General features: G+C 43.8%; 1 protein-coding gene across 2 annotated transcripts; it reads left to right on the plus strand.

Annotated features, from left to right (window-relative positions):
* The first annotated feature begins 20,846 nt into the window (after positions 1-20,846).
* Positions 20,847-110,047, plus strand: LOC118373897 (alpha-1,6-mannosylglycoprotein 6-beta-N-acetylglucosaminyltransferase B-like). 2 transcript variants are annotated; one of them, XM_052519038.1, is made up of 19 exons: positions 20,847-21,069; positions 21,321-21,417; positions 21,538-21,879; positions 23,593-23,705; positions 45,866-46,013; positions 48,658-48,767; positions 55,143-55,216; positions 55,535-55,702; positions 56,934-57,098; positions 63,050-63,219; positions 79,863-79,994; positions 88,744-88,877; positions 92,741-92,871; positions 94,961-95,116; positions 95,245-95,391; positions 95,582-95,698; positions 100,369-100,443; positions 108,527-108,798; positions 109,081-110,047. In XM_052519038.1, the coding sequence occupies exons 3-19, from the start codon at positions 21,812-21,814 to the stop codon at positions 109,277-109,279; spliced, it is 2,379 nt and encodes a 792-aa protein (XP_052374998.1). In that variant the 5' UTR covers positions 20,847-21,069; positions 21,321-21,417; positions 21,538-21,811; the 3' UTR covers positions 109,280-110,047. The 2 variants fall into 2 exon arrangements, with proteins under 2 accessions (XP_052374998.1, XP_052374999.1); XM_052519039.1 differs by lacking the exon at positions 21,538-21,879.
* The last annotated feature ends 17,290 nt before the right edge of the window (positions 110,048-127,337 follow it).

Raw genomic sequence — 127,337 nt, forward strand, 5'->3', positions numbered from 1 at the left:
TCTGTTGTCTTAAGGGTCAAAAATGACCTGCCACTATGTTTAACAGCAGAGAAAAACCCCTAAATCATATTTCTTTCAACTTGAAATTTGATTACTTTTCCTAGAGTGACCCCAACATTAGAAAAAGTGAAACATCACCTTGTCACGAATATTACAGAAGGTGGCTCCCCTTCTTGTTCGGGTGGCACTCGGCGTCGCCGGTCTACTAGCTGCCACCCATTTGCATTTTATTGCATGACATAAGTATTTGATACATCAGAAAAGCAGAACTTAATATTTGGTACAGAAACCTTTATTTGCAATTACAGAGCTCATACCTTTCCTGTAGTTCTTGACCAGGTTTGCACACACTGCAGCAGGGATTTTGGCCCACTCCTCCATACAGACCTTCTCCAGATCCTTCAGGTTTCGGGGCTGTCACTGAGCAATACGGACTTTCAGCTCCCTCCAAAGATTTTCTATTGGGTTCAGGTCTGGAGACTGGCTAGGCCACTCCAGGACCTTGAGATGCTTCTTACGGAGCCACTCCTTAGTTGCCCTGGCTGTGTGTTTCGGGGTCGTTGTCATGCTGGAAGTCCCAGCCACGACCCATCTTCAATGCTCTTACTGAGGGAAGGAGGTTGTTGGCCAAGATCTCGCGATACATGGCCCCATCCATCCTCCCATCAATACGGTGCAGTCGTCCTGTCCCCTTTGCAGAAAAGCATCCCCAAAGAATGATGTTCCCACCTCCATGCTTCACGGTTGGGATGGTGTTCTTGGGGTTGTACTCATCCTTCTTTTTCCTCCAAACACGGCGAATGGAGTTTAGACTAAAAACTCTATATTTGTCTCATCAGACCACATGACCTTCTCCCATTCCTCCTCTGGATCATCTAGATGGTCATTGGCAAACTTCAGACAGGCCTGGACATGCGCTGGCTTGAGCAGTTCTGGGCTGATTCCTCACCTTCCTCATGATCATTGATGCCCCAAGAGGTGAGATCTTGCATGGAGCCCCAGACTAAGGGTGATTGACCGTCATCTTGAACTTCTTCCAATTTCTAATAATTGCGCCAACAGTTGTTGCCTTCTCACCAAGCTGCTTGCCTATTGTCCTGTAGCCCATCCCAGCCTTGTGCAGGTCTACAATTTAACCCTGATGTCCTTACACAGCTCTCTGGTCTTGGCCATTGTGGAGAGTTTGGAGTCTGTTTGATTGAGTGTGTGACAGGTGTCTTTTACACAGGTAACGAGTTCAAACAGGTGCAGTTAATACAGGTAATGAGTGGAGAACAGGAGGGATTCTTAAAGAAAAACTAACAGGTCTGTGAGAGCCGGAATTCTTACTGGTTGGTAGGTGATCAAATACTTATGTCATGCAATAAAATGCAAGTTAATTACTTAAAAATCATACAATGTGATTTTCTGGATTTTTGATTTAGATTCCGTCTCTCACAGTTGAAGTGTACCTATGATAAAACAATTACAGTCCTCTACATGCTTTGTAAGTAGGAAAGCCTGCAAAATCGGCAGTGTATCAAATACTTGTTCTCCCCACTGTATGTGCTACTGGTTGAACTCAACCAGCAGCTCCTGAAGAGGAAGATCACCATGGTTGGCACAGTGACAAAGAACATTCCTGAGCTCCCCCCTGCACTCCTCGCAAACAAGGGGGAGACAGGCCTTCTCATAAAAGTTTGCCTTCACCCCAACCACCACTCTTGTTTCCTACATCCCAAAGAGGAACAAGAATGTGGTCCTCCTGAGCACACTGCACAAAACGGCTGAGCTCAGTGATCGTGAGGACAGGAAGGCAGCCATCATCCTGGACTACACCCACAACAAAGGAGGCACAGACAACCTAGACAAGGTGATTGGAACTTACAGCTGTAGGAGGATGACTGCCCGCTGGCGCCTGGTCATCTTCCATAACATCACTGATGTGTCCTCATACAATGCCTTCATGATATGGAACAAGATCAACCCTACCTGGATGCCTGATAAGCTGAACAAGAGGAGGGTGTTCCCGGAGCAGCTGGGAAAGGCACTTGTAGCCCCACACATTCAAATAAAGGAGCCCCTCCCCCACACAGCAGCCTCTGCAGCTTTTCCTGATCCACCTGAGGCTGCAGCTGGGGCAGGCAAGAGGAGGAGATGTCAATTCTGCCCCCCAAAGAAGGACTGTAGAACAAATAGTATGTGCTGAACATGTGAGAAATACATCTGCCAAGTCCATTCACACACACAGTTAATCGATTTATACTCTTCAAGTTTTTGTTTTGTATCTATTATTTGTTGTTGTTTATACACCTTGTGGGTGGGGGCAATGGTCAAACAAATGTGAGAAGACTAGTATTTTGTAATTGAATTCGTCATTGTACATTATATAAGAATATATGGGGCGGCAGGTAGTCTATTGGTTAGAGCGTTGAGTCAGTAACTGAAAGGATTCGCTAGATCGAATCCCCGAGCTGACAAGGTAAAACTCATCATTCTGCCCCTGAAAAAGGCAGTTCCCCCACTCTTCCTAGGCCATAATTGCAATTAAGAATGTGTTCTTAATTGACTTGCCTAGTTAAACAAAGGTTAAATAAATTAAATATCACTATGTTGACATAAAAGTTCAAGACTATTATTGTTTCCTTTCAGTAAAATGCATTCAAAACTACTTTCTGCACATTTCTGCTCTCTTAGGTGATACAAGTGCTATCTCTTGCTAAAAAATGTATGTTTACACCTATGCAATACCTTTAGCAATAATAATAATAATAATAATAATAATAATGAACCTCTACTTTAGTAAAGAAAACAATTATGACAGATGTGTTATAATAAAAAACGAGTGGTGTCCACTGATTAAATGCAGCCTTTCTGCATTGTGAAGAGGGAAAACCCACATATTCACAAAGATTGTGATGAATGACAGGTTGTTTCTTCATGCAAAATAGATTTGGGGTTTAAAATTCAATTAAGCTGCTTTATTTTAGGGTTTTAGTGAAGGCGGGTCATTTTTTAAACCTTAGAACAAGGGGAGTATACAGCATGTTAAGACTACACTGGGGTTAAACAGCTTGGTCCTGGCCCAGGCTCTATCACAGCATGTTAAGACTACACTGTGGTGAAACAGCTTGGTCCTGGCACAGGCTCGATCACAGCGTGTGAAGACTACACTGGGGTTAAACAGCTTGGTCCTGGCACAGGCTCGATCACAGCGTGTTAAGACTACACTGGGGTTAAACAGCTTGGTCCTGGCACAGGCTCTATCACAGCGTGTTAAGACTACACTGGGGTTAAACAGCTTGGTCCTGGCACAGGCTCTATCACAGCATGTTAAGACTACACTGGGGTTAAACAGCTTGGTCCTGGCACAGGCTCTATCACAGCATGTTAAGACTACACTGGGGTTAAACAGCTTGGTCCTGGCACAGGCTCTATCACAGCATGTTAAGACTACACTGGGGTTAAACAGCTTGGTCCTGGCACAGGCACGATCACAGCGTGTTAAGACTACACTGGGGTTAAACAGCTTGGTCCTGGCACAGGATCTATCACAGCGTGTTAAGACTACACTGGGGTTAAACAGCTTGGTCCTGGCACAGGCTCTATCACAGCATGTTAAGACTACACTGGGGTTAAACAGCTTGGTCCTGGCACAGGCACGATCACAGCGTGTTAAGACTACACTGGGGTTAAACAGCTTGGTCCTGGCACAGGCTCTATCACAGCGTGTTAAGACTACACTGGGGTTAAACAGCTTGGTCCTGGCACAGGCTCTATCACAGCGTGTGAAGACTACACTGGGGTTAAACAGCTTGGTCCTGGCACAGGCTCTATCACAGCGTGTTAAGACTACACTGGGGTTAAACAGCTTGGTCCTGGCACAGGCTCGATCCCAGCGTGTTAAGACTACACTGGGGTTAAACAGCTTGGTCCTGGCACAGGCTCTATCACAGCATGTTAAGACTACACTGGGGTTAAACAGCTTGGTCCTGGCACAGGCTCTATCACAGCATGTTAAGACTACACTGGGGTTAAACAGCTTGGTCCTGGCACAGGCACGATCACAGCGTGTTAAGACTACACTGGGGTTAAACAGCTTGGTCCTGGCACAGGCTCTATCACAGCGTGTTAAGACTACACTGGGGTTAAACAGCTTGGTCCTGGCACAGGCTCTATCACAGCATGTTAAGACTACACTGGGGTTAAACAGCCTGGTCCTGGCACAGGCTCGATCACAGCATTAAAGACTCTCCTCACAAGGTGAAGCAAACTGACATCTCTAGACTGGTGTGAATCAATGCAACATAGCCACACCAGAGGAACCAGAACCAGGTGCAAATGAGAACAAGTGTGTATTGGTTGAATATTGAGGAATCTTACACTCTGAGTGCTTTTGGTGAGGAGGAGGGGAGAGGTTCAGTTAGCGATGTCACATTTCCATCCAGTCCTACACTCTCGAGAGACAAGTTGGTGTAAATAAAGAAGTTACTTGTGTTAAAGTAGTGCTGTCAGATCCAGACATCTCTGTTTTTCAATATATGTGTCAGAGCACAGTGCTTCTTATTTAGTGTAGTCTATACAGACGCCAGCACCGCATTCAGCAGGTATTCTTCTGGGGTATAAACCAGCCTGTTCCTCACAGGTGGAATACAAAGGAAAAAGAGGAAGGAAAGAGACTCCAAACCTTCAGAGCCATTTCCCTTTCATGTGTCACTGTGCCGAGCAGTGTACAGATGTAGGATCTTCATTTGATCACTTTTTTGTTGCTGAGAATTTGTAAACTTGTATTGTGTTTGAGTTTTAAAAATGTTTCTAAATTTAATATTTCCACTTTAAAATGTCAGACTTGATTTGCCCTTATGAACAATGTATCAACCCCTACAAAACATTTCCATATAATCCACATAACAATTCACATAACTGTTGCTGCAGGATTATTTTCCTTCTCTAGCTATCTGGCTCAAATTAAGATCCTACATCTGTACCTGAGTAGTGAACAAATCCCCATCCACCAGCCATAGTCCAAAGCATGACAGATGAAGCAGAAGCCTGGCTGATTGATCTGCATTTCCTTTATACAGGGATTCCTATATAGCACAGTACAATATATTCCAGGAAGGCAGAAGTATGATACTTACAGTATGACCTAGGAATAACAATCATGGTCAGAAATGTATTGTAATGCCAATAACCATTGAGTAATTTGATCAACAACATAAATACTCATATCATATTGCATGATTGTCATAGTCTTCCTCTTCATCTGAAGAGGAGAGGCGAGAAGGATCAGAGGACCAATATGCGGCGACGTATGTGTTCATAGTGAATTTCTGCTAAATGACTTAAATGTAAATGTAAATGTAATAAAGAGAACACTGAACACTGCAACACTATACAAAAGAGTAACAAAAACAACAAACCAATGACGACCGTGAAGCTCCAAATGAGACCTGTGCTGACACAAGCCACTAACATAGACAATCACCCACAAACAAACAGTGCAACCCAGGCTACCTAAGTATGATTCTCAATCAGAGACAACTAATGACACCTGCCTCTGATTGAGAACCATACTAGGCCGAAACATAGAAATCCCAAATCATAGAAAATCAAACATAGACTGCCCACCCAACTCACGCCCTGACCATACTAAATAAATACAAAACATAGGAAATAAAGGTCAGAACGTGACAATGATAATATTTTTGGTGCAGGAAATCACAGCACCATCATATCATTATGGAATGAAGAAAAAACCTTTCCCCCTTTGTCTGAATTATGATTCATAACTATAGAATTGTGATCAAACTTGAAAATGAGGGTTGGCATTTTGAGTACACAGTTCAGTGAGTTTCTTCTCTCCCTGCCTGCAGGTAATATCGCTGATGGGTAGAAGTGTTCCCGGGTCCCCTTAACCTGGTCTAAGGGGAGGAAGAGCATTCCATCTCTGGAAACGGCTTTGTTCATCTCCCCCTCACCGCCTGGAGCCACAATAAAGCAGCAAACAGTGCTGAAGTGCAGAAAGATGCCCTTTTCTTATCAGTGGGGAGGCTTGACAAAAGAAACCCTCAGGCCAAATGTATATATACAGTGGGGAGAACAAGTATTTGATACACTGCCGATTTTGCAGTTTTTCCTACTTACAAAGCATGTAGAGGTCTGTCATTTTTATCATAGGTACACTTCAACTGTGAGAGACGGAATCTAAAACAAAAATCCAGAAAATCCCATTGTATGATTTTTAAGTAATTAACTTGCATTTTATTGCATGACATACAGTAAGTATTTGATCACCTACCAACCAGTAAGAATTCCGGCTCTCACAGACCTGTTAGTTTTTCTTTAAGAAGCCCTCCTGTTCTCCACCTATTACCTGTATTAACTGCACCTGTTTGAACTCGTTACCTGTATAAAAGACACCTGTCCACACACTCAATCAAACAGACTCCAACCTCGCCACAAAGGCCAAGACCTGAGATAAAATTGTAGACCTGCACAAGGCTGGGATGGGCTACAGAACAATAGGCAAGCAGCTTGGTGAGAAGGCAACAACTGTTGGCGCAATTATTAGAAAATGGAAGAAGTTCAAGATGACGGTCAATCACCCTCGGTCTGGGGCTCCATGCAAGATCTCACCTCGTGGGGCATCAATGATCCTGAGGAAGGTGAGGGATCAGCCCAGAACTACACGGCAGGACCTGGTCAATGACCTGAAGAGTGCTGGGACCACAGTCTTAAAGAAAACCATTAGTAACACACTACGCCGTCATGGATTAAAATCCTGCAGCGCACGCAAGGTCCCCCTGCTCAAGCCAGCGCATGTCCAGGCCCGTCTGAAGTTTGCCAATGACCATCTGGATGATCCAGAGGAGGAATGGGAGAAGGTCATGTGGTCTGGTGAGTCAAAAATATAGCTTTTTGGTCTAAACTCCACTCGCTGTGTTTGGAGGAGGAAGAAGGATGAGTACAACCCCAAGAACACCATCCCAACCGTGAAGCATGGAGGTGGAAACATCATTCTTTGGGGATGGTTTTCTGCAAAGGCGACAGGACGACTGCACCGTATTGATGGGAGGATGGATGAGGCCATGTATCGTGAGATCTTGGCCAACAACCTCCTTCCCTCAGTAAGAGCATTGAAGATGGGTCGTGGCTGGGTCTTCCAGCATGACAATGACCCGAAACACACAGTCGGGGCAACTAAGGAGTGGCTCTGTAAGAAGCATCTCAAGGTCCTGCGTGGCCTAGCCAGTCTCCAGACCTGAACCCAATAGAGAATCTTTGGAGGGAGCTGAAAGACCGTATTGCCCAGTGACAGCCCCGAAATCTGAAGGATCTGGAGAAGGTCTGTATGGAGGAGTGGACCAAAATCCCTGCTGCAGTGTGTGCAAACCTGGTCAAGAACTACAGGATACGTATGATCTCTGTAAATGCAAACAGAGGTTTCAGTACCAAATATTAAGTTATGCTTTTCTGATGCATCAAATACTTATGTCATGCAATAAAATGCAAATGAATGACTTAAAAATCATACAATGTGATTTTCTGGATTTTTGTTTTAGATTCCCTCTCACAGTTGAAGTGTACCCATGAAATAAATTACAGACCTCTACATGCTTTGTATGTGGGAAAACCTGCAAAATCGGCAGTGTATCAAATACTTATTCTCCCCACTGTATATATATATACAGTGGGGCAAAAAAGTATTTAGTCAGACACCAATTGTGCAAGTTCTCCCAATTAAAAAGATGAGAGAGGCCTGTAATTTTCATCATAGGTACACTTCAACTATGAAAGACCAAATTAGAAAAAAATCCAGAAAATCACATTGTAGGATTTTGAATCAATTTATTTGCAAATTATGGTGGAAAATAAGTATTTGGTCACCTACAAACAAGCAAGATTTCTGGTTCTCACAGACCTGTAACTTCTTCTTTAAGAGGCTCCTCTGTCCCCCACTCGTTACCTGTATTAATAGCACCTGTTTGAACTTGTTATCAGTATAAAAGACACCTGTCCACAACCTCAAACAGTCACACTCCAAACTCCACTATGGCCAAGACCAAAGAGCTGTAAAAGGACACCAGAAACAAAATTGTAGACATGCACCAGGCTGGGAAGACTGAATCTGCAGTAGGTAAGTAGCTTGGTTTGAAGAAATCAACTGTGGGAGCAATTATTAGGAAATGGAAGACATACAAGACCACTGATAATCTCCCTCGATCTGGGGTTCCACGCAAGATCTCACCCCGTGGGGTCAAAATGATCACAGGAACGGTGAGTAAAAATCCCAGAACCACACGGGGGGACCTAGTGAATGACCTGCAGAGAGCTCGGACCACAGTAACAAAGCCTACCATCAGCAAGGGCATTGAAGATGAAACGTGGCTGGGTCTATCAGCATGACAATGATCCCAAACACACTGCCCGGGCAACGAAGGAGTGGCTTGGTAAAAAGCATTTCAAGGTCCTGGAGTGGCCTAGCCAGTCTCCAGATCTCAACCCCATAGAAAATCTTTGGAGGAAGTTGAAAGTCCGTGTCGCCCAGCAACAGCCCCAAAACATCACTGCTCTAGAGGAGATCTGCATGGAGGAATGGGCCAAAATACCAGCAACAGTGTGTGAAAACCTTGTGAAGACTTACAGAAAACATTTGACTTCTGTCATTGCCAACAAAGGGTATATAACAAAGTTTTGAGATAAACTTTTGTTATTGACCAAATACTTATTTTCCACCATAATTGGCTAAAGAATTCATTAAAAATCCTACAATGTGATTTTCTGGATTTTTTTGTTGTAATTTTGTCTGTCATAGTTGAAGTGTACCTATGATGAAAATTACAGGCCTCTCTCATCTTTTTAAGTGGGAGAACTTGCACAATTGGTGGCTGACTAAATACTTTTTTTGCCCCACTGTATATATATATATATATATATACACAGTTGATGTCGGAAGTTTACATACACCTGAGCCAAATACATTTAAACTCACGTTTCCTGACATTTGTTCAGAGTAAAAATTCCCTGTCTTTATTTTAAGAATGTGAAATATCAGAATAGTAGTAGAGAGTGATTTATTTCTGATTTTATTTATTTCATCACATTCCCAGTGGGTCAGACATTTACAATGAGTATTTGGTAGCATTGGCTTTAAATTGTTTAACTTGGGTCAAACGTTTCGGGGTATCCTTCCACAAGCTTCCCACAATAAGTTGGGTGAATTTTGGCCCATTCTTCATGATTGAGCTGGTGTAACTGGGTCAGGTTTGTAGGCCTCGTTGCTCGCACATGCTTTTTCAGCTCTGCCCACATGTTTTCTATAGGATTGAGGTCAGGGCTTTGTGATGGCCACTCCAATACCTTGACTTTGTTGTCCTTAAGCCATTTTGCCACAACTTTGAAAGTACAGTCGTGGCCAAACGTTCTGAGAATGACACAAATATTCCTTTTCACAAAGTCTGCTGCCTCAGTTTGTATGATGGCAATTTGCATAAACTCCAGAATGTTATGAAGTGATCAGATGAATTGCAATTAATTGCAAAGTCCCTCTTTGCCATGCAAATGAACTGAATCCCCAAAAACATTTCCACTGCATTTCAGCCCTGCCACAAAAGGACCAGCTGACATCATGTTAGTGATTCTCTCGTTAGTGATTCATGTCAGTGATTCTCTCTGCACCCCAGATACTGGATAAAGATAAAGATAAATAAATAAATACAGTATGGGGATGAGATAGATTAGACGGGCTATTTACAGATGGTCTATGTACAGGTGCAATGATCTGTGAGCTTCTCCAATTGACTCAAATTATGTCAATTAGCCTATCAGAAGCTTCTAAAGCCATGACATCATTTTCTGGAATTTTCCAAGCTGTTTAAAGGCTTTGTGTATGTAACTTAGTGTATGTAAACTTCTGACCCACTGGAATTGTGATACAGTGAACTATAAGTTAAATTATCTGTCTGTAAACAATTGTTGGAAAAATTACTTGTGTCTTGCACAAAGTAGATGTCCTAACCGACTTGCCAATATTATAGTTTGTTAACAAGTAATTTGTGGAGTGGTTGAAAAACAAGTTTTAATGACACCAACCTAAGTGTATTTAAACTTCTTATTTTAACTGTATATGTCTCTCTCTCTCTCTCTCTCTCTCTCTCTCTCTCTCTCTTCTTGGCCCTGATCTGTGCTATCCCAAGTGCCCCTCCTTTTCCACCTGAGGTAAATGTTTATTGTCATTGAATTAAGTGAGGTCTTTTTCCACTCTGTGCACAGCCAGGAGCAACAGTAGGAGAATAAACCCTGACTGACCTGAACCTTGGTGTTGGTCTTGATTTAATACAAGTTAAGGCATGATTTTTGTCTCCCTGTAGGAAAAAGAGGATCTAGCACACCCCCATTCTCATCGACGGGGCTGCAGTGGAGCAGGTTGAGAGCTTCAAGTTCCTTGGTGTCCACATCACCAACAAACTAACATGGTCCAATCACACCAAGACAGTCGTGAAGAGGGCACAAAAAAAACTTTTCCCCCTCAGGAGACTGAAAAGATTTGGCATGGGTCTTCAGATCCTCAAGTGGTTCTACAGCTGTACCATCGAGAGCATCCTGACTGGTTGCATCACTGCCTGGTATGGCAACTGCTAAGCCTCTGACCGCAAGGCACTACAGAGGGTAGTGCGAACATTCCAGTACATCACTGGGGCCAAGCTTCCTGCCATCCAGGACCTCTATACCAGGCGGTGTCAGAGGAAGGCCCTAAAAACTGTCAAAGACTTCAGCCACACTGGTCATAGACTGTTCTCTCTGCTACTACACGGCAAGCGGTACCGGAGCGCAAAGTCTAGGTCCAAGAGGCTTCTAAACAGCTTCTACCACCAAGCCATAAGACTCCTGAACACCTCATAAAATGGCTACCCAGTTTATTTTCATTGCCCCCCCCCCCCCTTTTACACCGCTGCTACTCTTTAATAACTCTACCTACTGCACATGTACATATTACCTCAACTAGCACATTGACTCTGTACCGGTACCCCCCTGTATATAGTCTCGCTATTGTTATTTTATTGCTGCTCTTCAACACTTGTTACTTTTATTTGTTATCCGTATCTTTTTATACTACATTGTTTGTTAAGTAAGCATTTCACTGTAAGGTCCACGCCTGTTGCATTCAGCGCATGTGACTAATATATTTTGATTGGATTATTTGAACTTAATTTGTCAATGAGGTGTGACGAATCTATGTGGAAACTTTTGTTGGATTCAAAAAAAAAATTGACGGTGAAATTTCAACCACAGGATTATGTTATCATGGTAACCAAATTAAAACAAACATACCGTGTATACAATATGTTGAATTTGTACCTGGGCAGGTAGGCTGGGCAGCACCTCCTGCTGGAGAATGAATGTATCTACAGCTACCTTTTGGTCTACCATCCAAGGTTATACCAAAGCCCAGCTATGATATGTTTCACAGACTATTACCAATGTGCTATCGTGAGAATGATTGTTGAGAGATCTCTACTTAAAAACTAAATAGATTCACTGTTGCTATTGAAGTTATTCCACAAGGAAGGTTTAACAGAGAAAATGAAATGTGACCATACTTAATCAATCATCAAGGATGTTATTTACGCCTGTATAGATTTGCAAAGTCACCAACAACAATTGGTTGAATTCAACCCAGAATTCCACTAAAAATAGACAATACAATAGACCTAGGGTTTCAAGCTCTGGTTGATTTGAAATGTAATGATAGTGATATTGTGTTTTGTTGTCAATGCAACCAAATATCAACATTTGAAGGAGATGTATCTTCTGCTTGGATAGTTCCATCTCTGCCACTGGCTTTAATTCCAGTTGGTCTACAAATAAAAAATGTATATTTTCATCCAAAAGTCAGAGTTAAAGAATATGCCTAAATCTTGACATAAAATACATTTAAAGTTTAATTTAATTTATTCCTATTCTATAACTTTTATTGTTGGTTGAGATGGAGTTGTGAATCCAACATATCAAGGATTATTTTGTAGACAAAGTGGAATTAAATAACTTTAGAAATACAATGAATAGCATATTAACTAATTGACAAGTTAAAACCTTGGGGGTCTAAGCTGACATGGAATTGTTTTAAGAAGGTCATACCATGGATCATTTGAGCTATTTAATTTAGAATTTTAAGACCCATTTAGGCAAAAAACATATATGAATTTGTCCTTCACTACTACAGCCCATGGAAACGCATTGAATAAATAGCAAAAATGACAGTCAAAAAGTAAATCATAAAGAATAAGGTTTTGAAGTGTCTGTCCTACGTGTATATCTAGGTGATATAAGAAATCTCAGGAAATATATATATTGTTACACATATTTAACCCCTTTTTTTGTGGTAGGCACAAAACTATCTCCATACTTCCATTAATGTTTTTAACCGCTACTGGTTACCTTCAGATGAGTCCTGTGACACTTGTGGAGGTCATAGAGCAAAACCGAGAACACCATCCTGTTCGTGGGAATCTCCCTTTTCCACAGTGGGGGTCACATTAGTTTGTAGCACAAATTGTTCGTACTCAATTTTGTAGAGAAAAACGAAGACTACCATCGTGAGAGTCTCCTCTTTCCATATTAGTTTGTAGGCCAAACTGTTCGGACGCTACAGATGTTTTCGCGAGAAGACCAATTTATGGAATGTTTCATGGTCTGACAAACACCGTTGTAATCATATAAGCGTTGGTTCCACCTTCCACCGTGTAGAGAATCTCAACCGGCCGCCATAGGCAGATGCGGGAATGGTTTATTAAAATATTTCGGCCGAAGCACAGAATCGTCTAGAATGTAATTGTATCCTGTTGAGGTGAGATTTCCCTTCACTGGAACTAAGTGGTCTATCACGAACCATTAACAGCCCCAGACCATTATTTCTCCTCCACCAAACTTTACATTTGGCACTATGCATTGGGGCAGGTAGGGTTCCCAGATTTGTTTGTCTGACTGCCAGATGGTGGAGTGTGATTGATCACTCCATAGAACCTGTTTCCACTGCTCCAGAGTCCAATGGCAGCAAGCTTTACACCACTCCTGCTCATGTTTGGCTTTGCGCATGGTGTTCTTAGGCTTGTGTGCAGGTGCTCAGTCATAGAAACCCATTTTATGAAGCTCCTGACGAACAGTTCTTGTGCGGATGTTGCTTCCAGAGGCAGTTTGGAACTCGTTAGTGAGCGTTGCATCCGATGAGAGACAATATTTTACGAGCTACATGCTTCAGCGGTCCCGTTCTGTGTGTCCTACCACTTCGCAGCTGAGCCGTTGTTGCTCCTAGAAATTTCCACTTCACGATAACAGCACTTACAGCTGACCGGGGCAGCGCTAGCAGGGCAGAAATTTTAGGAACCGAATTGTTGGAAAGGTGGCATCCTATGACGGTGCCACGTTGAAAGTCACTGAGCTCTTCAGTAATGTTACGCGGAGTGGAACAGGGAAACCCAAGAGCGGACTCAGATGAAGAGACTGGGATGAAGTAACCAAGGCATTTATTGAAACACTGGGAAGACGGAGTGTAGGCCAGGGGAAGCTTGGGCAGGTTGCAGGAAACCAGGTGCTGAGGCTGGAGTGAGAGGAGTTGGGACAGGGTAAGCAGGTCTGGAGGGGAATCCAAGGGAACAGTAGAGTGGGAGATCCAGGACAGAGTAGCAGGATGAGGAGACAGGGACCAGAGTCAGAGCGGGCAGAACTGTAGCAGAAAGGAAAACTATGTCAGGCAAGGAAACCATGCACAACATGATCTAAATAGTAACAAACGGCTAGAACCGTAGACTGACCGAGCACATATTACGATCTGGCAGCGTGGAAGTGGCAGGACTGAGTATTTGTAGAGGTATTGATTATGGACAGGTTGCAGCTGGTGGGGATCTGCTCTGACTCCAGCACACCTGTCTCCGCCCACACAATCACACACACACACAGAGAGGGAAAGAGCACTGAGACACAAGATGAGCAGTAGAGGGCATGGCAGGAGCAGATGTAACAATTAAGGCCATTCTACTGCCAATGTTAGTGTATGGAGATTGCATGGCTGTGAACTTGATTTTGTGTGGCTGAAACATGTGTGGCTGAAATAGCCGAATCCACTAATTTAAAGGGGTGTCCACATACTTTTATATGCAACTCTACTTGCTCACTAGCCTAACTTCCTTTCGTGGGCAACGATACGCCATGCCTGCTTGTTAACACTAGCAATCTACATCTAGCTACATATTGAACTTCCCTCCTCTCAGGCCAGGGGCACAAGGTTTAAATTTAAGGTTAGATCAGAATCGTCATTCTAATCATTGGCCAGTGCGGAGAATTAAGTAAAACCACAAGTCCAAATCCATATCTCCATCGATGGCTAATTTAGGATAGGGGCCATTTTAGCTAGCTAGTTAGCTAGCCACCAGAGGAAAACAACACAACCATACATGTTTTCCTGCAATAATGAAGTTTGACTTCAATAATGAAGTTTGGATTGGGCAAATCCAAACTGGCTTCCCTTGACACGTTTTTTGTGCCATACACAGCTGAGCTCAATCAGTTTAGTTCAACGCTGATTGGTTATTATTTGATTTGTTTTATATCAAGGGATGCCAAATGCTCGCTGGCTTCCCTTGCATTCAATGCTACTGGCGGCAACAATGTCATACCCTTTCTGACCAGACAGCATCAGATAGATACCCTACACATACTGAGACAGACGAAAGATACATTATTTTGTATGTTTTTTGTTTTTGTTTGAAGTGTTTTGGGGGAAGCCTGGCTTTCCTTGGCATCCACGAATACACGTCACTGGGTCTATGTAGCCTACAGTAAGTAGGCTGTTTGTATTTTAATGCAGTCATCTCGGTTTTCATTTTAAGCTGATTTTTATCCTTCGCTTGTTTGTAACAATTGCAAAAACATTGGCAACTTTATACTTGTGGTCAACTTCGTTGTGAAGTTATCAGTGGTCACAGAGCTTCAGATAAACATCTTGGTTTATATGTTTAGCGGAGATCTTCTGTGTATAAAGTGACAAGGTAGGGAAAAACGTGTCTAACGACAGACTTAGCTGTTCTACGAGTGGTCTGAGGCAGTATGAGTGGTCTGAGGCAGTATGAGTGGTCTGAGGCAGTTGGTAAATTGAGTGGTATGAGGCAGCTGGTATATTTCAATTGCAACTTTAGTAACGATGGTATTGGGACGATGCTCTTACGAAGGTTCTAACTACGAACTTAGCCTTAAGATGCTTTTGGGAAACTGGGCCCAGGTCATTTGGTTCTGCTATTAGATATATATATACAAAATATCTGACATTGTATTCCCATTTGAACTTTTCTGTGCTTTAAGATGGTTGAAAGCATAGTGATAACACATTGGAAATTCAACTAACTTTTGTCTGTCTTTTTTTAGTGGGTGAAAATAGTTTATCTCATTTATCAATGTCTCAACCAAATAGGACCCAATCAGTTATCCATGTTGAAATGATGTTGTGTGCTCAGTGGGATGTTACACTGAAACATATTGTCTTCATTGAGCCACTGCAGACAGAGTGCTGTCTGTCCAGTTGCGTGTGGCCATATCGACCACTGTGTACATGATGAATCAGCCCATAGAGGTGATAAAGCCCCTGAGAATAAAGGCCTCCCTCTGACTGTCAGCATGAATCATCATGCTACTGGCAGCACATCACTGTGTTGGCTGTCTATCAGTGTCATTAATTAATTACAGTAGGTCAATGTGTTGACTCTTCACTTCATCTTGTAATTTCTACTTATTTTCAACTTTAATAAGTAAGTTACAAACATTAGCTGTGATGGGCTTTCTATAGCCTAATTGTTATTGGTGAAATTATATATTTGGTGTTGACTATTTGTTGACAGGAGATGTAATTTTCATCATATGCCCTCACCAGCTAGGTTAGTCATCATTACGATGCCATTAGGACATCAGAGGTATTTTTCTTCCAATCTGTCTCAGTTGAATTAGCTTCAGCCTGATCCAGGGTGTTTATACCATATGCAAATGTCTGACTGCCACTTCTGTTGTCATTGCACCTAGAACATCATAGTTCCTTGTTACGCTCTGTTACTCTCAATTCTCCCACTAAGGAAATTTAATTGTCTGAGATATCAAGTCAGGGGGTGTAATTTGACTTTAAAAGTATAGAATCACCAGGAAATGGAAAACCCTGAGGATGGCACTTGAGAACCAGAGTGATGATTTGCCGGCCCATTTCAGAAGTGCTTTAGCAGGTTTGTCATTTCAATCAATTGGTTTTAGTGTAGGTCACAAAGAAGGTTAACTTGAATAGCTTTTGAGACAAGTGGAAATATGTAAGTGTTTGGAAAATGAATTTAATGATGTCTCATACTATACCAGACATTTATCTGAGAATTATTCACAGTGGAGGGGTGAAATAAACTACACTACTGTGAAACAACAAACCTTGTCAAAAAGACTCAGCCTTTCTCAATATAAAATTCTACTCATAATTAGGCTGAGTCTGTTGAGGTTTGGTTCCCTCTTGTGTCACAGTGGTTAGTCACAGCTTTTGTTTCCCTATAGGACGGGATGCCCTGCAACTCTCCAATCTTGCCCCCCTCTTCTTCCAGATGTCTGGCAGAAGAGCTGTGGGGGAAAATGCTGGACGGAGGCCAGATAATGTGTATCTAGGCCCCCACTAAACTGTGTTTTATTCCATTCTGATCAGAGCTACAGTGTGTATGTAGGCCACTCACCACTAAACTGTGTTTTATTCCATTCTGATCAGAGCTACAGTCTGTATGTAGGACACTCACGACTAAACTGTGTTTTATTCCATTCTGATCAGAGCTAGAACATCTCAGTGAAAGAGAGCTATTGATTTTTCATCTTTGTTAATGACAGTGAAACTAAGGAGTTTGATGATACGTGATCGGGGAGTGTGAAACAACACAAACAGTATCTTTTCTAGTTAACACAGTCACAGCTCAACATAAAGTCATCACTTTTAAGAGTTCTATTGCCCTCCCAGAGGGGGTTTCCCTCTGTGAACTCACATGAAAAGCAGACTGAGATAAAACTACTGAGTAGTGAGCAACAGCAGCAGATAGAACAAAGAGAGTTAGCTAGGGCTCTATTGTTTCTACTATATGGTTTGTGCTGAGCGCTGTGACTGAGCACACCAGGTCCTGAAGGTTGTGCAGTACTAACATGTTATGCCTTAAAGACAATTTTGATGCACGCACGCACGCACGCACGCACGCACGCACGCACACACACACACACACACACACACACACACACACACACACACACACACACACACACACACACACACACACACACACACACAGAGAGTATCTCGTCCTGACATATCCTGCTACAAATGTCAGTCTGCTCTGCAATGAGTTTCCTTCCTGTCTAGACAAATAATTTGAAGGTCATCATAAATTAAAAGGGGGACCAATGCACTGCTCATGTAATTTATCACTCCAGTGTTAATCTGCAAAATTGTATTATTCGCCTACCTCCTCATGCCTTTTGCACACATTGTATATAGACTGCCCATTTTTTTCTACTGTGTTATTGACTTGCTAATTGTTTACTCCATGTGTAACTCTGTGTTGTCTGTTCACACTGCTATGCTTTATCTTGGCCAGGTCGCAGTTGCAAATGAGAACTTGTTCTCAACTAGCCTACCTGGTTAAATAAAGGTGAAATAAATAAAAAAAAATGAATTAAAATGCATTTATTGTATGGCATGTTCAATGCAAACAAAGATGGAAAAACTCTGACATGTTTTGGCTGCATGGCCTTCGTCAGGGAGTACAAAAATATGATAATGCAATGTCCTCTTTTGAACAGCTTTTTCCAATAAACCCTGATTTGAAGAGGGAGTGGTTACAGAATTCATGGGACAACACCTAGTAAGCAATAACATACACATAAAAAAGTGAAGTACTGTAGATATGTTATCAAAATGCAAATCACAGTTAGAAGCATCAGAACCTCTAGAAAAGTAGTTCTAACCTTGAGGGCAAAGTGGTAAGAATAGGAGGATGGCACTAGATCACTAGATCACAGCAGACATGGACCACCGCAGTCTAAACATAGCCGAGGGAAATAGAGCAATATGTCCACTAGATGACAGCAAAGGGACCTCCTACGACCCTACAGGAAAGGTGAGAAATCCATATCTTCATTTAAACCAGGATACTTAATGGCCTGTAGTTGTAAATCCATATCTTCATTTAAACCAGGGTACTTAATGGCCTGAAGTTGTAAATCCATATCTTCATTTAAACCAGGGTACCTAATGGCCTGTAGTTGTAAATCCATATCTTCATTTAAACCAGGGTACCTAATGGCCTGTAGTTGTAAATCCATATCTTCATTTAAACCAGGGTACTTAATGGCCTGAAGTTTGTAAATCCATATCTTCATTTAAACCAGGGTACTTAGTGGCCTGTAGTTTGTAAATCCATATCTTCATTTAAACCAGGGTATTTAGTGCCTGTAGTTTGTAAATCCATATCTTCATTTAAACCAGGGTACTTAGTGGCCTGTAGTTTGTAAATCCAGATGTTCATTTAAACCAGGGTATTTAGTGCCCTGTAGTTTGTAAATCCATATCTTCATTTAAACCAGGGTACCTAATGGCCTGTAGTTGTAAATCCATATCTTCATTTAAACCAGGGTACCTAATGGCCTGTAGTTGTAAATCCATATCTTCATTTAAACCAGGGTACCTAATGGCCTGTAGTTGTAAATCCATATCTTCATTTAAACCAGGATACCTAATGGCCTGTAGTTGTAAATCCATATCTTCATTTAAACCAGGGTACCTAATGGCCTGTAGTTGTAAATCCATATCTTCATTTAAACCAGGGTACCTAATGGCCTGTAGTTGTAAATCAATATCTTCATTTAAACCAGGGTACCTAATGGCCTGTAGTTGTAAATCCAAAAAGACTTTCCCTTTGGTTTAGCTGTTTAAGACGGTTCCATTTTCTAATTGAGGCCGGAACATGATCAATACCCGTAGCTTGTAGGGACCGCAGGGTTGCCATGGTGTAAGGACTTGTAGTGCCTTGCCATGGGGTAATCGTCGTTGCCTACCCGTATGGCACACTTGTGTTTGTCATTTAGGGTGGGACATCTCTTAAAGCTTCTGACTGGTGGCTCTGGGAAGACTTTGCATAGTAGCGTATCACTTTGAATGATTCCGCAATTATTTTTTATGTTTCTTTTAATGTTCTCTGCTTCAGTGCTATATTTTGTACCAAAGTACACTCTCTGGTGCATCACGAGGTGCTCCCCTTTGCAACAAGTTCTCTCTATCAAGTCGTCTGGCCATTATACCTGGATCTTTCAGGACCTGAGCGCTGTAACCCTGGTTCAAGAAGCGATTCTCCAATTCAGCTGTAGTCTTTTTCCTGATTCTGCGGACTCTTTGGAATTGGCCATATGGAATGTTCTCTTTTAGCCTTCTGGGGTGAAAGCTGTCTGCCCTCAGAATGGTATTCCCATCGGTAGGCTTCCTTAAGATTGATGTGTGCAAACAAACTTTACACAATGTACCTTAGCAGCTTCTGTCAATGAAAACCTACTATTGTGTACCATAGCAGCTTCTGTCTATGAAAACCTATTATTGTGTACCATAGCAGCTTCTGTCTATGAAAACCTATTATTGTGTACCTTAGCAGCCTCTGTCTATCAAAACCTATTATTGTGTACCTTAGCAGCCTCTGTCTATCAAAACCTATTATTGTGTACCTTAGCAGCTTCTGTCTATGAAAACCTATTAGTGTGTACCTTAGCAGCTTCTGTCTATGAAAACCTATTATTGTGTACCTTAGCAGCTTCTATCTACCAAAACCTACTATTGTGTACCTTAGCAGCTTCTGTCTATGAAAACCTATTATTGTGTACCTTCGCAGCTTCTGTCTATGAAAACCTATTATTGTGTACCTTCGCAGCTTCTGTCTATGAAAACCTATTATTGTGTACCATAGCAGCTTCTGTCTATGAAAACCTACTATTGTGTACCTTCGCAGCGCCTCCCTTCCTCCTTTTTTCACAAAATAATGTGAAGGGTTGAACTTGTCATCTTAAATGAATGTGAGCTGACTGTCAATGCCTTTGAAGCCAGAGCTTGGGTATAATGCCATTCTCCACACCATGACCGTACCAGGCCTGCCAGAGAGCCCTGTCGTGTCAGTCTGATTCAGGGCTCATAGGACTGCATGAAAATGGTTTCCATAGCAGCAGGGATGTAGATTGCTCTCTGTCATAGTAGGGATGGCCCTGGGTGACCTCAAGAATGGCTGCCTCCTCTCTGTCTTTCTGTCTCTTCTCTGTGATTTATTGCCTTAACCCAATGACATACTCCTCTCTCTCTCCTCTCTGACTAGTCCTGCAGGTGCAGGAGCACAAGTGGTCAGGCTGGTCACAGACATGTTGATTTTCATGGGTGTCTGAATGAAATCTAGGGATTGTGACAATCGGTTTCATTTATCTCTCCTCCAGTTTTCAGGTCTCATATCATTAGTTATCATATTTTATATAAAACAATTTCACTAGGTTACAAAAAGCCAGAGGGAGGATAGAGGATACATTGTGGAAAGGTGAGATTGTTCAACTTTGTAACTTCTGCCCATAGTTACCTAGCAAATATATTAGAATAGTAGAGTAGATTCTTAGCAATTGGATTCATAGAATGGGCCAAAGCAGCCCAGTCTAACACGTGCAAACTCGTCAGGTCCTAGTCCTACCAGTCACACTGCAGCTGTCACAAGAGACTTGGTTTGAGTGTCCTCCCATTCAGACCATTGAGTGCTGCTGTTGATAAACTCAGCAAAAAAAGGAAATGTCCTCTCACTGTCAACTGCGTTTATTACAATGATGTGAAGTTATTATTACAATCTGTTTAGTTATTTGAATTTTTACGAATGATCGTTGAAAGACAGGCTCCTGAAAAAGGGACGATTCTTTTTTTGCTGAGTTTATGTCTGCTCAGCTGCTGACGGCAAAGGAAACTGGCCATGGGACTGAAAGTAAAAAAGTAGGCCAAGGCGTCAACGGATGTGAAAAAATCTGGTAAGAAAGGTTAAAGTAATTTACACGGTCCAAATACTAAACATGTATTTTTTTTATTGAATAGCTTGTGTGTTTTTAAATGAAAACTGTAGGAACTAGGCTATCTATGATGTTGGCTTTCTATTCTTGAGACTAATTCACTGCTATTTTGATTTAGGCTTCTGTGCAGAGCTGACTGGGACATTTTTATGAAAACAGGAGTCATTTGTCCTGCAATACTGAAACTTTTGATTGTATGTATCACTCGTTAGATGGCGCTGCACTGAAGACAGATCTAGGCTACTTGCACAATCTGGAAATACACAGCCAGAAAGCGAATGGAGCCTAGCACGCGTTGTGTGCTCACTGGTGAGCAATGGACTTTTATGCTCGATAACTCTGCTACCCTTTTCCCAACTTGAAACACATACACGTTTACCATGTTAACAATGAGAGGAGTGAACAATATTACTTGTGTTTTTCCAACAGAACGGCTAGGACTCCGGAGTCGGGGTTAATTTACGGACTAATTTAAACTCAGCGGAAGCAAACTGTTGTATGCAGCTGGGCAAGCGGAGTGTATTCCGTCCGTCCGAACTTTACTAAACCAAGCACGTGCAGTATTGGTTATCTGATTCCGAAGTCGATGTATCGATATTTTTAAAGCTCTATTCATTCATAATTACTATTTATGTTTGCGCTTAGGACACTTTGAAATATACACAATGTTGTGGGCTCTTTGCGTTTTCTCCTTCTCCGGAAAATGAGTGCTGTGAACACAGACTATTCAACTATGGTGAGAAGATGTCTTCTGACGTTCAAACCATTCAGGTAAGCATTTACATGTAGGCTACTGTTCTCGTGGTCTCGATGTACAGGCAGTGTTCTCTCTCTGTGTAGCCTAAGTCTCAAATTGAGTTGAAAAAAAATGAGTTCACATGAAAATGGGAACGTCATGAGTAGACTACAACAAACTCACAGTGGTCAGGTTGCCTTGACAGAAGTACACCTGTTATGTCATAGAGGTGTGAAAATGGATCTGTCATGTCAGAAATATGTTATGACAACCTCATAAAAGCAAGGAGTAGGCTAACTGCATAACGGATGAAGGTGCATTGCAGATAGTGCACAACAAGACTGAATATGAACTACATATTTCTACAGTAGTTTGCATGTATTTTCCCCTGTACACCGAATGACATGCATGTACCTATACAGAAGGCCTATACACTTGACACTTGAGTCAATATAGATCAGTGCATTGTTTCAGAGCTCTTGGGTATACATACTATATATGATCACTATGGTAAACCTGAACTCTGCCAGCACTCTAAAGGCAGTTAGACTTGTGCCTAGTGTCTACTGTGAATGAATTCATTGGTGTGTAGAACGTGTTCAGTGGCATGCAAACACACAAAGGTACAGATCAGCTGACAGTAGGTGATATCAACTAGTTTTGTGTATTTCTGAACACACTGGTTTTAGCTTTCATGAGCACAACACTCAGCTCTTCACCGTTAGCCCAAATATTGGACAGTGATGGAGTATGACATCGCTCTTAGGCAGTAAGAATGTAATATTACCTCTGAATACCATGAAGCTCTCTTTTAAAGGGCTACCCTTACAGCACAGGATGAGAAGAAGGAAAGCAATACCATAACCCGTGTTCAATGAGCAGCAGGTGATGTGAGCTGTGGTGTGTAATATGTCAATCTAGCTCTCCATCCAGCAGCTCTCCTCTGGAGGAATGGACCGGAATGGTTTCAAATATTTCAACATTTGCATGAGCATTTCTCAGTGGATCACTTTTTTTCTCATGCAAGGATGTCATCTACAGTTTGAAAGGCATTCTGTTAGGAGCATTCATTTCCACCCACCATTCTGAACATTTGAAAATGTCTACAGTGATTGTGGTTGCAGTCACACATATGCAACTGTAATCCTTAATGTTATACTTTTTCAGTTGACTTTTCATACATTGTGTTGTACACAAGACCCATGTACTGTATGTAATATGCCATTTACCTTTGTCCACAACCAGATCCCCAGCATTGCCGTAGGTAGATTAGTTAAGAATGATGATTGATTGATAATTCATCCATCTCTAGTCTTGACAATTGGATTCTCTGCACTCTGTTAAATGGCAAGAAATGCAGTGATGGGATCAAAATACTAAGTGAAACCTAAGTGGACTCAAAAAAACTAAGTAAAATAATTTGTTTTCATGATGCCGTCAACTCCCATTTGCCGAGCTATACGAGGTGCCCCTGACGACCCCCATGAAAAGAATTGCAACGCATTAGACCAATGGCCATCGAATTCAAACTTGTCATCTTTAAGTTTCTTTGTTATTTTGCATCATCTTCTTGTGCCCCATTCCTTTTGTACTGTACAGCTCTTTTGCTTTCATTCTGACAGTTGACCCCCCCCCTCTTCTCTTCTCCCCTGCCTTAACTCCCTCATTTTTCTCTTATTGTTCCCCCTGAGTTCTAACCCTGAGTCTTGCTCTCTGTCTCCTGGTTGCCCTGGTCCCTGTCCCTGCAGGATCTTTGTGGCGGGGATCGGCTTCTTCAGCCTGTGCTTCCTAATGACCTCCCTGGGGGGGCAGTTCTCGGCCAAGCGACCCGGAGACACTCCCTTCACCATGCGGGCCGAAGGTAAGCTCCAGAATACAGACATTACAGCGTCTCTCTCTCTGTAAAGCCTGGCAGCCTCTGACTACATACGTTCTCTGCACACAATAAAACGGAAGAACACGCTCAGTGCAGCAGAAGCCCTTGATTTCAGGCAGCCGGCTGACAGACCTCATCAGTCTGCTGCTCACCAGGTGGGGGTTAGGGGGCTTGGGTCTTGTTACCCTCCCCTCACCTCCCTGTAGTCTTGCTAAGATGTCACCCACCTCAAGGTCTTTAGAATTCACCCTGGTCAGTGTTCCGTGCTCTGGGAAAGCAGGCTCTTAAATTTCTGAGCACGTTATCTGTGTTTGTTCTATGTGCCCCTGCATTTATATCACAGTGCACAGATCATTTAGAAGAGTCAATGTTAGCTTGGGCGCAGTTGCCTCAGCTGTATTACAGCCTGACACTGACACTGTCTCATCCTCATTGGGCAATGTGGGCATTATCAGGTGGACACAACCACCCAACAGAACAATAGAAAGTCGAGAGAACTCAGAATTATTCCTGTGCCTTGTTGTTTTACAGATGATTTGCTTTATGGTTTGTTCAGCAGTGATGCTTGTAGACTAAAATGCTGCTGCAGTGCAGTGATAATACACAGTACAGTAGGAATCTCTAGTGACTGTTTGTTTGTCTGTGTGAAAGCCTGATCTAAAGCAGAATCCCTCTCTGTCCTCCAAACTGTGGTTAAAATCCATAAGTGATGGATAATCTTCATACAATGTAATCCTCCGTGCTGCACGCCAACTCCAGCAGACATAGGGAGAGGGATGTGGGCAGGCAGAGGAAGGCTGGAACGCTGCCTGATAAATTAACCACTCACAGGCTGCAGTCTAGGGAAGGCATTTGGCCCTCAGCTCATTAAACACTGCCTGTTACCCAACCAGGGAAAGCCAGGCTAAGTAAACCCTGAGCCTGTGTGTGTGTAATGAATGGGGAGGATGGAGGTCAGTGTTCATTGGAGCAGCACCAGGATAGTAGACACCAAGTCAGCTACTTCTGGCCCCAGGAGTGACACAGAGAGCCTGTTGACTGCGATCTGCTTTAGTGATGAGGGTCTTTTAGTGCACCCGCGCACACACACAATTTGTGTTTTGCAAGCGGGAGGAAAAAGGCTAGGGGCCAAGTAAATGTGGGATCGTTTTATGTATTAGACCAACTGAGCATAGAAATATATCCCAGATTGACTGTGATGGTAATAAGCCTTTTAGTAGAGCTCATGAATGGACCCATAGTTGATAAAGGAGTTTAGATCTACAGTGTCACGGCTTTCTTCCTGGGAAGGAGAGGCAGACCAAAACACAGCGTGGTTAGAGTCCGTGTTAATTTAATAAGGTAACTCAAACATGAACAGGATACAAAACAATAAACGTGAAAACCGAAACAGTCCTAACTGGTGCATAAAACACAAAGACCGGAAACAATCACCCACAAAATACCCAAAGAATATGTCTGCCTAAATATGGTTCCCAATCAGAGACAACAATAAACACCTGCCTCTGATTGAGAACCAATCTCGGCAACCATAGACTTACCTAGACACCTAAACTGAACACAACCCCATAAATCTACAAAAAACCCTAGACAAGACAAAACACATAAATCCCCCATATCACACCCTGGCCTCACCAAAATAATAAAGAAAACAAAGATAACTAAAGCCAGGGCGTGACATACAGTCGTGGCCAAAAGTTTTGAGATTGACACAAATATTAATTTTCACAAAGTTTGCCGCTTCAGTGTCTTTAGATATTATTGTCAGATGTTACTATGGAAAACTGAAGTATAATTACAAGCAATTCATAAGTGTCAAAGGCTTTTATTGACAATTACATGAAGTTGATGCAAAGAGTCAATATTTGCAGTGTTGACCCTTCTTTTTCCAAGACCTCTGCAATCCGCCCTGGCATGCTGTCAATTAACTTCTGGGCCACATCCTGACTGATGGCAGCCCATTCTTGCATAATCAATGCTTGGAGTTTGTCAGAATTTGTGGGTTTTTGTTTGTCCACCCGTCTCTTGAGGATTGACCACAAGTTCTCAATGGGATTAAGGTCTGGGGAGTTTCCTGGCCATGGACCGAACATATCTGTATGTTTTGTTACCCAAGCCACTTAGTTATCACTTTTGCCTTATGGCAAGGTGCTCCATCATACTGGAAATGGCATTGTTTGTCACCAAACTGTTCTTGGATGGTTGGGAGAAGTTGCTCTCGGACGATGTTTTGGTACCATTCTTTATTCATGGCTGTGTTCTTAGGCAAAATTGTGAGCCCACTCCCTTGGCTGAGAAGCAACCCCACACATGAATGGTCTCAGGATACTTTACTGTTGGCATGACACAGGACTGATGGTAGTGCTCACATTGTCTTCTCCGGACAAGCTTTTTTCCGGATGCCCCAAACAATCGGAAAGGGAATTCATCAGAGAAAATGACTTTACCCCAGTCCTCAACAGTCCAATCCCTGTACCTTTTGCAGAATATCAGTTTGTCCCTGATGTTTTTCCTGGAGAGAAGTGGCTTTTTTGCTGCCCTTGTTGACACCAGGCTATCCTCAAAGTCTTTTCCTCACTGTGTGTGCAGATGCACTCACACCTGCCTGCTGCCATTCCTGAGCAAGCTCTGTACTGGTGGTGCCCCGATCCCGCAGCTGAATCAACTTTAGGAGATGGTCCTGGCGCTTGCTAGACTTTCTTGGGCGCCCTGAAGCCTTCTTCACAACAATTGAACTGCTCTCCTTGAACTGCTCTCCTTGAAGTTCTTGATGATCCGATAAATGGTTGATTTGCCCATTTTGTGCAAAGCAACGATGACGGCACGTGTTTCCTTGCAGGTAACCATGATTGACAGAGGAAGAACAATGATTCCAAGCACCACCCTCCTTTTGAAGTTTCCAGTCTGTTATTTGAACTCAATCAGCATGACAGAGTGATCTCCAGCCTTGTCCTTGTCAACACTCACACCTGTGTTAATGAGAGAATGACTGACATGATGTCAGCTGGTCCTTTTGTGGCAGGGCTGAAATGCAGTGTAAATGTTTTTAGGGGATTCAGTTCATTTGCATAGCAAAGAGGGACTTTGCAATTAATTGCAATTCATCTGTTCACTCTTCATATCATTCTGGAGTACATGCAAATTGCCATCATACAAACGGAGGCAGCAGACTTTGAAAATTAAAATTTGTGTCATTCTCAAAACTTTTGGCCACGACTGTCTGGCAGGGAGAGGAAATATAGAAATGAGGAAAACCAACAGACTGGTTTCTAACGTAGGGAAGAGAAGGTTGCTTGATGAAAGGCGTTCCCCAGTGAACAGTTCACTCTCCCTCAGCAGTTTGTTTTTATAATGGAACTCACTTACAATGCAACCACAAGATAAAGCCTCAACAAAACTGTGTTAGGACAGTCCACTGTTCTGTTCATTATAGACAATACAGTCATTAGAGGCAGCCTGAGCCTATCATAACATGTTGTCCATAATGTTCTTTCAGAGAAGTCTAAATTAAATTTGAGTAGATATGGTATACTACTATACAATAAATGATGCTGCTGTAGGCTAGTGGGAGGACTACAAATCAATGAATTGTTTGTAGATTCTTCCCAGATCCTGTCTGTATAGTATCCAGCTATGCAAGCTTTGATGCTATTTACATTGGATGATCTGTTTGCTAGGGCTTTATGGGCTTGTTGTGTGGACAGGGAGAGAATTAGCAGGCATACAGGCTCTGTTGTAGGATTCTCCCTGGTTGGATTAGTGACCACACTGGGGATATACACAAAGTTATACAGAATTGATACCCAACAATGAAATAGAAAAGATTCCTAAGGTTTCATACAGACCGTGTTTGAATCTTGCATTTCAGTTACCTCCACTTATTGATATGTCTCAATTCAGACCTGTCTGAGTCAACATCAATACCAATCAATATATTGTAGCCTATTCTCAGTGACTGCTGTTGCTCAATTCTTATTGATAGTACAATATTGTACTATTTACTTCTTCTGTCCCTTTACTTTACCTGGCTACACCCAGTAGGCCACTGAAATAATGTCTGTACAAACGTTTACCCCATTATTGGTGCAGGTTAACATTCTTGGGGTTGAGTCTTGTCCGTGATGCAGAACTGAGTGATATCCACTAGATGTGCCAGCTGCAAAGTCAAAATTAGCTATATTGTAAAAATGAATGAAAACAAAATTTAGGTTAGTATTAGGGTTAGCAGTGTGGTTGGGGTTGTATGACTTTGTGGCTGGGCCAGCTAGTGACCACTGAGCAGAGCTGCCTCCAGCACATGAGTCATCCCAATACATGCTCTCCTGCATTATGCAGGTGGTCTTTCATGGAACGTGAAACTAATGATGTGGTGGGGGACTATTTCCTGGAAAGGACGAAGGCGTAAAAGAGGGAAACGTTAGAGAGGATCAATCTTAAAGGCTGCAGAGGTGTTCCAGGGGCTTCTAATTATGTCTTTGAAGCCCTCCCTCACGGAGACCCCTTTTTCCATAGGGGCTATTAACGTGGCCCTGCCTGGCTGTTGGGTAGATTTCATGAGCTCCAAGATTTTCCCTTGGCAGGCTGATGCTGTTTAAATGGTTGATATACAGTAGTTTGGATGTAAACATTTTGTCTATCCCACCTGTACTGCTGAGAGATGAGAGGCAGAAGTTCCATTGTGCTATACGCACTCAATCAGAGCTAGGTCACAGCACTGTAGCATCCTTTAAGGAACCACCCATTATGAAGCGTCTGTGTGTCTATTCACTCAGTCACTGTAACAGTGTGTTTGTGTACTAGGCCTAAGGTGTTCTCTCAGCAAAATGCCACTGATGGATGTTGGTACACATCTAATTAACAGGAGGAGTCTGGCGCTAATATGGGGCCAGGGAAGTAGACTGGCTCACACACATTAGGCCCGGAGGCCAAGTGAGGGGTAATAACTCATGAACTCTCACCACATATGTTGTTTTCCCCTACATCTTGTAACCCATAGTAGGTCACGTATTGCGTCAGAAAACATAGTGGTTGGGCAGGAGCCACTAAGGTGAGGATGAAACAGAGAGCGCTGTTTTGCAAGATGTACACGAGTGAAAATCTAATTTGACCTCCATTCAATGTCATGGCTATCTTGTCACAATGTGTTCAATGAAATGCTAATAATGCAGTTAAATCCATCAAAGTACAAGGACTTCCACTGCAGCTATGTTAAGTGATGCGTTTATGACAACGATAGACCATGTATTGTGTAGCTCAGCAGTCATCACTACCTAAAGTTAGAGCAATTAACTGAAGTGAAGACATGGCTTTTTACTGTACATGTCTCTAAAAAAAACATAAATTGCCTCAGTGAAAGTAAAATGGCACGCTTGAAACAGAGGGCGGTCTCCTCAGAAGTGGTTTTGAAAAATAGGGAAGAATTGGCCTTTGTTACAGCATGCATGTGTAGTCCCCACAGACATAGAGACACTGCAGGATGTCCAGCAGGCTGTGTAGTCCCCACGGACAGAGAGACACTGCAGGCGGTCCAGCAGGCTGTGTAGTCCCCACGGACAGAGAGACACTGCAGGAGGTCCAGGAGGCTGTGTAGTCCCCACGGACAGAGAGACACTGCAGGAGGTCCAGGAGGCTGTACTGAGGTGAGCTGCTGTGACTAAAGAAGACATGAGCTTCCATCAGGGTGGCCAGACAAAGAGACGGATGCTTTTCTGTTGGATTTTGATAAGCTCACGACAGCCATGTTGTACAGATCTTTCTCACTCTATTTTCCATGATAGGCAGTGACATTTTGCTGAAGGAAAATACCATGTTTCTACGGGTAGGGAGGCTGCACAAATGTTTTTGATACCTAGCAGATCTGATGGCATGCACCAGGTTAAGAAGGCATGGGGTTCTGCAAAGGAGAGAGGAGGGAGAGAGGAGAGAAACCTCAAAGATTCCTCATCTTGAGCAGCTGAAAGGATTTAGTCATCTTGATTCTGTGTTGATTGATCGAACCTTCATCCAGTGAAAACACTGTCACAGTCATTAAGGGATTGTCCTTGTGTTCTCACAAACATTCTTTCTAGAAGAGAAACTAATATGTAAAATAACAGTGCAAACCTTTTTAAAGTTGTATAACTAACTGGAAGTCAATCTGGATAAGAGCGCCTGCTAAATGACTAAAACGTCAAATTTAAATGATTAATTAGTTTTCTGGAGTGTTCAAGTATACAAAGAACACTTTCCTAATATGGAGTTGCATCCCTTTTGCCCTCTGAACAGCCTCAATTTGTTAGGGCATGGACTCTACAAGGTGTTGAAATCATTCCACAGGGATGTTGGCCAATGTTGAATCCAATGCTTCCCAAGTGTCAAGTTGGCTGGATGTCCTTTGGGTGGTGGACCATTCTTGCTACACAGGGGAAACTGTTAAACGTGAAAACCCAGCAGCGTTGCAGTTCTTGACACACTCAAACCAGTGCGCCTGGCACCTACTACCATATCCTGTTCAAAGGCACTTAAATCTTTTGTTTAGCCCATTCACCCTCTGAATGGCAAACATGAATGCCTAATGCTGAACACAGTAGTCAGTATGTATTGTGTGTGTGTGTGTGTGTGTGTGTGTGTGTGTGTGTGAGAACTGGATGTGTGTACATTACATTGAATCAGAAACCTATCAGCGGCCCCTGTGCAGAGTCCCTGACTCAGCGGTTCCCCTCTGTGTTGTTGGTGGGGTCCGATTTCTTATTTACCCTGAAAATACCGGGCCACACGTTCTATCAGAACATAAGAATGGTGGTGGTTGGAGGTCAAATGTGAACTGAATGCTGAATGTAAACATAGTTAGTATCTACATAAAAGCTCCCCATCTAGTTCCACCTTATGTCTGCCATTCACACCAATGAAGAAGACTGGCCTTCAACTTGCTTGTGGTTCTCCTAAAATGTGTTTCGGGTTTGTTTGTGTCTGTGTATATTGTCTGTAGGGAGAGGGAGGGTTAATAGGAGGAAGAGGCAGGTTTTTAATTGAAGCCGTGGAGAAGCATAGACAGTTTCCTCTTTCTGGGCTGTCAGGTGCAATGAGAGAGAGGATAAGTGACAGAGGTTGTCTGCTCTAATAGGTTCTGGTTCTGTCAGCTCCCCCATGGCTGCCGGGTACACTAGAGCAACTCAATCTCAATCAGTCCTCCTGTTAATGAGTATTCGTATGAGGAGTGAGAGCAGCAGGGATAGGGGGAGTGTGAATCTACCAATCTAGCAGGTGAGAGGGGGAGGGGGGAGGGTCTGACACCCCAAGGGTCCTCAACCAGGAAAACAACACACACACACACACACACACACACAGTACTCAAGTTATATGTACCAACATTTCTCAGTTGTACACAATCTTGTATAAAACCGTATGAAAAACTGAAGGCTAATTGTCAATAGGGATATGCATAAATGTAATGTTTTATGCGGAAACCACCAAGAATTCAATACAGTATGGTATGTGCAGGGTCAGGTATGTGTCTGCCTATGCATGTTATAGCCAAGACATTGAATAGATTTTATCAATATTTGTCTCTTTTTTTTTGCTACTGTAGGTAGCATTAGTTGGCTGTACCTATGCTAAAGCTTATATTTTTCATCTTATAGCTTGTTCTCTCCTTTTTAAATAGTGAGCCAACATGCCTTCAGCACTTGTATTTCCCTGACTGATCAAAACTAATTTTCTCATGATCTCTCTTGTCTCTCTGCAGCAGACCAGAGGAGGCTGGTGGGAGGAGCTATAGAAGGACAGGCTCATTGTAAAGACTAGGATGGAATTATTGGAATGGTATCAAACACATAAAACATGGAAACCACATGCTGGACTCTGTTCCATCCCATCCATTACAATGAGCCCGTCCTCCTGAAGCTACTCCCACCAGCCTCCTCTGCAGAATACATATAATGGGCATTATGTTTGGAACATCAAATCGCAATAAAATTGCAAGTATCAAATCACAATTGTGGTGTTTATTTCTTTATTATCAAATGAGGAGAGACAAACTTATCACACAAGTCAGAGTTCTACTTAGTCTTTATTCTTTATTGTGTGGAAACCAGGGTCTTGCCCCCAAAACAAGGCTCACCTCATCATTATCCATACCGGAGAGCCATCTCTCCCTGGTACCTTCCAGTCAGACCAGAGCAATCTCCCTCACATGAATTGAATGTGGCTTGTTATTTATTTATTACTTTTTTTCACCTTTATTTAACCAGGTAGGCTAGTTGAGAACATGTTCTCATTTACAACTAAGACCTGGCCAAGATAAAGCATAGCAATTCGACACACACAACAACACAGATTTACACATGGAATAAACAAAACATAGTCAACAATACAGTAGAACAAAAGAAAACAAAAAGTATATATACAGTGAGTGCAAATGAGGTAAGATAAGGGAGTTAAGGCAATAAATAGGCCATGGTGGCGAAGTAATTGCAATATAGCAATTAAACACTGGAATGGTAGATGTGCAGAAGATGAATGTGCAAGTAGAGACACTGGGGTGCAAAGTAGCAAGATAAATAAATAAATAAATACTGTATGGGGATGAGGTAGGTAGATAGATGGGCTGTTTACAGATGGGCTATGTACAGGTGCAGTGATCTGTGAGCTGCTCTGACAGCTGGTGCTTAAAGCTAGTGAGGGAGATATGAGTCTCCAGCTTCAGAGATTTTTGCAGTTCGTTCCAGTCATTGGCAGCAGAGAACTGGAAGGAAAGACAACCAAAGGAGGAATTGAATTGGCTTTGGAGGTGATCAGTGAGATATACCTGCTGGAGCGCGTGCTACGAATGGGTGCTACTATGGTGACCAGTGAGCTGAGATAAGGCGGGGCTTTACCAATGAGACAACCTGTAGCCAGTGGGATTGGCGACACGTATGAAACGAGGGCCAACCAACGAGAGCATACAGGTTGCAATGGTGGGTAGTATATGGGGCTTTGGTGACAAAACGGATGGCACTGTGATGGACTGCATCCAATTTGTTGAGTAGAGTGTTGGAGGCTATTTTATAGATGACATCACCGAAGTTGAGGATCGGTAGGATGGTCAGTTTAACGACAGTTTGGCAGCATGAGTGAAGAATGCTTTGTTGCGATATAGGAAAACAATTCTAGATTTAATTTTGGATTGGAGATGCTTAATGTGAGTCTGGAAGGAGAGTTTACTGTCGAACCAGACACCTAGATATTTGTAGTTGTCCACGTATTCTAAGTCAGAGCTGTCCAGAGTAGCGATGTTTGACGGGCGAGCAGATGCGGGCAGTGATCGGTTGAATAGCATGCATTTAGTTTGACTTGCGTTTAAGAGTAGTTGGAGGCCACGGAAGGAGAGTTGTATGGCATTGAAGCTCGTCTGGAGGTCAGTTAACACAGTGTCCAAAGAGGGGCCAGAAGTATACAGAATGGTGTCGTCTGCGTAGAGGTGTACCAGAGAATCACCAGCAGCAAGAGCAACATCATTGTTGTATACAGAGAAGAGAGTCTGCCCGAGGGTTGAAACCTGTGGCACCCCCATAGACTGCCAGAGGTCCGGACAACAGGCCCTCCGATTTGACACACTGAACTCTATCAGAGAAGTAGTTGGTAAACCAGGCGAGGCAATCATTTGAGAAACCAAGGTTGTCGAGTCTGCCAATAAGAATGTGGTGAATGACAGAGTCGAAAGCCTTGGGCAGGTCGATGAATATGGCTGCACAGTAATGTCTCTTATCGATGGCGGTTATGATGTCATTTAGGACCTTAAGCGTGGCTGAGGTGCACCCATGACCAGCTCTGAAACCAGATTGCATAGCGGAGAAGGTACGGTGGGATTCGAAATGGCCGGTAATCTGTTTAACTTGGCTTTCGAAGACCTTAGAAAGACAGGGTAGGATAGATATAGGTCTGTAGCAGTTTGGGTCTAGAGTCTCACCCCCTTTGAAGAGGGGGAAGACCGCGGTAGCTTTCTAATCTTTGGGAATCTCAGACGATATGAAAGAGAGGTTGAACAGGCTAGTAATAGGGGTTGCAACAATTTTGGCAGATCATTTTAGAAAGAGAGGGTCCAGATTATCTAGCCCGGCTGATTTGTAGGGGTCCAGATTTTGCAGCTCTTTCAGAACATCAGCTATCTGGATATGGATAAAGGAGAATTGGTGGGGGCTTTGGCGGGTTGTTGTGGAGGGTTCCCCGGGCAGTTGGCCGGGGTAGGGGTAGCCAGGTGGAAAGCATGTCCAGCCGTAGAGAAATGCTTATTGACATTCTCAATTATAGTGGATTTATCGGTGGTGACAGTGTTTCCTAGGCTCGGAGCAGTGGGCAGCTGGGAGGAGGTGCTCTTATTCTCCATGGACTTTAGTGTCCCAGAACGTTTTTGAGTTCGTACTACAGGATGCAAATTTCTGTTTGAAAAAGCTAGCCTTAGCTTTCCCAACTGCCTGTGTATATTTGTTCCTAACTTCCCTGAAAAGTTGCATATCACAGGGGCTCTAACTGACAGTTAGACTTACAGGTTATGTTTTTGTCGTTTGTTTGAATTGTTTACGTGTCCGCTGTGCGGGGGAAATGATAATACAAGCGGAACTACGTAGCTTATACTGTTGTAACGGGGATCCTTATTGTAGCAACACACTTTTGGAGGGAAGGCAATCCTGCGCTGCGTTAGCTAAGTTTTCATGTCATCGGGTGTAGTTCATAAGGTTGAAGAGTGTATGTTAGGATGAAGTGTGAATTCATGCAGCCAATGAGGTATTTTTTCCTTTATTCATGTGTTTAATCTGGACCCGTTATAACGCCGGTTAAACTGTTATGTATGTAAGCATTTCAGAGTTATATCAAGGTAATAAGTCACTCGTAAGATAAGGTTGTAAGAGTGTGCTTAACTGTATTTTTTAATTTACTTTATAGTTCTCACGGAAGGTGATAATTCTGACTAAAACTACAGAATAAAGCCGCCAGTTAAAATCAAGGAACGGTTGTGCTCGTGGTTACTGAAGGGAGCTACAGGGGCTATTTGATGCTAATGCGGAACGCTACAGGATGTTTTTGTGCTGGTCAAGGGCAGACAGGTCTGGAGTGAACCAAGGACTATATCTATTCCTAGTTCTACATTTTTTGAATGGGGCATGCTTATTTAAGATGGTGAGGAAGGCACTTTTAAAGAATAGCCAGGCATCATCTCCTAACGGGATGAGGTCAATGTCATTCCAGGATACCCTGGCCAGGTCAATTAGAAAGGCTCGCAGAAGTGTTTTATGGAGCGTTTGACAGTGATGAGGGGTGGTCGTTTGGTCGCAGACCCATTACGGATGCAGGCAATGAGGCAGTGATCGCTGAGATCTTGATTGAAAACAGCAGAGGTGTATTTAGAGGGAAAGTTGGTTAGGGTGATATCTATGAGGGTGCCCGTGTTTACGGATTTGGAGTTGTACCTGGTAGGTTCATTGATAATTTGTGTGAGATTGAGGGAGGTCTATAGCAAGCGGCAACAGTGAGAGACTTGTTTCTGGTAAGGTGAATTTTTAGAAGTAGAAGCTCGAATTGTTTGGGTACAGACTTGGATAGTAATACAGAACTCTGCAGGCTATCTTTGCAGTAGATTGCAACACCGCCCCCTTTGGCAGTTCTATCTCGGCGGAGAATAGTTAGCGATGGATATTTCAGCATTTTTGGTGGTTTTCATAATCCAGGATTCAGACATGGCTAAGACTTCCGGGTTGGCAGAGTGTGCTAAAGCAGTGAGTAAAATAAACTTAGGGAGTAGGATTCTAATGTTAACATGCATGAAACCAAGGCTTTTACGGTTACAGAAGTCAACAAATGAGAGCACCTGTGGAGTGAGAGTGGAGCTAGGCACTGCAGGACCTGGATTAACCTCTACATCACCAGAGGAACAGAGGAGAAGTAGGATAAGGGTACGGCTATACGAACTGGCCGTCTAGCACGTTCGGAACAGAGCGTAAAAGGAGCAAGTTTCTGGGCACGATAGCATAGATTCAAGGCATAGTGAACAGACAGGTAAGGTAGGATGTGAGTACATTGGAGGTAAACCTAGGCATTGAGTAATGATGGGAGAGATATTTAAACCAGGCGATGTCATCGCATATGTAGGAGGTGGGCCAACATGGTTGGTTAAGGCATATTGAGCAGGGCTAGAGGCTCTACAGTAATTTTTCTTATTTTACCTTTATTTATCTAGGCAAGTCAGTTAAGAACAAATTCTTATTTTCAATGACGGCGTAGGAACAGTGGGTTAACTGCCTTGTTCAGGGGCAGAACAACTGATTTTTATCTTGTCAGCTTGGGGTTTTGAACTTGCAACCTTCCGGTTACTAGTCCAACCACCAGGGTACCCTGCCGTAACCACTAACCAAGACAGTAATGGACGAGGCATATTGATATTAGAGAGAGGCATGCGTAGCCAAGTGAACATATGGGTCCAGTGAGTGGTTGGGCTGACTGGGAACACGGCGATTCAGACAGTTTACAGGCCGATGCTAACAGTTAAACAAGCTAGCAGTTAGCAGACCGGGTTAGCAAGCAAGCAGTTAGCAGAGGCTAGCAGTTAGCAGGCAAGCTAGCAGTTTGTAGACCAGGGCTAGCAAGTTAACCTTTGGGGGACGTCGCGATGGGGGTATGTTTGTTTTTGTCTCTTTGTGCGGTGACGTTGATAGACCAGTCGTGGAGTTAGTATGGTTCCAAGTAGCTCTAGGTAGCTAGCAGGTTAGCAGAATGGGCCTTCAGCAGGCGTCACGCCTGAGGGGCCTGTAGGAATCCTCGGGCAGATTATGTCGGTTTTCCAGTCGTAGAGGATCAGTTGAGTTCAGTGCCCCGTACCGGCAGTAGAAGGGGTCCGGATATTGTAGCCCAGGAGTGGGCTTCGGTGGTAGCACAGGAGCCCTGGCCGGGCTAGCTTCAGGCTAATTGTTGCTTGCTCCGGGATGGAAATGCTAGCCAGGAGTGGTCACCCGGGATTGCAGTTAGCTAGTTGCGAAGATCCAGATGAAAATATTCAGAGTTTGCGGTAGGAATCCTGGGATATGGAGAGATATAGGTCCGTTATGCTCTGCTTTGAGTCACGTTGTTCGAACTGGCGAGAGCTTTCCGAGCTAAAGGTTAGCTGATGACCGCTAGCAATGGTTTCCTAACTGATACCTTGTAGGTATTTAGCTGGCTAGCTTCTGTTGAATTCCAGATCCGAAGTAAATAGAAAGATTTTGGTTAGGTTTATCACCTAAGGCATCATAAATCTACTGTCAGCACTAAGCCCCAGAGGCCCACTCTCAGTTCACAAACACAATAGAGTTCTAAGAACTATATTCTGTTGCATAAAACAACCATTTGATGCAATAACAGTATTATAACATAATCTTGTAATTTTGCTCTCACAGTACATATACTGTAGAATCGTGATAATTACAATACATGTCTTATTGGCACCTAAGTATGGTGATAATATCATACCATGAAGTCCCTGGCAGTTCCCAACCCTAAACTAGCACTTTCTTTTTCTCATCCTACTCTCTCTCTCCTCAGCAGCAGTCCTTTTTCCTCTACCCCCCCCACCTCCCTCCCACCTCACCTGGCATCTCATCTCACACACACACACACACACACACACCAGAAATACACACAGACACACACACACACTTAGCCATCTAGTACACATACTTTGCAGGTATTGATTTCGTCTCACGATTAAGTCATGAATTTACTTAATCAGTCCAAACATATACCCGCGGTTTAAATAACAAATGAGTGTTTTTCACAAGGCTAATAAAACCATCATCTGGATGTTGGAGCGAGTGTGTCTGCAGGATTAGCGCAGTGTGATGAGACACAATACAGAGCCATCCCTCTGTGATGCTGCTGGAGTGTCAGCCCAAGTCCACACCCACCACAGGAGGCTGAGGAAAGGATGCCCACAGACAGCCACAGTAGCAAAGGCAACACAGAGGTTGACATTAGCCAAAACATGGCTTGACAAACACAAGCATTAAACTGTATCATGTTTGTGTGTCTGAAGCCTTACTGGATTACAGCGTACTGTATGCACACACAGGGCATGGATGATGCTTTACTGTTGTCTATTTCACAATGGTGGCCGTGTTTTTCTATCTTTTGCCAATTTTCCATTGATGAGCATTACTGCCCAAAAACTAGGAGGATGACTGCTCATGATTGTTATGTTAGCTCGCAATGACGCATAGCATGTCTCATGCTCTTGTAGTTTCCTGCAGTCAAATGACCAAATCGCCCTCTAGTGGCCTCACAAGTGGAATGTTATTAATATTTGTCATAATTCCATAATTAATAAACATTATTTAAAAGAAATGTTGCTATATTTCAGTCTTCTGTATATAAAGTGTAATATTGGGATGTAAACTCAAAATGTTATACATTTCAACTCTACATCTGACATGGTACATACAGGTGCCTTCTTTTTTTTAAGCCCATAACAATCTGTGTGAGGTGTATACTTTTGTTTCAAAGTATATTTGTTTAAGACTACCAAGAAACACTCTTGTGTGACCCTGATTTAGCCCACTGCAGTAAAAGGTTAATATTATTTTCAGAAAGAAGAAGTACACAGGCTCTTACAATGCTTCGCAGAGAGGGACATGTTATTTTATGAAAAGGTCTGGATGAAACGCAAAATAATAACTTATGTGGGAGTGCCCTTTGGCAAGGCTTTCATCTATCTGAACACTTGTATTTCAATCTAAATGACATGCGGCTCAGATTCAGATCTAACAGTGTCCAGGCAGTAAGAGCTCTCAGCTAAATGAATCTTAGCTGGAGTGATCAATAAACCAAGTTGGAATTTGATTAGTACTATGACGTTATATTGCCAACCAGGGCATTATTCACTTCACACCATTGAGTCATACATGCCTTATTAACCCACTGGGAGCCCTTCTGGTTCCTGAACTTATTATCTGTCCTCACCTCAGAGGCTCTGATGACGGGCTGCAGGAAACCGTTGTAGTTCAGACGCCAGACTCTCAGGACCTATAACGTTAATATGTGTCCCTACTAAAAGTCAATGAGAGAGCAGACAATTAGTAACTGTTCATGCAAAGCTGCTCGGGAAGGTACTACACTGATCTAATTAATTCTTCCTATGAACAGATGTTTCTCATCCTAGCTGGCAAGAAACATAACACAGTGTTATGAGAAAAAGTGGTGAATGTAAGCAAATTATTTTCCCCGTTTCTAACAACCCATTATACAGCGAGCCATAAACTAAAATAAAGTGAAAGTCTGTTTGCTGTCCATCTATGTGAGCAGTCCCAAAGTCTTTGCTGTCCATCTATGTGAGCAGTCCCAAAGTCTGTTTGCTGTCCATCTATGTGAGCAGTCCCATTTGGGGCGAGCTATTTCAAACCAGTGATGGAGGCACAGTGACTGTGAAATGAGACTAGCCGACCGGTGCTACGCTCTCAGCTTGCTACGGTATGACTATCTAATTAGAATTTGTTCATAAAATCGATTGTGTTGTGGCACTTACGAAATGGAGTCATTAAAGGAGATTAGTTCTTGTTAAATGGGCCCTTTATTAACCAGTAGATGAGGAATGACATGGCAACGGCCCACATTAGCACACAGATACTATCGGCAAACCGGCTGCTGAAACCACTAACAGCGCAGGACTTGGTGAAAACACATTAGCCTGTTCACCTCCAGGGGAGGCTAGTCGCTGGAGCAATAAATAGAGGTAGCTGATGAACAATAGATTGCGAACATATATAAAATCATTCAAAAATGTACTGCGTGGGAGGGGTGTTAGTTTCCATAATGATGATTTATGGGCGAGACGTGTGAGAAATGTCATTATTGTGGAGCTACGTTCCAGTTCCACCTAGACTCAGCCCAGGGGCAATGTTTAGCCTCAATGCGGCAGGGAGAGCCTCCCTGGAATGTGGCACCTGCTTTATAGCCTCGACTCTGGTTGAGAGACCGTCTCTGTACGCCTCATGCTCCCCTGTTGAACAAATGCATCAATAGAATTACTCTTGATATTGAAAATTATGAATGACTTCTACATAGTCATTTTTTCCAATTGTTGAATTATTTCAATCCCCAGCATTACTGTAGGGCCAGGAAAATAAGGGAGATGTTCTTTGAAGTGTTTCTGTACATTACAGATCTCCCTCCCTCTCCTTTGAGGCATGTTGTTGCCAAACTGGTCCAGTCTGGGAATTTCATTTAAATTGATGTGCATTCTATGCATGTACAGTTGAAGTCGGAAGTTTACATACACTTAGGTTGGAGTCATTAATACTCGTTTTTTAACCACTCCCCAAATTTTGGTTTGTGAAACTATAGTTTTAGCAAGTTGTTTAGGACATCTACTTTGTGCATGACAAGTAATTTTTCCAACAATTGTTTACAGATTATTTCACTAATAATTCACTGTATCACAAATACACTGGGTCAGCAGTTTACTTACACTAAGTTGACTGTGCCTTTTAAACAGCTTGGAAAATTTCAGAAAATGATGTCATGGCTTTAGAAGCTTCTGATAGGTTAATTTATATAATTTGAATCAATTGGAGGTGTACCTGTGGATGTATTTCAAGGCCTACCTTCAAACTCAGTGCCTCTTTGTTTGACATCATGGGAAAATCAAAAGAACTCAGACAAAATTGTAGACCTCCACAAGTCTGGTTCATCCTTCGGAGCAATTTCCAAACGCCTGAAGGTACCACGTTCATCTGTACAAACAATAGTATGCAAGTATAAACACCATGGGACCACGCAGCAGTCATACCGCTCAGGAAGGAGACTCGTTCTGTCTCCTAGAGATGAATGTACTTTGGTGCGAAAAGTGCAAATCAATCCCAGAACAGGAGCAAAAGACCTTGTGAAGGTGCTGGAGGAAACGGGTACAAAAGTATCTCTATCCACAGTAAAACAAGTCCTATATCGACATTATCTGAAAAGCCGCTCAGCAAGGAAGAAGCCACTGCTCCAAAACCGCCATTAACCTGTTGCGACGAGCAATCCCGTATCCGGGATCCTATTTATAGCCTCAAGCTCATTACCATAACGCAACGTTAACTATTCATGAAAATCGCAAATGAAATGAAATAAATATATTTGCTCTCAAGCTTAGCCTTTTGTTAACACTGTCATCTCAGATTTTCTAAATATGCTTTTAAACCATAGCTAAACAAGCATTTGTGTAAGAGTATTGATAGCCTAGCATAGCATTAAGCCTAGCATTCAGCATGCAACATTTTCACAAAAACAAGAAAAGCATTCAAATAAAATAATTTACCTTTGAAGAACTTTAGATGTTTTCAATGAGGAGACTCAGTTAGATAGCAAATGTTCAGTTTTTCCAAAAAGATTATTTGTGTAGGACAAATCGCTCTGTTTTGTTCATCACGTTTGGGTAAGAAAACCCCCGAAAATTAAGTCATTACAATGCAAACTTTTTTCCAAATTAACTCCATAATATCGACAGAAACATGGCAAACGTTGTTTAGAATCAATCCTCAAGGTGTTTTTCACATATCTATTCGACGATAAATCATTCGTGGCAGTTTGGTTTCTCTTCTGAAGAAAATGGAACGCATGGACTTGGAGATTACGCAATAATTTTGACGGAGGACACCGGGCGGACACCTGGTAAATGTAGTCTCTTATGGTCAATCTTCCAATGATATGCCTACAAATACGTCACAATGCTGCAGACACCTTGGGGAAACGACAGAAAGTGCAGGCTCATTCCTGGCGCATTCACAGCCATATAAGGAGACATTTAGAACACAGGGCATTCACAATCTGGACCATTTCCTGTATGAAATTTCATCTTGGTTTCACCTGTAGCATTATTTCTTTGGCACTCACAGATAATATCTTTGCAGTTTTGGAAACGTCAGAGTTTTTTCTTTCCAAAGCTGTCAATTACATGTATAGTCGAGCATCTTTTCGTGACAAAATATCTTGTTTAAAACGGGAACGTTTTTTTATCCAAAAATTAAAAGAGCGCCCCCTATCTCGAAGAAGTTAAAAGCCAGACTACGGTTTGCAACTGCACATGGGGACAAAGATCTTACTTTATGGAGAAATGTCCTCTGGTCTGATGAAACAAAAATATAACGATTTGGCCATAATGACCATCGTTATGTTTGGAGGAAAAAGTGGGAGGCTTGCAAGCCAAAGATCACACCATCCCAACCGTGAAGTACGGGGGTGGCTGCATCATGTTGTTGGGGTGCTTTGCTGCAGGAGGGACTCGTGCACTTCACAAAATAGATGACATCATGAGGAAGTAAAATGATATATTGAAGCAACATCCCAAGACATCAGTCAAGAAGTTAAAGCTTGGTCGCAAATGGGTCTTCCAAATGGACAATGACCCCAAGCATACTTCCAAAGTTGTGGCAAAATGGCTGAAGGACAGCAAAGTCAAGGTATTGGAGTGGCCATCGCAAAGCCCTGACCTCAATCCTATAGCAAATGTGTGGGCAGAACTGAAAAAGCGTGTGTGAGCAAGGAGGCCTACAAACCTGACTCAGTTACACCAGCTCTGTCAGGAGGAATGGGCCAAAATTCACCCAACTTATTTTTGGGAAGCTTGTGGAAGGAAGGCTACCCGAAACGTTTGACCCAAGTTAAACAATTTTAAAGGCAATGCTACCAAACACTCAATTCGTATATGTAATCTTCTGACCCACTGAGAATGCGATGAAATAAATAAAAGCTGAAAAAATAATTCTCTCTACTATTATCCCGACATTTCACATTCTTAAAATAAAGTGGTGATCCTAACTGACCTCAGACAGGGAATTGTTTTCTCGGATTAAATGTCAGGAATTGTGAAAAACTGAGTTTAAATGTATTTGGCTGAGGTATATGTAAACTTCCGACTTCAACTGTATGAACAGCCCCTGCTGTCAGCTTTAGTGAATGAAGAGAAGCCTGTTTTATTTATTCACTCTAGACCGGTATGGAATATGTAACCATGACAGAATGAAAGGAAGACATTTTAGACAAAAGCGTGTCTGTATATTTACACACATGTCACACGGGCACACTTGTGCAGACACACACAGTAGATCTCCAGTGCAGGAAGATCAATTCCATTCTAATCAGCCCCCTCCCCTGATTAAGTGTTTTGTCGTGTGGTTTAATTTATGGTCAGTTTAGTTTTTTCTGGCGAAGGTGACTTTCTCGTAGATGGTGACAAATGAAGTCTGACAGTGAAAGCAAGTGAGTCTGCACACAATGCATTTTTAAGAGCCTAATATGCTTGATGAATGATAACATAAAGGTTAAGCTCTATTTCATTCACACCATAATCACAACATTTTGGGGCTGTTGTCGGTCCGTGTCAGTGTTCTTAACGGCTCAGACTGTCAGACATAGGTAAGGATAAGGCTGTTATTTAATTTTGTATCTAGACTTCTGGTACAATGATCTAAAAGTAACACTCCTCTTTCAACAGCTTGTTAACCAGAGGCTGTACTATTCTCATGTAACGCTAATCGAAATGGGTAGACCAAGGCGCAGCGTGATTTGGGTTCATCATAATTTATTTGAATGTGAACCAGCAACAAAAACAATAAAGAGAAACAAACGAACGTACAGCCTTGTAGGGCTCTCAAGCAACAATACAATAGCAAGATCCCACAAACAACAGGTGGGAAAAGGCTACCTAAATATGATCCCCAATCAGAGACAACGATAGACAGCTGCCTCTGATTAGGAACCATACCAGGCCAACATAGAAATAATAAACTAGAACATCCCCCAGTCACGCCCTGACCTACTCCACCATAGAAAATAAAGGCTTTCTATGGTCAGGACGTGACATCTCATTTAACTGCAGAGCTGGTTATATTGATTCAACATTCTGTTTGACTTGGGTGTGCTCTTTAGTTAATACAGTGAGGGAGGAAAAGTATTTGGACACCCTAGGAGAGCTCTTTGGTCTTGGCCATGGTGGAGAGTTTGGAATCTGATTGATTGATTGCTCCTTTGGACAGGTGTCTTTTATACAGTTAACAAACTGAGATTAGGAGCACTCCCTTTAAGAGTGTGCTCCTAATCTCAGCTCGTTACCTGTATAAAAGACACCTGGGAGCCAGAAATCTTTCTGATTGAGAGGGGTCAAATACTTATTTCCCTCATTAAAATGCAAATCAATTTATAACATTTTTGACATGTGTTTTTCTGGATTTTTGTTGTTGTTATTCTGTCTCTCACTGTTCAAATAAACCTACCATTAAAATTATAGACTGGTATGTAGGATATTTGTGTGTGTGTGTGTGTGTGTGTGTGTGTGTGTGTGTGTGCGCGCAATCACATTGTAGGATTTTTTAAAATTAATTTATTTGCAAATTATGGTGGAAAATAAGTATTTGGTCACCTACAAACAAGCACGATTTCTGGCTCTCACAGACCTGTAACTTCTTCTTTAAGAGGCTTCTCTGTCCTCCACTCGTTACCTGTATTAATGGCACCTGTTTGAACTTGTTATCAGTATGAAAGACACCTGTCCACAACCTCAAACAGTCACACTCCAAACTCCACTATGGCCAAGCCCAAAGAGCTGTCAAAGGACACCAGAAACAAAATTGTAGACCTGCACCAGGCTGGGAAGACTGAATCTTCAATAGGTAAGCAGCTTGGTTTGAAGAAATCAACTGTGGGAGCAATTATTAGGAAATATAAGACATACAAGACCACTGATAATCTCCCTCGATCTGGGGCTCCACGCAAGTTCTCATCCCGTGGGGTCAAAATGATCACAAGAACGGTGAGCAAAAATCCCAGAACCACACGGGGGGACCTAGTGAATGACCTGCAGAGAGCTGGGACCAAAGTAACAAAGCCTACCATCAGTAACACACTACGCCGCCAGGGACTCAAATCCTGCAGTGCCAGACGTGTCCCCCTGCTTAAGCCAGTACATGTTCAGGCCCGTCTGAAGTTTGCTAGAGAGCATTTGGATGATCCAGAAGAATATTGGGAGAATGTCATATTGTCAGATGAAACCAAAATATAACTTTTTGGTAAAGACTCAACTCGTCGTGTTTGGAGGACAAAGAATGCTGAGTTGCATCCAAAGAACACCATACCTACTGTGAAGCATGGGGGTGGAAACATCATGCTTTGAGGCTATTTTCTGCAAAGGTACCAGGATGACTGATCTGTGTAAAGGAAAGAATGAATGGGGCCATGTATCGTGAGATTTTGAGTGAAAACCTCCTTCCATCAGCAAGCAGAGAACTGTAAGGCTGGACTGAATGGATTGTCACTTTTCATTCATCGAGTAAACTCACATTCACATCACTATCTCACTCATCAGCATAGCCCAGGGCAACTCCAGTCCTCGGGGGCCTGATTGGCGTCACACTTTTTCCCCAGCCCCAGCTAACACACCTGACTCCAATAATCATCTAATCATGATCTTCAGTTAAAAATGCAATTAGTTTAAATCAGGTGTGTTTGCTAGGGATGGGGGGAAAACTGTGACACCAATCAGGCCGGGGGCCTGGATAGCCAGTATTTATAGGGTAGTGCCTATAACATTACCTCATCAGTATAGCCGGTATTAATAGGGTAGTGCCTATAACATTACCTCATCAGTATAGCCGGTATTAATAGGGTAGTGCCTATAACATTACCTCATCATTATAGCCGGTATTAATAGGGTAGTGCCTATAACATTACCTCGGCCCGCCACAGGAGTCGCTGGTGCGCGATGAGACAAGGACATCCCTACCCACCAAGCTCTCCCTAACCCGGACGACGCTAGGCCAATTGTGCGTCACCCCACAGACCTCCCGGTCGCGGCCGGTTGTGACAGAGCCTAGGCGCGAACTCAGGGACTCTGATGGCACAGCTGGCGCTGCAGTACAGCGCCCTTAACCCACCCGGGAGGCTGTATTTAGCTCTGAATTGAAGGCAGTCAATTCAGGAAGTGGTTTTAATAATAAAAAATAAAAAACATTGAAACATTTTTGAAAAAAGTAGCTTCTAGTCCTCAGTTTGAGAAGTCATTAAAAATAGATGCAGTTTTTCCACATTTTGAATTATTTAAGTTTACTTCCTGAATTGACAGCCTTCAAATTGAATTGACCCCTGCCCTTGTGCTCTTATCTGACGTACTGTATGTGTCTGTGTGTTGGCAGTGCTGGGAGGTCCAGAGTCTCGCGGGGTGCTGAGGAAGATCAGTGATATGCTGGAGGTCATCATGAAGAGGATGGACACTTTGTCCAAACTGGGCAACACCACCACAGACTCCCACAGACTGGATGAACTCAGCTCAGCACTGGACAGGTAGGGTTCTGGGGTTTGGTAGCAGGCCTGCCATTACATAATGTATGGTGTATGCATGTATTTGTCTGCATATAAACAAATAATTGGAGGATATTTAAACTAGACATTGTCTCATTAGTCTCAACATTTTCCTATCGATTTGCCCTGTTATTGGGTGGACATGGACAGTCAGACAGGGACGCTGCGCTGCCAGACATGCAGAGGCTAACAACCTGGAGTTTGCTCTTCTGTCTCCATGGCAACGGACCTCTCTCATACAGGGGGTTGAGAGGCTCCCTCCTGCTGAGGTTTGCCCATGTCTGACACTCTGACCATCCCTTCTGGACGTCCCTGATCCTACACTCACTCACTACACTCAAATAATCCCGGCTCAAACTATGCCTGAGAGTTGTGCTAACTGCCAGAATGCAGAGTTGTGGATGTTTGATATGGATTCTAAACACCAGAGTAGACAGTATTGTTAGAACATAAATTACTCTCACTATTCACATTCCTTGAAAGGTACTATAGAAATGATGAGGATTTTCTTCCTAAATGTTGCTGGAAAGAGGCCATTCATTGCTGTTTAAGTCAGCCTAACTGTAAGCGATTATGAAAAAGGGGGAGCATCTCTAGGCTTCAGTCTGCTTGGTGACCTGCTCAGAATTCAGCCAAGGTGCAGTTTAACAGATACAAAAAAGAACCCAGAGCCATTGAGTCCACTGTTAGGTCTTTAAAAAGGAATCAGCCGTCTCTCTCTCTTTAATGCTGTATATGGTTCTCCAGGGCCAGACACCCATTGTAAATGTATTAGTGGTGTTCTATAGAGGGAGGACAGGATTCTCTGTCTGGCCACAGGAATGTTTCCTATACTGATCAGTCTGTGCTGCAGTCTGGTGCTGTGCAGAGGACCACTCTGTCTGTGTCTGGCTCTCGTCTCTTCTGATATGCTGCCTCATAGGAGGGAATAGGAAGTGATGGCTAATAGTTGCCCATAGGGTCAAGTGATATTAGAGTGGGATTTTACGCAAAGTAATGCAGCATTTTAGACACACATACCACACCCATGCTCATACACTTATTCCAGAAGCACTGGTCTAAACCATTGCCCATTTCTTCAACAACTCCCAACCATTCATTTAAATGGATATGTTAGATAAAGCTGTACAGTTTGAACAAAAGCCAAAGGCCAGTGTTGACCACTGTGTACAGTCAGCGTCTCATTGATATGACAGGGCTGTTAGACCCCAGCTATTGATTTGGCTCTGGTTGATACTCCCTGATAAACAGTGTCTTCAGCTCTGCAGAGTCCATCTGTAGTACTCTTTAAGACCAGCATCCTTCCTATTGGAGGGTCCTCAGCTTCCCTGACCAGGTAACAGCAGTCTTGGGAAGACCCAGTGTAGAAGTAACAGATAGAGGCTGAATGGACTGGTTTCTGTCTCGGAGGCCTTGCTTAACCATGGCTATGCCCGTGAGAACGTTTAGTGCTCAGTTCTCTACAGCACACACAGGAACACTGTTCTTTTATACTGTGGGGCCCAGGTGGCTGACTGACTGCATTGAGATTATACACAATCATCATGGCTCCATAAAGACAGCTGGAAATCTCTGTGCCTCTTTGGACCTTTATGCTACATCAGCGAGGGCTGAGATTTCTGTCTTTATCGGAAGGGAGCCAAGGCAAGTTCACAATGTTCACACTGCCATAATGCTTCAGCTTGGAGTTCCCTGGGCACCTTCCAGTTTTCACTGCTAGTGCCTGAGATAGTTGTGAGTTCAGGGCTAACTCCCTCTTTCTATTGCTGTCTCCTTTTCTCTTTCTTTCTCACTCTATTTTTTTCTGCTTGTTTTGCCAACACTAACATGGCAACAACAAGCCATGGCAGTCAGCTGCCATAAAAGGCATTTGCTAACAACCTACCAACCTAATTGCGCTCTGTTCTCAGTCTCCCAGGGACTGGCTTTAATGTGCTGAGTCACTTTTTCACCTCAACAAATAAATTGTGTCAGAGTTTAAAAGCTTTTTTATTTCACGCTCCAACCAAGTTCCACACAATCAGCATTTCCTCTCCTTGTTGAAGCTCAATTAGCAGGTAGCCTAGTGGTTAGAGGGTTGGACTAGTAACCGAAAGGTTGAAAGATCAAATCCCAGAGCTGACTAGGTAAAACAATGTCGTTCTGCCCCTGAACAAGGTAGTTAACCCACTGTTCCTAGGCAGTCATTGAAAATAAGAATTTGTTCTTAACTGACTTGCCTAGTTAAATAAAGGTAAAATAAATGCATGAATTCTCTTTTGGGAGGAAACAGTAAGCGTATACTGTAGGAGGGTGGACTTAGATGAAAGACGTAGGCTTCTATGTTTCTTTTTCTAGATGTGTCCAGGAAGTTTATGGATTGAGATAAAGGATAAAGATTGAATGTGCATTCCCACTGGGCACAGACATCAATTCAATATCTATTTCAAAATAGTTTCATTGAAATGGCTAGAAAAAAACGATTCATTCAACCAGTGTGTGCTCGGTGGGTTGTCATGGGGAAAGAGATGGCAGAAATGATCAGCAAGAAAGAGAAGACATGCCTAACACTTCACCTGTGCCTGCCCTATTGATGGTCATTCCCCTGTGTGTGTGTGTGTGTGTGTGTGTGTGTGTGTGTTGGCAGGATCCAGCCGATTGGTCTGGTGGAAAGGATCCAGGCTATCGCCCAGAACATGTCTGACATGGCTGTGAAGGTGGAGCAGATCCTACAGCGCAGCATGGTCACCAACAGAGGTACAAGAGACACACACACACACACACACATCTGACCACTCTTCACATTTGAAAGGTAGTTGTGTATGTCTGCCACACTATAAGACCCTATTGAACATGACAGGCAGCATTTATGACAGTACTTCAAATGATGAGTCTCCATTCATTCTTTGTGAAGAGAGCTACGCTGCAGGAGGGCTCCATCTCCCTGTCTCAGCATAATTATAAATAACGCTACATGATGTTCAGTGTATGCTGATGAATTCTCCTCTAGTTAAGATCTGAGACTGTCAGCTTTCATCTATTAGCTGTCCTCTGCTCAGTTCATTGTGCTCCTGTTCTGTTTGAGCAAGAGATACAGTAGGCTACTTACATGCAAAGCGAGACGAACTCCACTAGCCGACACATTAGAAAGCCAATTATAGACTTTGCATATTGTCATTATTTGCCTTGTCATTGAGTAAAGCAGACATGTCCTATTCTGTAGAGACTGTTTTTGCTACCAGAACCTAATCCCCTGGCTAATTTAGTGACACCGCTAGTGTTAGCGCTCCACACTGTGACTGCTGTAGTTATAATGGTAATCAAACAGAATGGCTGCTAATCCTTTGTCTGTGATTGCGCTCACCCAGGCTTGGCGGCACGCTGGTAGAGGAACAGCTTCTGATATCTTTAATTAGGCTAATTGGAGCTGGCTGCCGACAAGTAGGGAGGGAGGGAGGCAGGGGAGAGAGGGAATGAAGGAGTGAGACTGGGGAGAGAGGGAATGAAGGAGTGAGACTGGGGAGAGAGGGAACGAAGGAGTGAGACTGGGGAGAGAGGGAACGAAGGAGTGAGACTGGGGAGAGAGGGAATGAAGGAGTGAGACTGGGGAGAGAGGGAATGAAGGAGTGAGACTGGGGAGAGAGGGAATGAAGGAGTGAGACTGGGGAGAGAGGGAATGAAGGAGTGAGACTGGGGAGAGAGGGAATGAAGGAGTGAGACTGGGGAGAGAGGGAACGAAGGAGTGAGACTGGGGAGAGAGGGAATGAAGGAGTGAGACTGGGGAGAGAGGGAATGAAGGAGTGAGACTGGGGAGAGAGGGAATGAAGGAGTGAGACTGGGGAGAGAGGGAATGAAGGAGTGAGACTGGGGAGAGAGGGAATGAAGGAGTGAGACTGGGGAGAGAGGGAATGAAGGAGTGAGACTGGGGAGAGAGGGAATGAAGGAGTGAGACTGGGGAGAGAGGGAATGAAGGAGTGAGACTGGGGAGAGAGGGAATGAAGGAGTGAGACTGGGGAGAGAGGGAATGAAGGAGTGAGACTGGGGAGAGAGGGAATGAAGGAGTGAGACTGGGGAGAGAGGAATGAAGGAGTGAGACTGGAGAGAGGGAATGAAGGAGTGAGACTGGGGAGAGAGGGAACGAAGGAGTGAGACTGGGGAGAGAGGGAATGAAGGAGTGAGACTGGGGAGAGAGGGAATGAAGGAGTGAGACTGGGGAGAGAGGGAATGAAGGAGTGAGACTGGGGAGAGAGGGAATGAAGGAGTGAGACTGGGGAGAGAGGGAATGAAGGAGTGAGACTGGGGAGAGAGGGAATGAAGGAGTGAGACTGGGGAGAGAGGGAATGAAGGAGTGAGACTGGGGAGAGAGGGAATGAAGGAGTGAGACTGGGGAGAGAGGGAATGAAGGAGTGAGACTGGGGAGAGAGGGAATGAAGGAGTGAGACTGGGGAGAGAGGGAATGAAGGAGTGAGACTGGGGAGAGGGGGAATGAAGGAGTGAGACTGGGGAGAGAGGGAATGAAGGAGTGAGACTGGGGAGAGAGGGAACGAAGGATTTTATCAATCAAGCCCACGCAGTGTTGTCTATCCACTGTTCTCAGTAGGCATCAGAGATCAGCAAGGGAAGCCAGGCTTTCAGAAGTGGCTATTAACTAACCCAACAGTCTGTCTAACGCTCTGTTCTATCCCCATGGCCAGTAGAGTTAACTAACCCAACAGCCTGTCTAACACTCTGTTCTATCCCCATGGCCAGTAGAGTTAACTAACCCAACAGTCTGTCTAACACTCTGTTCTATCCCCATGGCCAGTAGAGTTAACTAACCCAACAGTCTGTCTAACACTCTGTTCTATCCCCATGGCCAGTAGAGTTAACTAACCCAACAGTCTGTCTAACGCTCTGTTCTATCCCCATGGCCAGTAGAGTTAACTAACCCAACAGTCTGTCTAACACTCTGTTCTATCCCCATGGCCAGTAGAGTTAACTAACCCAACAGTCTAACACTCTGTTCTATCCCCATGGCCAGTAGAGTTAACTAAACCAACAGTCTGTCTAACACTCTGTTCTATCCCCATGGCCAGTAGAGTTAACTAAACCAACAGTCTGTCTAACACTCTGTTCTATCCCCATGGCCAGTAGAGTTAACTAAACCAACAGTCTGTCTAACACTCTGTTCTATCCCCATGGCCAGTAGAGTTAACTAAACCAACAGTCTGTCTAACACTCTGTTCTATCCCCATGGCCAGTAGAGTTAACTAACCCAACAGTCTGTCTAACGCTCTGTTCTATCCCCATGGCCAGTAGAGTTAACTAACCCAACAGTCTGTCTAACACTCTGTTCTATCCCCATGGCCAGGAGAGTTAACTAAACCAACAGTCTATCTAACACTCTGTTCTATCCCCATGGCCAGTAGAGTTAACTAAACCAACAGTCTGTCTAACACTGTTCTATCCCCATGGCCAGTAGAGTTAACTAACCCAACAGTCTGTCTAACACTCTGTTCTATCCCCATGGCCAGTAGAGTTAACTAACCCAACAGTCTGTCTAACGCTCTGTTCTATCCCCATGGCCAGTAGAGTTAACTAACCCAACAGTCTGTCTAACGCTCTGTTCTATCCCCATGGCCAGTAGAGTTAACTAACCCAACAGTATGTCTAACACTCTGTTCTATCCCCATGGCCAGTAGAGTTAACTAAACCAACAGTCTGTCTAACACTCTGTTCTATCCCCATGGCCAGTAGAGTTAACTAAACCAACAGTCTGTCTAACACTCTGTTCTATCCCCATGGCCAGTAGAGTTAACTAAACCAACAGTCTGTCTAACACTCTGTTCTATCCCCATGGCCAGTAGAGTTAACTAAACCAACAGTCTGTCTAACACTCTGTTCTATCCCCATGGCCAGTAGAGTTAACTAACCCAACAGTCTGTCTAACACTCTGTTCTATCCCCATGGCCAGGAGAGTTAACTAAACCAACAGTCTGTCTAACACTCTGTTCTATCCCCATGGCCAGTAGAGTTAACTAACCCAACAGTCTGTCTAACGCTCTGTTCTATCCCCATGGCCAGTAGAGTTAACTAAACCAACAGTCTGTCTAACGCTCTGTTCTATCCCCATGGCCAGTAGAGTTAACTAACCCAACAGTCTGTCTAACGCTCTGTTCTATCCCCATGGCCAGTAGAGTTAACTAACCCAACAGTCTGTCTAACGCTCTGTTCTATCCCCATGGCCAGTAGAGTTAACTAACCCAACAGTCTGTCTAACACTCTGTTCTATCCCCATGGCCAGTAGAGTTAACTAACCCAACAGCCTGTCTAACGCTCTGTTCTATCCCCATGGCCAGTAGAGTTAACTAACCCAACAGTCTGTCTAACACTGTTCTATCCCCATGGCCTGTCTAACACTCTGTTCTATCCCCATGGCCAGTAGAGTTAACTAACCCAACAGTCTGTCTAACACTCTGTTCTATCCCCATGGCCAGTAGAGTTAACTAACCCAACAGTCTGTCTAACGCTCTGTTCTATCCCCATGGCCAGTAGAGTTAACTAACCCAACAGTCTGTCTAACACTCTGTTCTATCCCCATGGCCAGTAGAGTTAACTAACCCAACAGCCTGTCTAACGCTCTGTTCTATCCCCATGGCCAGTAGAGTTAACTAACCCAACAGTCTGTCTAACACTGTTCTATCCCCATGGCCTGTCTAACACTCTGTTCTATCCCCATGGCCACTAGAGTTAACTAACCCAACAGTCTGTCTAACACTCTGTTCTATCCCCATGGCCAGTAGAGTTAACTAACCCAACAGTCTGTCTAACGCTCTGTTCTATCCCCATGGCCAGTAGAGTTAACTAACCCAACAGTCTGTCTAACACTCTGTTCTATCCCCATGGCCAGTAGAGTTAACTAACCCAACAGTCTGTCTAACGCTCTGTTCTATCCCCATGGCCAGTAGAGTTAACTAACCCAACAGTATGTCTAACACTCTGTTCTATCCCCATGGCCAGTAGAGTTAACTAACCCAACAGTATGTCTAACACTCTGTTCTATCCCCATGGCCAGTAGAGTTAACTAACCCAACAGTATGTCTAACGCTCTGTTCTATCCCCATGGCCAGTAGAGTTAACTAACCCAACAGTATGTCTAACGCTCTGTTCTATCCCCATGGCCAGTAGAGTTAACTAACCCAACAGTCTGTCTAACACTCTGTTCTATCCCCATGGCCAGTAGAGTTAACTAACCCAACAGTATGTCTAACACTCTGTTCTATCCCCATGGCCAGTAGAGTTAACTAACCCAACAGTATGTCTAACGCTCTGTTCTATCCCCATGGCCAGTAGAGTTAACTAACCCAACAGTCTGTCTAACACTCTGTTCTATCCCCATGGCCAGTAGAGTTAACTAAACCAACAGTCTGTCTAACACTCTGTTCTATCCCCATGGCCAGTAGAGTTAACTAACCCAACAGTCTGTCTAACGCTCTGTTCTATCCCCATGGCCAGTAGAGTTAACTAACCCAACAGTCTGTCTAACACTCTGTTCTATCCCCATGGCCAGTAGAGTTAACTAACCCAACAGTATGTCTAACACTCTGTTCTATCCCCATGGCCAGGAGAGTTAACTAACCCAACAGTCTGTCTAACACTCTGTTCTATCCCCATGGCCAGTAGAGTTAACTAACCCAACAGTCTGTCTAACACTCTGTTCTATCCCCATGGCCAGTAGAGTTAACTAACCCAACAGTCTGTCTAACACTCTGTTCTATCCCCATGGCCAGTAGAGTTAACTAACCCAACAGTATGTCTAACACTCTGTTCTATCCCCATGGCCAGGAGAGTTAACTAACCCAACAGTATGTCTAACACTCTGTTCTATCCCCATGGCCAGTAGAGTTAACTAACCCAACAGTCTGTCTAACACTCTGTTCTATCCCCATGGCCAGTAGAGTTAACTAACCCAACAGTATATCTAACACTCTGTTCTATCCCCATGGCCAGTAGAGTTAACTAAACCAACAGTCTGTCTAACGCTCTGTTCTATCCCCATGGCCAGTAGAGTTAACTAACCCAACAGTATGTCTAACACTCTGTTCTATCCCCATGGCCAGGAGAGTTAACTAACCCAACAGTCTGTCTAACACTCTGTTCTATCCCCATGGCCAGTAGAGTTAACTAACCCAACAGTATGTCTAACGCTCTGTTCTATCCCCATGGCCAGTAGAGTTAACTAACCCAACAGTATGTCTAACACTCTGTTCTATCCCCATGGCCAGTAGAGTTAACTAACCCAACAGTCTGTCTAACACTCTGTTCTATCCCCATGGCCAGTAGAGTTAACTAAACCAACAGTCTGTCTAACGCTCTGTTCTATCCCCATGGCCAGTAGAGTTAACTAACCCAACAGTATATCTAACACTCTGTTCTATCCCCATGGCCAGTAGAGTTAACTAACCCAACAGTATGTCTAACACTCTGTTCTATCCCCATGGCCAGTAGAGTTAACTAACCCAACAGTATATCTAACACTCTGTTCTATCCCCATGGCCAGTAGAGTTAACTAACCCAACAGTATGTCTAACACTCTGTTCTATCCCCATGGCCAGTAGAGTTAACTAACCCAACAGTATATCTAACACTCTGTTCTATCCCCATGGCCAGTAGAGTTAACTAAACCAACAGTCTGTCTAACGCTCTGTTCTATCCCCATGGCCAGTAGAGTTAACTAACCCAACAGTCTGTCTAACGCTCTGTTCTATCCCCATGGCCAGTAGAGTTAACTAACCCAACAGTCTGTCTAACACTCTGTTCTATCCCCATGGCCAGTAGAGTTAACTAACCCAACAGTCTGTCTAACACTCTGTTCTATCCCCATGGCCAGTAGAGTTAACTAAGCCAACAGTCTGTCTAACACTCTGTTCTATCCCCATGACAAGGAGAGTTCTGTTCTAATACAAGAGACTCGTGCTAAAGCCAAGATATGCTCCCTTTTAGGTATGACCCGTTGAAAAGCTTGTCTGGTTTCTGCCCCAACTGCTCCACACTATCCTCATAGGACTGAATAGCAAAGTTATGAGCAGGTATTTTAAGGATTCTGACCATAGGGAGGTGTTTGTTGTTAATACATGTGTTTTTGTCCCACAGTTAAGGATGGCGCAACAGGACAGTGTGAGCTGCCCAAAGACCCTCACTACCCAGACTGCCCCAGCAAGGTGGATGTAAGTCTGCATGTCATGCAATTTCACAGTGGTTTTCCTGATCCCACAGTCCCTATGTCCTTTTGCTCTTGGACTGTTTATTACCCTGCAACTCCAGCTTTACGATCAGCTTCAATCAACCCTGCCTTGTTTCACAAGGATCAATGTCTAGTGCTGTGTTCAGATCAATGAAAGGACCTTGACCAAGTCCAAGTCAGATTTCATGGGTTCCTTAGCTATAATACATTAATTTCTACACTGACATTTGACCTCCTTTGATACATAGACATACTGTATATATTTATCATTACTTGAGTCTCCCTTGACCTTTTCCCTCAGTGGATGCGTGCCCGCTGGACCTCAGACCCCTGCTATGCCTTCTATGGGGTGGACGGCTCCGACTGCTCCTTCCTCATCTACCTGAGTGAGGTGGAGTGGTTCTGCCCCCCTCTGACCTGGAGGAACCAGACCACCACACCCACGCACAAACCTTTCCCCAAGAGACAGGTGGGATAGCTGGGTTGGCATGGGCTGTTTACAGGGCTGCTATAGTGTGTATGTGTGTGTGTGTGTACAGATTTAGTGTCTATACTAGTTTTTGTATTTCATCTCCACTCTAATTTCCCTGTATCCGACTGGCACACAGTCTCCTGGGAGGGGAGTGTGGATATACAGTCACTCTCAGAGTCTATTCTCCCTCTGCCTTGAATCATGGCTGTTGCTGTTTTTCTTGTGAGAGCAGCATTCCAGTTATTTCTGGGGCCACCAGGGCCAGGTGTTCTAGTTCGTTGCTGCTCCCCGGAGCGCTGTACACTACACACCAATGGGTCGGCTGCTCATTTCAATTATCTGTGCAGCTTAATCATGGATTCTAATTACCTGCCTGGATCCAGCTGGACTAATCCTGTGACTTCTCTCAGGTGTTCCTCTGCGTTCACAGAAGCACCTACAAGTTGCTTTCCAAGCAATAATTAACTTGTGCGAAAGTAATGCATCTCATATTGATTTTGTATGGGTGCATAAGCAAGAGAATGTGTGTGGAAGGAAAGAGGGATCATGTGTCCCCACTGTGTGTGTGAGAGAGAGCGACAGAGAGTTTTGTGTGACTGTCTATGTGCCATTTATAAGTCCTCTGTGCTCCCTTATGCAGTTACAACATTGATTAGCACTTGGCTGCTCAGATTGCACTGTGATCCAGCGATTATAAAAGGCTGGGAAACACGCGGAGTGAAATGAAGGCAGCATGTTTATGAGCATGAGGCAGGAGTCCCTCAGGCAACACTATCTGGGAGCCCTGCCTCCAGGGGGAATGGGTATGACAGGGAGAGCTGTACTCATATAACACCCATCTCCACTCAACTCCAAGTAGGGCTGCTGGATATTAGTGGTTACCATGTGGCTGTTTTGTACAGGTTTGGGAGGTGTTTAATGTATTGGCACAGCCAGAAGAGGACTGGCCACCCCACATAGCCTGGTTCCTCTCTAGGTTTCTTCCTAGGTTTTGGCCTTTCTAGGGAGTTTTTCCTAGCCACCGTGCTTCTACTCCTGCATTGTTTGGGGTTTTAGGCTGGGTTTCTGTACAGCACTTTGAGATATCAGCTGATGTACGAAGGGCTATATAAATACATTTGATTTGATTTAAGTGTTTAATGTATTGGACTACATAGCTTTTTCTATGTGCTCAAAGTGATTAACATAGTAAGGGGAGAATTTTGTTTTTGATTTTCCTGTCCTCCAGGCAGCATTCCGGTCAGACACCGGGGCCCTCCTGGAGCAGGTGGGTACGGGGAAGGAGTCTCTGAGTTTCATGAAGAGAAGGATGCGCAGGCTGGCTGCACAGTGGGCCTCGGCTGCACGCAGGCTAGATGACCGTCTGAGGAGTCAATGGAGGGAGCAGAAAAGGGTGAGTGTGTGGTGACTGTGGAGGGAGCAGAAGAGGGTGAGTGTGTGGTGACTGTGGAGGGAGCAGAAGAGGGTGAGTGTGTGGTGACTGTGGAGGGAGCAGAAGAGGGTGAGTGTGTGGTGACTATGGAGGGAGCAGAAGAGGGTGAGTGTGCCGTGACTGTGGAGGGAGCAGAAGAGGGTGAGTGTGCCTGTGAGGGAGCTGTGGAGGGAGCAGAAGAGGGTGAGTGTGACGTGACTGTGGAGGGAGCAGAAGAGGGTGAGTGTGTGGTGACTGTGGAGGGAGCAGAAGAGGGTGAGTGTGCCGTGACTGTGGAGGGAGCAGAAGAGGGTGAGTGTGTGGTGACTGTGGAGGGAGCAGAAGAGGGTGAGTGTGCCGTGACTGTGGAGGGAGCAGAAGAGGGTGAGTGTGCCGTGACTGTGGAGGGAGCAGAAGAGGGTGAGTGTGCCGTGACTGTGGAGGGAGCAGAAGAGGGTGAGTGTGCCGTGACTGTGGAGGGAGCAGAAGAGGGTGAGTGTGCCGTGACTGTGGAGGGAGCAGAAGAGGGTGAGTGTGCCGTGACTGTGGAGGGAGCAGAACAGGGTGAGTGTGGAGGGAGCAGAAGAGGGTGAGTGTGCCGTGACTGTGGAGGGAGCAGAAGAGGGTGAGTGTGCCGTGACTGTGGAGGGAGAGAGTTTCTGTGTCTCTGCTATGAGTCAAAAGGTTGACAGTTCACTCATATCTCTTCCCATGACAGTGCAGGCCAGTAATATGTTGTACAGGTAGGTGCCCATTTTGGTTTGCTATATTTGATTCCCGAAAAAATAGGCAGACACACAACTGACAACAACAAGATGGACGGTTGACAAAAGATGGATCAAGACGAGGTGGCCTTCATGAACATTACAGTGGTGACGTTTTTCTCCACTAGCGATTACGGACCCATTTGCTGTGAGTGGTGTTACTGTGAATGGCTGAGAGAAGTAGAAGTAGAGGAGACTTACCAGCTGTTATCAGGAGAGCAGGCCTGGGATGTATTGTCTTTAGTGCTCTTTAAACAGCCTGACATTTACAGGGACATTTTCAAAGAGTGGTGGAGGAGCCTGAATGCAGGAACACTGCTTTACCATCACTGATGAAATGACAATGACTGTAAAATCTCCCCAAGCCTGCCCTTTGTGTCAAAAACCTTTTCGTAATGTCATAAAAGGTTATAAATCAACCTCAGAATAATATTGGCATGTGTGTTTACATATTTGTCTGCAGTGCACTAGATGGATTAAACAGTACCTGTGCTGATTTTCCTTTCACAGTGAAGTGAACAACATTACATTGACGAGCTAACCACCTCCGTCACCGGCTTCATAAGGAAATGCATCGGCGATGTTGTCCCCATAGTGAAGGGTCGCTGCTTCCCCAAACAAAAGCCCTGGATTAACATGGAGGTTGGCGCTAAAATAAAGGATGGGGGACAAAGGATACCGCACACAGGGCTATCGCAGACAACCCTGAGGCTACAGCTGAGGAAAGGAACGAGTACAAGAAGTCCCGCTACGCAAAATATCAAAAGGACTATAAGGTGGAATAATACTACACAGGGTCCGACACCAGGAGCTACAGTCCATTACGGATTCCAAAGGAAGACGTGCTCTGTCAAACCATGCCTCTCTTCCAGACGAACTCATTGCATTTTATGCACGCTTCGACCATAACAACACCGTTTCATGCGCGAGGGCCCGCACCATCCCAGAGAACTGGGTTATCTCACTCTCCGAGGCCAACGTGAGTAAGATCTTTAATCAGGTCAACACTCTCAAGGACGCGGGGCCAGACCGTACCCAAGGGCATGTTCTCAGAGCATGCGCAGATCAGCTGGCAGGCATATTCACTATCATCGTTCCTGTTCCCAAGAACTCTAAGGCTTCAAGCCATAATGACTACCACCCTGAAGTGCTTTAAAAGGCTAGTTATGGCACACATCAACTCCATCAGCCCAGACACCCTAGACCCACCCCAATTTGCATTCCGCCCTAACAGATCCAAAGACAATTCATCTCAATTGCACTCCACACTGCCCTCACCCACCTAGGTAAGAGGAATACCTATGTGAGAATGCTGTTCACTGACTAAGGACCCTGGGACTGAACACCTGACGGGCCGCCCCCAGGTGGTGAGGGTAGGCAACATTACCTCTGCCATGCTGACCCTCAACACATGGGTGTGTGCTTAGTACCCCCCTGTACTACCTGTTCACCCACGACTGCGTGGCCATGCACGACTCCAACACCATCAAGTTAGCTGACGACACAACGTTGGTAGGCCTGATCACTGGCGTCGATGAGACAGCCTACAGGGAGGAGGTCAGTGACCTGGCAGTGTGTTGCCGGGACAACAATCTCTCCCTCAACGACAGTAAGACCAAGGAGCTGATCAACACATCGATGGGGCTGCAGTGGAGCGGGTCGAGAGCTTCAGGTTCCTCTGTGTCCAACTCACTAAGGACTTTAAAATGGCCCATTCACACATGCACAGCCGTGAAGAAGGCGCAACATTGCCTCTTCCACCTTCTTATTTACATATTTTTATTGAATCTTTATTTAACTAGGCAAGTCAATTAAGAACAAATTCCTATTTACAATGATGGATTACCAAGAGGCAAAAGGCCTCCTGCGGGGACAAAACACACATCACGACAAGAGAGACACCACAACACTACATAAAAAGAGACCTAAGACAACACAACATGGCAGCAACACAACATGGCAGCAACACAACATGGCAGCAACACAACATGGCAGCAACACAACATGGCAGCAACACAACATGGCAGCAACACAACATGGTGACAACACAACATGGCAGCAACACAACATGGTGATAACAAACATGGCACAACATGGTGATAACACAACATGGCAGCAACACAACATGGCAGCAACACAACATGGCAGCAACACAACATGGCAGCAACACAACATGGCAGCAACACAACATGGTGACAACACAACATGGTGATAACACAACATGGTGACAACACATGGTGACAACACAACATGGTAACAACACAGCAGGGCTGGCAGGTAGCCTAGTGGTTAGAGCGTTGGGCCAGTACCCAAAAGGTTTCTGGATCGAATCACAGAGCTGACAAGGTAAAAATATGTTGTTCTGCTCCTGAACAAGGTTGTTTAACTCACTGTTTTCCGGTAGACTGAATTTGTTCTTAACTGACTTGCCTATTTAAATAGTTAAGTAAAAGTAAAAGGTTAAAAAAAAACATAACACAACATAGCAGCAGCACAAACTTTGTTAGGCATAGAAGACAAAGCAGCCACAAGTGTCAGTAAGAGTGTCCATGATTGAGTCTTTAAAGTAGAGCTTGAGATAAAACTGTTCAGTTTGAGTGTTTGTTGCAGCTCTTTCCAGTCGCTAGCTTGAGCAAACTGAAAAGAGGATTGACCCAGGGATGAGTGCGCTTTAGGGACCGTTAATAGAATGTGACTGGCAGAACGGGTGTTAGATGAGGGTTGCAGTTGGTATCTCAGATAGGGGGGAGTGAGGCCTAACAGGGTTTTATAAATAAGCATCAACCAGTGGGTCTCGCGCCAGGTATACAGAAGATGGCCAGTTTACAGAGGAGTATAGAATGCAGTGATGTGTCCTATAAGGAGCATTGGTGGCAAATCTGATGGCTGAAGAACATCTAGCTGCTCGAGAACACCCTTGCCTGCCAATCTATAAATGACATCTCCGTAATCTACCATGGGTAGCATGGTAATCTGAATCAGGGTTAGTTTGGCAGCTGGGGTGAAAGAGGAGCGATTACGATAGAGGAAACCAAGTCTAGATTTAACCTTAACCTGCAGCTTGGATGTGTGCTGAGAGAAGGGAGGAGGTTGAAAAGGTTTGGCATGGGCCCTCATGACAGACCCTCAAAAGGTTCTACAGGCAGTATGAAAAGAAGGCTCGGAATATCATTAAAGACTCCAGCAACCCAAGCCATAGACTGTTCTCTCTGCTTCTGCACGGCAAGTGGTACCGGGGCATCAAGACTGACACCTATGCACACTCACAGGACTCTCCAACACACACACAACATGCACACACACTCACATACAATCATTTGCGCTGCTGCTACTCTATCATCCTGATGTCTAGTCATCTTACCTCTATATCTACCTATTTCACTCCAGTATCCCTGCACATTGGAACTGACACTTTTATAAAGTCTGTTCTTTCTATTTTTATTTCTCATGTGTTTCTTTCTGCTCTACCTTGTTATTTTTAGTGCTATAATGATATTGATTACTATATTGCTGGATTTGCAAGAAAGGCATTTCACTGTACTTGTGCACATGGTGTTAAAAACATGAAGCTTGAATTATTCACAAAACCAAGGCTGGGAAAGGTATAGATTGACTGCAGTATTCTTTGAGTTTACCACTCTGAGCATTCTCTTTGTGCAAACCCCACTCCTTTAATCCTTCTCTAGTTAAAAAGAAGCTCATAACTTCAAACGCCTGAGTGAACATGAGACGCAGGGATTGATAGGTGTTTGCTTTGCTTTGGGAAAGCAGGACAGTCTGGTCTTTGGCCAAGAGATGCTTTCAGAACATATAGGATTCTTCTTTTCATCAGTCTCTCTTTAGAGAACTATTAGCTTGGATAAGACAGCACCAGCGCTGTCAACACACAGCATCCTTCCCAAGCCTGTTCCTTGATCAGCCTCCAAAAAGAAGAGTCTCTTTGTTATTTTTTTTTAACGGTGAGTTCAACAGTAATAGTTTCTGTCCATTAACTGGCCCCTCTGGGCTTGGCTGCAGCGTCTCTGACAGAACAGTGTTCAGAAAACAGACGAGGAAGAACTGCTGCGCTGCTGTGAAAACGCAGATGAGAGAACGATAATCTGCCGATGGAAATAGACTCGTTGAAGGGAGACTTCACAGAGGAGTGGAACTAGACAGCAGCCGTCTACCCCACCTGTCTCTCTCCTCTCTGTCTGCAACCTTGATTTTTCTGTGTCTTTCTCTCTCTACACATGAACTGTACTTTCATAAAGGCAAAATTGCTGTTGACAACTTTTTAAACTTCCAATTCCTTTTGTTGTCATTTGAAAATGAATTATTTCATGTAGTTATGGTGACGTGACAAGTATTGTGTGGCTGGCATAAGTACCATGGTACTACAGTGACATGAGGATTCACTGGCATCATAGATGCCTGTTGCGGTATTTCTGCCTGGTCATGGTGAGGTTTTTGTGTTGCGTCCACTCTTAATGAAAGCAGAGCAATAAATCGCAATTGATTGTCATCGATTTCCCTCTTTGTATTGAGTATGCACTGTGCAGTCATCTTGTCCTCTAGCAATTTCCCTGCATTGTGCAATATTCAATGGGTCTGTGTTGGCTGCCTTCACTGAGTCCTTCATTTTCTTCCATCTTTAGTGAGAATGGTTAAACTAGTTTGGAGCACGAACCCCAGAGTGGTTTGCTACTTTACTCTTTAGAAGTAAGATGAGAAAGTTTTGTGAGTCAAAAGTAACTGGGGAAGAATTAAAGGCTGCCATCTGTTGAGAAATCACACAGTCTGATTTCATTACACAGTTAACAGGCTGGAAGTCCCATCCTCTCCCATCAGCAATTAAAACAGTCTTGTACCATTAGGCATATTAATTATCTTCAGCAGATCAATCACTATTCAGATTCAGAAATAGTGTTTTTCAAGATTTGCTTGGGGATGAATGTTTCATGGCTCTTCCTGTCTTTTAGCATAAATATTCAGTTTGTTGCAATTCATCTCTCTTATCTCTATTCCAAGAACAATGGTTCTGAGATGTACAGACATGAATGAAGCTAATATAGATAGCTATGGATAAGAATCATGGATCAGTCCTATTAGTTGGGAGCTCATCAGAATGAGACTGAAAACAATTCAATCCTATGGTTCCAACCCCTCAACCGTCTGTTTTCTTCTCAGATCCTGGTGCACGTAGGCTTCCTGACAGAGGAGTCAGGGGACGTGTTCAGCCCCAAGGTCCTGAAGGGAGGTCCTCTGGGGGAGATGGTTCAGTGGGCTGACATCCTCACAGCCCTGCACATCCTGGGACACAACCTCAAGATCTCCGTCTCGCTCAAGGAGCTGCAGGGGTGAGTCAGATGATGTCATGTTCTATCTATGTCTATATCAATATGTATGGATGGGACCTATCACAGTATTCAGACTGAGTCTAGTGGTTCAGAACTTCTTCCTCTGGCTCAGATTATATAAAGTCATGCATGAGAGAGGACTTTTTCAGCACCATGGATTGCTCCAGGGAGAACCGTACTGTGGCAATTCGAACTGTTCTGTCAATTCTTAATCCCCTCACGAATGCTCTAGTCCTGTGACATATTTATATATTTATTGAGAGTCATGTGATTTGTCGTGACATGATATTTTTCCCAATTTGAGATTGTTTTTTGCACACACATTTGGATGAACAAACAAGCTTAAATTCTCTGGCACTCATGTCATACATATCTTATAAACCCATCTCTATTTATACCGTCTTACCTTTTTATGATGATGTGTAACCATGTATAAGGCAGCCCATCTTAGGGTTCATTCCCACACAGTGTGTTTGGTCTCACCCTGATAAGCCACCTGTCTTCCTGTGGACTGGAGTTCCAGCCAGACAGACAGCGTTTGTGTTCCTCTCCCAGCTCACTGACCCCAGACAGACAGCGTTTATGTGTTCCTCTCCCAGCTCACTGACCCCAGACAGACAGCGTTTATGTGTTCCTCTCCCAGCTCACTGACCCCAGACAGACAGCGTTTATGTGTTCCTCTCCCAGCTCACTGACCCCAGACAGACAGTGTTCCTAGCTCACTGACCCCAGACAGACAGCGTTTATGTTCCTCTCCCAGCTCACTGACCCCAGACAGACAGCGTTTATGTGTTCCTCTCCCAGCTCACTGACCCTAGACAGACAGTGTTTAGCTCACTGACCCTAGACAGACAGCGTGTGTTCCTCTCCCAGCTCACTGACCCTAGACAGACAGTGTTTATGTGTTCCTCTCCCAGCTCACTGAGTGTGTTCCCTAGACTTTATATGTTCCTCTCCCACCCTGAGACAGACAGCCTCTCCCAGCTTGACCCTAGACAGACAGTTTATGTTCCTCTCCCAGCTCACTGACCCTAGACAGACAGCGTTTATGTGTTCCTCTCCCAGCTCACTGACCCCAGACAGACAGCGTTTATGTGTTCCTCTCCCAGCTCACTGACCCTAGACAGACAGCGTTTATGTGTTCCTCTCCCAGCTCACTGACCCTAGACAGACAGCGTTTATGTGTTCCTCTCCCAGCTCACTGACCCCAGACAGACAGCGTTTATGTGTTCCTCTCCCAGCTCACTGACCCTAGACAGACAGCGTTTATGTGTTCCTCTCCCAGCTCACTGACCCCAGACAGACAGCTCACTGACCCTTTTTATGTGTTCCTCTCCCAGCTCACTGACCCTAGACAGACAGTGTTTATGTGTTCCTCTCCCAGCTCACTGACTCACTGACAGCGTTTATGTGTTCCCCAGCTCACTGACCCTAGACAGACAGTGCTTGATGTGTTCCTCTCCCAGCTCACTGACCCCAGACAGACAGCGTTTATGTGTTCCTCTCCCAGCTCACTGACCCTAGACAGACAGTTTTATGTGTTCCTCTCCCAGCTCACTGACCCCAGACAGACAGCGTTTGTGTTCCTCTCCCAGCTCACTGACCCTAGACAGACAGCGTTTATGTGTTCCTCTCCCAGCTCACTGACCCTAGACAGACAGCGTTTGTGTTTCTCTCCCAGCTCACTGACCCTAGACAGACAGCGTTTGTGTTCCTCTCCCAGCTCACTGACCCCAGACAGACAGCGTTTATGTGTTCCTCTCCCAGCTCACTGACCCCAGACAGCGTTTATGTGTTCCTCTCCCAGCTCACTGACAGACAGTTTATGTGTTCCTCTCCCAGCTCACTGACCCTAGACAGACAGCGTTTGTGTTCCTCTCCCAGCTCACTGACCCCAGACAGACAGCGTTTATGTGTTCCTCTCCCAGCTCACTGACCCCAGACAGACAGCGTTTATGTGTTCCTCTCCCAGCTCACTGACCCTAGACAGACAGCGTTTATGTGTTCCTCTCCCAGCTCACTGACCCTAGACACTGACCCTCAGCTCACTGACCCTAGACAGACAGCGTTTATGTTCACTGACCCTAGACAGACAGTGTTTATGTGTTCCCAGCTCACTGACCCCAGACAGACAGCGTTTATGTGTTCCTCTCCCAGCTCACTGACCCCAGACAGACAGCGTTTATGTGTTCCTCTCCCAGCTCACTGACCCCAGACAGACAGCGTTTATGTGTTCCTCTCCCAGCTCACTGACCCCAGACAGACAGCGTTTATGTGTTCCTCTCCCAGCTTACTGACCCCAGACTGATAGCAGTGGCTGGCTGGGCCACAGAGCAACATCCAGTCTAACCAAGGCTTTATTTATCCATCTGAAAAGATAACGCTATTGATTTTCAAGTCGGCCAGGTGTGACTGCTGGAGTTAAGAGAGCAGATGGTTCAATCTGGGAGTAAATGCCATAAACGTCTTGGAGGACCCAGTCCCTGCCTCTCCTTTTATCATTTACCCTTTCCCAGTTTCACCCGGCCTGGTCTAAATTGCAGTGTTTAAGTCGGACTGGAGATATTGGATATTGTCGATTCCTGCCAGTGCAGACGTGAGACTGAGAGAAATTGGACAGGCAGCAGCATATGGTGTGGCTTCTGTTATTGAACACATATTCCTCACTGTGGGGAAGCGTCAGAGTTATAGCTTCCCTGTGATCTCAAATTGGAGTTTTGAAGAAAGCGGCTTTGATAAGGGTAGACTGGAGATCAGTGAGAGCGGATGGGATTCTGCCTCTTCTGCCCACGCTATTATTTACCTCACTAATTGGTGTCATGGAGTATTGAATTACTGCATTCAGTCACCACAGGGAATGTGTCTTGTGAATGTTGATGAAACCGCATGAGACTGACAGTAATTGTCAATCAGAAACAAATTGGAGCTGTGCTAAAGCCAAGAGGCTCTGTTTCCAAATGTTGAAAGTGTGTGTGTTCTCGTGTGTTTGTTTATTGGTATATGTGAATGTGATGGTCTACTGTAAGGCCCATGCAGCTCTCTATTTGTCAGGAAATGGAATGTGCAGCCTTAGAGAAAATATAATAGGAGGTTGAAATTGGAGCCTATTGGATTTATCAGACAGACCATTTCCCCCTTTTTCTCGCAGAGAAAAGAGGCGCAGTACATTTCCCACTCTTTTTATGATTCTATCTTCTCAAATTGGCCAATAGAAGAGATGCTGAATGTCCAATACATTTCTTTCCAGGATCATTAATGAATAGGAAAATCGGACATTTCTCTCCATTTCTACCTCCCTCTCTCTCTCTCTCTCTCTCTCTCTCTCTGACTATTAAGTTGACAGATTGCTATATGGGTTGAGCTCCCACAGATTCCCCCAGGGTTGTATCTATTTAGATTTCTTCCTCCTATCTCCCCCACTCAGCCTGGGAAACATGTCATCCTAATAGCCCATGATCTGCAGCGGCTGTTATGAGAGGACGATGGTTGATATTGTTGTTTTGCAGATCATGGGTTGCTTGGTTTCATCCAAACCACCAGATACTGTAGCTACTACTACTCTAAGTTAGATATAGATTAGTAGTAGCTACAGTACATGGTGGTTTGGATGAAACCAGCAGTTTGCTTGAGTGGTTGTCACTTCCCCTGCCAGCTTTATGGACTAGTCCTCTGGCTCTCTTTTTTTCATACAATCTTTTTTTATTCAGACGTCTCCGTTCTACTCGCTACTTCAGCTGAGGGTCTTTTTTCTCGGTATAAGCTTCTGGCTCACGTCGCTTGCAGATGCTTAACTAAGTTGCTTTGGTATATTTTTAGTGATATTTTTGGACAGAGAGGAGGACGCTCCTCTGCATGCAGCCAGATTCATCAAGTCCGCCTTCGCACAGAAAAACAGCTTGAAAAGACATTCTCCAAGGACTGTTTCATCTGTATTTTTTCATGATTAATGTAAGCCCATTTTTCTGTTGCGGTAGGTCAAGTTGTGGTAGTAGTTGAGGATGGTGCAGTATGTTTTTCTATGTTACAGTGTAAGTCACTCTGGATAAAAGCTTCTGGTAAATGACTAACATTTAAAAAAAAAAAATGGAAACATCCCATTATTGGTCACCCTCTTCCTCTGCTCAAATCAAATTTATTTATATAGCCCTTCGTACATCAGCTGATATCTCAAAGTGCTGTACAGAAACCCAGCCTAAAACCCCAAACAGCAAGCAATGCAGGTGTAGAAGCACGGTAGGAAAAACTCCCTAGAAAGGCCAAAACCTAGGAAGAAACCAGGCTATGTGGGGTGGCCAGTCCTCTTCTGGCTGTGCCGGGTGGAGATTATAACAGAACATGGCCAAGATGTTCAAATGTTCATAAATGACCAGCATGGTCGAATAATAATAAGGCAGAACAGTTGAAACTGGAGCAGTAGCACGGTCAGGTGGACTGGGGACAGCAAGGAGTCATCATGTCAGGTAGTCCTGGGGCATGGTCCTAGGGCTCAGGTCCTCCGAGAGAGAGAAAGAAAGAGAGAAGGAGAGAATTAGAGAACGCACACTTATATTCACACAGGACACCGAATAGGACAGGAGAAGTACTCCAGATATAACAAACTGACCCTAGCCCCCCGACACATAAACTACTGCAGCATAAATACTGGAGGCTGAGACAGGAGGGGTCAGGAGACACTGTGGCTCCATCCGAGGACACCCCCTGACAGGGCCAAACAGGAAGGATATAACCCCACCCACTTTGCCAAAGCACAGCCCCCACACCACTAGAGGGATATCTTCAACCACCAACTTACCATCCTGAGACAATCCTGCTGTGTTGCCTTGATGGGCAGATGAGTCACTAGGCTGAGAGTGGGGATGGGAGGAAGTGATGACGCTCCAGTCTCTGTCAACGGAGGTGAGGTTAATTGAAGGGGGAGCCTCAGTGGTTGTGACATCATATTTGTCGGGAACAGCATCACATGTGCTAAAAGGTGCCCGGCGCCGGTTAGCCAAGCAGTGCAGACAGCTGTCACTTCCTCCAGGGGATCTCCCCCCTGTTCCTCCCAGTGCGACGTGAGTAATTAGCCAGCACCAGAGGAGGAGAAAGGGAGAGGAGAGAGGGAGGGGATAACAGCCTGACAGAGTTGGCTGGCTGGCTGGCTCTGCAGTGACGACAGGGCCAGGAGAATACTGAGAACTCCCCTGCTACAGCAGCTCTGTCTGTCTCCACCTTCACAGACTCTGTCCTCCACCCTCCGAGACCAGTAGGAGAGAGAGGGAGAGAGAGGGAAAGAGAGGGGGTGATTCCACAATATGAGGAACATACATCATTTGAACCTTCAGCACGAGTCCAATCAGAAGCATGATATAGCCATGCAATAAATGACGAGTGAGCTCAAACTGATCTGGAATCAGAAATGGCATCGATAAGAGCACAGCCACTATGTGTTTGGGAAGGAGGCACTAAGAAACATAACTCTCTCTGTCGTTTTACCCCTATCAAATCACCATTTGAGGCTGATTAAGCTTCCAGAATGGGGGCTGCTGTGTGTGCCTGCAAGTGCTACTGCGCTCTCTCACCCTCCAGCCTTTCCAACGATGTGCTTTTGTTTCTTGGCTTTGAAAAGCCAATCTAAAGCATCCCTGTTAAAAACAGATTGCTGTGTGTTTACAATATGTTGCAGTGCGCAGCACTTTTACAGAATCAGAGTTGAGGGCAGAGTTTTATCGTTCGCAGTGATCAAAGCATTTGGGTTATGGCACGATAACATGATAGAATCATGTGACTTGATTTAGCTGCAGCGAGAGGGATTCGACTTCATCCATGAGTCGTAGCGTGATGCCTAAATGAGATTGAGAGCAAAGGACTACATGGTGTGTTTTTGACAGTGTTGCATGTCAGTTTTCATCCAGTTTGAATCGCTACAGTACTATATGCTGTATTGTAAACTCGGCAAAAAAAGAAACGTCCCCTTTTCAGGATAATTTGTATAAATCCAAATAACTTCACAGATCTTAATTGTACAGGGTTTAAACACTGTTTCCCAGTGTTCAATGAACCATAAACAATTAATCAACATGCACCTGTAGAACGGTCATTAAGACACCAACAGCTTACAGACGGTAGGCAATTATGGTCACAGTTATGAAAATGTAGGACGCTAAAGAGGCATTTCTACTGACTCTGAAAAACAGCAAAAGAAAGGTGCCCAGGGTCCCTGCTCATCTGCGTGAACGTACCTTATGGCATGCTGCAAGGAGGCATTACACCGAGGCCTGTACCCTGGAGCGGGATCGATTTCGAGGTGGAGGGTCCGTCATGGTCTGGGGTGGTGTGTCACAGCATCATCGGACTGAGCTTGTTGTCATTGCAGACAATCTCAACGCTGTGTGTTACAGGGAAGACATCCTCCTTCCTCATGTGGTACCCTTCCTGCAGGCCCATTCTGACATGACCCTCCAGCATGACAATTCCACCAGCCATACTGCTCATTCTGTGTGTGATTTCCTGCAAGACAGGAATGTCAGTGGTCTACCATGGCCAGCAAAAAGCCCAGATCTCAATCCCATTGAGCACGTCTGGGACATGTTGGATCGGGGGGTGAGGGCTAGGGTCATTCCCCCCAGAAATGTCCGGGAACTTGCAGGTCCCTTGGTGGAAGAGTGGGGTAACATCTCACAGCAAGAACTGGCAACTCTGGTACAGTCCATGAGGTGGAGATGCACTGCAGTACTTAATGCAGCTGGTGGCCACACCAGATACTGATTTTGACCCTCCCCCCCCTTGTTCAGGGACACATTATTCAATTTCTGGTAGTCACATGTCTGTGGAACTTGTTCAGATTGTCTCAGTTGTTGAATCTTTTTATGTTCATACAAATATTTACACATGTTTGCTGAAAATGAACGCAGTTGACAGTGAGAGGACATTTATTTTTTTGCTGAGATTACATTGTAACATTGCTCTTTTGATTTGTTCCACTTGAACATTGTGACATTTAATTGGACACACCCTGTATTTTGAAAAATAGGACCAAATATACTGTATATATCCTGCAGTCGACATGGAGCAGGAGAGCTCAAACACAGTTCACAGTAGCTGCAGTAGTGTCTGCTAGCTCCACTCAGTCTTCTCCACATTGAGGTTTTGACTCACAGGACTGACTGTACAGAGCCAAAAAGTGGGCGGTCGACATTCAACACTAACAATAAGCAATCAGTGAATAAAAGTGCGGAAATAGCATAACAACTGGGTGTTCCACATTAAGAGGAAGCTGTGCTTTTGTTGTTGGAGGCAGCTTCTCAGTCTCTTATGCCCAACTCTCGCAACTGGCTCATTACTATGCCTGGCTCTGCTCTGCCAAGCAGGTCTCCATGCTGCCACTACCCTCTCTCTGCCTGTTTCTTTTCTTCCACACTGAGCCCTCTGCACCCCATGGCCTCACCCCGGCCTCCTTCCTGTGAATGTGGCACGGCATCTGCCACGGCCAATTCTCCTCACCGTCTGACTTCCTCCTCTCTGTTAGATAGGCTTCTGCTCAGCTACAGTATAAGGTTCTCTCTCTGATATCTGGCAGCACGGTGCAGGTGGCCAGTCCACTCAGTGGGATACACCAAGATGGCCTGGTGCATGTAGCTGGTTCTTTTCTCATGGGGTGCCAGTCCATCCTCCTCTCTTCTTCCGCTCCTTCTCCCTCCCTCCCCCTTTCTTCACCTACTCTCTCCCACTCCTGCCGAACTCTCAGCAGGACAGTCAGCCCCAGATGTCTTTCCTCTAGTGTGTGCGTCAGACTCAGTTTGTGTGTGTTTGTTTGTGTGCATGTGTTGCTTTTTATTCAACTGCTGCTCATTTTCAGCTCCATAACTGCAAATGTAATCCCCCTGTTCTCTCCAAGTGTGCAGGGATTTGCATATATCCAATTAAAGCCCTGAACACAGCAGATTTAGTGCATTTGTGTGCAATACTGCCTCATGGGGTCACATAATGCAATTATTATACATTTGTTCTCACATTATCACACCACGTCTTTTATCTGATCTATCCCTTAAATCATTGTTTTACATGTTCTAATAAATACAGTACCTCCGTTCTATTGGCGAACGTACAATCGCTGGAGAACAAACTGGATGAGTTCCATTCAAGACTATACGTTCAAAGGGACCTGAAGAACTGTAATATGTCTTTGAGTTGTGGCTGAAGTAGGACATGGACTATATACATTTAGCAGTTTTTTTCTATGCATCGGCAGGACAGAACGGCAGTGTCGGGTAAACTCAAAGAGGGAGGTGCGTGTCTCTTCGTTAACAACAGTTGGCGCGCGATCTGTAATATTAAAGATTCCGCTCTCCTGAGTAAGAATACCTCATGATCAGCTGTAAACTCTATTTAGCAAGAGTTTTCACCTATATTTTTCGTAGCTTTCTATTTACCACATCAAACCAATGCTGGCATTAAGACCACACTTAACAAGCTGTATATGGCCATAAGCAAACAAGAAAATGCTCATCCAGAAATGGTGTTCCTAGTGGCAAGTTATTTTAATGCAGGAAAACTGAAATGCCTCTTACCTAATTTCTACCAGCATGTCACTTGTGCAACTAGAGGCAAAACAACTCTAGATCACCTTTACTCCACACACAGAAACACATACAAAGCTGTCCCTCACCCCCCATTTGGCTAATCTGACCATAACTTAATCCTCCTGATTCATGCTTTAAATAAAAACTCAAACAGGAAGTACCAGTGGTCCGTGAAGCGGATGCTAAGCTACAGGACTGTTTTGCTTGCACAGACTGGAATATATTCCGTGATTTATCTGATGGCATTGAGAAGTTTACCACATCAGTCACCGGCTTCATTAATAAGTGCACAATGACATCCCCACAGTGACCGTATGTACGTAGGCACATATCCCAACCAGAAGAGGAATTAAAGGCAATATCCGCAATGTGCTAAAAGCTAGAGCTGACGCTTTCAAGGAGCGCGACACTAATCCGGACGCTTATGAGAAATCCCGCTATGCCCTCCGATGAACCATCAAACAGGAAATGCGTCAATACAACAGATCGAATAGGCTCTGATGCTTGTCGGATGTGGCAGGGCTTGCAAACTATAACGGAGTACAAAGGGAAACCCAGCCAAGAGCTGTTCTGTGACACGAGCCTGCCAGACGAGCTGAATGCCTTCTATGCTTGCTTCCAGCTGTTCTGGATGACTGTGTGATCACTCTCCGTAGCCAATGTGAGTAAGACCTTTAAACAGGATAACATTCACAAGGCCGCAGGGCCAAATGGATTAACAGGATGCATACTCCGAGCATGTGCTGACCAGCTGGCAAGTGTCTTCATTGACATTTTCAACCACTCTCTGATCCAGTCTGTAATACATACTGTACATGTTCAAGCAGACCACCATACCTGTGCTCAAGAACGCCAAGGTTACCTGTCTAAATGACTATCGCCCTGTAGCACTCACATCTGTAGGCATGAAATGCTTGGCTGGTCATGGCTCACATCAACACCATCATCCCAGACACCTTGGAGCTACTCCAATTTGCATACCGCTCCAACAGATCCACAGATGAGGGGATCTCTATTGCACTCCACACTGCCCTCCACACTGCCCTTTCTCACCTGTGCAAGAATGCTGAGAGAATGCTGTTCATTGACTACAGCTTAGCGTTCAAGATCAAAGTGCTCATCGCTAAGGACCCTGGGATTGAACACTTCTCTCTGCAACTGGATCCTGGACTTCCTAACAGGCCTCCCCAGGCGGTGAGGGTAGGCAACATCACATCCGCCACGCAGACCCTCAACACAGGGGCCCCTCAGGGATGCGTGCTTAGTCCACGACTGTGTGGCTGCACACAACTCCAACACCATCATTATGTTTTTGGTGACACAACGGTGGTAGGCCTGATCACTGACGACGATGAGAACCTATAGGGAGGAGGTCAGAGACTTGGCAGTGGGGTGCCAGGAGAAAAACCTCTCCCTCAATGTCAGCAAGACAAAAGACCTGATTGTGGACTACAGGGAATGGAGGGCCGAACACGCCCCCATTCACATCAACGGGGCTTGTAGTAGAGTGCGTCGAGAACTTCAAGTCCCTCGGTGTCCACATAGCAAAGGATGTACACACCAACCCAGTCGTGATGAGGGCACAACAATGCCTCTTCCCCCTCAGGAGGCTGAAATGATTTGGCACGGGTCCTCAGATTCTTAAGTTCTAGAGCTGCATCACCACTTGGTATTGCAACTGCTTGGCACCTGCCTATAAGGTGCTACAGAGGGTAGTGCTTACAGGCCAGTCCATCACTGGACCCGAGCTAGCTGCCATCCAGGACCACTATATTACCTCATACCCCTGCACATCGACTCTGTACTGTCACTGTGTATATAGTTATATCACTCATTATGTATTTATTATTACTTTTATTATTACGTGTTTAACTTTTCTATTTCACTTTTCTTTCTCTCTGCATTGTTGGGAAGGTAAGCATTTCACTGTTGTCCACACCTGTTGTTTACAAAGCATGTGACTAATACAATTAAATGAAATGTGATATTCAAGGTTATAAATGCCACTTTTCAGAACTTTTAGATGAGTTCCACCTGTCTGAACTGCTGCAAGGTGTCATGGGTGTGTTAGAGAGGCATCCGAACGAGCTCAGCCTTTTAATTCTTAAACTGGGAACATTTTGACGCTGTACGGAATTTTACAACATGGTCATAATCGGAACGATTGGGAACTTTTTCACGCAGGGAAAATTTTTACATGACACAAGGCCCTATACACAGGTGAAGCCACAGTATTTAGAACAGTATGTTGCTGTCAGATACACTACATGTGTCATAATATAACATGGAATAGAAAGCTGTATATTGTTAAATCTACTGCTGTCCCCGGGGAAGGTAGGTATGTCACTGCTTGAGCCATGGTGAGCTTAAATGACTTCTCTAGCTTTTCAAGGTGAGAGAATGTCTCGCAGCTCCTTCACTTCCCTTGTGGGGTGTATTAGATCGACCATTCTGACTTTGCTACAGTGTATCTGTCCTTAATAAAATACAGAGCAAATCCCTCCACACACACACACACACACACACACACACACACACACACACACACACACACACACACACACACACACACACACACACACACACACACACACACAGAGAGAAGGGTGAGGCATGCCAATGCCATTTTGGGAGTGAAAGTTTGCCACAGTAGACCATAGTGGGGGCAAATCACCCCATTTAGGAGCAGTCATGCTTGAAATTAAGCCTGGCGTGTTCATTTCCAATAGTAAAACATGACACTACCCGACAAAAATGCAAACTGTCCAAGTTGAGTTATTTGAATGCCAGACCCAGGGTATGATTTTACTGTAGGTCTTTGGGTTACTATGCAGGCCCACACTGCAATCAGATTAATTTCAGTCAGGTGAAGTGTACAAGGCTTGTGTTTGGGTGCTGTTTGGATGCACACACAGGCATACATCCATACAAGGGGCTTGACTAGTGCTCTGTATTCTTGAGTGGGGTGCTGGCAAAGAGAATTGAATCCACTCTTGAGTGAAGACCCCTTTTTGTTTTTGCCTTTATACTGTCGTGTCTTTGGCATCATTACAACTATTTATCAAATAATTCTCTGTAATTATTGTTACACGATTTAAGCTGATTAATCATGTAACTGTAATTAACTAGGAAGTCTGGGCACCAAGGAAAATATTCAGATTACAAAGTTATAATTTTCCTAATATAACTTTAAGATATTTATTATCTGATCAATTTGTCCTCTAATTAATTAATTATTCTTTACCTCATGTTAGTCTCATTCCAAACGTTGTAAATAGTTGGTTATCTGCATGAACCCAGTCTTCACTATGAGTCATCAATACATCAATTGTCTTAAATAATTTATTTACTACACAAACCGTAGATAGTTACAAGGAAATGATAACGGAGTTTCCCTAGTGGGATAAACCGGTATCGCGGCTTGGTGGACAGAAAGGAAGTGGGGGTCAACTGAGATGAGACACTACAAAGTTGATAATTCTAACAATTGAAATGCTAATCCTTTGCACATGAACGCTTACTCATTCGGGAATAATTGCAATCAATATATATTTTTACGCTCAGTGTGTCATCGGGATCTCTGTTGAAAAGTTTGTTTCTGTTGGAGAGTTTGTCCTCTCTCTCTCTGCCCTGGTTATAATGGCTAGTTCAGAGTGACATTCATTCATGTCGTTATAGAATAGTTGTTTCGGCGGTTGGCGGTCTTCGCGTTCAATGCTACCGAATTCCTAGCTGCAGACTAGTAATTAATATCAAAGACTTGTCCTTAGTCTGTCGCTATCGATAGTCTAAGAGTTTAACCACGTGGGATGGTTAAAAGATTCAGCAATCTATTCCAACCCTTATTTCCCTCTGTGATAGAGGTACTGGTATGGTCTCAAACCTTGGCCCTCTCGTTATCGAGGTAAGCTGGTCTAGTGATAGAAAACCCAGGTGGGGGTTTTATTCGGAACATCGAAAAGGGCTGTCTGTGGTCCTGTCTGTGGTCCTGGGGGTGTGCCAATGACTTAGTGAAACTTTAAACAGAAATACAATTCTCTCACATTAACATCATTACATAGCACCCGTCCTTTCACAAATAGTATCATCTTTACTCATTCATTTTGTACAACAACTAGATGAGGCTATTGTATAAACAGCGTTATGGTAATGTGGCGGTATTGTCTCTCATGAGTTTCACAAAATTGTACCAAACGGACCAGTTCGTAGCTGGATTCTTCACTGATCTTCTATACCTTCTCCAGAACATAAATATATATATTTTTGTTGTTGAATTTTACCCCCCTTTTCTCCCCAATTTCATGGTATCCAATTGTTAGTAGTTACTATCTTGTCTCATCGCTACAACTCCGGTACGGGCTTGGGAGAGACGAAGGTCAAAAGCCATACGTCCTCTGAATTACGACCCAACCAAGCCGCACTGCTTCTTAACACAGTGCGCATCCAACCCGGAAGCCAGCCACACCAATGTGTCGGAGGAAACACCGTGCACCTGGTTAGCGTGCACTGCGCCTGGCATGCCACAGGAGTCACTAGTGCGCAATGAGACACCCCACGGACCTCCCGGTCGCGGCCGGCAGCGACAAAGCCTGGGCGCGAACCCAGAGTGGTGGCACAGCTGGCACTGCGATGCAGTACCCTAGACCACTGCGCCACCCGGGAGGCCCAGAACATAAATATTGTTTGGACCTCCAGTTCTGTGAGGTGGAAGAAATTCCTTTGTTCTCTCTATGAAAACTCACTCTCTATACAGTGGCCATGAGGAGATGGTCTCCTCCAGGAATTTATTACCTCTCTGACCACAGCAGCCTGGGTGTAGGAGACAGATGGTGCAGAGGTAGGGGGATGGTGCTCACTGTGTCCAAAGAGGGCAACGTCATGACAATACAATTGACTGATGAAGCTCTAGTCTAAAGCAGGGATGGCTGACAAAGCCTCTCTGCTCATTATCAAATCTACTGCAGAGAAACATTCTACCGTGCCTGTTTCCACCAGTTTGCAATTCCGACTAAATCAGTTGAGCAAACAAAAGCAAAATCGATAGCTTTTATTTGCAGGGGTGTGTGTGTGTGTGTGTGTTGACTGTTTGTGTCTGTTTATTCACACTGTTTATACAATAGCAGTCTAAGCCTTTCTGCTGTTATCGCAAAGCTCCGCTAGAACAGCTGTGAGCATGAACGCATTCAGAAGACCACACAGCAAAGCATCTAAATCAACCACACAAACACTGTCATCCTTCATCTACATAGATCTATACAACTTAGCCTGGAAATTGTGCAATCAGGTTCATATGTAATCAACAAGATTGTGTCTACAGAATGCACATTATGGACAAACGTGTTGTGCTGTATGGACCAGATCTGGGTCAAATTCAACAAACTCAACTAGTTTGATAGTATAAAAATAAGTTGCATTGAATTTTGAGGTGGATAACATCTCATCTTTTAGCTACCATTATCTCTACCTCTGCTTATACCATGTCATTTACAGAACTGCTCTCCCTGTCTCCCCCTGCAATTACATTTCCTCTCCCACAGAGGCTGTCCATCTCCCTTTAAAAAGGCAATGTGTTCACAATATTCCCGTCTGCAGTGCAATCACAAAAAAATCATATAATTTAGAGGCAGACATAATTCAGCTGAAAACCGTTTGATTGCAGGGGCCATTTTGTGTCTGACAGGCTACTGAAACTTCGGCTCTAGCAAAGGGAAGCAATTACTCTGGCTGCTGACTAGGGCAATCTCACTGCATCTGAAGAACACTCCAACATTAGAAACCTAGCCACTCTGTAAAGTGGAATCTGGAGGAATTAATCAAGACCTGCAATTAACATGTTTACCTTGTATCCTGGACTAATGTCAGTGTGTGTGGTGCTTGATTTTGAGGCTCCTGAGCTGAATAGCAAGACTTAGACTGTTTCACAGTCAGTCAGAGAACACAAAGACTCTGTCATTATTGTTTCCCCCCAGCTATTTCTGGAAATTGTAACGAGTGGCCAATTTCCTGGACTCCAATTCTTGGTGTTACGGTCATTAGCATAAGTTGTAGCTGCAGAACGGTGTGCATTTCTGACAGCCAGAGAGATAAAAGTCTGGATAGGAGGCAGATAGCTGTCATTTTCATTCCAATGCCTCACTACCTCTTCCACAGGGTGTCATTTGGAAGCTTCTCCCTACTCAGCCATGCATTACGGACAGCAATGATATGGTAAATCAGGTGTTTAGATATCCCTGTACATACTGCCTGCCTATCTGTTATCTCTCTGAGGTGATTGTGGGTCACTGATATGGTAAATCAGGTGTTTAGATATCCCTGTACATACTGCCTGCCTATCTGTAATCTCTCTGAGGTGATTGTGGGTCACTGATATGGTAAATCAGGTGTTTAGATATCCCTGTACATACTGCCTGCCTATCTGTTATCTCTCTGGGGTGATTGTGGGTCACTGATATGGTAAATCAGGTGTTTAGATGTCCCTGTACATACTGCCTGCCTATCTGTTATCTCTCTGAGGTGATTGTGGGTCACTGATATGGTAAATCAGGTGTTTAGATATCCCTGTACATACTGCCTGCCTATCTGTTATCTCTCTGGGGTGATTGTGGGTCACTGATATGGTAAATCAGGTGTTTAGATATCCCTGTACATACTGCCTGCCTATCTGTTATCTCTCTGAGGTGATTGTGGGTCACTGATATGGCTAAATCAGGTGTTTAGATATCCCTGTACATACTGCCTGCCTATCTGTTATCTCTCTGGGGTGATTGTGGGTCACTGATATGGTAAATCAGGTGTTTAGATATCCCTGTACATACTGCCTGCCTATCCGTTATGTCCCTGCTTTTTACAGGAGCAGAGTATGTCCCTGCTTTTTAAGGAGCAGAGTATGTCCCTGCTTTTAGATATGTCCCTGTTTTACATAGAGTATGTCCTGCTTTTTAAGGAGCAGTTATGTCCCTGCTTTTTAAGGAGCAGAGTATGTCCCTGCTTTTTAAGGAGCAGAGTATGTCCCTGCTTTTTAAGGAGCAGAGTATGTCCCTGCTTTTTAAGGAGCAGAGTATGTCCCTGCTTTTTAAGGAGCAGAGTATGTCCCTGCTTTTTAAGGAGCAGAGTATGTCCCTGCTTTTTACAGGAGCAGAGTATGTCCCTGCTTTTTAAGGAGCAGAGTATGTCCCTGCTTTTTAAGGAGCAGAGTATGTCCCTGCTTTTTAAGGAGCAGAGTATGTCCCTGCTTTTTAAGGAGCAGAGTATGTCCCTGCTTTTTAAGGAGCAGAGTATGTCCCTGCTTTTTAAGGAGCAGAGTATGTCCCTGCTTTTTAAGGAGCAGAGTATGTCCCTGCTTTTTAAGGAGCAGAGTATGTCCCTGCTTTTTAAGGAGCAGAGTATGTCCCTGCTTTTTACAGGAGCAGAGTATGCCCCTGCTTTTTACAGGAGCAGAGTATGTCCCTGCTTTTTACAGGAGCAGAGTATGTCCCTGCTTTTTACAGGAGCAGAGTATGTCCCTGCTTTTTACTGTGTCTTGTTCCCTTCATTGTGTGGATATACAGTCTTACTTATATTATAGGGAACTGGACAATGTGTAGTATTTATTTTCCAAGTCTGTTGTTATTCTCTGTGTTGATTGTTAATATACATTCCTCTCATATTGACAGTGGACATACAGTACCAGTCAAATGTTTGGACACGCCTACTCATTCAAGGGGTTTTCTTTCTTTTTACTATTTTCTACATTGTAGAATAAATGTGAAGACATCAAACCTATGAAGTAACACATGCCAAGAGTGTGCAAAGCTGTCATCAAGGCCAAGGGTGGCTACTTTGACGAATCTCAAATATAAAATATATTTTGATTTGTTTAACAATTTTTTGGTTACTACATGATTCCATATGTGTTATTTCATAGTTGTGATGTCTTCACTATTATAATACAATGGAGAAAATTGTGAAAATAAAGAAAAACCCTTGAATGAGTAGGTGTGTCCAAACTTTAGACTGGTACTGTATGTACAGTGATGAAGTTGTGTTGTGACATGTTTGCGGTGTCTAAGCCGAGCTTCTGTGTGTGTGTGTGTGTGTGTGCAGGTTTCTTGGGGTCCCCCCTGGAAGAGGAAGCTGCCCCCTGACAGGACCTCTGCCCTTTGACCTCATCTACACAGACTACCATGGCCTGCAGCAGATGAGGCAGCACATGGGTCTCTCTCTGAGGAAGCACAAGTCAGTGGGTTTTTATATGTTTTTTATATGCAGTTGCGGTCAAATATCTGCACTTTACAATGCAGTGCAATGGAGCAGAATGGTCTGATTTCTCTTTTCAAAACTGGTTGAATGGCCATTTTTACCCTGTAGGCACCTGCAACTTACCACAGGTGAGATAGATTACACAAAAACGAGAATCACTCGCCTCCAACAAAATTAATTAGAATATTTTATAAGTTAGTCCAGGCCATTTTTTTTTTTTTTTTTTTTTTTTTTTTTTTTTTACTTGAAGAGAAAAATCTCAATTTCAGTTTAGATTTTTATCTTTCTTGGTCCTGTGCAGTTCTAAATCAAATAAATACACGTGTGAACACCAAAGGTTTTTTAAGTGTCTTATTTAGAAGAATTTGTGAATCGTGCAAGGGTGCCAAAATATTTGACCACAACTGTATGTGTGTTTGTGGGTGTGTGCTTACTGTGAGTGGAGGCATGGAATGTACTATGCACCATATCAAAAATGAATTAATCTCTTCTGAAGGAGGAACAGACTTGTCCATGTGATGCGTAAGTTAAACTGTCTGTGTGTTTCTTTGTTGCTGGCATTTCTGTTGTGCTGGTTAATCATTGGCTTATTGGCCTGCTGCCCTTATTGGCTGGTATTTGGTCAGCTGGTTGGTCCCCTGTGAGTCACCATAGCACTGCATGAGAGCAGCCCACACAGTGATCAATTGGGTAAATAATGAGTCCCAGATTGACTAATAGAAATGCTAAGTAGCACAGTGGAGAAATGGCCCCGCTTAAAGACGCTGAGTTCTCTGTATACATTTTGAACTTTGCAATGAACAGGAATTTGCCCGAGGCCCGCAAAGTGTCGACTAAGCAAATAAAACATGTAATTATTGGTCCTAGTTATTGCAGGACAATTTTAAGTGATATGATTGTAAAAGTGAAAATGATAATGTTTCCATTTCTTGGTTGGAGAGAAACTAATATGTCTGGGGTGTGATAAATCTGTTCTGTTATATTACATTATACTGTGGAGTAGTGTTCCAGTCTGTTTTGTCCCTAGCTGCATATTCAATTTCCTGTTCCACAACCATTTCCTGTTCCACAACCATTTAGCTCATTATACACATGCATGCACTCAAACATCAGCACACTTGCATGTGCACCCTAAAGCTCCCCCACTGCTTATAACTAACTATAAGTTAAAAGTAGACATTAATATGTCAAAGATGCAGAAAGAATACAGCATAGTGGTCAATTTCCACGACAACTAAGAGTCTTAACTTCTCCTTTTTTGTCCTGTGGCTACCACATTACAAAAGTGGGAAGCGAACCTGTGCATATGTTGCGTGACTGTGTGAAAGCAAAGTCGTGCATTTCGCTCATCGCATTATCTGGCAACATAATTTCACTGTCTACCTTTAACTATCTAAGATGAGACAAATACATTTTCTCCAGCTCCATCTACTGTGTGCACTGCCTGTAACACAGTATACCCCGGTATGGTACAGGAACGGTATGAAGGTGTGCAAATCTGGGTACTGCCCTACCCTATCTCGCGCCCACACACACGCACGCACACACACACTAATATTATTATAGAGACCACATGAGATTGGTGGCACCTTAACTGGGGAGGACTGGCTCGTGGTAATGACTGGCGCGGAATGAGTGGAATGGTATCAAATACATCAAACACATGGAATGGCATCATACACCTGCTAACCATCTGCTCCTTTTCCCGGCCATTGTTATGAGCCGTTCTCCCCTCAGCAGCCCCCTGTGATAGAGACATGCAAACACAGCACAATATTTGAAGTGCACACACTATTGTTTGCGATCACACAATGAAGCTCACTCAAGGTCACTTGATTAGCCGATGTATAGCAACTGTCCAGGCTAATACTTTAATTTCCTCTGCAGGCCCCCCAGACTGCTTAGAGATGCAGGACACTGATAAATCAACCAGATCTGATAATATCCCTTGATTCCTTCAGTCTGGATATGCAGAACTGAGGAAGCTGGGAGATAAAACAATGCTCCGTGCTCGACTCACCCTCTCAGTATTCTCAAATGGCTTCCATTCCCTATCCTTCCTCAACCTTTCCCATTCTGTCCTCTTCCTTTCCCTATCAGTCCTCTTCATTTCCCTATCCCCCTTCTTCCTTTCCCTATCCTTTCTTTCCCTATCCTTCCTCTTCCTTTCCCTATCCTTCCTCTTCCTTTCCCTATCCGTCCTCTTTCTTTCCCTATCCTTCCTCTTCCTTTCCCTATCCTTCCTCTTCCTTTCCCTATCCTTCCTCTTCCTTTCCCTATCCCCCTTCTTCTTTCCCTTCCCCTTTCCCTATCCTCCCTTTCCCTATCCTTTCCTTTCCCTATCCTTCCTCTTCCTTTCCCTATCCCCCTTCTTCCTTTCCCTATCCTTTATTTCCCTATCCTTCCTCTTCCTTTCCCTTTCCCCTATCCTTTCCTTTCCTTTCCTATCCTTTCTTTTCCCTTCCTTTCCCTATCCTTCCTCTTTCCTTTCCCTATCCTTCCTCTCCCTCCCCTTTCCCTATCCTTCCCCTCTTCCTTTCCTTTCCCTATCCTTCCTCTTCCTTTCCCTATCCCCCTTCTTCCTTTCCCTATCCGTCCTCTTCCTTTCCCTATCCATCCTCTTCCTTTCCCTATCCTTCCTCTTCCTTTCCCTATCCCTCCTCTTCCTTTCCCTATCCGTCCTCTTCCTTTCCCTATCCTTCCTCTTCCTTTCCCTATCCTTTCTTTCCCTATCCTTCCTCTTCCTTTCCCTATCCTTCCTCTTCCTTTCCCTATCCCCCTTCTTCCTTTCCCTATCCTTTATTTCCCTATCCTTCCTCTTCCTTTCCCTATCCTTTCTTTCCCTATCCTTCCTCTTCCTTTCCCTATCCTTCCTCTTCCTTTCCCTATCCCTCCTCTTCCTTTCCCTATCCTTCCTCTTCCTTTCCCTATCCTTCCTCTTCCTTTCCCTATCCTTCCTCTTCCTTTCCCTATCCCCCTTCTTCCTTTCCCTATCCTTTCTTTCCCTATCCTTCCTCTTCCTTTCCCTATCCTTTCTTTCCCTATCCTTTCTTTCCCTATCCTTTCTTTCCCTATCCTTTCTTTCCCTATCCTTTCTTTCCCTATCCCCCTTTTCCTTTCCCTATCCTTCCTTTCCCTATCCTTCCTCTTCCTTTCCCTATCCTTCCTTTCCCTATCCTTCCTCTTCCTTTCCCTATCCCCCTTCTTCCTTTCCCTATCAGTCCTCTTACTTTCCCTATCCGTCCTCTTCCTTTCCCTATCCCCCTTCTTCCTTTCCCTATCAGTCCATTCTTCCCTATCCTTCCTCTTCCTTTCCCTATCCTTCATCTTCCTTTCTCTATCCTTCCTCTTCCTTTCCCTATCCATCCTCCTTTCCTTCCATCCTCTTCCTTTCCATATCCCCTTTCCTTTCCTTTCCTTTCTTTCCCTATCCCCTCTTCCTTTCCCTATCCTTTCCCCTATCCTTTCTTTCCTTTCCTTTCCCTATCCTTCCTCCTTCTTTCCCTATCCTTCCCCTATCCTTCCTTTCCCTATCCCCCTATCTTCCTTTCCCTATCCTTTCTTTCCCTATCCTTCCTCTTCCTTTCCCTATCCTTCCTATCCGTCCCTTCCTTTCCCTATCCCCCTCCTTTCCCTTCCTTTCCCTATCCATCCTTCCTCTTCCTCCCTATCCTTCTTCCTTTCCCTATCCTTTCTTTCCCTATCCTTCCTTCCCTTTCCCTATCCTTCCTCTTCCTTTCCCTATCCCCTTCTTTTCCTTTTCCCTATCCTTTCTTTCCCTATCCGTCCTCTTCCTTTCCTTGTCCTTCTTCCTTTCCCTATCCTTTCTTTCCCTATCCCCCTTCTTCCTTTCCCTATCCGTCCTCTTCCTTTCCTTGTCCTTCTTTCTTTCCCTATCCTTCCTATTTTCTTCCTTTTCATCTAATCTAAAGTAGGGAAGCGCATGCCCCACCCATCTGAGGATCTGTTTTTTTCAGCCATCTATTTCCTGTGTTTGAGGGCTGCAAAATCCATTTGTTACATACATCTCCGTGGACTGATTGCTTTTTGTGACTGTTCATACTCTTGCTTGCACCTGTCGTTTTCCCCCGTTAATGTTACGACAACGGAAATGTTTGTAAAGACATGTCAAACACACCCCACCCCGGTAATGGTTGAAATGGGCTCAATGGGATACATTGGCTGTTAGTTGAATCGAGAAGAACACTAAAGCTTCATCTGGAATTGAACGTATCGTCTCGACACTTACAGAAAGAGAAGATAACTTTATTTTGATGGGTGTTTTTTGTGGAATTGAATAAAGTTGTAATTTAATACAGTTGAAATCTTTACAAATTAGATGCACTGAAATGAAAGCGATTTCTGAAAATGCACTCAGATTATAGTGATATTATGTCTGATCTCGCAAACAATGTAAAGTATGTTTAGATAGGCGTAATCGTGTTGATACCCTTTTATCCGAGGGTAACCTGCTATTGACATACTTACTGAATTATGCAAGAGAATGTGACAACAACCGTTACTAATCAGGCAGTCTAGACAGCGCAGGTGAGTGCAGATAGGGTAGACAGAGCAGATGAGTTCAGATAGGGTAGACAGAGCAGGTGAGTGCAGATAGGGTTGACAGAGCAGGTGAGTGCAGATAGGGTAGACAGAGCAGGTGAGTGCAGATAGGGTAGACAGAGCAGGTGAGTGCAGATAGGGGGGACAGAGCAGGTGAGTGCAGATAGGGTAGACAGAGCAGGTGAGTGCAGATAGGGTAGACGGAGCAGGTGAGTGCAGGTAGGGTAGACTGAGCAGGTGAGTGCGGGTAGGGTAGGCAGAGCAGGTGAGTGCAGGTAGGAGAGACAGAGCAGGTGAGTGCAGGTAGGGGAGACAGAGCAGGTGAGTGCAGATAGGGTAGGCAGAGCAGGTGAGTGCAGATAGGGTAGACGGAGCAGGTGAGTGCAGATAGGGTAGACGGAGCAGGTGAGTGCAGATAGGGTAGACGGAGCAGGTGAGTGCAGATAGGGTAGACGGAGCAGGTGAGTGCAGATAGGGTAGACGGAGCAGGTGAGTGCAGATAGGGTAGACGGAGCAGGTGAGTGCAGATAGGTTAGACGGAGCAGGTGAGGGCAGATAGGGTGACTGCAGATAGGTTAGAGTGCAGGTGAGGGTAGACGGAGCAGGTGAGTGCAGATAGGGTAGACGGAGCAGGTGAGTGCAGATAGGTTAGACGGAGCAGGTGAGTGCAGATAGGGTAGACGGAGCAGGTGAGTGCAGATAGGGTAGACGGAGCAGGTGAGTGCAGATAGGGTAGACGGAGCAGGTGAGTGCAGATAGGGTAGACGGAGCAGGTGAGTGCAGATAGGGTAGACGGAGCAGGTGAGTGCAGATAGGGTAGACGGAGCAGGTGAGTGCAGATAGGGTAGACGGAGCAGGTGAGTGCAGATAGGGTAGACGGAGCAGGTGAGTGCAGATAGGGTAGACGGAGCAGGTGAGTGCAGATAGGGTAGACGGAGCAGGTGAGTGCAGATAGGGTAGACGGAGCAGGTGAGTGCAGATAGGGTAGACGGAGCAGGTGAGTGCAGATAGGGTAGACGGAGCAGGTGAGTGCAGATAGGGTAGACGGAGCAGGTGAGTGCAGATAGGGTAGACGGAGCAGGTGAGTGCAGATAGGGTAGACGGAGCAGGTGAGTGCAGATAGGGTAGACGGAGCAGGTGAGTGCAGATAGGGTAGACGGAGCAGGTGAGTGCAGATAGGGTAGACGGAGCAGGTGAGTGCAGATAGGGTAGACGGAGCAGGTGAGTGCAGATAGGGTAGACGGAGCAGGTGAGTGCAGATAGGGTAGACGGAGCAGGTGAGTGCAGATAGGGTAGACGGAGCAGGTGAGTGCAGATAGGGGAGACGGAGCAGGTGAGTGCAGGTAGGGTAGACCGAGCAGGTGTTTGGTGGTTGCAGCCCTGTTCCTCACCTTTTATATTAATGTATTCATACACTAAAGAAAAATATAAACACAACATGTAAAGTGTTGGTCCAATGTTTCATGAGCTGAAATTAAAGATCCCATACATTTTCTATACGCACAAAAAGCTTATTTCTCTGAAATGTTTTGCACAAATTTGTTTAAATCCCTGTTAGTTAGCATTTCTCCTTTGCAAATATACTCCATCCACCTGACAGCTATGGTATATTAAGAAGCTGATTAAATATCATGATCATTACACAGGGTGCACCTTGTGCTAAGGACAATAAAAGGCCACTCTAAAATGTGCAGTTTTGTCACACGATGCCATGCCATAGGTGTCTCAAGTTTTGAGGGACCGTGCAATGACTGCAGGAATATCCACCAGAGCTGTTGCCGGATACATTTTTATGTTATCTACCATAAGCCGCCTCCAAAGTAATTTTTGAGAATTTGGCAGTACGTCCAATCAGCTTCACAACCGCAGACCACGTTTATGGCGTTATGAGGGCAAGCGGTTTGCTGTTCACATTGTGAACAGAGGGCCCCATGGTAGCGATGGGGTTATGGTATGGGCAGGCATAAGCTACGGACAAAGAACACAATTGCATTTTATCGATAGTCATTTGAATGGACAGAGATACCGTGACGAGATCCTGAGGCCCATTGTCATGCCATTCATCCACCTCTCATGTTTCAGCATGATGATGCACAGCCCCATGTTACAAGGATCTTTACACATTTCCTAGAAAATGTCCCAGTTCTTCCATGGCCTGCATACTCACCATACATGTCACCCATTGAGCATGTTTGGGATGCTCTGGATTAGAGGTCGACCGATTAATCGGAATGGCCGATTAATTGGGGCCGATTTTCAAGTTTCCATAACAATTTTTGCCGATTGTTTTTTTTAAATATATATATAAAAAAAATAATTGGCATAATCGGTGTCCAAAAATATATATATATATCTTTTTCCACCTTTATTTAACTAGGCAAGTCCGTTAAGAACACATTCTTATTTTCAATGATGGCCTAGGAACGGTGGGTTTAACTGCCTTGTTCAGGGGCAAAACGGCAGATTTTTACCTTGTCAGCTCGGGGGACTCAATCTTGCAACCTTACAGTTAACTAGTCCAACGCTCTAACCACCTGCCTCTCATTGCACTCCATGAGGAGCCTGCCTGTTACGCGAATGCAGTAGAAGCCAAGGTAAGTTGCTAGCTAGCATTTAAACGTATCTTATAAAAAACAATCAATCAATCATAATCACTAGTTAATTAACTACACATGGTTGATGATATTACTAGTTTATCTAGCGTGTCCTGCGTTGCATATAATCGATGCAACGCAGGGGGATGATTTAACAAAAGCGCATTTGCGAAAAAAGCACAATCATTGTACGACTGTACCTAACCACAATGCCTTTCTTAAAATCAATACACAGAAGTATATATTTTTAAACCTGCATATGTAGCTAAAAGAAAGGTTAGCAGGCAATATTAACCAGGTGAAATTGTGTCACTTCTCTTGCGTTCATTGCACGCAGAGTCAGGGTATATGCAGCAGTTTGGGCTGCCTGGCTCATTGCGAACTAATTTTCCAGAATTTTACGTAATTATGACATAACATTGAAGGTTGTGCAATGTAACAGGAATATTTAGACTAATGGATGCCAACCCTTAGATAAAATACGTACGGGTTCCGTATTTCACTGAAATAATAAACGTTTTGTTTTCGAAATGATAGTTTCCGGATTCGACCATATTAATGACCAAAGGCTGGTATTTCTGTGTGTTATTATATTATAATTAAGTCCATGATTTGATAGCACAGTCTAACTGAGCGATGGTAGGCAGCAGCGGGCTCGTAAACATTCATTCAAACAGGACTTTCGTACATTTTGCCAGCAGCTCTTCACAAGCACAGCGCTGTTTATGACTTCAAGCCTATCAGCCTAATGGCTGGTGTAACAGATGTGAAATGGCTAGCTAGTTAGCGGGGTGTGCGCTAATAGCGTTTCAAACATCACTCGCTCTGAGACTTTGAGTAGTTGTTCCCCTTGCTCTGAATGGGTAACGCTGCTTCGAGGGTGGCTGTTGTCGATGTGTTCCTGGTTCGAGCCCAGAGAGGAGCGAGGAGAGGGACGGAAGCTATACTGTTTTATGAGCTATAATTCAGTCAATATCTGATGGATTATAAAACATTTAAAAGTTTGGAGTATGTTCATCCATTGTCCAACACAGGAGGTTGGTGGCACCTTAATAGGGGAGGATGACCACGTGGTAAGGGCTGGAGCGGTTTCCAAAGTGTTTGATGCCATTCCATTTGCTCTGTTCCAGCCATTATTAAGAGCCGCCTATTAGGAAGCAGCCCCTCACACATTATGCCCCAGCAATGTCAGAGACCCACCAAAGAAGGGAGGTATACTTGCGGTGTCTGGACATGGTTATATTGCTGTGAGTAAGAGCTCTCCATTTATCTCCCCTGTGGTGTATAGTAGCCTAGCAGCTTGTGATTTGAAGTCAATTTCCCCCCATCTGGAGGGCAGGCTGAGCCCAGCACACTGAGGGAGAGGAGAGGCACGGTGACATCCATCACCTTTGACTACTTTACGGTTCAAGTCTCCTGGGCTTGATTCCCATACCACTGCTTGTTAGACATGGGCTTTTACCAGATAAATATTCTATCATCGCAACAGGAGGCAATGTCTATCTATGTTCTGCTATTTTGACATACAGAACCCATTCATTCTCCCACCTCTTTCCTCTGTCTCTCAGGTGCCACATCCGTGTGATTGACACATTTGGCACAGAGCCGGCATACAACCATGAGGACTACGCCACCCTGCACGGCTACAGGACCAACTGGGGCTACTGGAATCTCAACTGCAGGCAGTACATGACCATGTTCCGTGAGTGAACTCTGAGCATAATCTCTCTTCTGACACTGGATGTGAGGGGAATGGTGTTGCGCTTGTTTATCAGGTATCAACCTCAGAAAGAGAGAAAGTGAGAAAGGGTAATAGGGATTTTAGTGGAGGTTTGGCTTTTGGAGTGTGTGTATGGGCACAGATGTTGTGGGGCACTTGTGTGGGCCTCTGGCCTCTCATAGTGGAAGCTCAGGGTCAGAGAGACGAGAAGGAGCCTGGGAGGGTAACAGCAGTTGTGGCCAAACCGATGCCTAGAGCTAGACACTAGAACTTAGCACCATAGGATCTCACTGGCACACACACAGAGCTCAAACATCCAGCTGGGATCAGTGGAAGGAGAGGAGACTTCAGCTGTGTTTGTGGTCTTCCAATTAACTCAGTGAGCATAGCTTCTGTGGAAGTACTGCTGTTTTGGAAATACACATTGTAATTGCAAGCCACACTCATATTGGGTTTGAAATAGGAACACGTTATATATATATATATATATATATATATATATGATTCTCATGGCTATTTTGTTTTTTATGCATACTGGGAATACTCCTTGCTTTGTTTCCTGGTTTATAGAGTGACCACTGTCCTTCTCTTAGGTGATGTGGTCCCAGCTGGCCTAATCAATTCCTTTAACCACTGTCTCTTTATTCCTATAACTTACTCAACATGCTTCTGACTTTCATCTGAAACTGAATGTCAATATTTAGTTTAGTGTTTGGCTGTCACGTGTGCTCCCTTTCCGGCCTCTAGGTCACCAGGCTGCTCGTTATGGCGCACACCTGTCACCATCGTTACGTGGACCTGCGGGTCTTCAGACTCACCTGGACTCCATCACTTTCTTGATTACCTGTCCTATATACAGTTGAAGTTGGAAGTTCACATACATTTAAACTCAGTTTTTCACTATTCCTGACATTTAATCCTAGTAAAAATTCCCTGTCTTAGGTCAGTTATGATCACCACTTTATTTTAAGAATGTGAAATGTCAGAATAATATTAGAGTGATTTATTTCAGCTTTCATTTCTTTCATCACATTCCCAGTTGGTCAGAAGTCTACATGCTACCAAATTCTAATTGAGTGTATTGCCTTAAACAATTTTAACTTGGGTCAAACGTTTCAGGTAGCCTACCACAATAAATTGGGTGAATTTTGGCCCATTCCTCCTGACAGAGCTGATGTAACGAGGTCAGGTTTGTAGGCCTCCTCGCTCGCACACGCTTTTTCAGTTCTGCCCACACATTGAGGTCAGGCCTTTGTGATGGCCACTCCAATACCTTGACTTTGTTGTCCTTCAGCCATTTTGCCACAACTTTGGAAGTATGCTTGGGGTCATTGTCCATTTGGAAGACCCATTTGTGACCCAGCTTTAACTGATGTCTTGAGATGTTGCTTCAATATATCCACATAATGTTCCTGCCTCATGATGCCATCTATTTTGAGAAGTGCACCAGTCCCTCCTGCAGCAAAGCAACTCCACAACATGATGCTGCCACCCCCGTGCTTCACGGTTGGGATGGTGTTCTTGAGCTTGCAAGCATCCCCCTTTTTCCTCCAAACATAACGATGGTAATTATGGCCAAACAGGTCTATTTTTGATTCATCAGACCAGAGGACATTTTTCCAAAAAAGTACGATCTTTGTCCCCATGTGCAGTTGCAAACCGTAGTCTGGCTTTTTAATGGCAGTTTTGGAGCAGTGGCTTCTTCCTTGCTGAGTGGCCTTTCAGGTTATGTCGATATAGGACTCGTTGTTACTGTGGATATAGATACTTTTGTACCTGTCCTCCAGCATCTTCACAGGGTCCTTTGCTGTTGTTCTGGGATTGATTTGCACTTTTCGCAACAAAGTATGTTCATCTCTAGGAGACAGAACGCGTCTCCTTCCTAAGTGATGTGACGGCTGCGTGGTCCCATGGTGTTTATACTTGCGTACAATTGTTTGCACAGATGAACGTGGTACCTTCAGGCGTTTGGAAATTGCTCCCAAGGATGAACCAGAATTGTGGAGGTCTACAATTTTTTTGGCCGAGTTCTTGTTATTTTCCCATGTGTCATGCAAACAGGCACTGAGTTTGAAGGTAGGCCTTGAAATACATCCACGGGTACACCTCCAATTGACTCAAATGATGTCAATTAGCCTATCAGAAGCTTCCAAAGTCATATCATTTTCTGGAGTTTTCCAATCTGTTTAAAGGCACAGTCAATTTAGTGCGTGTAAACTTCTGACCCACTGGAATTGTGATACAGTGAGATAATCTGTCTGTAACAATTGTTGGAAAAATTACTTGTGTCATGTGCAAAGTAAGATGTCCTAACTGACTTGCCAAAACTATAGTTTGTTAACCTGTTGCGTCAAGCAATCCCATATCTGGGAGCGTAATTATAGCCTCAAGCTCATTACCATAACTCAACGTTAACTATTCATGAAAATCGCAAATGAAATGAAAGAAATATATTCACTCATAAGCTTAGCCTTTTGTTAACAACACTGTCATCTCAGATTTTCAAAATATGCTTTTCAACCATAGCTACACAAGCATTTGTGTAAAAGTATTGATAGCTAGCATAGCATTAAGCCTAGCATTCAGCAGGCAACATTTTCACAAAAACAAGAAAAGCATTCAATTAAAATAATTCACCTTTGAAGAACTTTGGATGTTTTCAATGAGGAGACTCTCAGTTAGATAGCAAATGTTCAGTTTTTCCAAAAATATTATTTGTGTAGGAGAAATCGCTCCGTTTTGTTCATCACGTTTGGCTAAGAAAAAACCCAGAAAATTTAGTCATTACAACGCCAAACTTTTTTCCAAATTAACTCCATAATATCGACAGAAACATGGCAAACGTTGTTTAGAATCAACCCTCAAGGTGTTTTTCACATATCTATTCGATAAGTCATTCGTGGCAGTTTGGTTTCTCCTCTGAAGCAAATGGTAAAATGCACGCAGCTGGAGATTGCGCAATAATTGCAACGGAGGACACCAAGCGGGGCACCTGGTAAATGTAGTCTCTTATGGTCAATCTTCCAATGATATGCCTACAAATACGTCACAATGCTGCAGACACCTTGGGGAAATGACAGAAAGTGTAGGTTCATTCCTTGCGCATATAAGGAGACATTGGAACAAAGCGCATTCAAAATCTGGGGCATTTCCTGTATGAAATTTCATCTTGGTTTCGCCTTTAGCATCAGTTCTGTGGCACTCACAGATAATATCTTTGCAGATTTGGAAACGTCAGAGTGTTTTCTTTCCAAAGCTGTCAATGATATGCATAGTCGAGCATCTTTTCGGGACAAAATATCTTGTTTAAAACGGGAACGATTTTTTATCCAAAAATTAAAAGAGCGTCCCCCCTTTTAAAAAATGTACCTTTATTTAACCAGGCAAGTCCGTTAAGAACACATTCTTATTTTCAATGACGGCCTAGGAACAGTGGGTTAACTGCCTGTTCAGGGGCAGAACGACAGATTTGTACCTTGTCAGCTCGGGGGTTTGAACTTGCAACCTTCCGGTTACTAGTCCAACACTCTAACCACTTGGCTACTCTGCCGCCCCAAAGCAGTTAACAAGACATTTGTGGGGTGGTTTGAGTTTTAATGACTCCAACCTAAGTGTATGTAGACTTCCAACTTCAACTGTATGTCACTTCCTTTGGTTACTTCCCCAGGCGTTATTGTTTCTGTTTCATGTCTGTGTGCTGTTAGTTTTTCTTGTTTTGTATTTGTATTATGTTCTGTTAATTTTATTAAAACACTCCCTGCACTTGCTTCCCGACTCTCAGAGCACGTCGTTACATTGACTTTGACTTATTGAGCTTGACACTTTGCTATGTTCGTCCCTTACAGCACACACTCCCGACAACTCCTTCATGGGTTTTGTGGCTGAGGAGCTGAATGACACAGAGAGGCTGAGCATCCAGAGGAACAAGGTGGACAGCATGGCAGTGGTGTACGGCAAAGAGGCCAGCATGTGGAAGGTGATCATATGGATATAAATGTTCAATTTCTAGAACCTCTAAAGAAAACCATATTGCTGAGAGTGCATTTGACTGACACCCCAATGGGCGTATCACCTGCTCCTGTCTACAAGATATCAACAAACAAATTACTTTTTCCTTACTAAGATGTGCAGTCCAGTTGAGGTGGCGTCTCAACATATTTACACAACAGTCTGTTATACGCTGCAGTGTATTCTGTCATGATGTGATAAATGGAGTGCACCCCACTTCCAGAGACAAGTTGAAACGTGCCTAAGTTATTCTCTCCTATCTGCCAAGCATGACACTTCAATCTGCTAGGTATATGTATGTACGCCCAGAGAGGTGTGAGTGTTGTGGAAGCGGCAATTGTTTTTGTTTAGCGTAAATTCTCCCTCCAAGCTACAGGAAAAAGGCATCACTTATTCATGTGTCTGGCCGCCTCCCCGTGGTTGAATCAGCTGCATTTGTTCTCTCACTCTCTATGCTTATTGAAATCCCCCTCACTCTGAACAGTTTGAGGTACGGCGGTGCGAGGTATAATATTTATGAGTGTGAATGCCATCTGTGTCTGGCTCTCCCTTGACACTGACTACCCCTCACTGCTTCTGGCATCATCCTCAGCTCTCCGGTTCACATGCTTGTCAGCTATGTGTTGTACTACAGCTGTATGTCCACAAGGAGACAAAATGACTATAATTTTATCTCTCCCACTCACTCTCTCTTGTCTTTCCTCCTTCCCACATGGTTTCCTCCTATTCTGCTCTCATGTCATGTTGATGGATCATCTCCAGCTCCAAGTAAGGATACCTGCACTTCCTGTCATTGATTGACGTTTTGAACACCCTCGGAAACTTTGTTTTACATTGAGCCGTAGTACAGACTGTCCCTGGTGTTTGGTTTCTCTGCAGATTCCTTTTATAGAGATTGATACTGTTCATGCACAATGAATGTGTTAATGTTCCATTAAATGTGCCAGACAGTTAACTACAATTATTTTGGAATGAGTCAGCAGCTTTAGCTCTTCAGACACAGAAAGATGTTTCAGGTGAATCATCTTTATCTACCATAAAGATACAAGAGTTTTTATAAAAAGGCCTGAGGTTTGTTATGCATTCATCCTGGTCGATCTGCATCTTCTGTCACCCCCCTGTCAGATCAATAAACTGCTGCCCTATAACAGGTTTAGGAAAATACAAAAGGTGGCGTTTTAATCAATACTCAGAATGTCAGCTCTCTACTAATGATAGTTTTACTTTGTGTGCTCTTTTATATGGAGCATCTGCAATGACATCAGTGGTTCTATTTACAACTGTTGGTGGAAGGGTTCTTAGTCTACAGAGGGAAAGCTCATGCATATTTATTTCTATTGTGTTCCGTACAAAAGTTCTTTGTTAGGCTAAGTATGCCACTGAAGATTTGAAACGTACAACATTCTCACCACTATATGTAAATCATGCTCACCCAATACATCTCTATGATTAGCGACCAGTGTGCTGCTGTAGCCAAGGTGAAACCCATGCTTACTCTTCACACTCTATGGCCATTCTCGTATAATTTGCCCCTGGTGCTGCTGTAGCTTGGTGTAGGAAATCAGATCACCCCTCTAATTGGCTATGCCAGTCTGTATGCACCAGAGGCCCCAGTAGCCACCCCACTAATCCTAGTAACAGTCAGTCATACAGGCTTCTGTCCACACTGCCCTGCACCAATCAGAATCTCTCTAGGGTGAGAGGCCTATCAGTCAAGGTTTTTTAAAACTCTTTAGAGAGATGACCTCCATGCTACTGTAGTCTTCACAGGTTGAGCACATTCTCCGTTGCTCTTCAGTCCCAGGAGGGTGACACAGATCATATGGAGGAATCTCTAAGCAGAAGAGGCTGACAGCCAATGTCATGAATAACATGTTTGCCCCTGTCTTGGTTATGCCTGCAACCAACACACTGAACATAACTTTATGTTTGAGAAGAACTTTGAACTCTTACAGAATTGGTTAAAAAAAGGAGTTACATTCTGCATATTTGGGGGGGACAGGTAGATTATACTGTGTGCCCAGTCCGTCCTAACGATTTGTTCCATTGACTCATAGGGTAAGGAAAGGTTCCTGGCCATTCTGCACCGCTACATGGATATCCATGGGACTGTCTATTATGAGACACAGCGCCCTCCAGAGGTGCCTGCTTTTGTCAAAAACCACGGTCTGCTGCCCCAACAAGAGCTGCAACAGCTGCTCAGAAAGGCTAAGGTATGGAGGGTTTCAATACCTTTTTATATAATATACTTCAAGTACAAGTTGCCAGTAAACAGCAGCCAGGAACCTTTCCTTACCCTATGACCCTTGGTTCATCTTTTTCTTTTCCTCTTTCAAACAAGCTCTTCATTGGGTTTGGCTTCCCATACGAAGGGCCAGCCCCTTTAGAGGCCATAGCCAACGGCTGCATCTTCCTGCAGCCCATGTTTAAGCCGTCTCACAGTTCCCTCAACCATGAGTTCTTCAAAGGGAAGCCCACTTCCAGACAGGTGAGCAGGTTGTCTCTGTGGTGGCAGTGGACTGTCTCCATACTGTTGAGAAAATTAATGTTAGTCTGTGAATTAGTGCAAGGTAGGCCTCAACCTGACTCGTGTGCTTCTCTGCTCGTGGCTGTGTCCATGTATTGTCTGGATGGAGACTGTATTGACTGATATAGTATTGTGTTAATTCCTCCATCAGGTTTCCTCACAGCATCCCTATGCTGAGCAGTATATAGGCAGGCCACATGTCATCACGGTGGATTTCAACAACTCCCAAGAGTTTGAGTCTGCCATACGGGACATCTTGAGGACCAAAGTTAGTATGCTAATTTCACTTGAGATGACAATATAATATATTCCATTTAGCAGACGCTTTTATCCAAAGCGACTTAGTCATGTGTGTATACATTTTAAGTATGGATGGTCCCGGGAATCAAACCCACTATTCTGGCTACAGTGGACCACATGATTTTCACAGAGATAAGCGTGGCTGTTCAGAGACAAATTACCTTTCAGATGTATTATCTTCACTGCATCTCATGTTAAAGAAAGTCTTGAGTATTAACATTACCTACGCATATGATTAATGGTGCCATGGAGGTATATAATCTCTTCTTCCACAGACTGTATTTCCAGTTGTGACCCACTTCTCTCACATTGCTAATTGAGCTGTTAGTCACAGGATCCAGTGTAACTGCAAACTGCATAGCTGGGATCTTTCCAAGGACTTTAGTCCTGATTGCTTCAGAGATGGAGTTGCTTAGTAGGTAAACTGGGCAGCAGACACCTGGGTTAGCATGGCAGTCTTCCAGAGGGCCCATACTGTCTTCTCCATGCACTAACCATTGTCTACTGAAGATGATATTAATCTATCATGCTGTGCTCAATCTGTCGCCAGGCCAACATGCAAGGTACGTCCAATCGATCCCCCAACACACAGGGAATAATGGCAGGTTAAATATAGCCCAGACTTGCTGCTGAGGGAACCAAAACGGAGCATCTACTTGACGTAATGCTGTGGTAGAACACGTGCATGTAATGGGTTAGGAGTGGAGGAGAGGGGCAGGAGGAAAACAAAACAACTAAATAATACAGGACACAAGCACTTCTCAATATGTTGATATACAGTGCATTCAGAAAGTATTTAGACCCCTTGACTTTGACATTTTTCGTAATATGAATTTTTTACCCCACTTTTTTTGTCATATCCCATTACGATCTTGTCTCATCGCTGCAACTCCTCAACGAGCTCGGGAGAGGCGAATCATGACCCGCCAAACCATGCTCCTTAACACCCGCCCACTAAACCCGGACGCCATCCACACCAATGTGTTGGAGGAAACACCGTTCAACTGATGACCGAAGTCAGGCTGTAGGCACCTGGCCCGCCACAAGAAGTCACTAGAGTGCAATGAGCAAAGTAAGGCTCCCCCCGGTCAAACCCTCCCTAATCTGGACGATGCTGGGCCAATTGTGCGCCGCCCTATGGGACTCCCGTTCACAGCTGGTTGTGATACAGCCTAGAATCGAACCCGGGTCTGTAGTGATGCCTTGGGTAACCTTTGCACCTACCGGGAGGCCCCAGACCCCTTGACTTTTTCCACATTTTGTTACATTACAGCCTTATTCTAAAATGTATTAAATAAATGTGTTTCCTCATCAATCTACACACAATACCCCATAATGGCAAAGTGAAAACAGTTTTTTATGTTAGCAAGTTTATTACAAATAAAAACATTTTACATGTACAAGTATTCAGACCCTTTGCTATGAGACTTGAAATTGAGCTCAGGTGCATCCTGTTTCCATTGATCATCCTTGAGATGTTTCTACAACTTGATTGTGGCAAATTTAATTTATTGGACATGATTTGGAAAGGCACAAACCTGTTTATATACAGTACGGTCCCACAGTTGACAGTGCATGTCAGAGCAAAAATCAAGCCCTGAGGTCAAAGGAATTGTCCGTAGAGCTCTGAGACAGGATTGTGTTGAGGCACAGATCTGGGGAAGGATACCAAAAAAATGATGTAGCATTGAAGGTCCCCAAGAACACAGTGGCCAACCATCTCTGGAGCGCTCCGCCAATTAGGCCTTTGTGGTAGAGTGGCCAGACGGAAGCCACTCCTCAGTAAAAGACAAATGACAGCCGGCTTAGAGTTTGCCAAAAGGAACCTAAAGGACTCTCAGACCATGGGAAATAAGATTCTCTGGTCTGATGAGACCAAGATTGAATTATTTGGCCTGAATGCCAAGCCTGGAGGAAACCTGGCACCATCCCTACGGTGAAGCATGGTGATGGCAGCATCATGCTGTGGGGATGTTTTTCAGCAGCAGGGACTGGGAGACTAGTCAGGATCGAGGGAAAGAGGAACAGAGAAAAGTACAGAGAGATCCTTGATCAAAACCTGCTCCAAAGCCCTCAGGAACTTCAGACTGGGGGTGAAGGTTCACCTTCCAACAGTACAACGACCCTAAGCACACAGCCAAGACAATGCAGGAGTGGCTTCGGGACACGTCTCTGAATGTCCTTGAGTGGTCCAGCCAGAGCCCGGACATGAACCTGATCAAACATCTTTGGAGAGACCTGAAAATAGCTATGCAGCGATGCTCCCCGACCAACCTGACAGAGCTTGAGAGAATCTGCAGAGAAGTGGTAGAAATCAAATCAAATTTATTTATATAGCCCTTCGTACATCAGCTGATATCTCAAAGTGCTGTACAGAAACCCAGCCTAAAACCCCACACAGCAAGCAATGCAGGTGTAGAAGCACGGTGGCTAGGAAAAACTCCCTAGAAAGGCCAAAACCTAGGAAGAAACCTAGAGAGGAACCAGGCTATGTGGGGTGGCCAGTCCTCTTCTGGCTGTGCCGGGTAGAGATTATAACAGAACATGGCCAAGATGTTCAAATGTTCATAAATGACCAGCATGGTCCAATAATAATAAGGCAGAACAGTTGAAACTGGAGCAGCAGCACGGCCAGGTGGACTGGGGACAGCAAGGAGTCATCATGTCAGGTAGTCCTGGGGCATGGTCCTAGGGCTCAGGTCCTCCGAGAGAGAGAAAGAAAGAGAGAAGGAGAGAATTAGAGAACGCACACTTATATTCACACAGGACACCGAATAGGACAGAAGTACTCCAGATATAACAAACTGACCAAATACTTGTGTGCCAAGCTTATAGCATCATACCCAAGAAGACGGAAGGCTGTAATCACTGACTGTAATCACTACATTTGCAAAAATGTCTAAAAATCTGTTTTTAATTTGTCATTATGGGGTATTGTGTGTAGATTGATTAGGGGAAAATGAATGTAATACATTTTAGAATAAGGCTGTATCAAAATGAGGAAAAAGTCAAGGGGTCTGAATACTTTCCAAATGCACTGTGCTATACAGTACACACTGAAGGTGAAGAAAAACATGTCCCCTCTTTGATCCAATGCGGGTGAACAACTACTAATCCCTGTGGTATTCACTGGTGTAAAAAGTACCCAATTGTCATACTTGAGTAAAAGTAAAGATACTTAAATAGAAAATGACTAGTAAAAGTGAAAGTCACCCAGTAAAAGTCTAAAAGGATTTGGTTTTAATTATACATCATTTCACATTCCTTATATTAAGCAAACCAGATGGCATGATTTTCTTGTTTTATTATTTTACAGAGCCAGAGGCACACCTCAACACTCAGACATAATTCATAAACCAAGCATTTGTGTTTACTGAGGCAGAAGCAGTAGGGATAACCAGGGTTGTCCTCATGATAAGTGTGTGAATTGGCAAATATGTCTGTCCTGCTAAGCATTTGAAATGTAACTCGTACTTTTGGGTGTCAGGGAAAATGTCAGGGAAAATGTATGTAGTAAAAAGGTACATTATTTTCTTTTCTTTAAATAGTAAATTAAAGTAAAGATACCCCATAAAAAAACGACTTAAGTAATACTTTCTAGTATTTTTACTTAAGTACTTTACACCACTGGTGATATTGTAATCAGGTATACTGGTCAGACATGATGAGTATGTATGCAGTAAATGCGGTCGGTTTAGAGATGTTAATGTATTTTAAAGCTGAATTCAATTCCGACTCCATGGAGAGCAGTTTTTTTCCTGTTCCTTTCTTTCCATTATATAAAGATGCCCAAAAGGCAAATTGCATTCTGGAATAGATGATGAGGTGCCAGATACATTTCATTAAACTCAGATGAAATAAACGAGTAAGTGAGCGCTAAAAGGAAGTGAATGCTAAAAGGAACCATTTATCAATTTAAAAGCCCAAGTGCCTCTGAGAGGCCTGATGGTAAACAATGAGATCTCTTTTAAATGGCACAGACATCTTAGGTTAGGTGATGTGGAATGGGACTACAGTACCATCACACTGATTGAACATTTCCCACTCCATCATACTTATTCATGTAATCGAACCCAAATAGGCTTTGGATAACAGCAAAAATAGAAAGCATTGACCAGGACTTCATCCTTTGACACTGATGACTAACGTGTGTTTACTGCTGCATTGAAAAGAGGTGCCTTCTCTGTGCTGTTTTCACTGCAGTGTCACAGCATCTGTCGTGTATGTAACATACGTTCTCACCTGTAACTCTATGAAATGTGCCAGCTCTGGAGAAGGTTTTCACATCATCTGGTAAAGGTCAAAAGTGGGATGGTCATCACATCCTCCCAGTGAGTTGTTAAAAAGATTCAGACACTCGGTTTAGAAGCTCGTACATAACCTGTGGTCGGTTGTCAGCTTAATCCATTGTTTGTCATATTGATGTAGTCGATGTTAATAGAGTAATGAAATCAAGTCAAAGGCTGTCACCTGTGATGTATGAGGTCATTGATTCTAATATGACGCAGCTCATAATGAAGCCGTTCACAGTGACCTTAATGAATACGTCAGCTTTGATTAACGGTAAACCGTTGCAGTACTATTATGGCTGTGGTGTTAGAGGTCTAAAGCCGACGGTCTGTGATTCCCTTTCTGCAGGTGGAGCCATATCTGCCCTATGAGTACACCTGTGAGGGGATGCTGGAGAGAGTGCATGCTTACATCCAGAACCAGGTGGGTTTGTGTTGCATACACCGGCCTTCATTACCCCGGAGATGGTGCAGCCAACCTCATCCACATTTATTTATGCACAGGCAAGATGAAGTCACACTGTACCCTATACATATAAAAGAGCGAACATACACACACACAGTCCTGTTTAACTAACCTTGTGGGGACACATAATTCAGTTCATTCAAAATCTTCTTTTCCCTAACCCTAAAACTAACCCTAGCTCCAAACCCTGAACCTAATTCTAAACCTAACACTAATTCTAACCTTAAACCCAAACCACCTAGAAATAGCATTTGACCTTGTGGGGACGAACAAAATGTCCCCAGTTGGTCAAGTGTTTTTGTTTATTAATCTTGTGGGGACTTCTGCTTCCCACAAGTATAGTTAAACACGTCCACACACACAACCACGCACACACTAAAAGCCTTTTTAATATTTATTTGCACAATTACACACATTGTCATGCTCCAGTACGTTCATCATACTGAGATGATTTGTGCGGTGCACCGAGGGGCCTGTCTGCTAGTCTGGTTAAGGCAGTGGGAGAAAGGAGGAAATAGGGTGGCCTATGCCCAGCTCTGATCCACTCCCCCATCTGTCCATCACACACAGAGTAGTGTGCTCAGTGGGCTGTGACTGACTGAGACTGCCCGCCTGGCATGTACGAGACCAGACTCCCAATCAGCGACAACCCTTCTATCCTCCTCCGTGGGCAGCACTGACCCCCATGATCCTCGTGGATTCTTTATTGAGAATTTTTATACTGCTTTCTCATGACACACACACACACACACACACAGATTCCGGATGAGGTGTCTGATCGCTCGCCCTGTTTTCCTGTTGAGCAGTAGCCCAGGGCTGGGGTGTGGTGGAGTGGAGGAGGCCTGGTTATTGCAGCAGGGCGCTGGGAGCCTGTTTAATAAACTGGACTGGGGGTCAGAGGAAGATGTCACAGAAATATTATTACCTGTTCCTTATGAATAGGACTGACTGGGGGAGGTGCTCTCCCAGGGTTGATTCCTGTCTGAAACTCATTTGATTATTGGTGGCATAACTGTATTATAGACATGACGATAGTTCAGTGTTAAATTCAAATCTCCCAACCATCATATCTAAGCCAATATGACACCAATCTCAATGAAAATTCGCAAATCAACTTGATTGGAGGTACTCAACACACTCCCCCGCCATGAGCCGTTACTGAGAACCACATAACAAAGTCACCACCTCAAGCTGAACCTCGGCAAGACTGAGCTGCTCTTCCTCCCGGGGAAGGACTGCCCGTTCCATGATCTCGCCATCACGGTTGACAACTCCATTGTGTCCTCCTCCCAGAGCGCTAAGAACCTTGGCGTGATCCTGGACAACACCCTGTCGTTCTCAACTAACATCAAGGCGGTGGCTCTCTCTCCTCCGCTCTCTCCACTGGCTTCCAGTTGAAGCTCGCATCCGCTACAAGACCATGGTGCTTGCCTACGGAGCTGTGAGGGGAACGGCACCTCAGTACCTCCAGGCTCTGATCAGGCCCTACACCCAAACAAGGGCACTGCGTTCATCCACCTCTGGCCTGCTCGCCTCCCTACCACTGAGGAAGTACAGTTCCCGCTCAGCCCAGTCAAAACTGTTCGCTGCTCTGGCCCCCCCAATGGTGGAACAAACTCCCCCACGACGCCAGGACAGCGGAGTCAATCACCACCTTCCGGAGACACCTGAAACCCCACCTCTTTAAGGAATACCTAGGATAGGATAAGTAATCCTTCTCACCCCCCCCCCCTAAAAGATTTAGATGCACTATTGTAAAGTGGCTGTTCCACTGGATGTCATAAGGTGAATGCACCAATTTGTAAGTCGCTCTGGATAAGAGCGTCTGCTAAATGACTTAAATGTAAATGTAAATGTAATGTAAATGTCTGTCTTGTGCTTACCCAGCTAAAATTCTAGACGTCGGATTAAAACGGGACTATAGCGTCCATAAAGCGACCATCGGGATTTAAAAAATGCCAGATTGACTACATTTTGTAGGTGAAACAGTTTTTTGTCAATTTATCATTTATCGCTCTCATGTGCTCATTTCTGTCCGTTAAGTGCCTAAAATACCTTTTAGTAGCATTTCTGAAAGAATATGTAAGCGGTGCAAATCCATGTTTGCTAGCATCAGAGAAACTCATCAGTTTAATATCCATAATACATTCCAGGACACTCTTACACAGTGCCAAACTAACAACTCTGCCAAGTGTTGGTTATTTTTCAACTCTTGTCTCAGACACCTGTGTGAAGCTAGCCATAATAGTGGAATTTGCAGTACACCTTCAAAATAAATGCCCCCATTGAAAGTGATTCAAACTGATACAAATAGTGGATGAGATGTTGAACAGCCCTTAGCTGTGGTTTATTGGCCATATACCACACCCTCCCGGGCCTTATTGCTTAATTATGTTGTATAATAATGTTGCATAATCACCTTCCAGTGTAAAAACCTTGGAATTTAAAAACAAGGTTTTAAGTGAGAATAGGCATTGGTCTGAAGCTGAAAAAATAAAGGAAATTCCCATGAGCACCACATTGCCTTTTTCACCCATGCGCTACCTAGGGTTTCCAGCACATACAGTAGCTATGTTGTTCTTCAAACTATGTGTAGGCAGGTTGCTTAGGATTCATACTCTTCAGAGGGATAATGGACTTTACAGTGTCCTGCTATCAAAATTATGTATACCGGTATGTGTGTACAGAAAGAATTCGGCCCCCTTGAACTTTGCGACCTTTTGCCACATTTCAGGCTTCAAACATAAAGATATAAAACTGTATTTTTTTGTGAAGAATCAAAAACAAGTGGGACACAATCATGAAGTGGAACGACATTTATTGGATATTTCAAACTTTTTTAACAAATCAAAAACTGAAAAATTGGGCGTGCAAAATTATTCGGCCCCTTTACATTCAGTGCAGCAAACTCTCTCCAGAAGTTCAGTGAAGATCTCTGAATGATCCAATGTTGACCTAAATGACTAATGATGATAAATACAATCCACCTGTGTGTAATCAAGTCTCCGTATAAATGCACCTGCACTGTGATAGTCTCAGAGGTCCGTTAAAAGCGTAGAGAGCATCATGAAGAACAAGGAACACACCAGGCAAGTCCGAGATACTGTTGTGAAGAAGTTTAAAGCCGGATTTGGATACAAAAAGATTTCCCAAGCTTTAAACATCCCAAGGAGCACTGTGCAAGCGATAATATTGAAATGGAAGGAGAATCAGACCACTGCAAATCTACCAAGACCTGGCCGTCCCTCTAAACCTTCAGCTCATACAAGGAGAAGACTGATCAGAGATGCAGCCAACAGGCCCATGATCACTCTGGATGAACTGCAGAGATCTACAGCTGAGGTGGGAGACTCTGTCCATAGGACAACAATCAGTTGTATATTGCACAAATCTGGCCTTTATGGAAGAGTGGCAAGAAGAAAGCCATTTCTTAAAGATATCCATAAAAAGTGTCATTTAAAGTTTGCCACAAGCCACCTGGGAGACACACCAAACATGTGGAAGAAGGTGCTCTGGTCAGATGAAACCAAAATTGAACTTTTTGGCAACAATGCAAAACGTTATGTTTGGCGTAAAAGCAACACAGCTCATCACCATGAACACACCATCTCCACTGTCAAACATGGTGGTGGCAGCATCATGGTTTGGGCCTGCTTTTCATCAGCGGGGACAGGGAAGATGGTTAAAATTGATGGGAAGATGGATGGAGCCAAATACAGGACCATTCTGGAAGAAAACCTGATGGAGTCTGCAAAAGACCTGAGACTGGGACGGAGATTTGTCTTCCAACAAGACAATGATCCAAAACATAAAGCAAAATCTACAATGGAATGGTTCAAAAATAAACATATCCAGGTGTTAGAATGGCCAAGTCAAAGTCCAGACCTGAATCAAATTGAGAATCTGTGGAAAGAACTGAAAACTGCTGTTCACAAATGCTCTCCATCCAACCTCACTGAGCTCGAGCTGTTTTGCAAGGAGGAATGGGAAAAAATGTCAGTCTCTCGATGTGCAAAACTGATAGAGACATACCCCAAGCGACTTACAGCTGTAATCGCAGCAAAAGGTGGCGCTACAAACTATTAACTTAGGGGGGCTGAATAATTTTGCACGCCTAATTTTTCAGTTTTTGATTTGTTAAAAAAGTTTGAAATATCCAATAAATGTCGTTCCACTTCATGATTGTGTCCCACTTCTTGTTGATTCTTCACAAAAAAATACAGTTTTATATCTTTATGTTTGAAGCCTGAAATGTGGCAAAATGTTGCAAAGTTCAAGGGGCCGAATACTTTCGCAAGGCACTGTATATACAGTACCAGTCAAGTTCTGACACACCTACTCATTCATGGGTTTTTCTTAGTTTTTACAATGTAGAAAATAATGAAATAATATATATGGAATCATGTAGTAAACCAAAAAGTGTTGATCAAATCAAAATATATTTTAGATTCTTGATGATAGCTTTGCACACTCTTGGCATTCTCTCAAGCAGCTTCACCTGGAATGTTTTTCCAACAGTCTTGAAGGGTTTCTCACATATGCTGAGCACTTGTTAGCTACTTTTATTTCCCTTTGCGGTCCAACTCATCCCAAACCATCTCAATTGGGTGGAGGTTGGGTGATTGCCCTCGCTAGAAGCATGTGTTTCAGACATAAGGAAGTGGATGGCTGCAAACTTTCTACTATTAAACTCGGACAAAACAGAGATGCTTGTTCTAGGTCCCAAGAAACAAAGAGATCTTCTGTTGAATCTGACAATTAATCTTAATGGTTGTACAGTCGTCTCAAATAAAACTGTGAAGGACCTCGGCGTTACTCTGGACCCTGATCTCTTTTGAAGAACATATCAAGACCATTTCGAGGACAGCTTTTTTCCATCTACGTAACATTGCAAAAATCAGAAACTTTCTGTCCAAAAATGATGCAGAAAAATTAATCCATGCTTTTGTCACTTCTAGGTTAGACTACTGCAATGCTCTATTTTCCGGCTACCCGGATAAAGCACTAAATAAACTTCAGTTAGTGCTAAATACGGCTGCTAGAATCCTGACTAGAACCAAAAAATTTGATCATATTACTCCAGTGCTAGCCTCTCTACACTGGCTTCCTGTCAAAGCAAGGGCTGATTTCAAGGTTTTACTGCTAACCTACAAAGCATTACATGGGCTTGCTCCTACCTACCTCTCTGATTTGGTCCTGCCGTACATACCTACACGTACGCTACGGTCAAAGACGCAGGCCTCCTAATTGTCCCTAGAATTTCTAAGCAAACAGCTGGAGGCAGGGCTTTCTCCTATAGAGCTCCATTTTTATGGAACGGTCTGCCTACCCATGTCAGAGACGCAAACTCGGTCTCAACCTTTAAGTCTTTACTGAAGACTCATCTCTTCAGTGGGTCATATGATTGAGTGTAGTCTGGCCCAGGAGTGGGAAGGTGAACGGAAAGCAACGAACCGCCCTTGCTGTCTCTGCCTGGCCGGTTCCCCTTTTCCACTGGGATTCTCTGCCTCTAACCCTGTTACGGGGGCTGAGTCACTGGCTTGCTGGGGCTCTCTCGTGCCGTCCCTGGGGGGGGTGCGTCACCTGGGTGGGTTGATTCACTGTTGTGGTCGGCCTGTCTGCCCCCCTTGGGTTGTACCGTGGCGGAGATCTTTGTGGGCTATACTCCTTGTCTCAGGATGGTAAGTTGGTGGTTGAAGATATCCCTCTAGTGGTGTGGGGCTGTGCTTTGGCAAAGTGGGTGGGGTTATATCCTTCCTGTTTGGCCCTGTCCGGGGTGTCCTCGGATGGGGCCACAGTGTCTCCTGACCCCTCCTGTCTCAGCCTCCAGTATTTATGCTGCAGTAGTTTGTGTCGGGGGGCTAGGGTCAGTTTGTTATATCTGGAGTACTTCTCCTGTCCTATTCGGTGTCCTGTGTGAATCTAAGTGTGCGTTCTCTAATTCTCTCCTTCTCTCTTTCTTTCTCTCTCTCGGAGGACCTGAGCCCTAGGACCATGCCCCAGGACTACCTGACATGATGACTCCTTGCTGTCCCCAGTCCACCTGGCCATGCTGCTGCTCCAGTTTCAACTGGCCTGGGCCCTAGGACCATGTCCCAGGACTACCAGACATGAGGACTCCTTGCTGTCCCCAGTCCACCTGGCCATGCTCCTGCTCCAGTTTCAACTGTTCTGCCTTACTATTATTCAACCATGCTAGTCATTTATGAACATTTGAACATCTTGGCCACGTTCTGTTATAATCTCCACCCGCACAGCCAAAGAGGACTGGCCACCCCACATAGCAGCCTCTCTAGGTTTCTTCCTAGGTTTTGGCCTTTCTAGGGAGTTTTTCCTAGCCACCGTGCTTTTACACCTGCATTGTTTGCTGTTTGGGGTTTTAGGCTGGGTTTCTGTACAGCACTTTGAGATATCAGCTGATGTACGAAGGGCTATATAAATAAATTTGATTTGATTTGATTTGATTGTGGAAGCCAGGTCATCTGACGCAGCACTCCATCACTCACCTTCTTAGTCAAATAACTCTTAGTCTGGAGGTGTCTTGGGTCATTGTCCTGTTGAAAAACAAATGATAGTCCCCCTCAATGCAAACCAGATGGGATGGCATATCGCAGCAGAATGCTATGGTAGCCATGCAGGTTAAGTGTGTCTTGAATTCAAAATAAATCACAGACGGTGTCACCAACAAAGCACCATCACACCACCTCCTCCATGCTTCACGGTGGGAACCACACATGCAGAGATCATCTGTTCACCTACTCCGTGTCTCACAAAAACATGGCGTCTGGAAACAAAAATCGCAAATTTGGACTCATCAGACCAAAGGCCAGATTTGCACCAGTCTAATGTCCATTGATCGTGTTTCTTGGCCAAAGCAAGTCGCTTTTTCTTATTAGTGTCCTTTAGTAGTGGTTTCTTTGCAGAAATTCGACAATGGCCTGATTCACGCAGTCTCATCTGATCAGTTGTTGAGATGTGTCTGTTACTTGAATTTATTTGGGCTGCAATCTGAGGTGCAGTTAACTCTAATGCAGCAGAGGTAACTCTGGGTTTTCCTTTCCTGTGGCGGTCCTCATGAGAGCCAGTCATCATAGTGCTTGATGGTTTTTTGCGACTACACTTAAAGAAACTTTAAAAGTTATTAATTTTACGTATTGACTGACCTTCATGTCTTAAAGTAATGATGGACTGTCGTTCCTCTTTGCTTATTTGAGCTGTTCTTGCCATAATATGGACTTGGTCTTTTACCAAATAAGGCTATCTTATGTATACCAACCCTACCTTGTCACAACACAACTGATTGACTCAAACGCATTAAGAACGAAAGAAATTCCACAAATTAACAACACACACCTGTTAATTGAAATGTTTTCCAGGTGTCTACCTCATGAGCTGGTTGAGAGAATGCCAATAGTTTTCAAAGCTGTCAAGGCAAAGGGTGGCTACTTTGAAGAATCTCAAATATAATATGTATTTGGATTTGTTTACTGCATGATTCCATATGTGTTATTTCCTGGTTTTGATGTCTTCACTATTATTTTACTTGTGTAGAAAATAGTAAAAAGAAAGAAACCTTTGAATGAGTAGGTGTTTAAACTTTTGACTGGTACTGTATATTCATATTATTCCAGGAGGCTGGAAGGCAATGTGTATGTCATAAGAGCTATGGCTTTTATTATTCTGTAAAAATCATAACCCATCAGAATGTATAGCAAATAAATGAATGTATAGTTCACATCTGAATTACACACAGGACAGGTGTAGTGAAATGTGTTGTTTTACAGGGTCAGTCATATTAGCAAAGCCCACCTGGAGCAAATTAGGGTTAAGCCTTGCTCAATGGCACCGACAGATTTTTCACCTTGTCGGCTTGGGTATTTTGGTTACTGGCTCAACGCTCTAACCACGAGGCTACCTGCCGCTTCAATGCTGAATGTAGGCTACAGTAGAATTGATTGATGAATGTAATGCTGAATAGCCAGATTAACTAACTACACAATAGCCAGATTGTGTAGTTATTCTGTTGTATTGTACTCGGCAGGAATTCTGTGCACCCGAAGCTCCATTTCCCTCAGCGAATAACTCCAGCAGTTGGCCAGGCAGCCCCCCCAGCCCCTTTGTCCTGCTGCCCAACTCCAGTGCCCTGGCCTGGGCCTCCAACATCAGCACTCCCCCCTCCTGGCCCCCGCTTAGTGCCCTGAGGCTGCTGGCCTCCCTGGAGGGCCAGTCATGTATAGATGCGTGCCAGAGCGCAGGCCTCATCTGTGAGCCCGCCTTCTACCGCTTCATCAATATCAAAGAGGCCTTCAGTGGGTGAGCTGCTGCTGCCTCCCTCCACCACCATGTGATCACACTACCATATGTTACACAACATTCATCTTGTAATTTAACATTCAGCATATTATACAGCACAACCACTGAGGAAACAAACAATGAATATGAGCATCTTAAATTCTTCTGAATATCCTCCCTCATTCTAATGCACTACCCAATGTACTTAAGCCTTTTTTTAAAAGCATTGATTATAATGTAAATCACATGACTTAATATGAATAATGATATATAAATAAATATCTCTCTGGTGTCTCCGCCCAGGCTGGAGGTGCAGTGTGAGGGGGTGGAGGCTGAGATCAACCACATCTTCCCAGCCTTCTCAGTGGATAGTAGTGAGTGTGGCCTCCAGAAAGACCCTCTGCTGTTCAGCTGTGCCGGGGCCAACACCAAGTACCACCGCCTCTGTCCCTGCAGGGACTACCGTAAGGGCCAGGTGGCGCTATGCAGGGACTGCTTATGACTGTGACCAGCACCTGGGGGAAGATGACCTGCCACCACTCCCTCAGCCTTGGCCATCCCAGGGGCCCTTTTTATAGGTGGGAGGGACACTGAGGAAGTTGGCCCCTGCTGGAGGTCAATGTGGGTGACACAGAGGTACCAGTAGGGTCGGTCGCCATGGGGTAGAGGAGCAGCTGTACAAAAGATCACTGCTGGTATCATTATAGCACAGGGGGGAATGCTTCACGGAACTGGACAGCTGGATAATGTTACAATGAGACTCCCTATCTGCTGCTCTGACCGGAGGCTCAGTGCATTGGCAATTCTGAAATTACTAGAATATCCGGTCGCCAAACCCACAAAATTGCTGCCAAACAAGACGTGTGGCTGACATAATGCACATCAGGGAAATGCATGATTGTACTGTACCCTGCTAAAGTGATGACGCTGCTATAAGGTGAACGTTTTACAATAGTCTTTATGGACTACATTGGGTCCAACAACAGGAATGTTAGGGGGTGGAGTTATGAGGAACACAGAAATGAGGGGATTCAAAAAGATATCCCTGATAATTGTACTGCAATGCTATAGTTGCTAATATCCGCATTGCTTCAAGTGACATGCAGATACTGTATGGAATGTAATGTTCTGTGAAATCATAATGCAGTTGGGATATTTGTACAGTAGATGCACTACTAGATGTAATATTTTCCATGTCTCATATATTTGTACATACATGTTGATTAATAAAAAAGACAATTGAAACATTCTGATACAACTCTAAAACAGAGCCAGGTTACGTCTTGAGTCATGAATGAGTCTGTAGATTTAGAAAAGCAATTGAGTGTAAAGCTGTCATCCATCTTTTTTGGTCAATTTCACAAAGCCAAATGGAAGAGAATGTTCTAATGACTTCTTTCAGAGTTAGTGATTTCTCTGCAGGCACTGTTGGCTTGGACTCATTCAGTTCATGGAGTGGTGCTTAAATACCCACAGACAATTTGCGAGAAGGTTGCCAGTGGGAGGAAGGCTGCATTTAGATGGTGCAGATCTTAGTGAGTTCTGTTGGGACGGAGAGTAGTGTTGGCTTATCCATGGGTCTTGGTGCAATAGATCCCACCTCTCACTCATCTCACCACAACCAGCAGCTCTACAGTTCTTTGCTATTTTTGTCTGTCCGACTTCAGGATTTTCAGTCTTGTAGACACCAATGATTTACTGAAGTAACCGTCAAACACAAACTTATACTCCACAGTTGACATACCCCAATACCATGATGAGACCCAGTAAAGTGAGTTTGGAGGGGAGCCGGTCCATGCCCCAGTCTGTCTGAGGGAGATTGACCTGGAGGTAGATGTTGAGAAAGCCCATATACTGTAGACAATCATTCAATTATCCCTTTGCAATCAACAGGGTTGATAGCTCTCATCAGCATTTCCCATTCCCTGACCTGGGTGTAAAATGAGCGTCATCATTCACTTGTTGAGGCTGCCAATAATGTACTTGTATTCATTTACATAGATTTTGATATAGAGGCACCAATATGGATTTAGTGAGGAAACTGATGGAGACATTTCTACAACATCTGATGTGAATTTTACGATTCTTCCACTGGTATAGACAAGTAGATCACTCTTTCATAAAACACATGGAAGACACTCTGAAACACATGACTGATTCTATCATTTCAGAGAATGACATTAACTTACACAGACAATTTGCTCTGATGACCAAACAAATGTTTAGTCCTCCAATGGTCTTCTCCCTCCTGTGGTTGTCCTGATTAAGATGCCATTGCCAGGTTGTGTATCACTCCTCTGGAGGTAACAGAGCCTCGCAAACTCTGCAGGGGGAAAATAGAGACGGTAGAAATGAGAAAGATGAACCTACCTTCAGGCCTGAAAAAAAGAGGGGGAAGATGTCTACCTGCAAGCTCTAACTTCAAACAGGTGTCTACCATACAGAGTTGGGAACCAGGCCATTCATAGTCCTGAGAGCTATATCAAACTTTTATCGCCAACGTCATGTCTGCACAAGTGTTTTGTGGCAGTCTGTCCAGATATTAAAAAGGAAAATGGCTCATTCTGTCCAACAGTGTACATTTTTTAATGGAATGGTGAAATATGTGCATTCTGAAGTGCATTTCAATCTGCAATGAGAAACTTTTTCCAAATGGGTCTTTCTTCCTTTAATGTTTTGTCCAGTGGATACATCTACTACTGACTTGAATCACAATTACAGTACACTGCTTTGTTGACTTGGTGCGGCATATTGTACGGTATGTTTTTGTTACATGATTTAGGTGATATGGGATTTAATAACATTTTATAGTGCCAGAATTAATCCGCCAACTATTTTTACCACGCTAGCCTGACATGCACAAAATGGCTGAGGTGACGTGAAAGACACTCATCATACCTGCTCCAGAAATGCTGAACACTCTTAGCCAAGATAAGAGAGGTTTTAATGAGATATGTTGAGAGAAGATGATTGGAATTTGCCAGCTTAATGAAGGTGCTTATACTCCATTGTCACCTGAGTTTAATGGAGACACATTTAAGCCCATTCTAATCATCATTTTCCTGTCTGTGAACTCAAGTTGAACTTTAGCTTGAAAAAGCACAGACAGGAGTGAGAACTGAAGGATGGCGAGGAGGAGAGGATAGAGATGGGAACGGGGCGAGGGAGCCGATGAGCTTTTCCTGTTCCTAACTTTGAACCTAAATTCAATGACATGGTGATATCTTTTGTTGAATTCACGTTGAATTCGTGTTAGTTTAACCAAATGTAAATCCAAACTAGACTGACCGACGTCTGTGCCCAGTGGGGAGGCTCTCCCTTCGCCCAACCGTCCTTTTGATTGAGATGTTCATCTGAGGTCCTTACTCTGTAGTCACTAAAGACAAATCCCATCCCCTCACACTACCTTTGCCAATGACATAACTATATTACAGACCATGTGTGTTTCTCTAATGCTGCAGGTAATAGCCAGGTCACATTCCCCAGCTGGTGTACCTCCACCATGCGTTAAGCAGCGGTCTAACTGTGACTTTGCGAGGTGAAAGTGGACTGAAGAAGCAGAGAGGTCTATAATGTATTATTATCTCATAAGCTACAGTGCATCTCTGCTGGTCAGGAGATAAGAGGATTAGACTGTAGAAAGCCAACCGCACAGGTTGGAGCATCTTGACTCTCAAGAGGCTGTCTTTGAATTTATACGTGTGTTGTTTTCTGGAGAGTGTTCAACTGTCATGGTCAAGAACCAAACGTAGAAAGGGTCATTTAAATGCCATGCAGTAGTTCTGGCTCACCTAACTGCCTCCTTCAGATTACTGTACAGGTCTTATCAAAACAAATGGTATTTGTCATATGCGCTGAATACAACAGGTAGACCTCACAGTGAAATGCTTACAAGCTCTTCCTCAACAATACAGAAAATAAAAACACATGAGAAATTAAACACACAAGAATGAAGCTTCATACAGTGGCAAGAAAAAGTATGTGAACCCTTTGGAAATACCTGGATTTCTGCATAAATTGATCATAAAAATGTATCTGATCTTCATTTAGGTCACAACAATAGACAAACACAGTCTGCTTAAACTAACACACAAACAATTATACTTTTTCATGTCTTTATTGAACACACCGTGTAAACATTCACAGTGCAGGGTGGGAAAAGTATGTGAACACTTGGATTTAATAGCTGATTGACCCTCCTTTGGGAGCAATAACCTCAACCAAATGTTTTCAGTAGTTGCAGATCAGACCTTCACAACAGTCAGGAGGAATTTTGGATCATTTCTCTTCACAAAACTGTTTCAGCTAAGCAATGTCCTTGGGATGTCTGGTGTGAACTGCTCTCTTGAGGGCATTCCACAGCATTGCAATTGGGTTGAGGTCAGGACTCTGACTGGACCACTCCAGAAGGTCAGGACTCTGACTGGACCACTCCAGAAGGTCAGGACTCTGACTAGACCACTCCAGAAGGTCATCTACAAAATGGCTTCCAACACTCTACTCAGCAAACTGGATGCAGTCTATCACAGTGCCATCCGTTTTGTCACTAAAGCACCTTATACCACCCACCACTGCGACTTGTATGCTCTAGTCGGCTGGCCCTCACTACATATTCGTCGCCAGACCCACTGGCTCCAGGTCATTTACAAGTCCATGCTAGGTAAAGCTCCGCCTTATCTCAGTTCACTGGTCACGATGGCAACACCCATCCGTAGCACGCGCTCCAGCAGGTGTATCTCACTGATCATCCCTAAAGCCAACACCTCATTTGGCCGCCTTTCGTTCCAGTACTCTGCTGCCTGTGACTGGAACGAATTGCAAATCGCTGAAGTTGGAGACTTTTATCTCCCTCACCAACTTCAAACATCAGCTATCCGAGCAGCTAACCGATCGCTGCAGCTGTACATAGTCTATAGGTAAATAGCTCACCCTTTTTCACCTACCTCATTCCCATACTGTTTTTATACTGTTTTTATTTATTTACTTTTCTGCTCTTTTGCACACCAATATCTCTACCTGTACATGCCCATCTGATCATTTATCACTCCAGTGTTAATCTGCAAAATTGTATTATTCGCCTACCTCCTCATGCCTTTTGCACACATTGTATATAGACTGCCCATTTTTTTCTACTGTGTTATTGACTTGCTAATTGTTTACTCCATGTGTAACTCTGTGTTGTCTGTTCACACTGCTATGCTTTATCTTGGCCAGGTCGCAGTTGCAAATGAGAACTTGTTCTCAACTAGCCTACCTGGTTAAATAAAGGTGAAATAAAAAATAAAAAAAAAAAAAAAAAAAAGGTCAGGACTCTGACTGGACCACTCCAGAAGGTCAGGACTCTGACTGGACCACTCCAGAAGGTCAGGACTCTGACTGGACCACTCCAGAAGGTCAGGACTCTGACTGGACCACTCCAGAAGGTCAGGACTCTGACTGGACCACTCCAGAAGGTCAGGACTCTGACTGGACCACTCCAGAAGGTCAGGACTCTGACTGGACCACTCCAGAAGGCATATTTTCTTCTGTTGAAGCCTTTTTTTCTCTACACACAGTGTTGTGTTCCTTCCAAACAACTCAACTGTAGTTTCATCTGTCCTAGTAGCACTGTGGAACATCCAGGTGCACTTTTGCAAGCTTCAGATGTGCAGCAATGTTTTTTTGGACAGCAGGGGCTTCTTCTGTGGTGTCCTCCCATGAACACCATTCTTGTTTAGTGTTTTACGTATCGTAGACTCGTCAACAGAGATGTTAGCATGTTCCAGAGATTTTTGTAAGTCTTTAACTGACACTCTAGGATTCTTCTTCACCTCATTGAGCATTCTGCTCTGTGCTCTTGCAGTCATCTTTGCAGGAAGGCCATTCCTACGGAGAGTAGCAACAGTGCTGAACTTTCTCCATTTATAGATAATTTGTCTTACTGTGGACTGATGAACATCAAGACTTTTAGATATACTTTTGTAACCCTTTCCAGCTTTATGCAAGTCAAAATGTTTAATCTTAGGTCTTCTGAAGTCTCTTTATTTATTTGAGGCATGGTTCACATCAGGCAATGTTTCTTGTGAATAGCAAACTCAAATTCTGTGAGTGTTTTTTTTATAGGGCAAGGCAGCTCTAACCAACATCTCCAATCTCATCTCATTGATTGGACTCCATGTTAGCTGACTCCAATTAGCTTTTGGAGAAGTCATTAGCCTAGGGGTTCACATACCTTTTCCAACCTACACTGAATGTTTAAATGATGTATTCAGTACAGCGAAGAAAAATACAATAATATGTGTGGTATTAGTTTAAGCACACTATATTATGTCTAGATGAAGATCAGATCAAATTTGCTGACCAATTTATGCAGAAATTCAGGTAATTCCAAAGGGTTCACATACTTTTTCTTACCACTGTACAGTGCATTCAGAAAGTATTCAGACCCTTGACTTTTTTTAAATGTTCAGCCTTATTCTAAAATGGATGAAATAGTTTTTTCCCCTTGTCAATCTAAACACAATACCTCAAATGACAAAGCAAAACAGGTTTTTAGAATTGTTTGCAAATTTATAATGCGAGAAACTGAAATATCACATTTACATAAATATACAGACCCCTTACTCAGTACTTTGTTGAAGCAGCTTTGGCAGCGATGACAGTCTCAAGTCTTCATGGGTATGACGCTACAAGCTTGGCACACCTGTATTTGGGGAGTTTCTCACATTCTTCTCTGCAGATCCTCTCAAGCTCTGTCAGGTTGGATGGGGAGTGTCGCTGCACAGCTATTTTCAGGTTTCTCCGGAGATGTTAGATCGGGTTCATGTCCGGGCCCTGGCTGGGCCACTCAAAGACATTCAGAGAGCTGTCCCGAAGCCACTCCTGCTGTCACGCCCTGACCTTGGAGATCCTTTATTTGCTATTTTGGGTTAGGTCGGGGTGTGACTAGGGTGGGCATTCTAGTTTCTTTATTTCTAGGTTGGCCTGGTATGGTTCCCAGTCAGATGCAGCGGTCTTTCCTTGTCTCTGATTGGGGATCATACTTAGGCAGCCTTTTCCCACCTGTTGGTTGTGGGATCTTGTTTTGTGTATAGTTGCTGGTTAGCACTACATAGCTTCACGTTCGTTTCTTTCTTCTATATTGTTTTTTGCAGGTTCACGTTAAATGATGATGATGAACCCAAACCACGCTGCATTTTGGTCCGATTCTTACAACGATGATCGTGAAACCTGCGTTGTCTTGGCTGTGTGCTTAGGGTTGTTGTCCTGTTGTAAGGTGAACCTTAGGACCTCAGACTGGGGTGGAGTGCTCTGGAGCAGGTTTTCATCAAGGATCTGTCTGTACTTTGCTCAGTTTGGCCGGGTGGCCAGCTCTAGGCAGAAAGTCGGTGGTTCCAAACTTCTTCAATTTAAGAATGATGGAGGCCACTGTGTTGTTGGGGACCTTCAATGCTGCAGAAATGTTTTGGTACCCTTCCCCAGATCTGTGCCTTGACACAATCCTGTCTCGGAGCTCGATGGACGATTCCCTCGACTTCTTTGCTTGGTTTTTGCTCTGACATGCACTTTCAACAGACCTTATGCAGATTCAGTCTTCCCTGCCTGGTGCAGGTCTACAATTTTGTTTCTGGTGTCCTTTGACAGCTCTTTGGTCTTGGCCATAGTGGAGTTTGGAGTGTGACTGTTTGAGGTTGTGGACAGGTGTCTTTTATACTGATAACAAGTTCAAACAGGTGCCATTAATACAGGTAACGAGTGGAGGACAGAGGAGCCTCTCAAAGAAGCTCCAAATACTTATTTTCCACCATCATTTGCAAATAAATTCATTAAAAATCCTACAATGTCATTTTCTGGATTTTTTCCCCCTCATTTTGTCTGTCATAGTTGAAGTGTACCTATGATGAAAATGACAGGCCTCTCATCTTTTTAAGTGGGAGAACATGCACAATTGGTGGCTGACTAAATACTGTTTTGCCCCACTGTATATAAAAACAAATCTCCTTATTTTTCCAGGTAAGTTGACTGAGAACACATTCTCATTTACAGCAAAGTGGAATAGTTACAGGGGAGGGGGGGTGAGTGAGTGAGCCAATTGGAAGCTGAGGATGATTAGGTGGCTATGAGGGCCAGGACACCGGGGTTAACACCCCTACTCTTCGATAAGTGCCATGTGATCTTTAGTGATCACAGAGAGCCAGGACACCCGTTCAACGTCCCATCTGAAAGACTGAACCCTACACAGGGCAATATCCCCAATCACTGCTCTGGGGGATTGGGATATTTTGGGGGGGACCATAGGAAAGAGGGCCGCCTACTGGCCCTCCAACACCATCTGGTCTCGCAATTAGGGACCGACCAGGACCAACCATGCTTAGCTTCAGCGGCAAGCCAGCATTAGGATGCAGGGTGGTGTGCTGCTGGCATATGAACTTCACATGTTGGTGTTGGGTCTTTTTACATGGAAATGACCAGCAGCAAACCACAGCTCATTAAATAACACTAAGAAAAACAGGCCAATTTCCCTCCCCAATGCACGCTTTACCTGTTTAGACTGCTCTCTCTCTACCTACCTGCCTGCCTGCCTGCCATGTGTCTTGCCTCTGGCAAGTACAGACGTGCTGCTCTGTCCTGTACTAAGCTCTACTGTGCTGTACTTTGATGTCCAAACTTGTGAAATATATGATTGATTCAGATTCGGTCCGGTCTTGATGAACCAATTTTTGTATTTTTGGGGGGCAGAGCTCATTAAAAGTCTGTGTGTAGAAAAATACCCCAAATGCAAATTAGGATATTGCATAATCATGCACACCCACATATGTACATAACGTATACAGTAATGTGATTATCACCAAAACATTTATAGCATGTATAAAAATGCAGGACCCAGAGCATGCAGACACAATCACTGTCTACGTCTGTACTTGCCAGAGGCAAGACACATGGCAGGCAGGTAGGTAGAGAGAGAGCAGTCTAAACAGGTGGGAAACAGCTCTAGACTATACCCAGCTAGCATATAACATTCTGAGAACCATATGTTTCTTAGAGCTTGGTGAGAGCATGCTTTTCCTATGCTTGTCCTTGTCCATGCTTGTTCTATGGTTATTTTGCATACAACCTTCCCACAACTTTCTGGGAATGGTGCAGGATAGTTGCTTGGCTTTGCAACATTCTCAGCACATTTAAGGAACTTGACAAAAATATGTAATTTTTTTGGTATTTCATTACTGTAACCTGTTGAGTGTTTGATGATTGGATGGAAAAACGTACCCAAATGAAACTGCCTATTTCTCAGGTCTAGAAATAGAATATGCATATAATTGTACGGTTAGGATAGAAAACACTCTAAAGTTTCCAAAACTGTCAAAATATTGTCTGTGAGTACAACAGAACTGATATTGCAGGCGAAAACCCGAGGAAAATCCAACAAGGAAGTGCCTCTTATTTTGAAAACTCCCTGTTCCATTGCATGCCTTCCCTTCATTTAAAGGGATATCAACCAGACTCATTTCCCTATGGCTTCCACGTGGTGTAAACAGTCTTTAGACATAGTTTCAGCATTTTATTCTAAAAAATGAGCGAGAACGATCACATCTCGTCAGTGAATGGCTAGGTACCAGCAGAGTTTTGCATGCTCCAACAGTTTGGAGCAGACATTTTCTCTCTCTCTCTCCTATTGAAAAAGCTACGGTCCGGTTGAAATATGATTTATTATTTATTGTAAAAACAACCTGAGGATTGATTATAAAAAACTTTTGACATGTTTCTTTGAACTTTCTGGATACTATTTGTAATTCTTCATCTGCCCGTCGTGACCTACACGAGCCTGTGGATTACTAAACATAACGCGCCAACCAAATGGAGGTTTTTAGATATAAAAATAATCTTTATCGAACAAAAGGAACATTTATTGTGTAACTGGGAGTCTCTTGAGTGCAAACATCAAATATCATCAAAGGTAAGCGATTCATTTTATTGCTTTTCTGACTTTCATGACCAATCTACTTGGCTGCTAGCTGTTTGTAATGGTTTGTCTGCTGAGAGAGATGTTCTCACATAAACGCTTGGTTTGCTTTCGCTGTAAATCTTTTTTGAAATCTGACATGCCAGGTGGATTAACAACAAACTAAGCTGTGTTTTGCTGTATTGCACTTGTGATTTCATGAAAATTAAATATTTTTAGTAATTTAATTTGAATTTGGCGCTCTGCAATTCAGCGGATGTTGACAAATGATCCCGCTTACGGGATGGGTGCGCCAAGAAGGTTTAACAGAACGTTTCCTAAAGGTTCAAACATGGTTACATTTCATTTAAATTCTGGTAATGTTCTAGCAACATTCTCCAACTGGTTTGACATTGGAAATGTTTTCAAATCGTTTAGTGAACGTTAAGGAACAACGGAATTTCAGTACATTGTAACGTTTCCTACTGGCTGCCTCATGGTTCTACTTTAAAAACTTCTTAAGGATGACACAGAATACAGTTCCCATGCCGGAACATCACTCAGCGGAATTTCAGAGCGCCACCTATAGTTTTTGATAAAACTCAAACTTTCATTAAAATACACATTCAAGGTAGTGAATTAAAGCTACAGTCGTTGTGAATCTATCCACCAAGTCAGATTTGTAAAATGCTTTTCGGCGAAAGCATGAGAAGCTATTATCTGATAGCATGTACCCCCAAAATACTGCAACGTCACCTAACACGACAGATTTTGCGGTAGCCGGCGCTACCCAAAACGCAGAAATAAAATATAAAACATTCATTACCTTTGACGAGCTTCTTTCTTGGTACTCCTAGATGTCCCATAAACATTTATTTGGGTCTTTTTTCGATTAAATCGGTCCATATATAGCCTAGATATCGATCTATGAAGACTGTGTAATCAAGGAAAAAACTGAGTTTGATAACGTAACGTCATTTTTAAAAATTAAAAAAGTCGACGAGAAACTTTCACAAAACACTTCAAAATGCTTTTGTAATGCAACTTTAGGTATTAGTAAACGTTAATAATCTATCAAAATCACGGGGCCATGTATATCCTTTAGCTCCAAGTCTTGAAATCATGTCCGGATATTTCTCAACCAAAACATCCTGTCGGAGACCGGAAGAAATCGGCTCCCTTGTTTCGGTTTGACCAAGAAACAAATCCGAGACAAATGACAAGACTGTTGACATCGTGTGGAAAGCTGTAGGTATTGCAACCTCGGCCCCATTTAATGTGGGTCACTTTTAACAATTGGTTGAAGTGGCGCATGGATATATTTTCCCATTTTCAGTGATCAGATTTTCCTGCACTTTTCGATGAAACACACGTTCTGTTATAGTCACAGCCGTGATTTAACCAGTTTTAGAAACGTCTGAGTGTTTTCTATCCACACATACTAATCATATGCATATACTATATTCCTGGCATGAATAGCAGGGCGCTGAAATGTTGCGCGATTTTTAACAAAAAGCTGCGAAAATTCGCAGCCTCCCTAAGAGGTTTTAAGTCATGTTCTCAAATTGTTCCAAGAATGTTAAGAAAACTTACCATTAAAACCACAATAACATTTTTGTAACGTTCAGAGACCGTTCTAAGATTGGAATGTATATATTTGTAAATAACATTCTCAGCATCAACAAAAATCTCTATCCTCTATTTTGTTAAGTGTGTTCAGGTTGGTTGGCCTCGCCCACTAATTGGCCACAGCTGATATTAATGAATGCTTGTTTCCCTTTGAAATGGGGTCTGTTTTAATGACTAAGAGGAACAGCTATGTATGCAACAAAGAAATGGCATTCTAGCTCCATCCTGGTGGTGCAGTGGACTAATTCCATGGATAGAGGACAGATGACTATAGGTTTGAATTTCACTGATGCCATGTCACAAAAAATAAATGTTTGCATTATTAATGCCTGAGGAAATACGTTATGTTGTGTTATTGAAAGTTATTCATAAACCTCCAAATAATCTATAATTTCCGATCTCAAAGCGTTAATAAACCTCCCAGAATTTTATTTCAAGAAACCAGAGTAAAACATGCTCAGAACCTCCCAACAACCTAAAAATAAATGTTCCCAGAACAGCCGAAATGATCACTTCCGTTCTCAGAATGTATTAAAAAAAAGTTCTGTTTTACTGGTCAGAAACATATGGCTTTGTTCCCAGAACCAACAGGAAACCAAAAACATACTTTCCCACAACTCCCAAGGAACCAAATGTGCTAGCTGGGTAGTATCATCCAGATCTGGGCCACTGGTGCTGAGTCTGCCCAGAGGCATCTGAAAAGAGGAAGGTTGAGTTTGGACCCGACCGTGTCTCTGCCTCTTCACCTCATTAGCAATCTGTCAGTTACCCCGCTGGACACTCGGGCAGTTCACCTCTACGGATGGGGGTTATTTTCATATGTAAGGTGGTAATCACATTGGCTAATGCAGTCTCCATCCTGGCTGACTTAATTGCTTCCCTGCTCAGGGTCATATCCAAGGCGATTGACTCGGTAAGCGAGTGCAGAGATGTTCAAATCACAACTACTGTTAAAGTTCATTTGGCCTGAAATGATGGGCTAAAACTAATCTGGAAGGGGATATTCACCAATCATTCTTATTTTGGATACCTCTCTCTGGGCTATATGTATTATATTTACACATTAATATTTTCCAAAGTCCAGAGAGGCAGCAAAGTCTTCCACAGAGCTGAGGAAATAGGCTCTCCAGGAAAATGCCCTCAAATATCAGCCCACTCACTCAAAATGCCCTTTCACTCCTCTTCTGTTGTCATCTATGGTTGATGTCACTCAGCCTGGTCACTGACGTATACTATGGTACATGCTATCCGATCAAGCAGGCTCAGTGGTGCATGCCATCCTGCACGCATGCTACCCACCCAAAGTAGTTGTGTGTGGAATGATAGCTAGAGCTCAAGCTGTAAAGGTGCGTGGAATGATAGCTAAAGCTCAAGCTGTAAAGTTGTGTGGAATGACAGCTAGAGCTCAAGCTGTAAAGGTGCGTGGAATGATAGCTAGAGCTCAAGCTGTAAAGGTGCGTGGAATGATAGCTAGAGCTCAAGCCGTAAAGGTGTGTGCTAACTGACAGTGGAAATGAGCTGAGGACAGAAGACATACCCATCAGCAGGTGAGCCTGTGCAGCTCGGGCCAGCTGGCAGATCCAGGACCAGTCTATTCATGCTGCATCTGTCACTGTTCTGACAGACACACTGTCACTGCAAAGGTCACACAATTACAGAGTTTATAGACTGCGATCTAGCAGCATGACACACAGACGGCATAGCCACTCTCAGTGGTAAATCAGGTGCTGCTGAAGGACTGAAGAGCATCTGTGGTCTGGATTTTAGGAAAAGTGTGTGGCGTGGTGACTGTTGACTGTCTGGAGAGGTGGAGCAGAGAGAGATAAAGAGAGAGCGAGAAGATACAGGTAGATAGAGAAGAGGTTTCTAAATCCCAAGACATTCCCTTCACATGATCCTGGTGTCTGAGTGGCCTGCCAAAATGTCTGAGTCCACTTGTATTGATGGAGAAAGTAGATGAGAAGGAGAGCGCTAAGGGAAAACAAGCAGAGAAAGAATGAGGGAACACAGTAAGAGGGACACGTAAGGCTGAATTAAAATAATGGCATATAAACGGGACAGAAATCAAGAGTGATGGATTAAAAGAGTAAAATAGTCACTTAGATGTGGAAAATAAACTCAGCAAAAAAAGAAACGTCCCTTTTTCAGGACCCTGTCTTTCAAAGATGATTAGCAAAAATCCAAATAACTTTACAGATCTTCATTGTAAGGGGTTTAAACACTGTTTCCCATCTTTGTTCAATGAACCATAAACAATTAATGAACATGCACCTGTGGATCGTTCGTTAAGACACTAACAGCTTACAGACGATAGGCAATTAAGGTCACAGTTATGAAAACTTAGGACACTAAAGAGGCCTTTCTACTGACTCTGAAAAACAGCAAAAGAAAGATGCCCAGGTTCCCTGCTCATCTACGTGAATGTGCCTTAGGCATGCTGCAAGGAGGCATGAGGACTGCAGATGTGGCCAAGGCAATACATTGCAATGTCCGTACTGTGAGACGCCTAAGACAGCGCAACAGGGAGACAGGATGGACAGCTGATTGTCCTCGCAGTGGCAGACCACGTGTAACAACACCTGCAACATCACACCTGCGGGACAGGTACAGGATGGCAACCACAACTGCCCGAGTTACACCAGGAACGGACAATCCCTCCATCAGTGCTCAGACTGTCCACAATAGGCTGAGAGAGGCTGGACTGAGGGCTTGTAGGCTTGGTGTAAGGCAGGTCCTCACCAGACATCACCGGCAACAATGTTGCCTATGGGCACAAACCCACCGTTGCTGTATCAGACAGGACTTGCAAAAAGTGCTCTTCGCTGACGAGTCACGGTTTTGCTCACCAGGGGTGATGGTCGGATTCGCGTTTATCGTCGAAGGAATGAGCATTACACCGAGGCCTGTACTCTGGAGCGGGATCGATTTGGAGGTGGAGGGTCCGTCTTGGTCTGGGACACAGAATCATCAGACTGAGCTTGTTTGTCATTGTAGGCAATCTCAACGCTGTGCGTTATTGGGAAGACATCCTCCTCCCTCCTCCCTCATCATGACCCTCCAGCATGACAATGCCACCAGCCATACTGCTCATTCTGTGCGTGATTTCCTGCAAGGCAGGAATGTCAGTGTTCTGCCATGTTCAGCAAAGAGCCCACATCTCAATCCCATTGAGCACATCTGGGACATGTTGGATGGAAGGATGAGGGCTAGGGCCATTCCCCCGAGAATTGTCCGAAAATTTGGTGCAGTCCATGAGGAGGACCACACCAGATACTGACAATTACTTTTGATTTTGACCCCCCCTTTGTTCAGGGACACATTATTCAATTTCTGTGGAACTTCTTAAGTTCATAGCTCAGTTGTTGAATCTTGTTATGTTCATAATAATATTTACACATGTTAAGTTTGCTGAAAATGAACGCAGTTGACAGTGAGAGGACGTTTATTTTTTTTCTGAGTTTAGAATAGTGGAAGAAGAGAGTTAGACTGAATTAGTGAGGGAGAGAACGGGAGAGAGGTAAACTGAAGACACTCCTACCCACTGGCTACACACTGGTTGAATCAATGTTGTTTCCACATCATGTCAATACAATTTTGTTGAACCAACGTGGAATAGACATTGAATTGACGTTTGTGTCCAGTGGGTATTTGCTATTGTTCTGGACTTATTCAAAGTCTCAGCACCACTGATCCATTGGCAGCTCACCAGGTTGTCTTGAACTGACTGGTCAGAAATACACTCTCATTACCCAACAATGATCTCATGAAACCCTTTCAAGCAAGATAACTTTCACATTCAAAGGAAAACAGCACAGGGTGAGTGATCTTTTCTGATCCAAATCCAGAATATATGAAGGAAAGAAGCCTCAAACGGGATTCACAGAAAGGCAAAATTCTGAAATCCATCCAATTAGATCCTTGATGTAAAAGTCTTGGTAGAGATCAAAGCCTGTGTGAATTTCAGAGCCAGCTTGTTTCCAGCCCACTTGTTCTCATGAGTTATTTAGCATGCTGTGGATTGATGGAGTGAGAGGGGGAGTCAGTGTGTGTGTGAGAGAGAGAAGGGATATGCTGTACTACATACTGGCAGGCATATCCCCAGAGCCATCCTCAGACACAGCAACGCAGCAGAAGAGAACTCTAGTATCTCCCACTTTACATGGTGCAGCCACAGGGAACAGGGCACAGCTGTGGGTCCAATTCATTGAAAGGGAAGAGAGAGAGGAGAGAGAGAGTGAAACAAAAAAGTCCCATTCAGTCTCCGTGCTGCCCCTGAAATATAAGAGTTAAAGGAAGCTAGCTAGGAGTGGGGGGGGAGGTTTTTCACTGCTCTTACCTTAATTAATGATTCATTATATGCCCGGCATATATTTATCCTTGATTTTCAGCATGTAGTGGATTGATCCAGAACTCGATAGAACCTCAGTACAATGATAGTGTTCCTGTAGACTGTGAAGCCGCAGCAAAGATGATCAGTAGTCACCAGTCGTCTGCTCTGATTGTGGAGATGCTTCCGCCAGCCTCTGATACTGTCTGATCCCCTTTGATCTCTCCAAATGAGATGGCCAAGCGTTAGAAGTGACTGCAGCAATCTCACTAAGGATGGATCTCCCGGGGAAACATAGTGAACCTTGTGATTATGGATTGTCTCTCTCCTCATTGCAACACACCTCTGTCTCGCTCTGTCTTTCTCTCTATTCAATTCACCTTTTCGCCTCAAGAAAATTAATATTGCCGCTTGGTATCAAACAATTATTCCCAGTGGACGGTCTTTGATCTGTTATTGTCACTTAAGCAAGCCAAGCAAAGCCCCAGAAATAAGCAACAATTAAAATATATAAAACCACGCCACCAAGTTTGTAAATAAGGATACTCTAAAAAACTATTCCCAAAGGAAATAAGTGCGTGATAACTTGAAAAACAAACAAAACAGTTAATGTTATGCTTCACACGTTCCCTGTCTGCGCTGACGTAGAGGGCCTGAATGATGGGTGTCTGTGCCTGGGTGGCAGAGCAGAGGCAGGCTGAATAATGAATTAGGATGGCATGACTCAGGCCCGTCTCACAAACAGCTGTAATCTCCTGCTTTGATCAGGCCTAATTGATCTCATTTGCGCTGGTTAAGGCCGCCTCAGCTGCAGCAGAAACAGCTGTCACCCAGCTTGTCAGGGCCTGCTAATTAGAGCCAGCACAGATAAACACTGGATACTTGATAAACACTTATATCTGAAAGCCTATCTAGCTATGGTTAATGCCTGTTTCTTTGTGACTACCTGTGGTCTGGCATGTTACATTGGGTTACTATGCAGACTAAAATATTGAATGGAATAATATGGTGAGTAGGGCTAAATCTTCTAGGCTCTCCATTACTGTAGATATCTAGGTGAGCAGACTAGAGTGGCCCATTATAAAAGGCATTGATGTCTTTGAGCCGCTGTTTGAGAAAAGGTCACAATGCGTGACTCCTCTCAGGTGCCCAGTGTATTAATGTCCTGATGAGATAAAGCCGAGCTGACAGACACGGAGTGAGCTCATCTCTCTCTCTCTCTCTCTGGTCTTTTGGAAGACTTCGCTTACTATGGCCAGGCAGCCCTTTGAAGGCTACATCTTTCTCATTTCAATGTGGAAGGACTTGTGCGTTCATCATGATTGATCCGGAAGAGATTGAAGGAAGTTCAATTTTAATTTTGAGTTTAACAAATTCCAATCATCTCTCTATTTGAAAACCAACACATTATGGATTTACTATTGTCGTGTCTTTGGCTATTCTATAAAATCCTTTCTCCGTAATTAATATTACCTGATTGAGCTAATCATGTAAATGTAATTAACTAGATTGTCGAAACACCACAAAATAATATTTATAGAGCTGTTATCTTCCGAATAAACTCTTAAAGACCTAGTAATATTTTACATCAATAGCAGTCAATATTAATCGTCACCTTAATTCAGTCTCATCTGAAAGTTGTAAATTCTTGGTTATCTTCACTAACCCTGGCTAACAAGTTGAATCAGCAATACAAAATTGGGTTTAATTATTTAAACCTAACTAATCACACAGAATTACATATACACAGAATGAATTCTAACTTGATTACAAATTACGTCATAAAGGAAAACGTCCCTAGCGGGCAGAACAGATATGACAGCTGGTTACACAAAAGAAAGGGGTCTGGGTTTGAGTGAAAGAGCGGGAAGACTGAGGGACAAAGGGAGAAGCTGTGCTATCGTAAATACAGTATATTATGCATTCTAAATTACCGCCCATTTGGAAAAGGAAAATGCAAGAAATATTTACTCTGAGCTGCGCTTCGGTAGGTTGGTGGTAGATGGAAGGCCGTGTTGCCTTGAGTCCTTTGAAGAATGTCTTTGGTGGTCAATTGTATACGTTGTAGTAACGTCGTTGGTGGTAGACGGGAGGTATCACTTCTGTAGTGAATAAGAGTTCAAAGTTTATACCATTCTCAACCAAAGCTCATGCTGAGGTTGGCTTAGTTCTGTAGTTGACATGTTAGTCCTTTTAACGCAGAGGCTGCAGACCTCACGTACTTGGAACAGGAGGTTACATTTTCGTCAAGGCTTTATATAATGGAGCGAGAAGGGTGTGTCTGAAAAGTTGTATGTCTCTTCACAGGGGCGGGTCACTGATTGAGCAGAGCCCTAATCTTATGAAAACCCATCTCTCATTTGGAAGCTAAAATTTCATTTCATCTCTTCACCAATAATTTTATATTCAAACATTTAAATTGAAAAACAATTCCATGTGAATCCGATAACTCTGATGTGTAGACTTTCCACTGTAGAGTTTATGTCATCCTATCATTGATGAGAATGTCCCAGATGACAACCGAACTGACATCATATTCATTAAGTACCACCACATATGTTCAATTGGTCGGATTACCAGAATATAGTTCATTTCCCCCCACCTTCCGATGTTCTTAGAATCTCTATGTTATAACCAAGGGGTTTTCAAATTTCACATCAGTAGTGTAGAGAGAGGAAAAAGGGG

This window comes from Oncorhynchus keta, chromosome 5 (genome assembly GCF_023373465.1).
Source record: "Oncorhynchus keta strain PuntledgeMale-10-30-2019 chromosome 5, Oket_V2, whole genome shotgun sequence".
Lineage (NCBI taxonomy): Eukaryota > Metazoa > Chordata > Actinopteri > Salmoniformes > Salmonidae > Oncorhynchus > Oncorhynchus keta.

Coding starts and splice junctions, on each gene's coding strand:
- LOC118373897 (XM_052519038.1), top strand. CDS start 21,812: ATGAGTGCTGTGAACACAGACTATTCAACTATGGTGAGAAGATGTCTT. Junction 23,706..45,865: donor CTTCACCATGCGGGCCGAAG/GTAAGCTCCAGA, acceptor GTGTGTTGGCAG/TGCTGGGAGGTCCAGAGTCT. Junction 46,014..48,657: donor CTCAGCTCAGCACTGGACAG/GTAGGGTTCTGG, acceptor GTGTGTTGGCAG/GATCCAGCCGATTGGTCTGG.